The sequence below is a fragment of the Micromys minutus genome, assembly GCF_963924665.1.
Source record: "Micromys minutus genome assembly, chromosome: 1".
Lineage (NCBI taxonomy): Eukaryota > Metazoa > Chordata > Mammalia > Rodentia > Muridae > Micromys > Micromys minutus.
Window position 1 is genome coordinate 96,529,347 of NC_137969.1, and position 142,864 is coordinate 96,672,210.

At 44.0% G+C, this 142,864-nt stretch overlaps 5 protein-coding genes across 9 annotated transcripts; 4 read left to right on the plus strand and 1 right to left on the minus strand.

Moving 5' to 3' along the window:
- The first annotated feature begins 4,652 nt into the window (after positions 1 to 4,652).
- Positions 4,653 to 33,754, plus strand: GKAP1 (G kinase anchoring protein 1). The gene is made up of 12 exons (XM_080913469.1): positions 4,653 to 4,947; positions 8,883 to 9,140; positions 9,625 to 9,768; positions 13,540 to 13,617; positions 16,192 to 16,315; positions 18,172 to 18,194; positions 24,274 to 24,430; positions 26,546 to 26,643; positions 28,964 to 29,027; positions 30,459 to 30,529; positions 30,895 to 30,972; positions 33,450 to 33,754. The coding sequence occupies exons 2-12, from the start codon at positions 8,925 to 8,927 to the stop codon at positions 33,495 to 33,497; spliced, it is 1,101 nt and encodes a 366-aa protein (XP_080769595.1). The 5' UTR covers positions 4,653 to 4,947; positions 8,883 to 8,924; the 3' UTR covers positions 33,498 to 33,754.
- A 1,698-nt stretch (positions 33,755 to 35,452) lies between these two features.
- Positions 35,453 to 36,027, plus strand: LOC308424585 (DNA-directed RNA polymerase III subunit RPC9-like; the record flags this gene model as incomplete). The annotated part of the gene is made up of 1 exon (XM_080921624.1): positions 35,453 to 36,027. The coding sequence occupies exon 1, from the start codon at positions 35,581 to 35,583 to the stop codon at positions 36,025 to 36,027; it is 447 nt and encodes a 148-aa protein (XP_080777750.1). The 5' UTR covers positions 35,453 to 35,580.
- A 14,961-nt stretch (positions 36,028 to 50,988) lies between these two features.
- UBQLN1 (ubiquilin 1) lies at positions 50,989 to 90,130 on the plus strand. Of its 4 annotated transcripts, none has more exons than XM_080942356.1 (11): positions 50,989 to 51,331; positions 68,101 to 68,252; positions 70,728 to 70,843; positions 72,769 to 73,031; positions 74,088 to 74,246; positions 74,384 to 74,624; positions 84,213 to 84,355; positions 86,665 to 86,748; positions 87,926 to 88,041; positions 88,233 to 88,401; positions 89,609 to 90,130. In XM_080942356.1, exons 1-11 carry the CDS (start codon positions 51,179 to 51,181, stop codon positions 89,762 to 89,764), a joined length of 1,752 nt encoding a protein of 583 aa, XP_080798482.1. In that variant the 5' UTR covers positions 50,989 to 51,178; the 3' UTR covers positions 89,765 to 90,130. The 4 variants fall into 4 exon arrangements, with proteins under 4 accessions (XP_080798482.1, XP_080798483.1, XP_080798484.1 ...); XM_080942357.1 differs by having other exon boundaries at positions 89,612 to 90,130; XM_080942358.1 differs by lacking the exon at positions 86,665 to 86,748.
- A 16,733-nt stretch (positions 90,131 to 106,863) lies between these two features.
- On the minus strand, positions 106,864 to 112,592 carry IDNK (IDNK gluconokinase). 2 transcript variants are annotated; one of them, XM_080937208.1, is made up of 5 exons: positions 112,502 to 112,592; positions 110,365 to 110,395; positions 110,034 to 110,120; positions 107,822 to 107,865; positions 106,864 to 107,439 (listed from the first exon to the last, which is right to left on the minus strand). In XM_080937208.1, the coding sequence occupies exons 1-5, from the start codon at positions 112,549 to 112,551 to the stop codon at positions 107,094 to 107,096; spliced, it is 558 nt and encodes a 185-aa protein (XP_080793334.1). In that variant the 5' UTR covers positions 112,552 to 112,592; the 3' UTR covers positions 106,864 to 107,093. The 2 variants fall into 2 exon arrangements, with proteins under 2 accessions (XP_080793334.1, XP_080793335.1); XM_080937209.1 differs by lacking the exon at positions 107,822 to 107,865 and having other exon boundaries at positions 107,206 to 107,439.
- Positions 112,593 to 132,400: 19,808 nt separating this feature from the next.
- HNRNPA0 (heterogeneous nuclear ribonucleoprotein A0) lies at positions 132,401 to 133,883 on the plus strand. The gene has a single exon (XM_080908701.1). The coding sequence runs from the start codon at positions 132,740 to 132,742 to the stop codon at positions 133,622 to 133,624; it is 885 nt and encodes a 294-aa protein (XP_080764827.1). The 5' UTR covers positions 132,401 to 132,739; the 3' UTR covers positions 133,625 to 133,883.
- Positions 133,884 to 142,864: the final 8,981 nt, after the last annotated feature.

Below are 142,864 nucleotides of genomic sequence, written 5' to 3' on the forward strand. Positions count from 1 at the left end.
ATAGCCATTTAACACCAATTAATATCACCTGGGTCTAGCTGGTCCTTAGAAAACTCCATGTAGCCACGACAACCTTCACCCTCCGTTCTCTGACCTCCTCAGAGCTCTCAGCCCTCTCTACTTCCCTTGCCCTACCCAGTCACTGCCTTTCCTTTATTTTACTAATTAAAATGGGAAGGTTCAGTTGGAGTCATATGACTAGGAAGCCCTTCTTGGGGAAGTGGAATTAACATTAAAACACAACAGCTTCAGGACAATCTACACCCAGGATTAAATAAGGGAAGGTATGGGGTTCCATTACCGCTTCAGGAGCTGCTGCCATTGATCTAAGGACCTTCCACCAGGCCCCACCGCTTTAAGGTGCCAACTGCCAACAGCATTGCCTTGGCAACAAAGCCTTTAATGTGGGGACTTTGGGAGAAAAGAGAAGCTTTTCATATAGATGCATGCATGGGAGAATCTGTTATTTCGACAAGGATATGTTCTGAAAGGCACATGGTGGGCTGATTTTGTCACTGTACAACATAGAGGCCATTAACACAAACTAGGGCAACTAGATGTCATTAGACATTTCCTTGGCTGTTGTTTGGTTGGGTTTTTATTTCTCTGAGACAGTCTTGATTGCCTCAAATTCTCTTTGTAGCTTAGACTGAGAGCAAACTCATGATCCTCCTGCCTCCACTTCCTCTAAGTACTGGAACTGCACCTGGGCAGCCCCTGGACCTCAATCTTATGAGACCACTGTGGAGTGTGGGGTGCTGTTAGCCAAGACAGTGCATGGCTACATATAAACAATAAACCATGGGTATTCCTTGCAAAACCCTTAGTGCCTCTCAATTCTTTGACCCTTTCCTCTCTTTAAAGGACTGTGGGCTCTGTGGTCCTTCACTGTCAGTAAGCTAGCATTATAACCGAAGCTGAGGTGGTCAGCTTTTATTTTATTTTATTTTTTTAAGATTTACTATATATAAGTACACCATAGCTGTCTTCAGACACACTGGAAGAGGGCATCAAATCTCATTACAGATGGTTGTGAGCCACCATGTGGTTGCTGGGATTTGAACTCAGGACCTCTGGAAGAGCCGTCAGTGCTCTTAACCGCTGAGCCTGGTGGTCAGCTTTTAGAGAGAGAACATTAATTTGAGGGCTCTAGTGCACGGCTTTGCTTTGAGGCCTGTGGTGAGCGCCATGGCAGGGAACAAAGCCAGAGAGGAGCAACAGTAACAAAGACTGAAGTGGGGGCCAGAGAGCACTCATCTTCTGAAGATACCCGGAAGGTTCTGCGGCCAAGCTTCTATCAGATTTACCTCTGGGGAGCCACTTAGGATTGTAGTGTGGCACTCCTTCTCATACCTGACGTTACTGAGAGCTACAGATCCCTCTCATTTGAATGCACACATCCTACTCAGCTGTGCTGTGGTTGGGTCATTCCCTATGGACTTAAGTTCTAGAAATTAGTTTCCCTGGTCAAATGCACCACTTTAGAAACCTTACTGTATTTTAGTTTTTTTGGTTTTGTTTGCTTGCTTGCCTGGGGGTTTATCTGTGCACCAAATTCATGGCCAGATCTCCTGGAGTTAGAGATGTCTGTGAGACATCCTGGGGGTGCTGGAAATTGGACTCCGGTCCTCTGAAAAGCGAGTGCCCTTAACCACTGAGCCACCTCTCCAGCCCCAACTTACGGTATCTCTAGAAGGCCCTTCCTCTTTTGACCTTCCCTACCATGACTGACAGGATATCATTCCCTTTATCTCTGCACCAACACTTCATCCCCCTTCCCTGTTCTGCTCCTGGACAACTCCCTGTCCCGATCAGGGCTCAGACTGTGTACTCAGGGCCAGGGCCTGGGCTGGGAAAGAATGCTGGCTGAGTGACAGGTCTCTAGAAATTCCTGACCCTCCACTGAAGGTTTCTTTGTGCTGGGAAAGCTTGGTCTAGTCCCTTTTCTCCACTCATGCCTAGTTCTCTCCTTTATGACTTTTAGTTGACACCATGTGAACTAGAGGAGGCCAAATGGCTACAACAAATGCCCCCTAGGGCCTTAAGGCTCCAAGTAATCCATGTTGTTCACATAGCTGGGTGTTCTGGGCCAAGAAGGGGAAGCTCCTCCTCCAGGCACTTTCTTGCGGTTCTGGAGGAGGTAAAGGGTCCTCCTTGGCGGTGGCAGGCAGAGTTCCTGCTCATCCTCTGCGGGGAAACAATGCATAGGAGTACTAACTCAAAGAAGCTGAGAAAAGGAGTCTGTGTTCAGGGGCATGATTGTGACAGACATCGGTCAGCCGTCCAGCAAGATGACCTTGCCCTAGGGACACTCTGTTCTTGATCAATCCACCCGCTTACTTCAACATGCCCCAAGTGTGTGCAGGGCTAGGACTGTTGTCTCTAGGCAATCCTGAGCCTGAAAGTAAGCTTCTCTAAAGCCCTCCGTGAAAACATGGCTTCCAGTTACAACCCCACACACATGGTGCTCCCTCATGCCGGGAGCTTCCAGTATGCGGTTCTGACCCACAGTCCCTGGCCCAGCTTTGATGAGACTGCAGTCCCCTGCTTTGGTGTTAAGCCCAAGGGTTCCTCTCTTCCTCCCTGCCTGCCCCCACTCCTCCATTGACTTTCCTCATCTAGTAATGAGCTTCCCAAAATGTGGAGTCACCTCCTGAAATTTCTTTGAAGTTGCAGATTCTAATGGGCAGGTCTGTGTTGGGCCTGAGATCCACACGTTTCTAACAAACTTACTGGTGACACACATGTAGCCATACTTGGGGAAGCAAGACTGGTGATGATGTATTTGAAGACTGAGTATGCCCTCTTCTCTCACACCAATGCTGCTAGCTGAGGAGTTTCCAATCTATTTTCTTTTGTGTGGGATGTGTGGTGTTCATGTACACGCAGGAGGATGTGACTATCTTTCCTCACGTGCTATTTGGGGGGGGGGGGGGAATGGGAGGCTGGCTGGCAAGACCGAGGGATCAGCCTGTCCCTGCCTGCTAATCTTTGGGACAAGAGCTTGCTATCGCACTGAGAGTTTTTACGTTCACACCGGAGCTAGAATTCAAGCTATCCACGGAACTCTTCCCCAGCAGTGTACTGTCCACGTTCTGTTCTTTCAGCTGTTTTTGAACTGCTTTAACTTCTTATGGCCACCTCTGTTTGGCTGCCTTCATCCCCTTTCCTATCTAAACTGATCGTCTTTTCTCAAAAAGTAGCTGCCTCCTCTTCCAAGGGATCATTTTCCCTCTTAACAATCATCCTGTAGAATGTGCCTCCCTATCGCTTCTCAATCACTGAAAATTCTTCCTGCCTTCCCTTATTTCAGTCCCTCCCCCCCCCCCCCCGCCCTGGCCCCGATCCCTCGGATTAATCTTTCTGTGTAACCACTGGTGTTGGACTCACTTCCGGATCAGCTTCCCAAGCGTTGGGGGCTCATAGACGTGTGTCCTCACCCTCATCTGTTATTAAGGTCCGCCTAGTCTGTCTACACCGAGCTGCCAGTTTTCCTTCTCTAATATCTGCGTGGTTACGGAGCAAAAGCCAAACTTCTAGACCCTAAAAAACAAATACCGCCTTAAACACCAACCTTTACACTTGGAACTCTTCCCCCCCACCCCTCCGCCACCGTCCACCCCCCTTCAGTCGTCTCTGCCACTTGTCAACACCTCCAATCTCATTGTGGAACGCAGCGTCCAATGGCCTCCATCCAAGGCTCCGAGGTCTCCCCGCAAAACCCCACCTCTTCCCAGGCCAAGTCCAAAACGCCTCCTCCTTCAGACTGCCCCACAGATGCTCGCAGTCCTCTGATCCGGAGTAGCGTTCTATTCTTCCACAGGGCCCCAGGGCAGTGCGGCGTCTGCTGTGATCCTTTGCTTCGCTCCCCACACCGTGTCCCCCACGTCTCACCCGCAGCGGTGACTCGCGCGGGACAGCGACCGGCAGCCTGCACCTCTGGGCTCTAGCCGACGGGCTTCGGTAAGCCGCCGAACTTTGCAAAACTAGAGCGCCCCACAGGCGCTCGGGGCGGCTGGAACGAGCGGTCCCGTGCTCCCCGGGGAATCCGAGGCCGACCGGCTGTTTGCATCTCGTGCGGCACCGCCCTCCCTCGCCCACTGGCGGTCCGCCTCCGCCCCCGGGCCGCCCCACAGCCCAGCGATCCCGCCGCGCGGCGTCCGCGGCGGCCTAAGCCTCCTCCCGGAAGGCCTCCCACCTTCCCGGCTTCGCGACCCCGAGGACCGCGGAGCCGCCGCCTACGCGAGCCGTTTGGACCCTGCGCGGCCCCCGTAGCGCGGCTCCTCCAGCAGGTGGTTCTGGTCCTCCGCGGTCCGTCACCCGCGGACCTCTCCTCAGCGTCCGCGTCCGCCGCGCTGCGACCCTCGGGAAAGGAGTCCCGCGCGCCGGCCACGGCGGGCGCCAGGCCTTGCGGGTCCGTCCCGCCCCGCCCCGCCCTCCGCGCGCCGCCGCCCTCCACGGGCCCGTTACTGCGGACGCCCCGCGGCCCGTGCCCAACGCCCGGGGGCAGCGCGGGAGCGGCGGGGAGACGGGAGCAGCCGCGCCGCGGCGAGGCCCGGTGAGTCCGCGGAGCCCCGCAGCTCGCGGCTGAGGCGACGCGGCCGAGTGCGGCCTGAGGCGGGGAGCGGAGCGGGCTGAGGGGCGGGAGGGCCGCGGAGGCTGCGGGGGAGTGCGGGCCGCAGGCCTGGTCCGCCGCGGTCGCGGGAGTGACAGGTGCGGCCGCCCGCTTGGGCATCCCCGGGGCGCCCACCCGACGCCGGTGTCGCCTGCAGGCTTGGACGCCGCGTCTCGGCAGCAGCTGGGGCTCGCCCACCCCGCGCTCTTTCTCCGGGTACTTCGCGAACAAGTTTTGGAGCACCCGGAACCGCTCGTGCGTGAGATTTGGCTTCGGTTCCCGAAAGGAGGAGTGAGGGGACTGCACGCCGCCCTCCCTCCCGGCAGCCAGAGGTAGACGCACCACCCTTTGCTTTCGAGGCTTTCTAACAGCTACGCGCGGCGGGGCGGCCGTGGGGTGTTGGCAAACACGGAGCAGTCAGGGCAAAAGTTTATTCCATTGTCTGCCCCGCTCCCCTCCCTTTGCCACCTTTCTCAGTTGATGTCGGTGGAGAGTTCTAGCGAAAGACAGAGAGACTCAGAACACATTGTTCTGCGGCCTCGTCTGTTTGTATGAAGGTGCCTTCGCCTGTAACAGCGTGAAGTTAAGGTGTAGCTCCAAAAATATTTGAGAAACTATGGAAAGATCGTGACACTATATCAAGAATCTTCCTAGAAAACCTCGGGTTTCCCTACACTAGTTTAGGCCATTAAAACTGGTTAGTCTAAGCCTCTTTAATGAGATTTTCATTGAAGATCAAATTACACTTGTATACTACTAACTTAGGGGCTTCTAGCAACCACTATAGAGCAAGAACCTACACGCGGATCTGAGGGATGTTGTGTACAAGTGAAAATCACCTTTGCACTCCATAACTGAATTCCTTAGTACATGTCTGCAGTTTGTTTGTTTTTAAAATTTCCCAACCCACAGAAGTTGAGAGCTGCAGATTAGAAAAGGAAGGCTGAAACTTAACCAGTGTATGTGTTTGGGGGTGAGGGGTGGAGGTGGAACTCGGGGTGTACCTTTAAGTTTCTGTCATTTGCGATAAGTGTGTTGGAAGCAAAAGTTTCTGAATGCCGTTGGTCCTTGATCCCCCATAACCTTAAAGTCTAAGAACTCAGACTGACAGTCACAGAGACTAGGAAGACCTAACCACTTGCTTTTACTCTCATTTGTTAGTGTGTAGGGGCAGTGCATGGGATCAGACCCAGGACCTTGTGTAGTCTAAGTCATCAGTCTGTTGTGTTTAATCTCTTAGCCTTCACCAGGCCTCTTCAGCTGGATATAGTGATGTGTGCCTGCATTCCCAGGCACAGAGAGAAATCCTCTCTTAAAGCATATGGCCATGTTAACTGGTGACATTTCCATTGAATAGTTTCCTTTTGGATCAAGCTAGGTGGTGGATAGCATTAGCCCACAGGAAAGGACTAAAATTGTTACTGAGTAAAAATTAGGTCCTTGAGTTTCCCTGGACCAGTCTTTTCCGAATCTAGTGAGGTCATAGAAAAAGGAGTTCATGATGGCTGTGGCCCTTCATAGAGACCAAGGCCTCAAGAAAACTTGCTAAATCTTGCTGGGTGTAGTTTAGCCTGTGTCTTACTAGAAACAGCTTATCTCACACCCTCACCTTTTAAAATTGAGCAGTTTTACACAGAATCCAAAGCCTCCTATGAAAACAGGATTCCTAGGGAAGAAGAAAGAGTTGTGGGAATGCTTCGTTGTGATGGCGCTGTTAGCGGAAACTGTTTGGAGCTGACTGTTTCTATGCACTCTGCACCCTCGTTCTAGTTCAGAGCACAAATTCCAGTGCACTCTTCGGTGTAGCAATGTGTACTTGGAGAATGTAATTAGGCCCCAACCAGTAAGCTTAAGATTATTATTAACTTATTTAATGTTTTTGGGTTTTTCTGAGACAGTTTTCTCTGTAAAGCACAGGCTAGCCTTGAATCTATGACCTTCCTGCCTTAGCCCTTCCAGTAACTGAAACTGCAGATGTTCCCATTACAACTGGCTAATAAATATATCTGGTAATGACTGTACCAAATCCTTGATAATTTTTTGGAACACAAAGAAAAGACCCATGTTGTTCGTTTTTAAAATCAGGACAGTGGGGAACTAGATACAGTGACAGCTATTGTAAGGAGTCCGTAGAAGAAGTAAATGTTAGTATAGAAATAGTAAAGAGAGCCAGTGGTTAATGAGAGGGCAGATTAGAGTTGACATGCAATGGGGCTAAATTTGAAAAATGGAGACATTTTAAGTGGAGGACACAGACATTGCAGACCCCAGGAACAGCATAGATCAAGTTAACAAGGACACTCCAAGCAGTCTGTTTTCTCAAAGATCAGGGAAAGCATGAGGAATCACTGTAGAATGTAAATGAATTATTTTTTAATATGAACATAGCAGTGAATTGATCCAGCAGCTGTATTTCTTTGCTTTATGCCAGTCCCCAATAGCCACACAAGAGTAACAATATATATTTAAAACTGTACCTCAGTAGCAGTCAAATGATCAACCTTTACTTTCTATGCTAATCTGGCTACCTCCCAACCCCATCCCATGATACTTGCATGTTATTATTGATCTGGCTCTTTGAGCTTCAGGTGTGTTTCCATGATCTCTCTCCAGACCCCTTCCTGATGGCTTCAAATCCTCCATCCTCCTTGGGCTGATCTAAACCTCCCTCTCTTCTTCCTCTGGTTGGCAGACATCCTGCCTGCCCTGTTGTCTGCTCTGTCCAGCCATTGGGTGATTAGCAATATTGACAAGGCAGAGAATGAATGGCAAAAGCTGTCTACATAAATGAGACAGGAATTCTTGGTATAAGCATTTCAGTGCTGTGTCTGAGGTCAGAGACAGGGTTTCTCTGTGTAGTCAGGCTGGCCTCAGACTCACAGAGATTCATCTGCGTCTTCCTCCAAGGACTAAGATTAAAGATGGTCACCGCCACCACCACCTGGCATGATTCCTGGCCTTAAAAAAAAAGAACAGAAACCACATGAGCCCTGTCATTTTAGCTTTGGAAGACTGAGTAGAATACTGTTTTGTTTTGATATATTTACTATATTAAATATTTAACACACTGACAATAATTTATTATATTATTGTTCAAGTGACTGTCACTACCCTGACCTTTTTTTTTTTTTTTCATCATTAACCCTGAGAAAAGGAGGAGTCACCATTGCTCATGAATACTCACTCCCTTGTGTCTGCTCTGTTCTCCCTTTGAAACATTTAATGTTTGAGCTGGCGAGGTGGTACTACAACCTCCTTAGTCAGTGTGCTCTGTCTTAGGAATGTTTACTGTGATGTTGTCTCAGTTGAAAGGCTCATTCTGCTTCTTTGTGGAAAACCTTCTGTGTGTCCACCGTGTCAGACCGTCGTTCTGTAGTTGTGGTTTTGGGCAACCCAGGCTTCTGCTGCAGTATACTAAGTGTGTTTATCAGGCCTCTTGATGGGCTTTGCTGACTCTGTTCCCACCTATTGCCTACATGCTTTTTTCTTTCATGTCAAAGGTTAAAGCCTTAGTTTCTTGATGGGGCAAATGTTGGTTTGAATTTTGGAACATATTTTACAGTAGAGTCATTGTGCTTAGTCACATTTTAAATAGTTGTGCCATATCCTAAGTCCTCTTCAGGAGGTGTTTTAGAATAGAGATTTATGACCATTTAGCTCACACAGGCATTACAGTCAAATAATACCAGTAACTACCGACATTTAAGAGCTTATGCTGCTACTGTACACAGTTACACAGACTGTCCTATTGTGAGTCTCACCAAGGCTAAGAGCAACACTGATCCAGTTATCCACACCTTTTAGGGCAATGGCCATGTCAGCCATAGGCTTTCAACCACATTGACAGTAACATGAATTCCATGGCTGAGGGAATCTAAGTCCTGTCTTTTTAAAGTTAGTTGTGAGCATCAGTCTTTATAATCAAATTCAGCCTTTTGATAGAGAGTGCTCTGTCCTGTTCTTGTCTTGTTTTCTTAAAGTTGGGGGTGAGCATGCAGCTGCAGGAAAGGCCTTTGTGTATGATGGCAGATGCTGGTCCTCCCCTCATGGCAGAGATCATGATGTAGCATCTGTTCCAAGAGTGTGTAGATACCACAGAAGCATTTAAAGAAAAGTTAAGGACTTTTACAACCAAATCTGATGTCAGGAGAAATTATTTTATATGTATGGCTGTTGTAGAAACTGGAATAATTTTTTCAAGGTGTTTTCTCCTCTTCATCCTCCTCTTCTTCCTCCCTGTCCTTCCCCTCCTTTCCCCTGCCCACAGGAGTTACTGTTGACATAAGTGTTTAACCCCCAGTTCTGAGCCATGGCCTCAGCAGTCCTCAGCTCTGTGCTCACAACTGCCTCACGGTTTGCCCTGCTACAAGTGGATAGTGGCAGCGGCTCTGACTCTGAACCTGGGAAAGGCAAAGGCCGGAGTAACGGGAAGTCTCAAGCTTTGGGAAACAAATCAACCTCAAATGAGAAAAAACGGGAGAAGAGAAGGAAAAAGAAGGAGCAGCAGCAAAGTGAAGCAAATGAGGTAGCCATGGCTAGTCTGTGTCCTGGGGCTGGGAGCATGTGACAGAGGTGGCCCTGGCTGGTTTGTGTCCTGGGGCTGGGAGCCTATGCCATTGTCCTCACTGTGCAGGCATTGTGCCCCACACAGGACACAGCTTCCTAGTGAACATACACCTATCTGAACCACAGGCAGCCAACACTCACAGACATTTTTCCTGACTGGAGCAGCCTGTGTGTTCGTGCTGTTAGATTAAGACAGAGAAGTCTTAGTGTGAGGCAGCCTGTGCCTGCAGCCCAACTTCTTGGGAGACTAAGCTGAGCAAGTATGCACAGAATAGTGAGACTTTGTGTGGTAATAAATTTAAAAGTAAAGATAAATAAAATCCACAAACAACTTCCAGTTGTGTAAGTTAATATAAGGAGTATTTGGACTAGAAATATTTTTAAATATTAAAATCACTAGAATTGATGAGCTGAATTTAATATATTTTATGCTTATTTCTTAGCTCAGGAATCTTGCTTTCAAGAAAATTCCCCAGAAATCCTCTCACTCGGTTTGCAATGTTCAACATGAGCTTTCATTGCCAAACCCAGCACAGAAGGAATCACGGGAAGAAAACTGGCAGGAATGGAGACAGAGAGATGAACAGGTACAGCAGAGTACATACGTCTCCCTTGCTGTTTTTCCACCTGATGGGATGTTAAGCTCACCTGAGTACTTGTGCCATAGTGCTGGGTGGTTCCTGTGCGCAGCTTTGATAGAGCTCTTGGCCTGTGTGTGTAGTGTGTATAGTAGATGGTTCAGTGCAAAGCACTTGGAGGTTTTCCTTGTTTGTGGGTTATAGGAGTCAAATCTAGGGCCTTTGGCACGCTAAGCATGTGCTCTTACTCTTGACCCACAGCCCTAGCCCTGTTAGTTTGTTCTTTTGTTTGCCTGTTTTTAGTTCATCTACTGTTTGCAAATGAAAGTGTTAGGAACATAGAGAAATATACAAAAGTTATTTTAACTTTTGAAGGTCTGAAGAGAATGGTTAAAAACACTTGTTCAAATTTTGTAAAACTCGGGCTACAAATCTCCTGTTAAAAATATCTTGTAACAGTTTTGATTAAGCCAAAAGCTTTGAGGTAAAACTTCTTTGTAACTTTGTATGAAACTGCTGATGGCATGTTGGTTCTGTTGGCCTGTTTATATGGTATTTTGTTTTATATCTCTTAAGTGTTCATTAAGAGTACACACAAGGGAAGGAAGGCACAGAATGTGTGTGAGAACGTGAGTGTGCATGTGTGTGTGTGCATACATTTATAGGAAATTATCACTGTTTATTTGCATATTTATTAAACTATAATTTGACCCATAGGAAAAACTGAAAAATTATTTTCAGACAGATATTTGATCCATTTTGTGAATTTTTCTATCATTCTGTGTTACCATTTTAAAGGAAGTAGACAAAGCTGGGTGTGATGGTACACATGTATGATCCAAACATCTGACCACTTAGGAAACCAAGGCAGGAAGCTCTGGGTTTCCAGCTGGGAGACAGGCAAGATCCTGTCTCTAAAGCAAAGCAAACTCACAGAGGCAGACGGCTGAGTACACTCTTCATGTAAACTGTGTTCAATATATTTTCTTTAGGCTCTTGCACTGTCCAAGACTCAGTTGTGAGCACCAGTTATTACTCAGGAGCCACACATTGATACTGATGACATTCCCTGATAGGGACATGCTGTTAGGCAGTGAGAACATTTACCATTGTCTTCACCAGAGAGAATTTCTCGACATAGCCAATGGAAAACTGGTGCAGGAAAATAACTCAGATTTACACCCAAAGCAGTGCGTGAACTTGAACGCAGCCTCCGATCACCTTTCTTTTTCTATATTTGCTGTCACAGTGATCAGGTGGTTCTGAAGAGAAAACAGATCACATAGTTCAGGACCTTGAGGAATTTGTACTGAGTATGTTGTCGAATCCTGTAGAAAGACCCGGAACCTAGAACTTGTGCTTAGAAGGAAATGGTCCAGTCTCTCCCTGTGTATCAGGATAGTCTTCAGTGTCCATGAGATAGAGTACTTGGTGAGCTACTGGGAGCACTGGATATCAGCATTGCTGTTCCAGAATTCTATTCCTTTTTCTACCTATCAAAATTAGTTCTGTCCTTTAAATAACAATATCAAATTTATTTTCAGCAAATACTCAGTATAGCCCAATTAAGGTTCCTTTTTTTTGATTTTAGATTTTAAGTTTCCTTCATTTTTGTTTACTTGTATAGTAGTTTATGTTAATAAAAAGCAAAGGTAAGGGCTGGGTCGGAGTTTTACTTAACCTCTTAACTTTACCTCTGCCTGCTTATCATGCTTTAGGCCAGCTGTCAGCCCGAAGTACAGGCAGGTGGGGCGGCCAGACTTTAAACTGCTGCAGCTAGACTCCGGGGGGAGGGGGGCCATGGGGCTTTTGTTTGTTGGTTGGCTTTTGTTTTTTCCACTTCAAATTTCATTTCTAGGCCAAATTCATAGGGTCTATGAATTTGTGACCCACCTGATCTATGTAGTGAGCTCCAGGACAGCTAAGGATACAATGAGACCTTCTCTCTTTAAAAAACAAAACAAATCTCTCTCTCTCTCTCTCTCTCTCTCTCTCTCTCTCTCTCTCTGTCTGTCTGTCTCACACTCTCGCACCCACACACACATACACACACTTTATTTTTTATGGTTTTATCAGAATGATCTGCCTTAACAATTGAATTGTTGAGTTACTGGAAAGTCACAGTTTCTTGGAAGGCTTCCTAATCTGTCCTGCTGTCTGACTCATGGAAACCTCAGCCCAAATGTATGCGTGATACATTAGAAGGAATCACAGATTTTCTTCCCACAATTAAATGTTAAAAACAGGATTATAGTGGCAAATTAACCTGCTTTGTTCAGAATAAATTTAGATTTGTTACTTTTTAAAAGATTATCATATTTTAACTTATGAGCAAACATTTTATACTCGGATTAGATATAGAAACTGATTTATTTTTTAATGTGGCAAATATACATAAATCTTATTTTTAGTTTATTTTTTTATTATCTATATAATGATTTTGGGAGGTTAAAATATTTGTGGAGATTTTACCTGCATGTATGTAAGTATATCATGTGTTCCTAGTACTTAGAGAAGCCAGAAGAGGTATTGGATCCTCTGGAACTGGAATGAGCCACCAGGTGGTTGCTGGGAATGGGATGGGACCTCTGCAAGAGCAGCCAGTGCTCAGAACCACCAAGCCACCTCGATAGGCTCCTAGGAGTAAATTGTAAAGTGCTGTTTCCTGCTAGTAGTTAGTTGGAATTGCATTACTCCTCAGTCCCTTAGAGCTATTGTATAGATTGTAGTTTTTTGTTTATTGTGGGCTTCCTTAGATTCTTGCATGCACTTTTCTTTACCAGTTTAATTCTCATTGCATTTCGGTTTGTGTTTTTCTGTGTAAAGCTAACTTGTTCTACAGTTTTTGTCTTGGTAAAGGATCAAGTGAGATGCTTGCTTTATTTATTGATTTATTTTATATATGTGAGTACACTGTCACTGTCTTCAGACACACCAAAAAGAGAGCTCCAGATCTCATTATGGATGGTTATTAGCCACCATCTGGTTGCTGGGAGTTGAACTCAGGACCTCTGGAAGAACAGTCAGTGCTCTTAATCACTGAGCCGTCTCTCCAGCCCATGAGTTGCTTTCCAAGGGGTGACTTCACTTAGAAATCAATTTGTAGAGTTTGATACTAAGTTTTCTAATTCTTAAGACAGCCTTTACTCATTCCTTTTTACATTTATTTCTATTTTATTCTGTATATTTTAAACATTGAACAACAGGAAAATGTATTGAGGAATGATTAAAACCTGAAAACTTAGGCCAGGGAAGATGGATTCTAGCAAGTTCTGGGACATTCCAAGGCAAGAGCTAGCAGACACCACATCTCAGGGTGACTGTCAGGTGGGTATCCCTCTGACATGTCAGAAGACAGCGCCTAGAAGGAAAAGGCCTGGCTCACGTACGTTCCCTACCTGTTGCTGGTCATTCTGCTCGGCTGTTCATATGGCAATGTGTTAGAATGATTGGGATGCTTGGCTGTCCTGTTGAATTAAGGATATCAGAATATTTTACTTACAGTTATAAAGAATTGTGGAGAGAGAAATATGAGATATCTATAGTATATGTAGACACAGATATGTACTCAAGTTAACAATGAAAGGGGAAATAAGAGATTTAAAACCAGGAGTTTATGCTTGTACCCAGCACAGGGCTCCTAGGATAGCATGACTGACTCTGGAAAACTGGTATTCATTTAAAGTGCATTTATTTTCCTTTGCTGTGTGGATTATATGTCATGGCTATGTTGAGAGTATGGTACAAATATATGTTTACTGTGAAACAATTTTTTTTTAGCTGACCTCTGAAATGTTTGAAGCTGACCTTGAGAAGGCGCTGCTGCTGAGTAAACTTGAGTATGAAGAGCACCAGCAGGTACTGACACGTCCTTTACTGAGAAAAGGGTCTGACTTGTGTCGGGCGCAACGCTGTCAGGAACTGGAGTTATTCTCTAACACTACAAAAAAAAAAAAAAAAAAAAAAAAAAAAAATTTGTCCCCAAAATCCATGACAGGGTCTGTGACAGGGTCTCTCCCTCCTCAGATCTGAGGGAATGTAAACAAGGGAGCCAGCCATACTCTAAGTCATGTTGATGACTTAGAAAGTTGAGTTTCTCCAACCAAGAGGAAGCAAACAAAAGAATGAAATGAATGCCCCATGACTTACCTTCATTTTAAATTAATATAGTCTGTAAGTGCATTTTGGAGCGTGGGGTGAAGTTCAGTGCTCAAGTGTGTGCTTAGTATTTACCGGACCCTAGTTGAGCCATTAGCTCTGCCCCTCCCCAAGTAGATTAAACCGTGAGTGAGCACAAGCACTGCACCGCAGGAGGCTGGCGTGTGCTGTGAGCACTGACTTTAGGCATCATGCCCTCAGACTAGAGGGAGAGTCCTGAAAAGTAGTGTTGGTTTCCAGCGCCTGTATCTGAATTGTCTGAAATTTGACTTATACAACATTATACTTAACATTTACTAGGATTTTGTTGTTATTCCCTAGACTCATTCAGTTGATCAAGAATACCCCTCTGATGACTGAGGCCTTTGGGCCATGCTATAGTCCACTAGTGTCTATCCCAGGAGACAGAGAAGAATTAAAGCACACAACAATGATTTTGCTACAAAAATCCCTGACCACTCAAGTGGTCTGTTGTATCCCCTGTGCTTTTATTTTCCATGTTCTTATTCACAGTGTGCTAAATAACCAAAATGATTATGACCAAAAGCAAGGCTGGAGAGATAGCTCGGTGCTAAAGAGCACTGGCTACTCTTCCAGATGACCTGGGTTCAGTTCTTGGAAGTTTTTATTTTTATGTAAGACTAAGGATGAACTCTGGTTCTCATGCTTGCAAAAACAAGTACCATACCAACTGGTCCATCTCTCTCCATTTCTCTCATGATTATTCTAGCCTGTGAATTTATATGATGATGAAAGTTTGGGCCATGCACTGGTTTACACCTATAATCCCAGCACCGCTGAGACAAAGGCAGGAGGATTGCTACAGCTTTAGGCCAGTGGCTTGAGCTACATACATAGTGTGTCCTGGGAAGTTTGGGCTACAGAGTGAACTCCTGTCTTAAATACAGAAAGAAAAGGAGAAAGTATCAGGGATGTTGTTTTCTGTCTCTTCTATTACTCACCAGCTAAGTGCTTGTTCAGTGGCCAGCATGTGCTGGCATAGGATTCAAATATAAAGACTATCCCAGCCCTTGAGCCTAGTGAAGGAGACAGGCACATGGTGCCCTGGACAGTTACCTGTTCTTAGCACCCTGAAGACTCACAACAGACAGCTTCCTAGTACCTTTGATTGGGATGAGATTTTTCAAAAACAATTGTCTTAAAGTCTTGCTAGACTTATTGTCTGTTCACAAAGCAGACCAGAAGGAAGTAGGTAGGCACTCTCAGGGATGGTGTGTCGGCATGACAATAGCTAGTGTGTGAAATACTACATAGGAAAAATTATAAGGGAGTGACCTAGGAAAGCTTCAATAGGCTAAAAGACAGTGTTAAAACACATGTGGTGGGCTTGCCTTCTCTTAGATACTGGATATTTTTAACTTTTAGATCAGTTTCAGGTTTTTATTTTAGAAACTCATGCTGTAAGTATAGAAAATGAATTGAGGGACTAAATTAGAGATTATGTCAGTGTCCAGGCTTACTAGCATATGAGATGTGTAGGGTGGGTAGAGAAGATAAGAGTGAGACTTATAACTGACAGCTGTGTTGAGGGTTGCATAGCCGAGCACACAGAGGGTCCAGTGAGAAGGTGGGGCCGTTGGTTGAAAAGAAACACAGTATGGCAGAGCGTATTAAACACGGCAGCTGTTGTCTACGCAGAGACCAGACCGTGAGTGTGATGTGAGAACTTCGATACTGAGGAGCATAGGACAGGTGTAGAGGGTCTGGAAAGGAAGCCAGCAATGGAAACTTAGGTGTCATTGGAGATGTGTGAGGGAATCATACAACAATGTTATGGAGTCAGGATTAATCACAACCATGTGTGACTCTAGTTCCAAGGATACAATGTCATCTTCTGACCTACTTGGACCCAGACATACATTCAGGCAAAACACCTATACACATAAAATAAAAACATCCTTTCTAAAAACAAGAGTTTATTTTTAAAAAATACAGTTTTAAGAGAAAACTGACCTTAATTTTAATGATAGAACACAACAGAATTCCCATATCAGGGGTATGAGACTGGAAATTATGGATTATTCTTTTAAAATTGCTCCTGAAGGAGAGAATAAATTGGCAGTGGTGGGTATTTATAAACCAATCTATATTTTTACTTTAATGCATTCAGTTGATAGGAGGAACAATAACTAAGTAGGAATCTTCATATAATTTGGCTGGTCTAAGATTTTTGGTTTTTTATTTGCCTTTACTGTTTAAGAAACATTGAAGAGTTGATGTCATGCTTTATAAACCAAACTTAATTCTTTTTAGGATTATGAAAATGCTGAAAATGCTTCAACTCAGACAAAAGTTATAAATAAAAAGGATAAAAGAAAGAACCACCAGGGAAAGGACAAACCTGTCACAGTGTCACTCAAAGACTTCCAGTGTGAAGGTAACGTATGTACACTGCTGCATGCCAGAGCCTTCCCACCCACTGGTTTGCCTTTTTCTTAAATATGGACTCTTGTGTCTCAGCTGAATTCAAACTCATGTGTAGCCCAGGGTCCTCCTGCCTCTGCCTTGAGGCCACAGGCATGTCTCATGTCTAGTTTATTTGGTACTGGGATCAGACCCAGAATCTACCACTTGAGTTATACCCCAGCCCCATTTTGAGCCTTTTTATAGCTATATGTATTTCGAGTACTTTTCTGATTTTGTTTTTGTTTGTATACCATTTAGAGTATAAAGTTGTACCCCTGTGTTTTAGCTCCTTTGGTACATCTGTAGTAAGTCAGTTCCAACAAACAGAAGCATACTGGTTCATAGTTCTGGAGGTGAGGAAGTTCAGTGTCAAGGTACCAGAATCTGTCAGAGTGATGCTTGCTGCACAAACGAGCAAGAGGCACAAAAGGTTTTCTGTGACTTCCTGAGGAGACAAGAACAAATGTTTATCCACTCAGGAGAGGGCACCAAGAGCAGACCAGAAAAACACAGTTGCTCCAAGTCTAGCTTGCTGAACCAATGAGTTTACTGGGTTTTCCTGCAGAAGTATAGGTGACAGGTCACCTATAGAACAGCTGAATCACCTCAGCTTGGGTAACAGCTCAGCTCGAACACAGCACCCTGAAGACCTCTGCTCAAGGTGCAGGCAGGTCTATGTAAGGAATCTCTGCTGCTCATGTCACCTCAAGTATAGGCCATGTGGAGCTTGCAGAACTGTAGGAATCTCCCCTTCCCTCTAGGGAATTTTATCTCTGGGTTATTTATCAGTCCATTCTCCTTGTAACCTTCCTGTCTAGCTCTTGGATTCATTTAATGATTTTCTTGTATAGGTCTTAACGTTCTTATCCATTTGTTTGGATTTTTGGTAGTGGTTGATTTTCAAAAGTGTGGCTCTGATGTATTTTTGGCAATTCAGGAACCTGGTCATCCTTGTTCTCTGGTACTGAGAGGCCATCAGCATGTGGCAGTTTCCAAGAAGAACCTTCTGTTGTATTTTTGAGTGTCTTTGTTGTGTTTGTACCCCTTCTGGAGTATATGCGATCCTGTCTGTTGTTTTACATGTATTTTATGTGAGTCTTCTCTTGGATTTATGATCAGGGGAGGTGAATGGTGTGGGTCTCCTGACCTTCTTTCTCCCTTGTGCTTCCCCTGTGCATGCATCTGCTGTAGAGCTGCACCCCTTTGCTGGTAGACTGAGGCAGGCTGTCCCCTCCTCCTCCTCTCTCAGTTATTTCTGCCTAGAAGAACTTTTTAGAGTTTCTGTGTCCATGGTCTGCTTCACCTGTCACTGTTCTGTTGTAAAAGTCTATAAATACACCTCTGTAACTATGTTAGGGATTTTTTTTACAGTACAATAAGATCACTTTGTACATCTTAATAATACTATAACTAATAACTTTTGAAGCCATAAATTACTATCATATTTTTCATTTTTTTCAACAGACAGTAATCTGAAATTTTTCAGTTAATAGCCATCTGATTTTAGACGTAGATTCTCTATCCTCAGAAAAATACATATAGCCAGGTAACTGAGCTATATATAAAAGTCACATGCTTAAAATGTAATCCTATCCCTTGGTGCAGCGGGATCTACTAGGATATAAAATGCAGTCCCTAAACTGAACACAACTAGCAAGTCTATGCTAGGTTTTAACATCCTAAGCCTAAAAGTAAGTCAGATATGAATCTTGGAAAACTCTGTGTAACACTTTATAATTATAACATTCTTTTAGCTACTTTTTTATATGTTGAAATATTTGTATTTGTTAATTCTTTTCTGTAAAACTTTTCTTTTTTCATTTACAGATCATATTAGTAAAAAGACAGAGGTAAGTTTTACTATGATTGTCCTGTAGTCTAGAAAACACTAAAGAATAGTACTTTAATGAAGAACAGTAAGTCTTTTTCTAGAAATATGGCCACAAAGGTTTGTCTTCACTAAACTCATGTTTCTTGTATTATAAGAATATAAATACAGTAGAATAAAAAGTGATTATTTACATAAATGTCAGTTTTATTTGGCATCACTATCCTAATCTATATGAATATACAATCTTAAAATTCAAAGAAGTGACTTAATCTCCAAATTTATATTTCAATTTTTGTATCTCTATGTGTGTGTTCATTCTTTTGTACTGAGGAAAGCATGTGTGTGCACAAGTGTTTGTGCAAAGCTGTTCATGTGTGTTTGTGAACGGTTGTGTGAGGAAGCCAGGGAGCGAGTGGGGATGCTGTTCCTTAGGTGCTCTCCATCTTTATGGACCCACAGGGAACAAGAAGGAAACTGACTCTTACAAGTTGTTCTCTGATCTCTACATGTTTCATGGTTCACATGCCACCCTACCTGTGGCTTGTTCTTCTAGATGTGGTGACACATATTTACAGATTTTACACCTGGGAGGCAAAGGCAGGAGACTGTAGTTTAAGGCTAGCCTGAGCTACATAGCAAGTCCCCGAAACAAAGAACCAAAATAACAAAAATATCCAAAACAAAAAACAAAAACCCCAAAAAGGCTGGCAAGATGGCTCTGCACATAGAGGTGCTTACTGCCAAGCCTGACACCCTGAAATGGATCCTTGAGATCTAGCTAGTGGACGGGGAGAACCAACTAATATCACTTGTTACAAGTAGTTGAATAGTGGGGGGAGAGGAAAAGCATGTACAGATTGACTATTGTGAAGACTGGGTAATGAAATGTATTAAGAGATCTTTACATTGTAAAGCTGGATGTCTGTCCTGTAGGAGGTTATATGGCACCCTTAGAAATGGGGGCAACAGTAAGAATGTTAGATTGGAGAAATAGTTCAGTGGGGCAGAGTGCTGCGGTGCAGTCATGAAGGCCAAAGATCAGATGGAAAAAGAGCGTCCTGCATATACCTGCAGTCCCAGCTCTGAAACAGGAGAATTGCTGGGTTGCTGGCTTCAGGCCAGCTTAGATGTTACATGTAAGCTCCAGGTTCAGAGAGAGGTGAGGGAATACGTGGAAACTGGTATTAAAGAAGGCCGCCTGATGTCCAGTTCTGGCCTCTGCACACACCTGTGCAGAAGCCCTCAAAAATACACAAACACATACAAGATCAGACTGCAGGCTGCCACTGTTCTAGAGAAACCAACATATGTGACCTCCTAGGAACGTGTTCTTAGATGTTGATATTTGTATGTATGATGACCAGGTCTAACCTTTACATCTTACCTAAGACAAGACTTGTAACAAATCCAGATGCTTATCTTTATATATAAGTCAGCCCTCAAGAGGGCATCTGTGTGCTACAGGAGGTTCAGGGCTCAGACCTATAAGTGAAAGGATGCTGAGAAGAAGCAGTTGGGTGGACAGCTGGAGATGTTGTTGATGGGGGAGCATCTGCCTGCTGTGAAATAGGCCTGGGAATGGACGTTCTGACAGCTCACCTGGTTTCTCCAACCAGAACATGTGAGGAGAAAAAGAGGGCTGTGGAAAGGGATGTTTTCTAGACTAGAAGGGACTTGAGAGCTCACCACCATGATGTGCAGGCCTTGCATTATGCCATGTATCCCTATTGCAAAATCCCTAAGCCGAAAAGTGTATGGGGTGAAATAAAACTAACAGAATGAAGTTATGTTTCACTGTGTTTGCATAATAACAAAGAACAGGGGTGATAAACAGTAAATTCAGGGTCATGATTACTTTGTGGAGGCAAGATGTATGTGGGCAAATATGTGTGTGGGCGAGTACATGTGTGTGGGCGAGTACATGTGTGTGGGCAAGTACAGAGCGTTCGGCACAAGTAGGTCATGCTCTAGTCCTGAGGAGAAATGAGGTTGTGGGTGGCTTTTTCGCAAGCAGCTTTACCTGCTAGTAATCTGGCTCAGGAGGAAAATACCTGCAGCCAACAGTAAACAACATACAATTCAATAACAGTTTTATTGAGTTATATCATTGCAGTAAATTTACCATTGCATGTATATAACTAAGGCATGAAAACAGACAGAGAATCGAATCTAGTGTCTTTGATATATTAAACAATTGCTTTGACACTGAGCTGCACTCCCAGCCCCATTTATAGTCTACTGAAGGAGTTGTATGACCATAACCATAGTCTAAATGTAGAATTGTCTGTAATTCCCCCAGAGTTCCCTTGTATTTGCCTCTTGAGTCCCTGGCAGTGACAATTCTGTTTTTGATTTCTACAGATTTACACTCTCTGGTAACCTCTGAACATCCCCAGTGTGGTCTTTTATGATAGATTATTTTCACTTGGTGTAGTATAGTTAGGTTTGTTCATGTTGTAGTATGTGTCAGCAGTTCCTTTAGCTAGATATAGTCGCACACTGTATCCCAACACTGAGGAGGCAAGGCCATTCTGGTCTACATAGTTCCAGGCCAGCCTGCACTACAGAGGTAGACCTTTCTCAAACAACCAAATAATAGTTCGTTCAGCTTTATTTTGAGTTTATTCCATTGTGATAATGCTTTTTATTCAGCTAGTCTGATGTTTCAGTGGTTCTGTGTTTTTATTTCTCATAGGTGACTATCTTTGAATAAAATTGTTAGATTTTTAATATTGCTAATGATCTTTCTTTTTTTCAGAGGTAGAGGTGGACATTGTTTACGTGTTTGTAATGTTGTAGAGATCGAGTCCAGGGCCTTAAGCATTTACTACTATGTTACATCTGAAGACCTTTTAACTCTTTCACTAAGTTGTGTAGGCTGGCTTTGAACTCTGTATCTAGGCAAGCCTTGAACTGGTAATCCTCCTGCTTCCACTTCCCAACTTGCTGGGATTATATGCCTATAACAGTAGACCTTGCTGAAATGTCTGTATAAGAGCCTGTCAGATTGTTTTAGAGAGTGGATGTGGTATTTACTAGTCTCACCAGTGGTGTGTGAGAAGTTGTAGTTTATACACAGCCTTGCCAGCCCCTAGTGGAAATGTAGTGGGTCTCACTGAATTTCAAACACATTTTCCTGATAATTGATAATTATGTTTTCATGGGCTTGTCAAAAAATTTTTGAAAAGTCTTCTCAAATCTTTTACCAAATTTAAGTGTGTTTTATATGTGTGCCATGCAGAAATAATGAGGGGCTAAGATTTTCGGGGGGATAGGAATACTGGTAAGAGGAGTAGCAGTCAAAGGTGGTGGGCATGGTGAGCATGCCCTTGATCCCAGCATAGAGGCCATCAGAGTGAAGAATGAAGAGTGAGATATGTCCCAAAAACTCAGACAAAGCAGGCCACTGGAGAGTGTAAATCCAGATGCTGTTGGTGTCACCAGCATGCTGCTCCTGTCATGGAAGCTCAGCACTGTTTTATGCTTTAAAGTGAGATCTTGCCAGAATATGGTACTTTGACGAAGCAATACTTGGAATTATGTTTGCACCACTTAGTAGTGACTCCTGAGCATCACAAGCCTTGGTTGCTTAGTGGAATACCTGCTCTCTCCTGGTGCTTATGAGACTCAGATAAAACAGTGTCTACATGCTCTATAGAACATGAAGTTCTCTACAGGTTATTTGTAATGATAGACAAATACATTTCCATTCAGACATTTCCCTTTCTTGGATGACGTGCAGGTAAACACTGAACAGCCATGGATTGAACTGTGTGTGACTGTTCACCAAGACAGTGGACTTGCTAAAACTCAGTACTGTAACCAGAAGACCAATGGGGACAGAAGAAGCATTTCCTTTAGTCTCTGCTTGATAACAAGAAGAGGGAAAATCCTACTTCATTATAGAATGTGTAAAATCGCATCCCTTTAATACTGCCTTTATTTATACTCACAGTTTATGTCAAAATTACTTGTAAATGCAGCACAGAACAATGCAAATACAAGGCTATAGTAATGGAGTCTGTTTGAGAATTGACAGTATTGAGAGTAGAGGTTTGATGGAATTAAGAGTCCAGAAATGAAATTTGATATTTGTATTTGCTTGAGTTTTGACTTTGAGAGCCAAGATAATTAATTCAGTATGGGAAAATAGTCTTCTCTATGAGTAAATGTTGGATATCTCTCTGCATATATAAAAAACTAATTCAGCATGGGTCACAGGAGTGTATATGAACCTAAACCTATGCCAGCACCCAGCCACCAATACCAGTGAGGTCACACATAGGTTTGCGCCTCAACACCACAAAGGCAGATCCAAGCTGAAAGGTTTGCTAAATGTAGAACTCTGCTAGAACTCTGAGTTGTAGATGAGAACAGAAGTAAAGAGGTAAAGTGCTCACCTAGCACACATACAGTCAATCCACACTTTAAAGAAAAATTAAAGCTTTTGTGTTGTATAGAGGACACCATGAAAAATTTGCTAAGGCAGCCCTTGTAATGAGAGAAAATATCTCTAAATAATATTTAATGAGATGTTTATTTAAGATACATAACTTTTGTATGTGTACATGTTTATGTGTGTGCATGTGTGTGTGTTTGTGGGAACCAGAGGTGTCCAGTGTCTTCCTTGATTGCTCCTCACCTTTTTACTATACTGGGTGTGTGTGTGATGGCAAACCATTTTATTCACAGGTGTGAAAGTGGGAGGTCGTGGAAGAGATCCACGAAATCTGATGTCTTTGTAGGACAGATATTTCTGGCCTCTGTCACCAACTGGGATTACAGCTTTTTACAATACATAAATTATTTTCTTTTACATCTATATTTCTTATACATATACATATATGCCTGGGGAACATGTCTGGGCAGGTATGTGTACATGAGACCAGGAGATGCTGTCAGATGCCCCAGAGCTAGAGTTACAGGCTATTATGAGCCACCCAAAGTAGATGCTGGGAACTGAACTCCAGGCCTCTGCAAGAGCAGCACACACCCTAACCGTGAGGCCATCTCTATGGCCAGAAGTAAGTAGGCGAGTAACTCATTTAAAAAATGAGCAAAGGTTCTACGTAAACATTTCTCAAAAAAGATTCTACAGTATCCAGTAAACTCATAAATCATAAAACAAATGACCTGCTTCATTAGCCATAGGGAAATGCAGTTCAAAGCCCTGATGAAATAGGTGTTCATGTCCATGGGGGCATCTGCAATAGAAATGTAACAGCATAGTGCTGAGAGAATAGACATTAGAGCTGTCTCGTGTTGCTGACAGGGTTAGAAAGTGAGCTTCCTGGAGCACTAGCCAGAACATCTCAGAAGGTTAAACTGACACACCCAGTGACCTTACTCCAAGGTAGATGCCCAGCAGAAATGTAAATATATTCATAAACATCTTGTGTATAAGTGTCCACAGCAGCATTATTGACGACAGACGAGAGCTGTCCATCTACCAGTGACAAGAAAAGGACCATGTAAAATGGGATATTACATACTAACCCATGCTATCACATGGACGAGGCTGGCAAGCATAGTGGTAGGTCAAAGAAGTTTGGAGCACAAAACAATATTCTGCTTATATGAATTTGCAGAATAGATTTGTTTATAAAGACAGAAAATTAGTGCTGCCTAGGGCTGAAGAGAATGTTTGAGAAATAGTGACTGCTGCTGAGTGTGAGTGAGGAGAATATAAAGCTGGTGGTGGGGACAGTTGTGCGACTCTGACACGGTAAACCAGGGACTGAACTGTGTGGGGTGTGGATAACAGGTAAAAGGCCAACAGGGCCTGGGCATGTTCCAGAGCCATAGTTTCGGTATGTGAGACACTCAGCAGGAGAATCACAAGTTCCAGACCAGTGTGGGCTCTGCTGTAAGACCCTGCCTCCGAACGATATCAGTCATAGGGAACGCCAAAATAGGAAGAAGTACAAAAGTGACACTGGCCAAACGTGCCGCTTCTGCTTGTCATCTAGAGGCAGGGTAGAGTGGTGCATTGTGTCCTAGCAACCTTCCTTTTCTTTATCCATCTAGTGACTTGTGAGGTTTAGTGAATGTGTGTATGTTTGTGTTGAATGATAGTAACTCAGGATTTATTTTGACAGGAATCGAATTCTTCCCAGACTTTATCACATGATGGGGGATTCTTCAATAGACTGGAAGATGATGTTCATAAGATTCTTATTAGAGAAAAAAGGAGAGAACAACTTACAGAACATAACGGGACAGAGAACTGTCCTGCTCCAGAGCACAGCCAGGCATGTACAGTAACATTCTCTTACAATCACAGTGAATTTTCTTTTAAGGGGAGTAAACTGCAGGTTTCAGTTCTCATTGTCTAAAGTGACAGTTTAGGATATTATGTTAGTCTTTATTCTGTAAAGAATGATGTGAATATGCAGTTAATTCACCAGCGAGTACGGAGCACATTCGCACTGTGTGTGTACTTAAGAACTGGTGTTGGAGAGAAGGACGCTCCTGTCTCAGGCACAGAACAGTAAATACTCAGGTACCCTGTTCTCTCCATAGAACTAAGTTGAATGTGTAATTGTAATTAGATGATCACATGGCATTAGTGCGTACAAGGCCGAATGGCAGTGTGATAAAATGGAAAGAGAATAGGTGTTAAAACCAGACAAATATAATAAAAATATCAATGTTGCAACTCCTCTGAAGCCTTGCACTGGGAACATAATTGTTTCTTTTTTTACATGATTTTTAGGAGTTGGAGATTATAACTTAAAATGCTTAATGAAGTATATTGTCCACAGTATACATTTAATAGCTGTTTTTATAGGTAAAGGGTTGTGAGTACTATCTTGATTTTTCCCAATCTCTGTTCCTCTTCTGTTTTCCTATCTTTTCTCTACCTACCTCTCCACTGTCCAGTCATGTATCACCTTAACATCATTCCAGAGATGGGCATGACTTATGCTGTAGTCATTCCACACGTGGTCAGGGATTTTTGGTTTTGTTTTTTCAAGACACTTTCTCTGTATAGCTTTGGCTGTTCTGGAACTCACAATATAGACCAAGCTAGCCTTGAACTCACAGAGATCTGCCTGCTTCTACTTTCTGTGTGCTGGGATTAAAGGTGTGTGCTAGCCCCCAGCTCAGCTCTACACACGGATTTATGTGCAGAAGCCAGTTGTTTATATAGCAAAGCCAGTCAAAAAAGTGACAGTACCTATGGATAACAACATGGAGAGTTCACAGTGTGCAGTGAGAAAAGTCACTAAGTAATAGCTCAGTTAGATTACTATAGATATTAAAATGGACTGGAGAGATGGCTCAGTGGTTACTGACTGTTCTTCCAAAGGTCCCGGGTTCAAATCCCAGCAACCACATGGTGGCTCACAACCATCTGTAATGAGATCTGGTGCCCTCTTCTGGTGTGTCTACTACTGAGTACTTATAATAAATAAATAAATTAAATTAAGTATTAAAATATGATCTGGTACCCTCTTCTGGTGTGTCTACTACTGGGTACTTGTAAGTAATAGATAGATAGATAGATAGATAGATAGATAGATAGATAGATAAAATAAGTATTAAAATAGCCCAGGTGTGGTGTCTCAGGGTTATAATCCTAGTGCTTGGAAGTCTGAGGGGTATCCTCTGACCTCTATCTCCATGTGTGCCTGCATGCAGAGGCACATGGGAACACAGATGGATGGATGGATGGATGGATGGATGGATAGATAGATATAGATAGATCATCTGACAGGATGGCAGACTAAAGAATGATTGTGGAAGCCAGGGAAGCTTTAAGAAAAGCAGGATAAGAAAAAAAGACAGACTCTATTCCAATGAAGGAAGAGCTTTGGAGACCCACAAAAGAAATAAAGACCTGGGAAGAGCTGAAGCACAGGCAGGCAGCACAGGGAGCCATCGGAGCTGCTGCACTGAACCCCCCTGTCTGGAAGGAGGGAAGCAGAGGCCACTTCCAAAGGCAATTTGCTTTTCCATTGCTAAGTGTACTGGGATCAAGCTTTAAGAGACGCTGGTCACCCCCAGATGGGAAGATACTCAAACCAGTAGATGAGAAAAATCACAGCACAAAACCACCTGCCACTTCTAACAGAGAACTCCCCAGCTATGGAGCTCATTAATGTGAGATGGGTGCCAGACCGTGAGTTCTAGAACAGCCAAGGCTACGTAGAAAAACCCTGTCTCAAAAAAACAAAACAAAAAATATACTTGCTTTCTCTACGTAACTGGATCATGTAATTGAGTCAAGCAGAGATATAGTAATTTAAAGGTGCTGAGAAAGTGAAGCCTGTATGTTTCCTCTTAATCTTTTTACAAAGGTCTGTTGTAAACCATGATGGGTGGAGCAGTCGTGGTCAAAAGCAATATTTTTCTTTTTTTAGGAAGTAGGTCTAAAAGATGGAAGAATTGAAAGACTAAAGTTAGAACTTGAAAGGAAAGATGCAGAAATTCAGAAGCTCAAAGCTGTGATTACTCAGTGGGAGGTATGTATGTATCACTTATTTTGTAAAAGAAAAATTATAAATTTATATTTTCTGGGGTTTGATATATGTTTATTATTCAGGTACTAGAAACAGTCTCCTATCAGGTTTTCTAACTGATTATTCACTTAAAGTCTGGATGATGGCATAAATTTTGTTATACATGTTGTAAAAGACATAACTTATTACATGTATTTAGATATATAAGCCATTTTAAGCATGTGATTCAGTAGCATTGTTTAGTTTTGTTTTGTTTTGTTTTGTTTTCTTGTTTTGAGTTGGGCTCTCACTATGTAGACCAGGCTGGCCTCAAATTCACAGAGATCAGCCTGTTTCTGCCTCCCAATGCTGGGATTAAAGGCTCAGTGATGGTAAGTACCATGCAGAAACTGTAGTAATTCAACTGCTCACAATTCCCACCCTCCCCTAAGAACTACTCTCCTCTGTGAACTGCCTTTTCTTGATCCCTTTGGTAGAATCACACAGTTTTTGTCCTTTTTCTTCTGTTTTTTTTTTTTTTCTTTTTTTTTTTTTACATAATGTTTTCAAGGTTCCTCCGTGTTATAGGATTTATCAGACGTTGCTTCATTGCCCTGCATTCTCTTACATATACACACCACATTCTGTGTGTGGGTACCTGTGTCTTTTACTATTTTGAATAACTTAAGAGTAGAATGCTGATTATATCATTGTCTTGACTTTTTCTGTGACTGCCAAGCTTTTCTAAAGCAACTGTTATTTTACCAGAAATGAATAAGGGTTCTAACTTTTCCATATCTTTGCTAATCCTTTATATATAATTGTTTTCTTTAAAGATTGATTTAAATTTTTTATTTGTGTATATGTGTGCTTGTATGTATGCACATGTGTGTTCAGGTGCCCGTGGAATTCAGAAGGGGTTGTCAGGTCCCCTGGAGCTGGAGTTACACGTTGCTGTGAACCACCTGATGTCGGTGCTGGAAACAAACCAGGGTCCTTGGCAAGGGCAGCCAGTGCTGCTGATGAGCCAGCTCTCCACCCTTACAAGTGTCTAACCACAAACTTTCAAAGCATTCTCTTGCTACTCCTCTTTAGACTTTAACAAAGACACTCCAGTTCCTCAAGTATCATTTGTCTCCTAACTAATGTTAGTAGTGCACTGGTTATTTACTGAGAACTGTGCTGTGTCAGGGCTCTGGGGCTGGTGTGTTCAGCAGATCTTCTTCATCTGTTTCTTAAATATCACTCAGTAAATGATTATCAGTGGGCTGGAGAGATGGCTCAGAGGTTAAGAGCACCAACTGCTCTTCCAGAGGTCCTGAGTTCAATTCCCAGCAACCACATGGTGGTTCACAACCATCTGTAATGGGATCTGATGCCCTCTTTTGGTGATTGAAGACAATGATGGTATACTCATAAAATAAAATGAATAATTAAAAAAGGAAATGCTGAAAAACATTAAGCTTTAAAAAATAATTATCAGCAATTTAATTGGATAGAGTACTGTTTAGTAAAAGTCATTTTCAAAGAATTTAAAATATATTTAAAGCTGGGTGATGGTGGTGCATGTCTTTGATCCCAACACTTTGGAGGCAGAGACAAGGAGATTTCTCTGAATTCAAGGCTGGCCTAGTCTACATAATGAGATCTAGAAGAGCCAGGGTTACACAGAGAAACCCAGTCTCAAAATACAATGATAATGATAAGAAGAAGAAGAAGGAAGAAGAAACATTCAATGAAGACTGTTTGAGGAGATAATCATCAAATGATCCGTGTGGGAGCACAGTTCCTTTTGTTCATGACTATGACATATCATTTATGAGGATTGGAAGAAGCCCAGCCATTTGGAGAGAGGAGCAGAGGAAGTGCAGCAGCCACGAGCTCTGTATTGACAGTGGCAGTTGTAAAGCAGCCCTGGGCATCCTGACCACACTCGCAGGCCAGCACTGCCAAGAGCTGGGGCCAGTTTCTTTCTACTTTTACTGAAATTAGTTGGAATTATTTAAATTTTTTATTTAGGAAAGAAAGAAAAAAGGATCCTTCAGGAAATTTTAATATTTTTCTGGCTTCACTTTCAACCTCTCTTCTTTGAAACATCTTACATTTAAATTTGTCCTTGTACCTTTGTGTTCCAGGATCAAACTCATGTACTCGCTTTTACATTCTGAATCATCTTTAAGTTTTCAGAGGCTTAGTTGAGTACTTTGTTTACATCCTACATTCTGTTTATCTCATAAATGATTTATGTTTTTAAGCAAGCATAGAATGTACAGCCTAATAAATTAAAAATAGACCATGATTTATCATTTACTTTAAAAATTAATTTTTTTACTTTGACTATTAGGCAAAATATAAAGAAGTAAAAGCAAGAAATGGACAACTACTGAAAATGCTTCAGGAAGGAGAGAGTAAGTGACACTTGTGACATGTATATGTATATGATGCATGTATGTGTGTGTGTGTATATATAATGCATATGTATATATGCATATATCATGTATGCATATATAATGCATGTGCATATGTATATACACATAAAACGTGTATGTATATATACATATATAAAAATGCATATGTATATGTGTGTATATGTAAACATGTATGAACTGCAAGCATGCCTACTGCCAAAGACACTAGAATAGGGGGACAAATCTCCTTGAACTGGAATTACAGCAGTTATGAGCCACCATGTGGCTAGAAATTGAACCCAGGTTCTTAGTAAGAGCAGCCAGTGCTCTTAACTGCAGAGCCACCTCTCCAGCTCCCTCGATTTATTTCTTTGAGAAAGAGTCTCACTCTGTAGCTATGGCTGGTTTGATACCTGCAGTGTAGACCAGACTGGTGGTGAGCTTGCCTGCCTCTCCAGGGCTTGGTTAGAGGTGTGCCTACCATACTCATCCTTTGTGCGTTTGTAGAATTAAAGCTGATCTTAATATCTGAAGACAAATTGTCATTACATGTTTATCAACACACAAAATAGCAAGTTCCCAGTGTGGTATGAGTCGGATAGTTTGTTGTAATACCATCACCGTAGGGCCTCTAAGAGCACCTGTCATTGAGCACATTTGCCTCTATTCATGTAGAGGGCTGAGGTTCGAGTTCTTACACATACTGTGCCCAGCTGGGCCATGGTGACACACAACTTTAATCCAGCACTCTGGAGGCACAGGCGGGTGGATCTCTCAGTTTCCCAAGGCTGCATAGTAAGACCACTGTCTCAAAAAAAAAAAGAAAACTAAAATAAAACATTGCTTTTAAGATTATCTAGGAAGCAGAGTACAATGGTCTGTGTCTGCAGTCCTAGCACTGTGGAGACTGAGGTAGGAGGCTCAAACACTGGCCTACAAAATAGAATGGCAGCTGAGCGGGTGAAGCCGAGCTCATCTACCAAACATGGTAAACTTGAGTTTGATCCCTGGAACTTACACAAGTTATCCTGACACATGTGGACTATGGCATGTGACACACATATGCACACACAAGGTAAATAAGTATAACAAAAATGCAAGAAGTAACATGACCTGTAATAAATACTCAAGATTTTTTTTCTATGTAATTCTTCAATTTTCTTATATATCTATCCTGAGTTATAGTAAATTGAAAAATTAATTATCATATCTATACAATTAATATTTCAACACTACAGAAAAATTGAAATTATCTAAAACCTGCTACTGTATACTGAGCAGAATCTGATGGTGAGAGGCGGGGCAGTCAGGCTGCAGGACACTTGGTGGACAGAGGAAGCTGTCACTGCCCTGACGCACTGCGCTGCTCTTGAATCTCCCTCAGCCCTGCCATTGTTGGGGCAGTAACACTGCTGTTCTCCTTTCTCTCAGTGAAAGATAAGGCCGAGATACTTCTGCAAGTCGATGAATCTCAAAGTATCAAGAATGAGCTGACAGTCCAGGTGAGAGCTACGGGATGTGTTGACTGCTTTTCTTATGCTCTCCTGAGGTCTTGATTGTCATGCCCAACTAAACAGAAATACTGCTCTTTAAGCAGGCCAAAAGGATTCATTATTAGGTACTAGCAAATAAGGTTTCTGCTTATCTTATTAAACATGGTAGATATGTCCTAAGGACTGAGAAGGCAAGGGTGTGAGTTAGTGGACATGAACATGAGCAGCCTGAGAGTCCCTGCTCTTGGATGTGATTCTTCCCAGCAAGTGTGTCCTGCTCCAGTGCAGGAAGAGCATCACAGGGGAGATGTTCAGATTTAATGTACTTTCCAAAAAAGGCTAAAAGATTGTTCTTCCTGATTATTTGGTTGTAGGTGTCGTCACTTCACGCTGCATTGGAACAAGAAAGATCTAAAGTGAAAGTGTTACAGGCAGAATTAGCCAAATACCAGGTGTGTTTTTATAAATGTTGATGTTTTCTTTATAGATGCATTTAGAGTAGATAGTAAAAGAATGAATGTGCTGTTTTACTTTTTAAGCCACAAATTATTTACTAGATAAAATTAATGATTTTTGTAAAAAGGGGGGAAAAAGAAAAATTAGATTGTGTGTGTGTATTTGTGTGTGGCAGGGGGCTGTGCCTGTGGAGGCCAGAGAGGGTGTTGGATCCCCTGAAGCTGGGATTGGAAACACTTGTGAACCTCACAACCTAGACTAGGAACTAAACTCAGGTCCTCTGGAGCAGCAGCAAGTGTTCTTAACCACTGAACCATTTCTAGCTCCTTGTTATCGGCCAGATAATATACATTTCAAAAATATAAAGGTAATTCTAGATATTGGTACACACAATAATAACCGAAGTGATTCAGGAAGTGTGTTAGAGCTATGTAGACAGTGTGTACTGCTAATCATATAACAGGAAGACACAGGTGACCCAGCACAGGTTCCTCCATTTGGTCACATGGGAACAGCTACACTTGCTAGTTATCCCCACTGTAGATGTTCACCCTTTTAACTGACAAGTGATTTGTAGTGGAGACTTGAGAGTGGGTGACCTTTCACCCAGGGCTATATTCATCGATGTTATCTGCATTCACTTATTCTGATGGTATTTTAGATTCTGCTAGGCTTAAGATATTTCAGCTCTTCTTTCCCTGTATGAAACAACTGAAAGCAATCACTGTCTTCCATTAATAAATGTGTCAGATGTGATTTACACACTTAGACATATGTCAATCACCAATGTGAAACTTGGACAAAAAGGCTTAAAAGCCACTGGTAGCATAGAAAATATAAAAATTATGTAACCCAACCTAGCATGGTCACACTGTTCATCCCAGCACTTGGGAGGCAGAGTTTTCTGCGAGTTCCAGGGTGGCCTGATCACAATGAGATGCTGAAAGCAGTCCTCGTATGTCTCTTAGTTGGATTGGTTTGGGGGAGGATTGGTTTGGTTTGGTTTGGGTTTGGTTTGGTTTTAGGTTTTTGAGACAGGGTTTCTCTGTGTAACAATCCTAGCTGCCCTGGAACTCATTCTGTAGACCAGGCTGGCCTTGAACTCACGAGAGATCTGCCTGCCTCTGGGTAACCATGCTGGAAATAAAGGCATCCCAACATGTTTTGTTTTTAATCTCGTCGAATTTTTCACATTGGCAGTATCATTGTCAATGATGTTTATCCCAGCTGTGTTGTTAGTAATTGTTACCATTGAGAAGTATGATGAGGATTTTAACACACTGGTGATCCTCAGCACAGTGGATATTTACCTTAAAGGACTGTTGTCTAAACTTTTTTTTTCTACTAACAAGAAATAAAATATTTTTAAAATGTCATTTACACATTTAATTTCCCACAAAATCAGTACACTTTTTCCCTAAATGAATAAATCTTTTTGTCCCTCTGTGTGATCAGGAGTAAATAGCATTCATATATTAGAGGAGGGTCTGCTTTTTCTGTCACTTAGGAGACTGGTGTGGCACTGCAAAAGGGAGCTGTGGAGTAGACAGGGTGGAAGAAGTTAGGGGCTGCTGTGGTTTCAGATGAGCCTGGGCCTGCCTGCCCTAATATTACTTAGAAATAGAGTTTTATTGTAGTCTTACCTGTAAAGTATTCATTTTTACTTTATGTGTATGAGTGTTTTGCTTTTATTCCCAGCCTGAAAATCAAAGTTCTTTGCTAGGACTGGTGAGACAGCTCAATGGTTAAGAACACTAATTATTCTTCCAGAGGACCTGGGTTCAATTCCCAACACCCACATGGCAGGTCACAACCTTCTATAACTTCAGCTCCAGAAGATCTGACTATCCTGTGGTATCCCTGGAAAGCAGACATGAAAGTAGTACACAGGCATACATGCAGGCAAATACCTATACATAGAAAATAAATTTTCTTTTCAAAATTCTAATACTGTTTAATTAAGAACAAAACTAGGGGCTGGAGAGATGGCTTAATGGTTAAGAGCACTGACTGCTCTTCCAGAGGTCCTGAGTTCAATTCCCAGCAACCACATGGTGGCTCACAACCAAGAGTAATGGAATCTGATGCCCTCTTCTGGTGTGTCTGAAGACAGCTGCAGTGTACTCACTCACAGACATGAAATAAATAAATCTTTAGAAGAACGAAACTATACAGAACTTGAATTATAGTTTATCAAAAAAACTAAACTGAATTAAAAAATTTGCTGATTATATGAAAAGAATAAACTATCTTGTTTGTTTTGTACTTTTAAGGTATTTAGGGATAAAAATGGGTTTTGAAGAAATGAGATATTTGTGATCTTATTGATCTGTATAAAAACTATCACTTTCTATAGCGTTTGTTAAGGTGTGAGAGCTGCCGAGTGGAAACAGCTATGCTTTTGATTTTGTGTGCTCATAAACTGACCGCCCTGAGACTGTGCATCTTCAGTAACGTGATTTTCTCCTTACAGGGCGGCAGGAAGGGGAAAAGGAACTGCGAGCCCGACCAGTGTAGGTGATTATGGCCGTGGAGGCCAGCACAGGATGATTTCACATTTGTGCAGAAATGTGTCCATTTAATGCTGTGCGACGGCTAAACTGCAGCTTTTGTTGGAGGAGCTCAAAGCAGCTCGTTCACTCGTAGTCTACAGTTTATGTTCCTTTGGCTTAAAGTTAAAAGAAAATACAGAATACCAGCAGAACTTGATAATTGTTTTCTGTCCAAACTTCTTATGACTTTAGTTTTTCATCAGTCAATAAAATTAATTTACTCTTCCACAAATCGTGTGATCTTTAATGTCTCCTGAACAGTTTTCAACACCTTTGTGTGCTAACCCTTACAGGACAGTAACATTTGTAGAACGTGGCTGGTGTCTGTATGTGGGGGTGGGGGGGCAAAGTAAGAGCAAAACTAGTTAGCACATTTCCAAGAGTAACCATGGGCATCACACACCCTCAGTGTACAGTGAGGAAGCCTACATGAGACGATGTTTAGAGAAGTTTCTGTGTGTATTTGTTGAAAAGCGTTCCCGGGGCTGGAGAGATGGTTCAGTGGTTAAGAGCACTGACTGCTCTTCCAGAGGTCCTGAGTTCAAATCTCAGCAACCATATGGTGGCTCACAACCATCTGTAGTAAGATCTAATGCCCTCTTCTGGTGTGTCTGAAGATAGCTACACTTACTTATATATAATAAATAAATAAATCTTTAAAAAAAAGAAAAAGAAAAAAAAGTGTTCCCAGCAGAAGGAATACAATCTGAACTAGAAGATTTGCTTAAATAGCAAGCTGGCCCTAGCATGTGAGTATTAGGCACAGCCACAAGGAGGAGTCTCAGAGAGGAGAGCAACAAATGACTCTTGATTGCTATAGGTTGTAAAGCGATTCGATGCCTAGGGGACTTTGTTTTCTCTAGTCTGTTCAGTCATACTCAATTACAATTCATTAAAGTATTGTCTTTGACTTTTGTGAAGATCACTGAGTGGCAGGGGCACTATGTGATAGAAGTGAGTACCCCAGCACTGATCCTGTGTGTGTGTTAGTGGGTGCATGTGTATGAGCATGTGTATGTGCATTTATGTATGCATGAGCATGTGCGTATGGGCACGTGGGGGTGTGTCTGTGTGTATGTGTTTGTATGTGTGCATACCTGGAACCCATGAAGGCCAGAAGAAGGCATCAGATACCCTGAAACTGGAGTGAGAAATGGTTGTGAGCCACTTTGTGGCTTCTGGGAACACAATCCACACAGGTCCTCTGCAAGAACAACAAGAACAACCCACTGAGCCATCTCTCCAGTCCCTATATTCTTGATAGACTTTCCCTTTTGTTTTTGTTTTTTTCATTTACTGAGGTAGCCCATGTCACACCATGGCATAGAGGTCAGAGAACACCATGAGTCACTCTTCTCTCTGCCCACCATTTGGGTACTGGATATATCAAACTCAGGTGGTCAAGCTTGACAGCAAGTACCCTTACCCAATGAACCTTTTCACTAACTGTTTGACAGTTTTTGAGAAATAAAACAAGAAAAATTAATAGAAGTGTGCTGAGTTGTCACTATTGTTTCTCCCTCTCCCTCCCCCCTCTCTCATTCTCTGTCTGTCTGTCTGTCTGTCTCTCTCTCTCTCTCTCTCTCTCTCTCTCTCTCTCTCTCTCTCTCTCTCTCTTTTCTCCCATCAGGTTGCATGAGCCAAGCTGTGATTCGTCATCCCCTGGCACCGGTCTGTCATACAGCATAGACTAGATGCTAAAGCAGTGTTTAATTAGTAAAGAGGACATTCAGGAGAAAGGAAAAAGAATGAGGATAAAAGAAAAAAATGATAAAGTAGAAGCCTTAGAAGGTGTTTATGCTAGAAGTTTAACCAGGGCCTCACACTCAGCAGCAAGTAGGAAGTCCTCTGCCGAGTCACATGTGCAGCCCACATGACCTTCATTTTGACTAAGGCACAGATGTTTACCCAGGATGGTGATTAGAAGGCAGTATGCAGGTGCCTTGCGGCACACACACTCGTGCACACACACAGAACCGGTGAGCCGAGCAGTGCTGGCGAAACGTGAGGTTCTTCTCTTCCAGCGTTCGCGTACGATGAGGCAGAGGCAACATGGAAGTGAAGGATGCGAATGCTGCGCTGCTCAGTAACTATGAGGTGTTCCAGTCACTAACGGATCTCAAAGAGCAGCGGAAGGAGAGTGGGAAGAACAAACATAGTGCCAGGCAGCAGAACTTGAACTCCATCACCTACGACACATTAAAATACATATCAAAAACACCATGTAGGAACCAGAGTCCAGAGATTGTCCAAGAATTCCTCACAGCAATGAAAAGCCACAAGCTGACCAAAGCTGAGAAGCTTCAGCTGCTGAATCACAGGCCAATGACCGCTGTTGAGATCCAGCTGATGGTAGAAGAGAGCGAAGAGCGGCTCACGGAGGAGCAGATCGAAGCTCTCCTGCACACTGTCACTAGCATTCTGCCTGCAGGTCCAGAGGAGGGACAGAGCAAAAGCACTAGTAATGACGTGGCAATGGAAGAGGGGGAGCCAGCATAGATGTGCACAGCTGGCCAGGTTGTTCTTGACGCTCAAAGCCACCGCAGCCATTTCCTGGATGTTTAGACAACTGTTTATTTGGCCTGATACCCTCTCTGATCTTGGGATTGGTTGGGGGAAAAAGAAATCACAAAAATAAGATGAAAAGAAATCTTTGTGCCTTGAGTTCAAGAAACATGGGGTCAGAGAAGGGCAGAGGGCTCAAGATGGGGGAGCATGGCTGTGCAGCTCTCTGGGGTACAGAGACTTGTGTGGCCTGTCACACTCATACACAGTGAAGAGCCATTCAGGCGCTTTGATGACTGTGTTGTAGGCAGTGTCAGGCACTGCTGGGTAGAATGGAGCTTGGGGAAAGGATTCAGACGGTCATGAGCTCCCAGAGCTGCACACAGCTGCTCCAGGGGAAATGACCCAGAGCTTAGCTCACTGTGGAGGAATGTCCTCGGCAGAACAAGAGGCAAGAAAAGGAGATAAGAGAAAACTCCAGTCTGAGCCCAGCCTGGTGTACGCAGTAAGGAACACATGCAAACACACCTAACATGCATGCATGCCACACACATACAAAGAAATTAGTCCATTTTCTGTGGCTAACCCACAGCGCTATGGCCTGGGTGAGGCCAAAATAAAGAAAAAGTCTTACTTTGACTCCTGTTTCTGGTCCAAGGTCAAAGGGCACCTGGGTATGGCACTCTTGTTTCAGAGTGCTCAGGTAGCATAGGTTAGCACACTACAAAACGAGAAGCATTTGTTTGTTTTCAGAGTCTCTCGTAGTCCATATTTACCTTGAACTCATTATGTTGTTGATTCTGTCTGTCATCCTCAGACATTTTATGATTCTTCTGCCTCAGTCTCCTTAATGCTGTGATTCAAAGTGTGTGTCACTCACTCACTTAGGAGGCAGAGGCCAGCCTGGTTCACACAGCAAGTTCCAGGCCAGCCGGCGCCATACAGTGAGACCCTGTCTTCTAAAAACAAAAATAATTAAAAAAACAAAACAAAAAAAAAAAAAGGCAGTATGCAGATAGTTGACAGTCCATCTGGAGCTTCAAATTACAAAGTCAGCATAATTGGATAAGGGAAGGAAAACTATGAACAGCTTACAAGGGAGTCCTGTTATCAGAGTCCTTTAAGGAAATGAAGTTTAGTGCAGGTGTGATGCACAGATGTAAGTTCAGCAGGTGATAGGCAGAGGCAGGTGTAAGGCCAACTTGGCCCGAATATCAGTTGGGGGTTGGGGGGAGCAGATAGTGAGAAAGTTAAAGTTTCACAGATAAAGCTCTTAGATCCAAGTGCCTTTAATAAATACTTAGAAGTAGGGTGGGACGAAAGCAGGTTGTGGGCCAGTGAGGTGGCTCAGTAAGTAAAGGTGCTTCCTGTCACATCTGCTGGCTGGAATTCAATTCCCCAGAACACACAGGAGAAAAAGGACAGAAAACTTAACATACAAGAATCAGTAGCCTTTCTATACGCCGGTAACAACCATGCTGAGAAAGAAATCAGGGAAGGGGCCTCTTCACAACTGAGAAAGCAGGTGCCTTGGAGTAAACCTAACCAAGAACATGGGAGACTTGAAAGGCCTCCCATGTTCCAGAATTCAAATAGGAATCTTCTGAAAAGGCCAAACTGCCAAAGACAAACCTGCAGGTCCAGTGTGAACCCATGAAGATGGTAGCACACTCTTCACAAAAACAAAAGCACCATCTTGAAATGCTTAAGGAAGCACATGAGACCCTGAGGTAGCAAAAGCAGGCCTGACGCTTCAGGCCTTCACATTCTGAGTTCTTGTGATCTAAAGCTACAGTAGCAAAACTGCCAGGTGACAATCAGCTCACACAGCGACAGCACCTGATTTTTGAGAAAGATGCTAAAATGTACATTAGAGAAAGGACAGCCTCTTTTCCAAACATGGCTGAGAAAACTGGATAGCCACAGTGGAACAAAACTCCCCTCTGACCTTGCCTAAAAAGCCAACTCCAAATGCTTCAGAAAAAAAAATGTGCTGAAGCTGAAATTGGTACTGGAAAAAAATGGAGTACTTGAAGACTCATAGGCAAGGACTTACTGAATAGTATTTCAGTTTGGGGAATAAGACCAACTACCAGTATCTGCGTCCTGCATTAAAATCACAGAAAAGGAAGCAGCTTTTCAAGGAGACAGCCTACTAAATATATTTGTTTGTCTGACAGGATTACTACCTAGAATTAAGACAGGGTAGGCTGACTATATGACAAGCTTCAAAATGGCAGTTCAGGAGACTAGACCTAAAATCTCTGTCTCCAAGAACTGGGCAAGTCCAGGCAAGCTCAAGCAGTGACTGAAAAAAAAAAAAAAAAAAAAAAAAAAAAAAAAACAAACAAACAAACAAACAAAACCAGGTTTAGGCAGCTAGTTATGTAAGACCCAAATTGAGTCTTACCTATTTGAGGCTCCCATGAATGAGACCAGAGATCGGGGATCAATGCAAAAGCAAGAGGTTTATTTGTCCAGTGTAATGGGGTGGACTACATTTAGAGAAGCAGTTTTTATACTTTTTAGGAGTACAGGTTACATCAGCAAGGTTTTAAGTTAAACTTATTGACTAAGCATATTGGCCTTTGAATCTATTGGCTAGCAAGCATGTGACAGGCATTCAAACTCTGAGACCAGAGGGTCAGGTGACTATCAGTCAGTACATTCTGCAGTTTTTCAAGAATGTTCCTGCTCCTTCAGTGAACTGTGGGTGGAGAATGGAATTTGGCCTAGCCTTGACCTGAGTGTAAGGCTGTCGAAAGCCCCTAGGGTCCTTCAGTCAGAAACTGCCCTACCATTAGAAGCTGCCAGATGCCTGGCCTGAGGCAATGGCAATGGTCAGCAAGTTTCCAGACTCCCTGGTTCCAGTAATGGTTCTGGAATGTTCTTAGAGATAGACCATACAAATTAAGATAAAAGTCACCTACCCTGGAGTTCCCCTAATGTGCTTTAAATCAGGCCTGTGAACTCACTTGGGCATCTCCATCTTAGAAGACAGTAGACCCCAGTATGCTGGACTTCTGCAGAATAAAATGTTCTTTGAATTTTTGATACTATTTGAGTCCAGGGTAGCATTTATGGACCCTTATGAAATATTCACAGAACTCAAAAATTGATGGGTATAGCATAGAATAAACTTTATTTAAGGCATGAGAAGGGGAGTTGAGAAGGGAGTAGAGAAAGAAAAATATAGGGGGGGGTGAGGAAGAGAGAATGGGGTCAGGGAGACAAGAGAGAAAGAGAGAGAGAGAAGGGGCAAAGATCGAAGAGGGGCCAGTCTCTCTTATAGCAATTCAAGCTTACCTAGCTGTTGCCAGGTTACTGTTGGGCAGAGCCTAGAAGGAATGCCAGTGCACATAATTAAAGGTAATTTTAAAAATGTAAAAGAAAATACTTTAAATCAAACTAATCTTCATAGAATTTTCATTCACCTCAGCCATTGCAGCAGTCATCAAGAAAACAAACCCACTGATGGCTCAGCGGTTAAAAGCACTGACTGCTCTTCCAGAGGTCCTGAGTTCAATTCCCAGCAACCACATGGTGGTTCACAACCATCTGTAATGGATTCCGATGCCCTCTTCTGGTGTGTCTGAAGATAGCTCCAGTGTATTCATATAAAATAAATAAATATCTCTTAAAAAGAGAATATTGTATTTAAAAAAAAAGAAAGAAAGAAAACAAAACCAAGAGGGGAGAACTCAGAGAGAGAAGGAATGCTGTGTTTGTGTGTGAAACTCTCAAAAAGGAAAAACTCAATTTAAAAAATGCTGGTGAGGATGTGGACAAAGGGAACCTTTCACGCTGCTGCTGGGGATGTGAACTATCGCAGCCAACAGGAAATGATAGTATAGGCCCCTCAGAAACCTGAAGAGAGTCATCTACATCTGACACTGGCTGCTCTTCTAGAGGACCTGAGTTCAATTCCCAGCACCCACATGGCAGCTCCCAACGTCTGAAACTCCAGTTCCAGGGGCATCTGACATCCTCACACAGATACAACAACAATACACAGAAATAATTAAAAATAAAAAAAAAAAAAACTTTCCAGTGACCAGTGATGAATACAGACTCATAGAGCAAGCAACAGATGCAGCCCAGCCCTGAACAAGACAGATACTCTCTAGGGCTCAGGGAACACTGGAGAAGAATGGGAGAAAAGATAGGGAGAAGGGCTGCAAACTGTAATCTTCTGGACAAGGCACAGTCATTGCAATCACAGACTCAAAGCAGCTGTAGATACCTCTGTTGGAGCTGCATAAGGAGCAGCCCACAGAGTCAGCTATGGAGGGGGATGATGTATTTGTTACTGATAGACTCGTTGCCTCTTGCATACACATGGATGGCCACTCAAGGCTCCCACAGAGAGTTCCAATCCAGTCATCACACAGATGGCCCTGGGCAAACCTACCTGGGTCATGGACAAAGCCAAAGTCAAGAATGTGGGGAAGGACTGATGGTGATGGGAGGTGTGAGAGAGAACGGAGAGAAGAATCCATTATGTGCATATAGGAAATTGTCAAATGATAATTAAAAAAAAATTCTACTTCCCATTCCAGAAGCCCTGGGTTACTAAACAAAAATTCCAGTCCTGATTATGAGATAAGTCTCCAGGAGTTGTTGGCCATTGCACTTGCTTGCCCACCAGAACAGGATGGTAAGACATCCCTTTTGTCGATGACTGTCACACACACCTTGGTTGCAGAGCATAGAGAAGCCATGTTGGAACCAAGCAGGAGGCTTCCTTGATGCTGGCAGGCCTTTATAGTGCCAGAGTTGCTATGTATGCAATTTGGGAGGAAGGAAAAGTCTGAAATGGTATTTCCCAGCCTTGAACTTTGCAAACTACAACATCAAGTTGTCCAGCAGGGCATGCTTGCTGAAATAACAGTGGTACAACCATTATAGGGGTTACCAATCGCTTTCTGGTTGGCTCTGAGTTCCATTTCATAGTAGTGAATTCATGCCTGCTTGTAGTGATAACTTTGGTGTTTCAATTTCTTTGGCAAAAACAAAAACAACAAAGACCCACAGACAATACAGGTATGTGCTTCTGTTTTAATACCAGGTGTAGGGATGTGAGGCTGCTTCAGACTGTCCACAGCAGCTGACTACGACTCCAGCTCTAGCAGAGGTGTGGTTTTGCCACCTGCAAATACCTGCAGATAGTTTCTGTGATTGTGTGCTGTTTGGAATTCTGGGAACTTTCCAGAGGCCATATCATATAATTGCTAGGACTGAGAGGTAGGTGGGTTGTTGGTTGTCGGAGTTTATTAAGAAGTCATGTGCAAAGAAAAAACAAGAAGAGAAAATTAGATATCCTGACTTCAAAGGTCAAAGTTACCCCCAAAGAACTCAATGACACTAATCGACAGGAAGTAGTCTAATGATAATGTTTCTGTTTTCTGACCCCTGACTTTATTCAGGGATCTCTTCTCTCCCCCTCTATCCTTTTTTTTTTTTTTCTCACTACTATCTGGTGTTAGGAAGGTGAAAAGGTGAAGAAGGGTGGTGGAAATTAGAACCCACAAAGTAGCCAAAGACAGCTACACCTAGTACTGTGGACCTTGTCAAAGACCCAGGGCTGGGCGCTCACAAGCACTTTTATTTTCTAAATGACAAGATGCAGTTCTCAGTTTTGATCAAAGAAGCTTTTTATAGCACATAACAGTTAATGAGAGCAAGTGACTGCTGCGTGCTCAACCTTAAGTGAGACACCCACATTACACACGCCATAGTAGGGCTCAGGAAACAGTGAAGGAGCAAGGTCAGAAGGAATGTAAGAGCCAGACAATGAGGATCTAAGGCGCTCATGAACTCAAAAGAGCTGCAACTGTCCGAATGGGGCTTATACAAGACTCCACCCCTAAACGTTCAATCCTAGAAGGGGATGGACTCCTGGAGTCCCATCCAGAGGATCTAATGGCCATCACAGGGGGAGAGGAGGTCATTGTCTTCCGTGAGGTGAACTTTGGTGAGTTATCCATGTTCCAGTAGATAGCCTTAAATCATGCCCGTGAGAGTGTGCCCCCATTAAACCCGCAAGTCACAGAGCAGAAGCTAAGACATGCAAGTGGGAAGGGGACTTGAGGCAGAAAGTGCAGCTGAAAGGATAACCGGGAGGAGGGAGAAGGACGATTGGGTTGTGTTGTACGTGCATACGAAGTTGTCACATACTAAATAGATTTTATAAGTGATGTCTGTAATGACTAAAATATCTTTCTCTTTCCTGTCGTTTTTGTTTCTCCCTGAAGCTAAGCTGCCTGACAGTTATTCTGTGTCCTTGGGCCTCACTTGGAGGGTTCGGCTTAGTGGACGCTTTATGGAAATGCTAAGCTGCTGAGGCACTTCCGGTCTCATTGCTGACGCACAGAACAAAAATATCCATTGTTGCACCCAGAGCAGGATTGAAGGCTTACCTGTTACCTCGAACCAATCATGGTGGCCAGTTTTCTGTCAGTTTGATACAGCTGAAGTCACTTGTTTTGGAAGAGGGAACCTCAGTTGAGAAATCATCTCCACCAGGTTGACCTGTGGTGCATTTTCTTGATTGATGATTGATGTGGGAGGAGCCAGCTCACTGTGGGCGGTGCCATCCCTGGGCTGGGGGTCCTGGCTGCTGTAAGCAGACTATGATTAAGCCATAAAGAGCAAGCAGCCAGTGAGCAGTGTTCCCCCATGGCCTCGGCTTCAGTTCCTGCCTCCAGGTTCATGCTATGCTTGAGTTCGAGCCATGATTTCCTTCAGTGATGGATTGTAATGCGGGGTTGTAAGCCGAAATAAACCCCTTTCTTTTACGAGTTGCTTTTGGTCACTGCTTTATTACAGCAATAGAAACCCTAACTAAGGCTTTGCCTTTATGAAGCCTTCTGTATTTGTTCTCACTCTCGGGTTGTTACCAGAGGCCCCACTGGACTACACTCAGCGTACTCAAGACTGGTAGACTGGAAACAGTCTTGTGACTATGACTTGTGAAAATGAATGATGCATGAATGCTAGCTGCTGACCCAGTCGCATTGCAACACATTTACGGTCAGAGCCAACTATCCGGGGAATCTGAGTGGTGTGTCAAGCTGCCGACGCACGGCCTGTGTGCGCTGCTTTACTAGGCACAGTACCATCTATCGTCATAGACTGACCATAGATCCATCAGCGGATCGGCTTTGGTGGCTGTCGCAGGCACCCCACGGCTCCCGATAAAGCTCACAGTCTACCTCAGCGAATGGGACCCTGTTCTTAGAGAACTGATCAGCATGGGTCTGTGGCAGCTCCTCTGGGATATAGGTGCTTTCTTTCCACTTTAAAAAAAAAAAAGATTTATTTATTTTCATGTATGTGAATATGCTGTCACTGTCTTCAGACACACCAGAAGAGGGAATTGAGTCCCCATTTCAGATGTTTGTGAGCCGCCATGTAGTTGCTGGGAATTGAACTCAGGACCTCTGGAAGATCAGTCAGTGCTCTTAAACCGCTGAGCCGTCTCTCCAGCCCCACAGGTGCTTTCTTTTGTGGTTGAATTTTTTTTTTCATCCCATGCTATTTCTAGTCCAATCAGTTGATTTTAGCCACATGGTCACGTGTGTCTTTTTTGTTGTTGTTAAACTTTGTGAGATTTTTTACAGTCTGGCAGTTGGATTACCTTTCGTTGAAAAGGTCACTCCCCAGTGTGACAACAGTCGAGGTACTTAGTGATCTCCCGTACTCCCTATCAGGCACGTGGTATTGTTGAGTATGCATATGTCAGAGTCACTACAGGACAACCTTCCATTCTGGGCCCTTCATTTTTAGTCCACACTCTTTAGTATTTGCTATTTACTCACTAATTGTGGCTACCCCCAGAAAAACAATGGCCACTTCCTAGCTGACAATAAGGACAACAGAGGTAGCGTAGTGACTTGTAGATTTACTCTGGGAGTCCAGAACTGCTGGGGAAATCCTGGGAACCAATGTTTCTCTCTTCAGATGGTAATCACAAATAACTCGCTCAAAAGAAGGTGCAAAGAATTTGAATTTTATTCTGGCCTGTCTGGCTCTTGTTGGATTGATATGGTCTCAGATTATAAATTAATGACCACTTGGTTGAGAACCCTGCTCCCTACATGTTCCAATAGGGGTCAATGAAGACCAAAATGAGGACACTGTGGGTCTCTGTAAGTATTAGAAATATGTAGGTAAAGCATTTCCAGTGCTATAAAAAAGCACATCTTGGGCCTCAGAACTCTCTGGAAAGGAAGCCTCTGATTTTTAGAGCTACGTTAGGCATTTTAATTTTGGTGAGGCTTTCTGTGCTGGTGCTCTGGAACTGGCTTGGTCTGCCCTATGCCATCAGCGCTGGCCACGAGTGATAGATAATCTCTCAGAGCCTTAAGAGCGAGGTCAAACTGTAAAGTTTCATGACAAAGACTTATCACCCAGAGATAAAGCATAGGTCTGAGTCCTGCCCTCTAAGTACAAGATAGCAGGGAAAGGACTAAATGTCTCTTTTTTTCTTTTTCTTCTAAGATTTATTTATTTAATTTATTTGAGTACACTGTAGCTGTCAAGACACACCAAGGAGGGCATCGGATCCCATTACAGATTGTTGTGAGCCACCATGTGGTCACTGGGATTTGAACTCAGGACCTCTGGAAGAACCATCATTGCTCTTAACCACAGAGCCATTTCTCCAGCCCCTAAATGCCCCTCTTAAGCAGAACATCTGTCAGCCCTTTTGACCATCTTCTCCACTAGCTTCCCTGGTCACCCTTTGCCTGCCATTCTGTAAGACAGAAGAATGCTATTTATTCTGTGGAACAAATAGAATGTTTTGAACTGTTTGCTCTTAGGCAGTCTTCTCATAAACTAGAACTAGACTGAATATTCAAACTGAGGAGTAGGTATCAACCATCTTGGAGATCCTGCCTACCTGTACTTCCAGACTGATGTGGGTTACAATTTTGGCCTCTAATAATTACAATCATTGTCTTCCCAGGGATACTACCTACATTACCAGTACCAGGTTACACAAAAGTCGGCAGTAACATCCCCCTCTGGAAAGCACAGGGACTTAAGCTCTTCATAAGAGCCTCAAGAGTTAACAGATCTCTTCTAAGTAGGAACACTATCTAAAGATGAGACTGCTTGGATCACTTCAAGGAGTCTCTCAGACTGGTTGGTATTGATGTGAATCTTGAACATGGTATTCCTACAATATTTACCAACCAATTGGAAGAGATGGAACAAAATTTTGGCCTTATTTTAACTGGAGTAATTGACAATGTCTCATTAGCCTGGGAGAGCATTCAAGTTGACCGTGGTTGTGACCAATAGGATTGTTCTAGATTTCCACCTAGCAGGCCATGTCAAAGGGTGTAAAATCTCTGATATATCAGTACCTGGACTAATACTTTGGGAAAAGTCAATACAGATACAATAATTAGGAAGCAGTTAAAGTAGTTTCTGATGATTTGTGGTACTTGTTCAGAGAGCCTGGACCTGGAGTTCTAGGGAATATGGTAGTTAATTCTGTAGGCTTCTCTTGTCCTGCTAGGAGTCTGTGGACAGGACAGTAGTAGCCTTATTAATGCAGAGTAAACAGTGTATTTGTTCCAGAGTCTGGAATTGAGTTTGATCAAGGACCAGAAGACTGTCATATTCATGGGAAATAATATATTATCAGTCAAGACTGCAGCAACAGTGTGTGGTGGATGTTTTAAATACAGTTTTTTTGGGGTCCCCCTGCTTACATGTTGCTGTGTTCAAAACTTTTTCTGGGGAGACACCACACACACACACACACACACACACACACACACACACACACACACACTACTTATACCAGATAGGAATCCCATGAAAGAACAAATAAGGTGGATTCCACCAAAGTACATTTTGGTGAACCAATGAGTTTTATTGGGGTTACTTGCAGGAGTAGGGGTGAAGGGTTACTTGCAGGAGTAGGGGTGAGGGGTTACAGGAGCAGGAATGACTCAAAGACAGTCAAATCACCAAAGCCCACCCTAGCAGGGTGACATCTCACAAAGTTGGGAACCTGAGCACACCATACAGACTGCAGGCAAGTCAACAGGTTAGAGAGGGTCCTTTTTTTGCAATTCTACTTGAGAATCTTCTTTGCAACTTTGTTGCTATTGATCATTCTGTGAGGGAAGGTAGGGACCTAGGGACATCCAGAAGCTCTTTGAATTGTTTACCTTCCTAATTAAAGCGTTTCTCTTCAGGATAGAATGTTTCAATCTCAGAAGAAATTGTTTCACAATACCTGTCCAAGTCTAGTCTACAGAATCCTTTGCTACACTGTTGCATGCAAAGGTAACCTGCTTATCTAGGTGGGCTAAACATCCTTAACATGAAAAAAGGCAAATAGGGAACTGAAAATGATAGAGGACTAGAGGTTAAATGATGTAACTGCAAGTCACAGAATGTGAGTATCCTCTAGAAACCAGAAAAGGCAAGGAATGGATTCTCCCGGAGTGCTCCTGAGGTAAAAAGCCTTTCGTTATAGACCTGATATCAGTCCTGGGGACCTCAGAAGCCTGATTCTACTAGATTTGCTTCATAAAACAGTTTGGAATTTTATTACTACAGAGTATGGTTTCCATAATTTATAGCAGCAGTCTTTATATAGAGGAGCCCAGGATAGATTTTAAATCCAGTTGTTTGGAATAAATTTATCATTTGCAAAAAAAAAAAAAAAAAACTTATTAGGCTTGCAGGTTTGAAAACCAGTAAGATGGGAGCCAGAGCCTACCTCCCAGAGCAGTTACACTGTGTTCCTAGCTTCCAGGAGAACCAGTCTTGCCACTTCTGTGAGATGGGCAGCCCTAGGAGGTTGTGTTCCCATAATCAGCAGCACTGTGTTTGGAGAAATTGCCACAGGAAGATACACTTGGGTTATTTTTAGGCCTGTTCCCAAATCCCAAGTAAATCCCAGTTAGATAAAAAACAAGAGTGTGAAATACAACTGAAATTAAGTGTAAGTTTATAATGGAATCTTGGCAACACTATAAACTTGGGGAGACACACGAAGATTTATCTGGAACATTGCACAGACTTGAAACTAAACTCTCAATAAAATGCCGGGTGTTTTGTTCTTTCTTTCCTCTCTCTTTTTTTTTTTTTTTTTTTGTTTGTTTGTTTGTTTGTTTTGAGGTAGGCCTAAATCTCTGTAGATGAGGATTACCTAGAACTTCTTTTTTAAAAAAAGATTTATTTTATATACCATTTATTTATTTACCATATATAAGTACACTGTAGCTATCTTCAGTGTGAACCAGCATGTGGTTGCTGAGAATTGAACTCAGGACCTCTGGAAGAGTAGTCAGTGCTCTTAACCACTAAGCCATCTCTCCAGCCCCCAGTTTTTAGACTGACCTGAAACTTCTAATTCTCCTGCCTCTAATAAAGCTCTTGGGCTTTGTTTTGTACAGATTGTAGAGTAGGGGGTTGCCCTAGTTAGGGTTACTCTACTGTTGTGATGAAATACCATGACCATAAGCAACCTGGGGAGCATATGGCTTATTTTGCCTACACTTCCACATCACTGTTCATCATCTAAGGAAGTCAGGACAGTGAATAAAGCAGGGCAGGACCCTGGAAACAGGAACTGATGCAAAGGAAATGAAGGGGTGCTGCTTACTGGTTTGCTCCTCATGGTTTGCTCAGCCTGTTTTCTTATAGAATCTAGGACTACCAGCCTAGGGATGGCACCACCCACAATGGGCTGGGCCCTCCCCCAACAACTACTAATTAAGAAAATGCCCACAGTCCAATCTTACAGAGGCATTTTCTCAATTGAGGCTCCCTCTTCTCTGGTAACTCTAGTCTGTCAAATTGGCATAAAATTATCCAGGATGGGGAACATGTTACCTTTATCATCTATTTGACATGTGTATGACATTGTATTTGCTATATCAATTCTTATACATAGGCTTAGAATAAACTTGCTAAGTGGTGCTCAATAAATTCTTGATTAATTCATGCTATCAAGGAATACTTCCAGCATCCCCCACTCCATCTCATCCATACACTCGCGCGCGCGCGCGCACACACACACACACACACACACACACACAGCCTGTCCTAGAACTCACACTTGTTCTATAGACCAGACTGCCCTTGAAATCAGAGATCTGCCTGTCTCTACCTCTGAAACGCAGGGACTGGAGTCTGAGCAGCTATCTAGTTAGAGCTGGCTCAGACTAGCTTGTGAGAGCTGAGTGTTCAAATTCCAGGTGATCTATGACCTAAGAGACCTCAAGCTGGTAGTTTAAATTGGACATTTGCAAGGAAATTGGCAAATGCTATCCACTGATCTTTGATTCAGTATTTGGGGATTGCATTCAACTAAATGTGGAACAACTGAAACATGTCCTTATAATTATCCCTAGAACCACCATTTAATACCCCATCCCCACAGCCAAAGACTGAAATAGACATCTAGGCCAAAGATCAGCAAATCTATCCTCGAAGAATATTTTTGGACCCACTGAACCCCTGTCTTTGGAGACAGCTGACAGATCCCTTATCTAGAAAATTCCTGCCCACATTGCCAAGGGTCCTTCATAATTTGATTCTGACAGGTTAACATCATGGTAGTTAATTAATGACAACCTCTCTTCTTGACTGTGATGGTTAATTTTGATTGTCAACCTGACTACATACACCTAAGGTTCATCTTTGGCTAGACCTTCCTGTGAGGTTTTTCTAGAGAAAAATGATGGGGGGGAATCATGAATGTAGGTACTACTAGCTAGTGGTCTGGGGTTCAGGGCTGAATAAAAAGGCAAAGAAGTGAAAGTTGAATGTAGGCATTTCCTTTTTCTGCTTCTTGGTTCACATTCCTTCCACCACAGCAGCACGCTGATCCCCCTGCCAAGCTTCCCATACTATGATGGGTTTTATTTCCTTAAACCCTGAGCCTAAATGACCCTCCTCCCTTAAGTTGATTCTTGTTTCTAAAATTCCTTGGGGGGGGGGGAGGCAACATAAGCAATGGCTACCCCTTCTCCTAAAATCTCAACAACAAACCAAGGCATGATTCCACCAAAGTTCACTTGAAGAGCCCAAGTTTATTGGACTTCCTTACAGAGTATAGGCAATGGGTTCCTTACAGGGATGTGGGTACTCTTGGCAGGTCTTTCTGCAGCAGGGATGGAGGCCTTTGCCACATAGATGAAGCTCCCCAACCCCTAGTCTTCTTTGGCCTATTTACTCTAGACTTTCCTTAGGACCACTTGCAACTAAGGCGGCATTGTAAACAGCAGGCAGTAGAAAAGGGCTGGATACTACGGTGAGGGTCTTGTGACCCTTCCTACCACTCCACGAAGAGGTGTGATAGTAAGGCCAGCTGGGAGGAGCCTTTCCCAAGAATGTGCAGCTGAACTACCCAAGGTGGCAGCTGCTTGCTTGGCTGGGAGAATTCTCACTCACAACACACCATATATTGGAGATTTTTAGGAATAAAATATAGACAATTACAAGGGCATTCCATACATACATCAGTAGAGGTTATCTACAGTTGCTTTTTTAGAGTATAAGAGATCGGGCTTCTAAAGGGCAACGGAATGAAGACTTATGGGGTGGGGTGGGAGGAATGTGATGTGAGAACAGAGGAAGGTGTGTGTGGGGGGGTCATCATTGGAGGGCAGCCTAGGGAAGTACACAGCATGTACAGCATGAAGGAAAACCAGACAACAGAGGAACTAATAAAACTGGAAAGAGGTCTTATATATGTAAATATATCAGAGAAAATTCCAAAATGCTTGTTTGCCCACTGGTGGGACTTTCTACCCCAAGAAGTAACAATTTTCTTACACCTAGACATAAAGCTTGTAACTTCTTCCTGTGATTGAACAATGCTGGCAGAAATGTCAGTGTTATCAAGTGACACTTGTATCGCCATTTATACCTTCAAAACTCTGACCCAGATTTCAAAGGGCTCTGCTAAGAAGTGTTTTTGCAACAGCAGTTAATCATAGAACAGGGTTCGATGGCCTAAGAGCAGAACTGTGGAATGTCTTTGCATATTTGGGTCACGGTACGCTGTCAAGAGTTCACATTTGTGCAATACTGGTTAATAAAAAGTGCCGGACTGTATTACACGTTATCTTTACAAGTAAAGGACGTGGGATTCACATGCGAAATAACTTATTTGTGCCTACATTATGCTGAAAATAGTTTTTCAACCATCATTCCCGATGCCACCTCAATCCTGTGCTGTACAGTAACTTAATTGGACAGAATACAAAAGGCGCACATAGCTAAGCTAACTCCTACCCGTTGGGTGGACAGACCTAGGCATTCTGTTTCTGCCCCACGCATCTTGGAAGACAGACAATATGGGTTGCCCGATCTTCTGACCAAACCGGTTTGACTCCAGGGAGGGAAGCTCTGGCCTCACTCAAACAGTGAATGCTTGCGGTTGCACTGGTTGCTCGCTGGTGTCTGTTTCATATCCCTTTGAAGACCTTTTGCCATTGGCTTAGCTTCCAAGCCCTAAGCATAAGCCAAGGCAATCGCAGCTCCTTCCACCCAGGCAAACACTACGTTCATTAAAATAAAGTAACTCGCCGCTATTTTATAAGCCGGTGCCCTCGGGGACCAGGTCCGGAGGATACCGAGACCGGGAGCAATGGGCCAGTCGTTTCTAGCAATTTCGCTGGCCGTGACGTCATCTTAGTGCACCGTCATGGCGCCTTCCAGAAACCCCGTTTAAATTTCTTTCAGCGAAGAACGGGGGAATCGCGAAGTGAGTTAAATCCCCCCGCCGGGCCCAGCGCTCCTTCGACTCGGAGGAGCCCGCGCTTCGTCCGCCGGGTAAGCAAAAAACGAGCGCTGCCATGCATGAGTCGGCTCCTTCGCCAACGCGCTACCCAGCGTGCCTCGCGCAGCCGGCCACCAGCAGTCGGCGCCGCGGCCAGCGCGTTACCCAGCGTGCCCTGCGCCGCGCCGGCGACGAGCGTGGGGGAGGTGCGGGAGGAGGAAGCGGCGGCGACGCGGAGAGTCCCCGCGTCCACACGGCAGCCGATCGCCCACCGGGGCCTGCACCCGTAGCCCGTGTCTACGCACCCTCGGTGGCCCCCACAACCTGTCGCGCCTCGCGGACCCGGCCTCAGCCTCCAGTGTCGCGCTCGCCTGAGTCACCGCCATGGCCGAGAGCGCAGAGAGCGGCGGCCCGCCGGGCGCGCAGGACAGTGCGGCCGACAGCGGCCCCGCAGAGCCCAAGATCATGAAGGTCACGGTGAAGACGCCTAAAGAGAAGGAGGAGTTCGCTGTGCCCGAGAACAGCTCGGTCCAGCAGGTGAGGGCGTGGGCCGGGCGACCGCCGCGTCGCCAGCGGGCCGGGAAGGGCGGTGGAGGGGCGGCCTGGCTGGGAGGCGGCCCCGGGGAGCTCCGATCAGGCCCCGCCGGGTTCCGCTGCGTGAGTCGTGCGGGGCCGGGATGAGCGAGCCGCGCGGCCTGTGCTGGGCTGCGTCGCGGCCACCGAGCGCCGGGCCCCGAGCCCCCGCTTCTCACAAAGGAGCCGGGCGCTGCGGGGAGGCTGGGCGCGGGCGGCGCTCGGCCTTTGGCCAGGCTGGGTGGGGGGGGGGTCATTGTTTTACCTGCCCGCTAATTGGAGAGGTTTGGGGGTGAGAAGCACGTGGAGGGTTAGTTCTCAGTTTTGAACGCTGAACCTTTCCCCACCTTTCAGCCTTTTATATAAAAATTATGACGTGGAACTTGTTTTCAGTCACATTGTGATAGCTTACGCCTGAGAGGAGAAAAGTAAATGACTTTGATTCATAGGCGACTTGCTGCTTCAGTTACAATACATTCCGTCATCGCTGCCAGTCATTGGGTGGGTTTTTGTTTGATTTTTTTAGGGGAGACAGACACCTTGCTGGCTCTTAGCGGTTGCAACGGACCGCAAGAAAACACAGTTGGAAAGGGGAATTCTTATCAAATAATTCCCTTAGAGTCTATCCAGGAGAGCAAATCTTGCAGCTAATTAAGAGGCTTGGTAGGACCTATCAAATGTAGTTTCCAACACATTCTAGAGCACTTGAATCGTTGACAGTATCAAACATCGTAAACAGTTGTATGTGAGGAAGCGAGTAACACCCAACCATTGGAATGTACCTCTAAGTTCTCTCAAGGTTTATCTAGTTCCAAAGGTGAGATCGGGTTTTTTTTTTTTTTTTCTTTCTTTCTTTTTTTCTTTCCCCTGAAGTGGAGGGTGAGTGACACCATTGAGGGAAACTCTTGTTGACTGAATCATCTTTCCTGTTTGTTAACGCTGCTTTAAGAAGGGTTTACCTTCTTTATATTTTCCAGCAGGTGTGTACGTCATCCACAAACGACGTTTTCCTGCGTTTTCTGTGTTATGCATCTCTTCTTTCTAAATCTCTCTTAAGTTGTAAATATCAACGTTATCTTTATAAGGACGGCAGGCTGCATGCATGTTAGGGGCCTGAGAACAGCTTTTTTGAAAAGTGGTATTTCACATGGGTCTGAGGTGCAATCCTACGGACATGATTACCTTTGCGGGTTTCCGCAGACCCATCTTCACCTGTGTCGGCCATGCACGCCGTAGGTAAAGCTTTCGTCTTCTCTTTTCTCTTCGGTCACTCTTTTTGTCGCCCCGTGAGGATTTTTTTCCCCCATCAGAGAATAAGCAGAGTGGTCTCTCGTGTGGCCTTTTGGATAAGGCTTTTTTTCCCCCACTCAGCATATTTTTGAGATTCATCCTTGTGAATGTCTGTGCTCCGCCCACCTCAGAGATTTACATACTAGGCACAGGTTCCAGTCTACCACTGAACCATGTCCTCAGCACAGTACTTAACTGCTGAGTGGTTTTCCATACCATGAATATGCCATAATTACTGCCAGGGTCATCTCTTTTCTGCTGGTTGTAGTTCATGTGAACAGACCATATGCTTTTTATCTGTATTAGAATAGCTCTGTTTATGTTTTAATTTAGTTTTTTTTTTTAAGACAGGTTTTCACCCTGTAACTCCAGCTGTCACAGTGTGTAGACCAGGCTAGCTTCAAACCCATCTGCCACCCAAGTACTGGTATTAAAGGCATTCACCACCGTGCTCTGCCAGTTTTGCTTAGTTTGATAAGAAACCTGGAAAATGTACTATTTTGCAGTCCATTCAGCTATTAATGGGTGTGTGCTCTCCCTCTGTCTCCTTGCTAATATATGGTATGTTATGAGCAGGGTTTTGATGTTGTTGTTGTTTTTTGATTTTAATTGTATCCATCCAATGAATGTGCAGACATAATGAAGCTCTTGAGTCTTCCTGAGAGTCCCAGTTTAAATTTCCACCTTCCTGGCAGCTTCCACATTTTATTTCAAGACATTAGAAATAATGCTTTAGAAATAGAATATTTATATAGATGAGCATCTATAGGGTTTTTTGTTTGTGTTTTGTAGTAGTGACACTAGAATTTTAAATTCTATGGAAGCTTATTTTTACTGTTCTGCAACTAAAAAAAGACTTTAATGGATAAAAGTGAGGCTTTCCTGAAGTGCTGTATGCTAATGTTGGCTAGTGTTTAAAATCTTAGCTGTTGTTTTCTGTGGGAGCAGAAAATGTGATCAAAGTCGAAAGCAAACCCTGCACCAGACACTGGAAGCACATCCAGTTGCTGGGTGGGTCTGGAGAGTGCACTTTTCCAAGAGTGTGATGAAGCAGACCTCAGGCACTCCATTCATAAAGTCTGTTCTTGCACAAGAAAAGGTCTGCTGTTCTGTAAGTTAGACTTTCCTTATAGAACTTACTAGGTTTGGTATTTGCTACAAAGTTTGTCACTGAGTAATATTTGAAGGCAGTAAGATTTCCTTTTAAATGGTTAATAGCAACTGTGATTGGGGCTGAGGTCATAGTCCAGCGTTGTAGCATGTGGTTCAGGAGACCCTAGGTTGCATTCTCAGTGCGTCCTACATCCTCTCAATGGCTGATGTTGGCAAATATTTGATTCTGAAAATTCTTGGAGCGGGGAAGTAGGAAAAAGATAATATTGAAGGCTTGTGCTGTTAGGCAAATCACATTAAAAAATGTTATTTAAGCTAGCACACAGAGTAATGGGTTCATCATGTCAAGAAATCCTCTACTTGTATGTGGGGGTGGGGGAAAGAGCATGTGCACTCCAGAGCCTCACAAGTGTAGACATGTCAGGCGTCAGTCTTTGCCTACCGCCCTGTTCCATGATAGGGTCTCCTTGCTTCTTCAGTAGTCATGGCCAATTGTGCCCCCTCTTCTGGGGATTCTTTGTGGTAGCCCCTATGTGAGCACTTTGATTACAGGCCTGGCATTATTACATGGTCTGGGGCTTTGAATTTAGGTCCTCCTTACATTTGTATGGTAAGTGCTTTACCCACTGAGCCATCTATTTAAAATCTCAGTGTGTCTTCGTAGTGTAGGTTATTTATATTGTACTAAAATGGTGTTTATGTGAATATATTATTAACTAGGTGAAATTATCTTAAACCTTCTTGGTAATTTGTAAATTAAGTTGGTAAGCTTTATTTTTATTTAATTTTGGGAGAGGGTGTCTCTACATGGACCAGACTAGCCTGGAACTCAAGAGATCTGCCTGCTTCTGCCTCCTGAGTGCTAGGATTAAAGGTGTGCACCACCAAACCCAGCTTACTTCTTGATTTCTTTTTGTAATCAACAAGTAGAACTAAAAATTTTTATACAGTGTATCTAAAAGGGCAAATGTGTAGTGGCTTTATGTATGAGACCTTTTCTGCTTCCCACTATCAATGCTCGCTGGCAGCTTGGAGAATCCAGGATTCTATGTCAAGGGGCCAGGTAGGGCAGTATGTGTATGACTTAGTGTAGAGAGAGGAGGGAAGCTTATGTGTAACTTATGAATGTGGACCTCTCTTTGATGAGGGAGATTACAGTACTTCCAGGTCATCACAAACAGCATTGACACTAAGCCATGGAGGATGAGCACTATAGAACACCCATGCCCGTCTTGATGCTCAGCTGAATGTTAAGTCTGTAAAAGTGTAATTTCATGGAAATAAGGTATGTTGTAGCTATAAAGTATCAACCAAATTTTGGGGGGATTTTGCATTTTTTAGAAGCTTAATAGATTTTAGAGGTAGTAGATGTTAAGATAAATTTCTCATATATTGCATTACTGTGTGAATGTGGATTGACTTCTCTCTGTGCTGGAGATTGAACCCGGGGCCTCTTGTGCTGTGTGTGTGTCCTTGTGCTGTTCACAGTCTCTCCTTTTTCTCCAGTATGTCTACTTGAATGTTGGGATAATTTCTGTGGCTTCTGTTGTATTTTTCTGGATAGCATCTTACCCAGAAGGCTGGGTTCAAGCAGTAATACAGGATATAATAAGGAAGAACATGTCCCTGAGATTAGTGTTTTGAATGCTCTAAAGAATTGCCTAAGAACTGATTTAGTGATTGTAATTAACAGATATTGCTTAACTTTTCTTTAAGACTTAAGACTTCAGAGACCATTCATGACTTCTTTAAGCCATAAATGATAGTATTTTAAAGAGAACATTCCTAGGCTTATGTTACCATCACCCCCAAAAGAAACTATGTTTGTTCTTCATTGTCTTAGTTTTTGAAACAAGTTCTCCCTATAGATCACAGCCTGGCCTTCAGTTTTGCTGCCTCTGCTTCTGCCTTTGCCTTCCCAGAGTGGGATTGTGGTTTCGTCTTGTGTCCACCTTACAGTGTTTTCATAGATCATCCAAATTTTGGTCCAGAAGGACTTTCTAAAAAAACAAATGGAACATTTATTTATTGCTCATATATATGTGTTTGTGTGTTGCTATCAGAAGATAATCTTGGGTCCTAAGGAGTGAACTCATGGTGTCAGGAGTGACGCCAGATGCCTTTACCCACTGAACCATCTCACTTGCCCCAAGTATTTCCTATATTGAGCATAGTGATATGCCACTGTATGGATGAGTACCACCTTTTATTTCTTCCTCACCTACTGGACATGTAATCGTATTTTTGTTATGAATAATGTCTCAGTGAGCACTCATGATTCATGTGCTTTTTGTGGACATGTGGTTTCATTTTTCTTGGGTGTAGACTTAGAAGTAGCATTGCTGGGTCACATGGTGACTGTCTGATTCTGGGGAATTGCCAAAGTAGTCTCTAAACTGACTGTTCAACGCTATGTCATTGACACTTGCTTTTGACAACAGTCTTTGATTATAATTGTCCTAGTGACTGTTGAGAGTCACTAAGATACTGTTTAGTATTACCAGTAGATTTTTAGGATAGATATGTCAGAGTCATTCTGAGATAATGTGTTTTTGTTTTGAATGTCACAAATTATTTTTGGCAAAGATTTTGAGATTATTGGGATATTTGCAGCAGACAAGAAAAGTCAGCTGTAATCAATTAGATTAAAGTGATTTTGCAAATTGGGTTAGCTAGACGACGGCTCAGTCAGTAAAAGGGCTTGTCAGTCCTGACACCTGAATTTAGAGTTCCACCTGCTCGTGGTGGAAGAAGAGAACTGACTTTCAGAAGTTGTCCTTTGATCACTGGTGTATCTTGGCTCACATGTCTTCCTTCTACCCACAATAAAACAGTGCAGTACTTTTTAAAAAGCTTTTTTAAAATTTATGTGTCTGAGTGTTTAGCCTGCGTGTATGTCTGTGTACTGCATGTACCTGGTACCTACAGAGGCCCACAAGTGTGTTAGATCCCTTGAGACTGGAGTTACAGATGACTGTGAGCCACTATGTAGATGCTTAGGACCTATGTCCTCTGGAAAAACATTAGTGCTCATTTAGCCATTGCTCCAGCCCAAGTCTGAGGTAGTGACAGGGCTTGTTGGTCTCTTCCTGCTTCTCCATTGTTGATGGCATCGCTCTCCTTGATCTTTTTGGTTGGCCACACTGTAATTCCTTGACCTGTTACCATTTACCCTCTGCCTTAAGACTTTTGTACAGCTTGCTCTAGCCTGCTTCCTACTCTTTGTTGTCTTCTACAAATCCTTTAAATTGTAGAACAGAGGTCAGTTTCTCAGAAAAATATCCCCGTGCCCAGGCTAGACTGGGATTACCTGTTGTATTTTTATAGTTCAAAAATTACATAGTTATGATTATTTAATGCTTTTCTGCTAGGAAGAGGCTGTGATATTACTGTATTGTTCCTAGAACCTGGTGCATAGTATAGACTCCCTAAACAGTGTGTGTGTGAATGAATTTGGAAATTTTGCACAATGATGTGTATTTAATACTAAATACTCATTGTGGAACCTTTACTGAGTAAAGCATATACAAATGGATACAGTCCTGGAAACCTCATCTTAACCTTCTCTCCCTTAAATTTCCTAACTCATAACTCTTTATTTGAGGCAGGGACTCTATGTAGCCCTGGCTGTCCTGTAACTTTCTATGTAGACTAGGCTGGCCTCAAACTCAAAGAGATCCTCCTGTCTCTGCTTCCCAATGTCTGGGATTAAAAATATGCACCAACATACCCAGCCCAGCTCTAAAAATGTTTTAAGTCTGTGTGTGTGTTTGTATGTGTCTATATGCATATATGCTTTGCTGTAAAAATAAAAAGTGGTAACCTTTTATCCCCAGCTACTGCCAGCTCCCGTAGGGCCATGTCACTGTGGGACATCTTTATCTTAGCAGCTCCACGCCACCTCTATGCACTCACAGGCCCCAGCTTCTCTTGACACAGGCTCGGTCCACTCCATCCGCCCCAGCTGCTTCTGTCCTGAGTGGTGACATGCCCCAGCATGTTGTTTTCACTCACTTTCCTTTGGCATGTTGTTGCCAAGCCTTGCACACACACATCCCAACTCCAGGACGGGCTTTGTGTGTCCTGCCACTGCACCCTCAAAGAAATCAATTAAGTCGCCACATCAGAGAACACATCAAAATACTCTGATCCAATTGGTATAATATAATTTGCCCACCAAGATAAGTCAAATGATCCTGTACAATTTCATTCCTTATAAAATATTCCTAACAACGTTGTCCATATGGAGATGCGTCGAGAGAAACATCCACATATGCTTCCATGTTGCCTCCTCTTCAATATTCACTACTCCTCCTCCTTAGACTTTTCCTTGCCTACCTTTCTTTCTCATCCAATGATAAGCTTGACCTGCCTTGTTGTATAATGACATCATTGTGTGTGTGTGTGTGTGTGTGTGTGTGTTCATCTGGACAACTCAGGGAGTTGGTTCTTTGGCTGTGAAACCAAGGTCATCAGACTTGGGTAGCAAGTGCTTTTCACCAGCCCTCTCACTGCCCTTGGTTTTTAAGCTGGAGAGTGCCTCAGGTCATAGAAAACAATTTATTGTTAGCGTTTGTCTGGTGTGTGAGTGCATGTACACCAGGACACAGGTGTGGAAGTCAGAGAACATTCTGTGGGAATTGATCTCTCCTTCTACCACGTCAGGCCTATTGAGCAAACTCAGGCCTAGTTGCAAGCACTTGCTGAGCCATCTCGCTGACCCCTGACAAATTCTTAGATGTGTAGAGAAATTAGGTTTTTGCAGAGTCCATGTTAAACTAGTCAGTGATTGTCACCCAGTTGTCCAGGAAAAATAGCACTGATTTGGAGTGTTTACTTATTTGTGTGTAGTAAATATTCTTACAATAGTAGTTTCCATCAACCAGTATTAAACTGCTTCAAAGATTACTAGAAAATAAGAAGCTATTACTTACTTGGGTTTCTTAGACTGAGGTCAACTGTGGCCGGACAGTTCCTGTCTGCCTTTCAGAGTCATTGAGACTGGCCTCTAGAAACAAGGTGAACTTATGTAGCCCTTTACTGAAACTGCAACTCCTGCAGCTTGTTACAGTGTTTCCTAGTAGAATGGTGTGAGGGGCTGGAAAGCCAGCTAAGCCATTCAGAGGGCTGTGGGTTGCTCTTTAAAGGACTTGGATTATATCTCTAGCACCCATAGCCTTCCATAACTAGTCTCAAAGGATCCAACACCCTCTCTGGACTCTGGACATTATTCACATATGATAAAAATAAAAATTCCTTAAAAAAAAAAGGCATAAGGTGGGGCTGGAAAGATGGCTCAGTGTCCTGAGTTCAATTCCTAGCAACCACATGGTGACTCACAACCATCTGTAATGGAATCCGATGCCTTCTTCTGGTGTGTCTGAAGACAGCTAGACTGGACTCATATACATAAGATAATAACTTAAAAAAGCATAAGAAGAAATAAAGCTGAACTTTACTTTAAATGTGTTAAGGTAAAAGAAAAACTCTGTGTGTGTGTGTGTGTGTGTGTGTGTGTGTGTGTGTGTGTGTGTGTGTGTGTACACACCATGGAGCCACCAAATTTTTGGGCTAGGTCTTTCCACCTTAATTAGTCTAAAAGCTCCTCCTGTGTTGTGCAGAGAGGTTTGTCTCCTGATCTGCTGTTATCTTATCAGGTGACAGTATTGACCACCACGTGACTCTAAGAATGTAGGCACTGGTTGCAAATTCCTTATCAGGAATGGTTAAGATTGGAACTATTTCAGGCTTTACATTTTTTTTCCTTCAGAAGGGTATGTGTGTAAACACTCAGGCATGCATGCCAAGGCATATGTATGGAGGATAAGAGACACGTTTAGAGACTTAGTTCTCTCCTTATACTGTGGGTTTCAGGAATTGAGTTCTGGTCATCAGGCTTGGATTTACCTACTGAGCCCTGCACCAGCCCCAAGAATAGTCTTAATGCCTCAGTTAATTGGTGTTGCTTTACTCTCATTAGTTCAGTATCTGGATTGAAATCAAGTACACACACACACACCATGCATGCTATAGGGGTTCTCTATATAGCTCTGGTTATTCTGAAACTTGCTCTATAGAGCAGGCTGGCCTTGGAACTTAGAGAAGTCCACCTGGCTCTGCCTCCTGAGTTGTAATTAAAAATATTCTCCACCACCACTGAGCTAAGAAATTTTTCTCAAAGATGTAGTTTTATTATTTGCCTGTGTGTGAGTGTGGACATGGGATGGCAACCCCACATGTCTGATTCTCCTGCAGCCAGAGATGCTTGATGAGGATGCTGAGACCTGCACTCGGCTCCTGCAAGAGCAATACATACTCTTAACCACTGTGTGGTCTCTTCAGCCCCACATCTAAGTTCTGAGGGCTAACTCATGAGTCAGCCAAGGCAGCTTCCCTTTGAGGAGAATGCAAGCAAGCACTCTGATCAGCTGCACCCAACACTATTTTCTGTCAGTATGAAGACCAATGGACTCACATTTCAAACCTGAGGTGAGGTTGGAGTCTGTTGTCTGAGACAGTAATTGTTTACATCTCTTTACTTGTTTGAGAGAAGATTACTTCACATGTGTCTAGCAAGATTCTGCTTTTGTTTTGTTTTTGTTTTTGAATTTTTTTATAAACAGCAAATGAGGTGATATGGTATCAGAAAATTATATACCTGTGCAATAAAATGATGATTAACATAAAGAATTGTGTGTTTGTACAGGCACACCCATATGTGTGTACATGCATATAGAAGCTGAAGTTGAGTCCTTTGTTGCCCTCTGTCTCATATTTTTTGATATGAGGACTATTACTAAACCAGGAGCTCACAGTTTGTTTAGACTGTCTAGCCTTGAACTCTAGGTAGCCAGGGATGACCTTCTAGTCCTCCTGTTTGCTCTCCTGAGTACTGGGGTTGCAAGTAGTGTGCAGTAGTAAGATGCCAGTGTAGGGCCTATTGCATACAGAGAGTAAGTAGGCAAGCACGCCACTGAACCATGGTTTCCAACCCCACACTTCTCTTTAGAAAACAGATAGATATTGCCCTTCTCCCCTTCTTCAGTTTTATAAAAAAGAAAGTGGAGTTTATCTTCACTTGTAAATGATTTCCTTTGCTTTGAGAAGTCTCCAATCACAGGTGGCTATTGCTCACTTGTTCTTAAGTCCTGAAATGAACTAAATCAGTGTACCATTCAGGCACATTTTTGTTGTTTTCATTGTTTGGTTAATCCCATGAACATGTTCAGCCTGTTAGATAAACAGTGGAACTGTAAGGTCTTGGTAATCAAAGCCAGAATCTACCATGAAATGTGTTTATAAAACTGACTAGCTTATACTTCGGCCTGCAGTTTATGTGGCAGCCAGTTACTGCAACACTCTGCAAACCCAGAGTCATTCAGTGAGTCTATTGTAATTTATAGTCTCTGATGAGGACAAGAAAGAACACCTTTTCCTACTGCAGAGCATCCTTCATCTGGATTGTGCTTCTTGCTGATTTGTAGGAAATCTTTATGGGATCTGAGTTTGTGCTGTGTTTTTTTTTTTTTTTAATTTATGAGTACACTGTAACTGTCCTCAGACACACCAGAAGAGGCACCAGATCTCATTACAGATGGTTGTGAGCCACCTTGTGGTTGCTGGGAATTGAACTCAGGACCTCTGGAAGAGCAGTCAGTGCTCTTAACCGCTGAGCCATCTCTCCAGTCCCATGTTGTTGGTTTTTTAAAGATGTATTTATTGTTGTTATGTGTGTGTACACCAAGCACATGCTGACATAGATTGAAGCCAGGACAGGGTGCTGGGTCCTCTAGAATCAGAGTTAGAGATGGCTTTGAGCCACTGTATTGGATTTGAGGAACTAGACTCATCCTCTAACTCGGTGCTCTCTCCAGCCCCCTCTGCTGGTCATCTATGTAGCAGCTGTTTTGTCTCTGGCTTCTTCACTCTTTATGGTGTGTGTGTGTGTGTGTGTGTGTGTGTGTGTGTGTGTGTGTGTGAGTGTAGCGGTTAAATATTTTTTGTTCACTTAGGAAGTGGTGTCTTTCTTGTGTTTGATCAAAAGTAAGTTTCCAATTTTTGAAATGTGTCAATGACTTTTGACCCGGTGCTGGCCACTTGTTTTATTTTGAATTTTTAATAATAGTGTTTGTTTGTGCAGGCACATGTACACACAGATCAGACTTGCTATAGACCTCCATCTTACAGAGACACACCTGTCTCTACCTCCCAAGTGCTGAGCTCAAAGGGGGTGCATTGCCACATCTGCCTAAGGTGTCCATATTATTACCCCTCCTCTCCACACCCCTGCTGGGGATGCTGAGGATCTAACCCAGCGTTACCTGTGTTCTAGGCAAGCACTTGCCCAACTGACCAACAACAGCTTTAGCCCTAAGTTCCTCTCTCTTTGGCAGTGTGAAGAAGTTGGATTTTAAGTCCAGCCGTGTGGCCTGGGAACGTTGGCTTCTGTTTATTCTGCCTGTTGTGTACACTTTTTCTTCTTTTGCTTTCAGACCAAGTAGTGTGCCTCCTTTACTAGGTTGATTGGTATATACTATTTTTATGTCCTTTGGAGATTTCTCCATGGAGTTTATAAATTGTTCGAGTCAGGACGTACTTGCTACTTGCAGAATAATCATAGATATAGGTAGAGCTCATAACTCTGCATCATGCCATGGATTGTACACATTTCTCTTTGGTACCAATCAAATGACACAAGATATATAAGGGCTTTGTATAATTGGCTTTGACAAAGAATTGTACAGTTTTTCATTTTTATTTCTTCATCCGGGGTCATTTTCTTGACTCTAAACTGCCTGCCTGCTAGGGGTCACATCCTCTGTTTATGTAAGAAAAAGATCCTATGAGCTGCTCTGTTTGTCTTTACAGTTCAGTCTAATTCTGAGGGATTTTTACTCGATATAAAACTCTAGGTCACTAGTTCTCCCTTTGGAAAAAAAAGTTTATAATTAAGTACAAACAGGTGAGGCCTGGGAGATGGTGCTACTCAGTAGCAGAGAACTTGCCTGGCCTGCTGAAGGTCCTGGCCTTGGTCAGTGAGCTGGATTCACATAGTAGGTCCTTCTCAGTTTGTCAGCTTTTGCCTAGTAATATACATTTAAAGTTCCTCTATAGCCTTTTGTGTCCTCAGAGTACACTTTTCAGTGCAGGATATATAGCTGTGTGGATGCACCACAGGTTTTCTACTGAGAAATATCTTGACTCCTTCCAGGTTTTGGCAAGTGAATGAAACCTTTGCAGATCTACATGAAGGCTTTAAAGTGAATAGTTTGTAACTATAAAGGAGTGGTTGCTGAGTTTCATTCTGAGAGTGTGCTTATTTTCCTAAGAGAGAGCCAGGCCATCTTCTGCAGTGACCCTTCATTCTACAGCCTCATCCCAGTGACGGCTTTGCTGTTGCTTCATGTCCTCGCCAGCACATGGTGGTGTCGGTATTCTGAGCTTTGATTGTTTTAATACATGTCTGTTGTTTATTCCTTTGCTTACGTTTTACAGCTTTCTGGTGTGATGGGAGAGCATCTTTCATGCTAATTTCTTGTTTGTATATCTCTGGTGAAGTGCCTGCATTGGCCTGTTTTAAAATTGGATTGTTACTGTTTGTCAAGTTTATGATTACTTTCTTTGTGTACTTGGATAATAGCTGGTTATCAAATATGCCTTTTGCAAATTTTTTTTTTTTGCCTCATCTGTTCATCTTCTAATTTCTTGAAAGAGGTTTTTAAGTGGCACACGGTAGGGCTTTTATATGGATAAAGACTGACGGGATCAGGTCTCTAGCCCCTCTTTTTCTTTCTCCTTTCCTTTGTACTGGCTAAGGCTTTGAAGACCAGGTATCCCCAGGGCACAGCTTCTGTTACTGATTTTAGAGGGAACCAGCAACTGGCTCATAGTTAGGAATGTGCTTGACATATAATTTGTGGTCACACCACAGCCTTCCCATAAAGCTAAGAGGAGAATAGGATGAACACCAGCAGTCAGTCACCAGGGACGCTGTGACTATAGTGACATACAGACACTTGGACACCAGCAGTCACCAGGGACACTGTGACTATAGTGACACACAGAAACATACATAGAGAAATTGCTGGTGCAAAATACATACCTTACCTCAAAGGGAATGAGGTTATTCTTGAACCAGATGTTTCAGTATAAAATAAAGTATTTTTTTTGCCAGTTGCATTGGTGGAGATCATAGATAGGTGGATACAGCACAGAGAGGAAATTGCTGGTTTAGATGATTTCTTAGATATAATGGTTTCTTACTTTTTTGATTTGTTGGTTTGATTTTGGCTTTTCAAGACAGGATTTCTCTGTGTAATCCTGGAACTTCCTCTGTAGATTAGGCTGGCTTCAAACTCAGAGATCCACCTGCCAGTGCTTGACACCACTACCACCCGTTTTTTGGATCAGTGGAGGCTAGTTACCTCCTAATAAATTTTAAAGATTTGTGATTCAGTGATACTAGGTTAGACACAGAAGCAAGCAGTGAATGGCTTTCAAAGAGACTAAGACTTTAAGAATTTGTCTCTGGTCTGCAATAGTTTTAGTGTCCATAATCATCAAGTGTAGGTATGCTGTTTGTTTTTGTTGTTGTGGGTTTTTTGTTGTCTGGGAACTTCAGTGTGCAGTACCTTGAAAATACACTGTCAAGTGTTAGGATGTCAGTACCAAGGACCACACACTAGACGACTGAGTAGGTTAAATATATGGATGAATGATCCCAAATAGACAGGTTTATAGACATGAAGTAAGTTGGTGGCTTGGGAAATGGGGATGAATTAATGAGTGAATGGGAAGGCACAGCTTCCTCTCTGTGTGAATGTGGTGTTCTGAAATTGACTCTTATCCTGGCAGCCTATTTTTAAATATAATAAAGACTTTGGAATCATGCACTTTAAGTGTCCAAATTATATGGCATGTGAGCTATGTATATTTGGAGACATAGAGTCTAACTGTGTAGCCTTGGCTGTTTTGGAATTTTCTGTGTAGTCCAGGGTAACCTCAAATTCACAGAAAGCTGCATGCCTCTGCTTCACTTGTGGTGGGATTAAAGTTTGTGTCACCATGACTGGTGAGCGATAGATAACTCAGTAGAACTTAAAAACATCCTTTTATGTTGGGATTTGGAGGCAAAAGTAGGGTCATGCTTTAGATCTAGCATCTTACCTTCACGTCTTCAAACACTATAAAATGATAATATGACTATACTTGTTTATTAATATGTGTGTGTACCATGATACGCATGTGGAAGTCAAAGGCCAGTTCTCTCCTACCGTGAAGTTTCAGGTTGTTGGGCGTGGCAGCAAGTACATTTATGTACTGAGCCATCCTCAGTGGTTATAGTCGGTTATTGACTTCAGAATGTGAGGGAGATCAAGGTCTTTTTGAGGTTAAGATTGAAACAGTTGATCTAGATCCAACCTTCTCATTTTATGTATTAAACGTATTTTATTTATTCTAATAAACATATAATAAGTTTGGATTTATTTTGTTTATGATCTGTATCAGTTTGGCCTTGAAATCAGATCTCTGTTGGAAACGCAGTGCAGCAATTTGTTATTAACACCATTTAGGACCAAGTCTCAGTCCCTTTTCTCTGTGTTTGATAAAAGGGTCATCTGCATCACACAGTTCCTGCAGATCAAGGGAGCAGCAAGAGTGGCCACTTTACTGTTCTTGATGCTTGTATTTTGTGCTTTGTAATTTAAACCTTATAAAATATTTTCTTTATTCATTATATTACTTCTTATAACTATCAAAGGGAGGAAGTACCTAATAGATGGTTAAGTTGTGCTCTTTTTGTGTAGAATGCTATAGAATATAAATGGTGTTTTGTGAGGATTATTTATTTGTTTGTTTGTTTGTTTATTACATATAAGTGCACTATCGCTGTCTTCAGATATACGAGAAAAGGGCATCAGATCTCATTGCAGATGGTTGTGAGCCACCATGTGGTTGCTGGGAATTGAACTCAGGACCTCTGGAAGAGCAGTCACGGAGCCATCTCTCCAGCCCGTGAGGATTTTTTTTAAGTGACTTGGAAATCACCACCAACAAAAAGATTATGTATCGTATAGTTTAGATGAGAAAGTTCCAGAATATTTACTGTAGCATATATATATATACACATACATACATATATACATACATACATACATACATATACTTTTTCGGTCTTTTCAAAAGTTTGGTTGTGTGTTTGAGTTGAGAGGGTAGGTTGTAAAATCTAGGTTGTTGGGTGAGGTGCTCAAGCCTGTGATGCCATGACTGGGGAGGCTCCACTCAGAGTTTGAGGTCACCCTCTCTCTGCTACAGAGTGACATCCTGTCTTCTCAGAACCAAACCAACCAAACAGAGTGATATGTTTATATGCAGTGTTGAGACTTATCTTGAGAGTTTTGTTTATATATAAATGTACAGAATGCTACGAATTTTTATACATCACTGCTTTTCAACTTTTGATTATAACATGCAACTGTTTTCTCTGTACCTCTGACTTTCCCTGATCCTGTGAGGTTTTTTATTCAGATGCTGAGCTTTCCTTTCCAATGTGGTCTGAGGTCTGAGACCCTTGAGTAACAATAAGACACTGAAAAAGTCAGATTATTTTGGCACATTTTAGATTTGGGATTTTTTTTTTGTTAATGAATATTATTTATTTATATACAAAATTAAAGATAACATGTGTCTATTTTCATTTTTACACATGCAATGCTAAGAAAGATATTTACATAAATAAATGGTAATTGTGATATTTTTTCTTTTAACTTTATTTTAAAAAACAAAGATAAAAGAAAAAAATTTTAAACATTTTTGCATAAATGTATACAAATACAATTGTGTCAGTGCTTGGCTTTTTTTTTTTTTTTTTTAGGTTTGATACTCTGCATTAAGTTCTTACTATTTACAATGAGCAAAAAGTACATGTAAAACAGGGTGTAACCCGGAATTAGTCAACGTGTTCTTGGTGTGTAAGGATTGAACATGACTTTTTTTTTTTCTTGAGCTTCACACAGTCTGTGAGTTGATTCTGGGGCAGTCTGAGCCTCTGGGGTTAGCATCCCACTATCAGTGACTGCATATTATGTCTGTTCTTTTGTGACTGGGTTATCTCACTCAGGATGATATTCTTTAGATGCAGCCATTTTCTTAAGAATTTGGTTAAGTCATTGTTTCTGATGGCTGAGTAGTATTCCATTGTGTAAATGTACCACAATTTTTGTATCCATTCATCTACTGAAGGACATCTGGGTTCTTTCCAGCTTCTGGCTATTATAAATAGAGCCGCTATGAACATTGTGGTACATGTATCTTTGTTGTATATTAAAGTGTCTCTGGGGTATATGCCCAGAAGTGGAATAGCTGGATCTTCAGGTAGTACTATGTCCAATTTTCTGAGGAATCGCCATTTGGGATATTTTTAATTATAGTCACTTACTGATGTTATAGACAACTTAGCGGCTTCCAGAAGTATTTCAGATCTGGAACACCAAACCTTTCTCATTGGATTCATGTCTGGGTAACATGTTCTATTTAGCAGTTCTGGCATCTGTACTGAAACCCACTACTGTGAAGTAGTTAGTGTGTAGCATTGTGACAAAGCGATCCTCTTTAGGCTTCAGCGGTGGTGTTCTGATGTAGTCTGTGAATGTGGGTTCCCAGGCTACTGTGAGGGTTCTAATTTGAATGAAACCTGTATATTTTGAATATTTTAGTGGAAACTTAAGAAATGGTGATTGTTTTCAGCATTTGTCAGCATTGTCTTGTTCTTTCTGCATTTGTAGGCTGGTCCAGCAAGCAGTTCTTTAGGTTCCTGATTTCTTCCTAATTTTTCTTTTGGTTTTCAGTTTTGAAAAGCCTTTTTCAACTGACTTTGTGCTTTCTCTGTTTATAGTTTGAGTCTCTGGAAAAGATTTTTCTATTTACTATTTGCTTTTCAGTGGTACTGCTTGGTAATATACATTGAATGAGAGAAGTGATAAGGATAGTAAAAATGGCTGCCTGTATGTGGTTAGAATTCAAAAGAAAGGGGGCTAAAGATGAGATTTGGGAGATGGTTACAACAAGCTTAGCAAAGCCCCTTTGTGACTCCAACTGGATTGGTTCTGTTGGCATAAGAAGGAAACAAATACCATGTCTCCATCTTAGTGCATCAGCCACAGTTCTGACATCTGGAGTAAGAGTCTGGTGGCTGCACACGGAGGAGGAGATGCAGCATTTGTAGTTAGTGAGGCCTCTTGGAGGAGTGTCTGCAAACCAATCAGGATGGTAGTGTACAAACTTCTGTGCTATTAAAAACCCATATGTAATTTATTTTTTATCTTATTTAGTTCAAAGAAGAAATCTCTAAACGTTTCAAATCTCATATTGACCAACTTGTGTTGATATTTGCTGGAAAAATTTTAAAAGATCAAGATACTTTGAGTCAGCATGGGATTCATGATGGACTTACGGTTCACCTTGTCATCAAAACACAGAACAGGTATGTCTGTTTAAATCACCAGTTCAGGCTCTGAGGAGCTTTCCTTGTCCTTAGTATTTAGACAACTAAAGTACCTTTCTTATTTTCTCTTGGGTGTTTGGTGAAAAACAACATTGTGACACCATGCCTTACAAGTATCAGTGTATCTGTGAAGGGAATGTTTCTGTGAGGAGGGTTAGGATGCAGGTCCAGGGCAGGCCCTATTTAATACTTTAGAAAATTCAACTAGTTATTGTGTAACTATTTTGAGTGGTAACAACTTGGTTTTTAGCTGTTCTCTTTAGGAGAAGTTTTGGACATGGTTTTGGTAACAAGTTAGGAGAGTACAAATCATTATTAATGTGTGATAAAGTTTTGAAAGTTATGTTATCATTATTGTTCTGGATACCATCTACATTTTTGTTTCATCATTAGTAAAAGAGCTTCATCAGACTTAGCTGAATTTGGAATGTTCTTATGCCATTCCACTGTGCAAATAATGTAAGATGATGTAATGGAGCAGATGACTGAAGCCTCCTAAAACTTCCCACTTTATTTGTATTAGCTTTGTGGCTAGCCTTACCTTGTCCTGCATAACAAGGGTCAGCTTCAGTCTGTTACCATGTTGCCATACACACTAGGTTTCTTTTAAAGACAGGCTTCAGTCTAGTCCAGGCCAAGATGAATTTGCTCCTCTTGCCTTGGCCTCCTGAGTGCTGGGATTACAGGTGTGCCTCACTGTGAGTTGTCTCATGGTTCTCCCAACTCTTTCCTTGCTGCAGACTGCAGTTGAAAGCATTGTAGTGAAGCAGATCTTACAAGAGCTCACTGTAGCCTTTGCTCTAGGAGCAGCTTCTCAGTCAAGCAAACTCTGGCAGGCTTTTGTGCCGTGTCCCCCAAGAACTGATGAGGAAGTGTGTTCTTCCCTCCCTTGCTTCTGTGTACTTGCTAACCTCTTGCATGACAGTGATGTAGTACAGAGCACACATATGCATACATGGTGATTCATGCTGGGATGTCAAGCAAGTGTAAGGTTGACTATGATTTCTGAGATGTTGAAATGGAAAATAGACCTTTTGATCAGTAAATAAAGTGGTAAGGTCCATGATCAGATTGGTGTCAGATTAGTGAGACTTCTAATAAAGTCTGCTGTTCTGAGGAACTCTAAAGATGGCATCCTGTGGTTAGTGTCAGAGCCCCTGAACAAGCTGGCTGCATCCCTTGTCTTCAGTGAAGCAGACAACTAATGCTGAAGATGAGACAGGAAATCCAGTGAATGTCACACTGAGAAGAGACACTTAACTAAGTAATCCTGGTAAAGTGAGACTGTTGCACTATCCTTTCAACCCAATCACCAGTTTGTTGCATTTTCCTCTTCAACCCTAATAAACCCTTTCAATGAAAACACAACTCAGTAGTTAGGAAAACAAGCTGTGGTCTATTTTGGGCAGATTTACCACTATACTCTATTCCCCTCCTAAGAAATCCTTTTCACTTGCAGTGAACAGTCCTCTTGTTCCCATTCCCTCCTCTCCTTCTCCTCTGACTCCTTCTCTTCCGTTTCCTCTCCTTTTTCCCACCTCCTCTCCCAGTCTAATCATGTATTGCCTTTAACATAAATCTACATGAGACCCTACCTGTTGACCCATCCTTGTCTTGGCTTCAGTCTCTCCTGTAGGTGACTGATCTATCCAGTTGTCAAACACTATGGTGAATTCCCTTTCCAGCTGACAGGCTCTCCCTCTAGTTTGGCACCTGGCCTCCAGCCTTTCCTCCTTTCAGCATGGAGCTGCAGAGAAATTCTAGCTCCTTGGACTATTATGTCAGTAGCCTGGCAGCCAAAGGGGACACTAGAGTGGTCAGAACCAGCCCACTCAGCAACTCTCCCCTTTGTCACAGACAATGCCTTGACAGTTCATCAGCTTTTATGCCTACACATTGTGTCTGTCTGTCTGTCTGTCTGTCGCTGTGTATGGGTATGTGCACATGAGTGCCTTTGGAGGCGTCTGATTCTCCTGGAGCTGTAGTAGTTACAAGTAGCTGTGAGCCACCTGATGCGGGTGCTGGAATCTGAGCACTCTCTCCAGCCCCTTTACTTACTGTATTAAGTTTTTTACCTTTAACAGTTTCAAAGACAGAAGTTAAACTGCTTCTATCACTGTGGAACTAGAAAATAGTTTAATTCTTTGAGCTCTGAGGATGTTGGTGGCCATAATCATCTGTGAGGTGGTAACTAGTTGGCTCTTCTATATAATCACTATGACTGAAAGCAGTGAGACATTTCATGTGTATTGTATTCAGAGAAGAGAGACTGTGGTGATTTTTAAGTTTTACTATGTTTCTAATGTTGTTTGTGACGCTCAGTCATTTCAGGCAAAGTATTGTTGACATTATGTTTACAAGAGCTTATTCTTTGTTTTTCTGGCTACTGGAATGTTAATTGTTTTAAAACAGATCGTTCTGCATCTTACATTGTGATTTAATTATTTACACTAGGCCGCAGGATAATTCAGCTCAGCAAACAAACACCACTGGCAGCAATGTGACCAGTCCACCAGCTCCTGAAAGTGACCCCACATCTGGTTCTGCTGCTAACAGCTCCTTTGGCTTAGGTAAGTTGTGTTTGTTTGTGTGTGTACACGGAGTAAAATGTTCTCTTCCTCCAAAGGCAGTTTAATTAAAGTGACATAGTCACTCAACAGGACAGGTTTTTAAACTTTATGTGGTTTACTTCTGTAACCGTGTTTTGAAAGTAGTTTGGGATACAAGTATGTTTGTTTAGTTTATATTGATATTTTAGTAAGTGACAAGCCCCTCTTGATGATAAGGGTGATGGAGCCTATGTATTCATGGTAATTAGCACAGCATTGCATCTGAGGCTATCATTAGCTGATGTTGAACTCTAATGAACTCAGTAGTAATGGTTTTCATTTATACAGGACAGGCACCTGGTGACTATCTACTGGTCTGTTACTGTTTTCTCTTGTGTTTAGCTTGAAAAAATCTTGCACATGTAGCCTGAGCTACCCTTGAACTCTTCCTGCACTGGCTTCCCTGTTGTGGACATTGTAGATAAGCAGCATCACTCTGGATGACACTGTCCTAGGGGCTGGAGAGAGCAAGTTGGTTAAGAGAGGCTCAGTGTTTGCTCCTGCAGAGGACCTGATTCAGTTCCTAGCACCCATTCTATGGCTCACAGCCATCTATAACTCAAGTTCCAAGGGATCTGACACTGCCTTCTGATCCTGGGGGAACTGGGCATGCGTGTGGTTCCCATAACAGGCAGGCAGGAAAACACTCATAAACATAAAATAAAAAATAATTTAATCTAATGCTTTAAAAAAAAATCTTGAAAGTAAACCCATGAAAGAACTGCTTCCTGAGTATAATAGTGAAGCATCTCTTCTGTCAGCCCAAACCACTTCCTCTCCTCCTGCCTCCTCCCTCACCCTCCCCACATGGTTATTTATTTACTTGCAGTTGTTGAGAAAACATGTTGTGAAGGTAACAAAGGTAGGGCTGAACACGAGCTTAAATGTCATCACCAGCCCCTAAGGCAGCTAGTTTTTCTTAGGTCTCACTTTCACATATTAAGAGCCACACCCTTTGGCCTTTTCATAAGAACTTTCAGGTGACAATTATTATATGCCAGTATATAGTGCTCATGTTTTAGAACATGGTGTGGACTGCTATACAGCTGCTGCTGGGTGGCAAGGAGGGTGCAGCAGAGAGCTGCTTCCCTCATGGTGTAGCCTCTGTTTCCAAGCTTCTGCCTGCCACCCCAAAGGCAAATGAGAAGAGGCGGATTGAGTCTATAAATTGTGCTTTATTTCAGAGCTGGTAATCCGGGGAGGCCACATCTAATCTTCTGCCAGCAAATTCTATGGGGTTGGGGAGAACAGAAACAAGGTGATTGATTCTTTCAGAGCTCAGTTTGCCTCTGGTCAGATGGTCAGCAATTGAGACTGGGCAAATATCTCCCATGTTATCCCTTTCATGCATCCCCTATTCTGTGGGTGTCTAAGTTCAAACAGTTCTTGAAAGAAACACAAAATAATTAGTGTCTGCTGGTATCAGGGTTATATTAACAAGAGCTTCTGGTCTGCTGTGGTTGAGGTTAACTCTGAGCAAACCATTAGCAGTGTGTGTTGTTGGCTGTTACTAAGGTGTACATGCAGATTTCTTTTATCCATTATGGGAGTACAAGTATGTCTTCCTAATACACATATAGAAGTCCCTATCTGTAGCAGCAGGAAGTCCCTTCAAATGTACTGTGTCAGATAGCCCATTGAGCTATAAGTTCATTAGCACCATGATGACCTTCATCTGTGTCACCAGCTGAGATGAAGGCTTTGGGGCAACACTTCATATCTAAGCCACAGCATAGGAATTGAAGCGGAATAGTTGAATACTAAGGATAAGGTCATAAAAATGAGTAATAGGAATTGTTTTATTTTAAATGGTTTTTAAAATATAGTTAATGATTCTTCATATTTTAGCACAAACTTCTGATTTTCATTTTTGTTTTTTCTTTAAGGTGGACTTGGAGGACTTGCAGGTCTTAGTAGCTTGGGTTTAAATACTACCAACTTCTCTGAACTACAGAGCCAAATGCAACGGCAACTTTTGTCTAACCCTGAAATGATGGTCCAGATCATGGAAAACCCCTTTGTCCAGAGCATGCTGTCAAATCCTGACCTGATGCGGCAACTGATTATGGCCAATCCACAGATGCAGCAGTTGATACAGAGAAATCCAGAGATTAGTCATATGCTTAATAATCCAGATATAATGAGACAAGTATGTAGAAAAGTAGTTCTTTGCACTTCACTAAAAGTGTGTGTATGTGTAAATGTTATTTTCTGTGCTAGTGTATTTATTATATAGTTAAAGAAAGTTCCAACCATTATTTAAGTCAGAAAACAATATTATTTAGTTTGTTTGAACTCTGAATTTTTGCTATGCTTGAAATTTCTTTAAAGTCCTCCTTAGAAAATGGCCTTTCCATACCAGTCTCTCCTTGTGCTATGGGGAGAAGGAAAGGTGGGTCCTAGAGCACAGGGTGGGGAGGTGATGTCGGCGCCCTGCTCCTCACACATTTTACACAAAATAACAGTTTGGAGGAAGGGAGAATATATAATATTCCCAATATTCATCAGAATATATTGTATGAAAATATTTTCAATAAAAACATTTAGATTTGGTATGGTGGCACATAGCTTTAATCCCAGTACTGGGAGGCAGAGGGAGGAGGGTCTCTTACAAGTTTGATTAAAGTCAGCCTGGTCTACGTAGTGAGTTCTAGAACAGCAGGGACTATAGAGAAATCTTATCTGAAAATCTGTGGGGTTGGGGGTTATGGGTTTAAGAAACTTAAAAGTGTGTCTTTGGAGATGGCCAACTTAAACTATTTTGTGATAACCTGTGAAATATATGTTGTAATTCCACCAGGAATTTTAAGAAGTACTTTACTAATTTAAATACAGCAAAATTGCCCTTTTTGATTCTAGAATTGGATGACACCCCATCCTTCAAAATAGAATCAGTATTTCCATGAACTGAGCAAATGAGGTTAGGCTTTTAACAGATAGACAAGTGTGGGCAGTCAAGTTCCTGATGGAGCTGTGATGCTGACTCAGGGTGACTGGAATCCCGTGTCGTATTTTTTCAAAACAGCTGTTTTAAAAGTTCAGTGTGGCTGCCTGGCACTAGGCACAAGCGTCTCCATTCAGTTTCCTGGGGCCCAAGACAGGAGCTAGTCCACGTCAGTGGCTTCCCACAGACATTGGCTGAACTCAGAAGGAATTCCTTGAATATTTCAGTGCTTTTTTTTTAAACTGGAGATTTCTTTTTTAGACACTGGAACTTGCCAGAAACCCAGCGATGATGCAGGAAATGATGAGAAACCAAGACCGAGCCTTGAGCAACCTAGAAAGTATTCCTGGGGGCTACAATGCCTTACGGCGCATGTACACAGATATTCAGGAGCCTATGCTGAACGCCGCGCAAGAGCAGGTAATCACCTATTCCAAGGCTCAGGTCTGAGAATTGTTCTTGTCTAACATAAATAGTCTGTGACTGAGGGTACTGTTATATAGAGAATGGTTTCAGTGAAAAACAACTCCATAATTAATGTTTATCTTTTATTACAGTTTGGTGGTAATCCATTTGCTTCCTTAGTGAGCAGTTCATCCTCAGAAGGGACCCAGCCTTCTCGAACAGAAAATAGGGATCCATTGCCCAACCCGTGGGCTCCACAGACTTCCCAGAGCTCACCAGCCTCTGGAAGCAGTGGTAGCACCACTAACACCGTGAGCACCTCTGCTGGCACTGCCACCAGTACCCCCGCTGGACAGAGCACCTCAGGGCCAAGCCTGGTGCCTGGAGCAGGAGGTATGTGTGCCTCACATTGATGATAAGACTGGTGCTGATACTATTCTGTGTGCATCCTTTTATGAAGACTCTTTGTTTCAGGCTTTTAGGATTGAGTAGAATTAATATTTATTTAGCACATGTGTGTGTGTGCATGCCATGTGTGTACAGGAGCCTCCGGAAATCAGAAAAGGTGCCTTAGAAGTGAAGTGCTTGGCTGTGAGTCATCACGCTGGATCAGTAAGCTCTCTCTCAACTGCAAGAGGAATAACATATTTTAAGATGACAATGACATTAGCCTGGTTGCTATTTGAAGAATATATCTTAGGTGTTCTGGTCTGGAATGAAATGCCCCTCCCAGGTTTATATGTTAAAGCTTCAGCTGTTGTTAACTGTTAAGGGAGGTTTGAAAACTTGGGAGATGGGCAGGTCACCAGGGGCCGGTCCTTGCATGTATCTCCACCCTTGCTCCTTTGCCAAGATTTTCCTGCTGTTGTGGGCTGATGTCTCAGGAGTCATGAGCCATAATAAATTCCTCTTTTAAAAATCCCGGCACTTGAGAGGCAGAGTTAGAAGGATGTTGAAATATTAAAAAAAAAAAAATCCATGCTAACAGAAGGATATCTGTGAGTTCAAGGCCAGCCTGGTCTACAAAGTGGGTTCAAGACCAAAGCTACATACAGAAAGCCCAGTCTCAAAAAAGAAAAAGGAAAATTATATTTAGTATTTTGTCATAGTTACATAAAAGTGACTAGTATAATGGGGAGTCAAATTTAATGGAACGAACTTGATTCTAAAGTCATTTAAGTAACCCAGGACGCAGGAAATAATGGCCAAGTGACTGAAAAATAGGAAGATAAGCTGAATATCCACTTATTGATGAAGAAGTAATTTGTCCTCATTAATATCCTGATTATACTGCTATTGTTAGATACTTACAGGATATGCCGTGAAGAAATTCAGATTTAGATGTCTGAACACCTAAGTTGTTGCTGTACTAACTCAGACATATGCATCTCTTGCTTCATTGATTCTTTCTCTCAGCCAGTAAACAGTCTTTAGCTCTAGAAAATCATAGAGACAGATTACATGTTGTATAGCTCTTTTGTGTCTATCTGCACTGGTTTTGAAATTATTCTGTGTTACGTCTCTGATTTGCTGAAAAGTATTTCCTTCTAGGGGTATATGGCTTCATTACCATATATGTGGCTTTTTTTTTTTTTTTTAATCTAGTTTCTTTGTACTTTGTAGATATGTAGAGCCATAGGAATTAGGCATGAAGCTCAGATAACAAAATTGAGATTTTTTCAGATAAGATGAAAGCACTGTGTGTTGGATCTTAGCAGAGGCCAGAATGGACTTGGAAATTGTCTGCTGAGTCGGAATGGTGGTGCTGGTGACGTGCGTGAACAAAGGTTCCGGAGTTGGCATAGTCAGAGATAAGGGTATGTTGATATTTTTTCTGGAAGGATTGGTCTTGATGTCACCCTTAGGTAATTGCTGTTGGTAGAATTCTGGTTGTTGCTGAATATGATTTATTTTGCTTTTTGAGTTTTGCTCTGTGCTTTGTGAACCAAATCTTAGTACAGTTGGTATGTGTGGCCATTTTTTTAGGCCAGCCAATAATTTTGTGAATGCTGGAATCTGGGTATTGAGGTGTTCAGCTCTCTAGTTGATTTTCAGTTAACAGTTTTGCTTGTGACTCTTCTAGTTAGATGCTTCTTTCTGGGTTCATTCCTGTTGTTATGTGAAGATTTGTTTGTTTTTTCTGGAGGAAATTTTACATACATGATGGTTAGTTATCTTTGTACATTATCAGTAAGAATGTTTACTGAAGATTTTAAACCAGTTTTGTTTTCACAAGTCCTAGTAATAATAAGATAGTGTGTGTCAAAAGAAATTGTTTTCATTTCCTGAATTTTAGTTGGTCTTAATCTGTATCTATGGATTCTCAAAGATCAGTTCAAAGGCCCAGGCCATAGGCTGGAGCAGAGCTACCGCCAGGTGTGTTAACCAGCAGTCTTCTGCAGCCAGGTGTGTTAACCAGCAGTCTTCTGCAGCCAGGTGTGTTAACCAGCAGTCTTCTGCAGCCAGGTGTGTTAACCAGCAGTCTTCTGCAGCCAGGTGTGTTAACCAGCAGTCTTCTGCAGCCAAGCTGAGGACCATCATCCAGCAGCTAGGGAGACTGACCTGGGGAGACTGCCTGGATTTGGGGGTTTAAGACCATCGTAGGTAACAGTGACTAACTACCCCCCCCACGTGCTCCGCCACCCAAAAAGCCAAGTTTCTTTGTCAGACCTCATGAACTAAAATCTTACGTGGTCAGGTGTAAGATCTATTGGGGAGGGAAGTTAATTTATTATTTTTAGATTAGCATAAAAAGCATTGGGATTCACAAGGGCTTCTCTGTGTATGTGAATCATTGTGCTTTTCCTTTTTTTCCTATCGTACTATTCTTCCCCATGTTCTATTTTGCCAAACTGGTTTTTCCCTTCTCCGAGTTAATCCAGTTTCTGCCTTTTTATTGCATGTATTCAGCTCTTCCCACCTCCATTAAGATCTCTTCCTCCACTCTCTTGATCCCGTCTTTAGTGCCTTGGTTTAAACACTCTTAGATAGAATTAGACACACACACAACTTTACATCTAAATTCCACGTGTGAGAGAAAACAGGTCTGCCTCACTTTACTTAGTGTAGGGACTTCCCATTGCTTCCGTACATATCTTTACTAATATCATGATGGCAGTTTCCTTTATGCCCTTCTGCTTTCACTGCACATAGATGACACGTGTTCTTTATTGGCGTGTCTGAGGCATGTTCAGGCTGGCTCCAGAGCCTGGCTGCTGTGAATGTACAGCAGTGTTCCTTACCCAGGAGTACTGTAACTGGGTCACGAGACTGCTCTGTTTTCAGTTTCTTTAGGGTCCTCCACACTGCTTTTCTTAGTAGCTGTACAAATCTATGCTCCCTCATGCAGTGACTGTGCGATTCTTGCCCACATCCTCGCCAGTGTTTTTTCTCACACAGTCTAGCCGGGGTGAGCTGCAAACTCAAAGCAGTCTTCATTTGCATTTCTCTTAATACCTAAGGCTGCTCAACTTTTTCAAGTATTTGTGTGTTTTTGAGAATTGTCTACCCAGTTTATTATCGGATAGACTTACTGAGGGGTAATTTGAGGTTTGTTGTTTAGTTTTATATTTCTTTATGTAGTTTCGATATTAATACCATATGGTATGTAGTTGGCGAATACAACTCTCCTCCCCCGTGGTGTTTCCTTTGCTGAGCAGAAGTGTCTGGATCTCATACTGTCTCCTTGCCAGCAGCGTTCGTGATTGCTCCCTGCCCTGCTGGCGTCCTGCTAAGAAACCCATGCTTGAGCCTGAGTCTTAATATGGTTCCTCAGCAACTTAAAGGTCTCAGGTTAAACATTGAGGTCTTGTTTCGTTTTGAATTAATTTTTGTTCAGGTTGCAGACACCAAATTCTGCAGGATCATGTTTGGCCTTTGGGGATTGATGTAATCTTTTGGGTTTCTTGCCTCAGCATGCTCTGCCACCTGCAGCATACATAACCTCTCTCTTAGACCAGCTCCACTCTGTCTACAGCTTCCCCTGCTGGGAAGATCCTGTGATCTGAGGTGTCCTCACCAATTTAGGCTTCACCTTGACTCCTCACAGTGGTCTCTCAAAGCCTCCTTTAGGGACTAGCCTTGGCTGCTTGTTCTCATCTCTTCCACATCCCCCTCTCTCTCTAGCTCTTCCATATTTTATGCCTACAAACCAGTGCCATGTGGAGGGAAATTGCAAGTTCTCATGATAATGACATGTAGCCTGGTTTTCTTGGACATGGTTACAGTGACCTTCATGTGCTCCTGCTGCTGTTTTCAGGGAGGGTCAGTGATGAGCCTTCTGTTTTTCAGATACATTTGGATTTTGATTAGGTGAGTGGGGTCTTGCCCTCAGGGCCTACCTCCACTGGCCCAGCCCTAATGATTCTGATTTCCTTAATAATGGCAGTTGCTTCATTGTAACTGTAAATCCACTCCTTTTCTGGCCAAGGCTGAATGCTGTCCTGTCTTAAGATTTCAGTTCACTCAGTTCTTGAGGACAAGGCAGATCCTTTGCCATGAAGGGAAGACGGGCAGCCTTGTGTCCTTGTTCTCCTGAAATCTCATGAGCTAGACTCTCACTGTGTACATTCTTGGAGCATTCTCAACCTTGGAACCAAGATACCCACTAATCTTGTCTACTCGCAGCATCTAGGGCTTCGGCCTATGGCTCTGACCTCTGCTGTCTTCACCTTGCTGACAAGTACTTTCACTCTTTCTGCAAGTTTCTGATGCTTTCCCCTTTTACCGTTCTTTGCCGGATAATCTAGCATTTCTTATTTTAACACATGGTTCACTGGTTCATACAGAACCTGGTAGCCTGTAGTGTACCATTCTCTCTATAGTAAGTCTCAGTGGGCTTCAAGGTCTGTGTGTATGAAGCTTCTAGGGTTTGTAGTGTTGCTAGGATCGTTACCCCGCCCCCTTGACTTCCTGTCCTTGGTTTCCAGATAATGGATTCAGAAAGTGGTGTGGAAAATGAAACATCCTTAAGAGATGATAGTAAGTGGTGGCTAAAGGGACTGTTTTTTGTTGAATTGCATGTTTGTGGAGATGGTGTTTCTAAAGCCTCTAGGATATGTCTGCTGTTGGTGGGTATTCTCTTGTTCATGTTACTGGTAGGCTTACCTGAATTAACTTTTTTAAAACATGTTTCTTTTTTCTTCTTTTTTTAAAGATGTATTTTATGTATGTGAGCATGTACACAGTCACTGTCTTCAGACACACTAGAAGAGGGCATCAGATCCCATTACAGATGGTTGTGAGCCACCATGTGTTTGCTGAGATTTGAACTCAGGACCTCTGGAAGAGCAGTCAGAGCTCTTAACTACTAAGCCATCTCTCTAGTACCCTCAATTAACTTTTTGATTCAGTTTAATTTAATTAACTAAATAAAAATTATTTTTTATATGTGTATTTTTTTTTTATGCATGTACACCTGCGTGCCAGAAGAGGATATCAGATCATGTTATAGATGGTTGTGAGCTACCATGTGGTTGCCAGGAATTGAACTCTGGTAGAGCAGTGAGTGCTCTATAAATATGTAATAATTATGTAATAGTTATATATCCAGAAAGTTACTGCTATATGGTGATTGATGTCCTGTCTCCACCCAGAGCCAGAAGTACACCTCAGATTCTATTCCTTTGACTACATTGTGACAGAGCAGATTTAAAAGAGTTAAAGAAGGCCAGGCTTGGTGAGGCAGAGGGGGCAAAATGAGGGTGAGCTAATCTACAGTGACTTTCAGGACTAAACAGAAACTTTGGGGTGGGAAATCAAAGAAAAACAAATCTAGAAGAACAGGCTTGTTTTACACATAGAAGGAACAACTTCACCTTAATAGACCTCAAAAGAGCCTTGGTATTTCAGCATCTTTTCACAGGACATTTCTGGATTTTTCTTCTACAATTACTACATATCTAGAGACACAGAAGGTAAGGCCCAAGCTGGTTATAAGGTGACTATAAAGCCTGCTAATTTTTTACCAGTAGTGCATGACTGGATATGGGGGTTCCTTTTATTAGAAGAGACACTATAGTTACCTTTAAAATATATATTTAAAATTGATCTCTTGTGAGTATTCACACATGTGTGGCGTATGGCCACAGAGCCCATCAGACCATCTGGCCTTACAGGCTGCCCAACTTAGGTGCCGGGAATCAAACTGCTCCTTGAGGAGCCTACTCCAGTCCCAGTAGATGCCTTGTTCTTAACTTTGAGAGGACCAGTGCCTGTGCTTTCGACTTGGGTTGAGGCTCCAGCTTGCCCTAGTGACTTACCTCCTTCTGTGAAGCGCCATCGGTCTGATCATCCCAACACCTTTCAAAGGGCCATGTATCTTGCTCGGGTGGGCACTAGGGGTGCCTGCCTCCCCCATCAGGTGCCAGACTCAGCATATAAATGGGAAGAAGTTGAATAGTGGAAGAAACGTCCTTAATTACAAGGGGAGGACCTGCAGTAAATAAAGAATTCTTGTAGTTTGGCAGAGGAATATTATTATATAAAATGATATTCTGGGTGCAGAATTAGTAACAGTGTCATGAGGTTTCTGAAGACAAGGCAGGTCTCATAAAAACTGGAATAATGCCATCTTTAAATAAAGAAACTGCTCTGTGCTCCACTTCCTATTTGGTTCTTATCTTTGGAGGGAGATAAGTGTTCTCACTTTAATGGCTCAGAGCAGCAGCTTTAATCAGATTGGCCTCACTAGGAGGCTGTTGGGGTTTTTGTTTGGTTGGGTTTTTTTTGTTTGTTTTTATAATCACACATTGTCTGCAGTGACAACTTTGCAACTATTAAGTTGGGTTTTTAATGTAACATTGTGATGGTTTTCATACTTAATGTTGAGACGTCCATCAAAAGAAGCTAAGTAGCAGGAGACTTACTCTTCCAGCACAAGCATGTGCACATCAGGCAGAGCAGAGATGACATCCTTGACACTTGCACCTGTACATGTCAGCTCGGAAAGTGAGGGTATTAAAGCAGGAACTGGCAGATTTTCATGTAAACAATAGAGTTTAGGGCTTTACACACGAAAGGCAGAATTCAGAGTCACTGCAGCCCAGGCTGGTCTCAAACACTATATTCTCTGTGGCTTTGTAAATAGCCTTCCTAGCTGGTGGTGGCGCATGCCCTTAACCAGCCCTCGGGAGAACTCTGAGTCTGAAGTCAGTCTGTTTTAGAGTGGGTTCCATGGCAGCCAAGGCTACACAAAGACCTTGTCTCAAAGAAAGAGAAGATAGTTTTACCTGAGTGGTTTGTTCTGTGAAAAACCGATACTTTTTTTGTTTTTAAGATTTAATACATATGGAAGTTGTGCCTGCACACATATGTATAAACTGTGTAATTATTGAATGCCCTGGGATGGTTGTAATCCTTCATGGGAGTATCGGGGTGGGACCTGGGATGTCTACAGGAGCAACAAGTACTCTAACACTGAGTAGTCTCCAGCCCAGACGTTAAATTTGATTCCCTTATAATCTAGAACAGAACACTGTCAGCAATTTTTTTAAGTGTATTTGAGTACACTGTAGCTGTCTTCAGACACACCAGAAGGGGGCATCAGATCCCATTACAGATGCTTGTGAGCCACCATGTGGTTACTGAGAATTGAACTCATGACCTCTGGATGAGCAGTCAGTGCTCTTAACCGCTGAGCCATCTCTCCAGCCCTGTCTTTCAACTTTTAAGAACCAAGAATCCCCACTCAGAGTGGGATATACCTAGACCTTAAATCATTAATAACTCAAGAGCTAAGAAGATAGCCTTGTAACAATTTTTGGTATTTAAAAATCATTATGTTTAATCTATACACACCAAGAAAACTTTGACTGTTTCCGTGTTACGTTTTGTTTTATATGTACTTTATGCTTATGGTAACTAGTAAGATTTCAATGCATACTATCAAACCTTTTAAAAAAATCAAGTACTGACAAATATATTCATATAGTTTTATGCCAAAATGCTTTTTAAAATGTATCTTTTTTTAAATAAAGTTTTAAGAAAATAAAAGAACCAAGAATCAATACTATTGTTTTTTAGTTTAATATTGGTGCTATGCCCACTGTCTTTACTTCTAAGAAAAACATCTGTTCTCCCCATTTGTGTGTTCAATATAGATATAATTTACTGTGAATCGATTACTGCTGATGCATGACTCCTTTTATGGTTGACATGCCCCCTTGAAAACCAACTAGTTGCTACATAAGTGAAGAAATGTGGTTCCAAATGAGATACTTCACATTGATTTTGTAATTTTTCTGATTGTTGCTCTCCTATGGATGAGGAGTGTTGGTTTGGGCTTTGGTTTTGTTGTTGTTTTGATTTTGAATATCTGTTTTTAAAAAGAGCATTTTATATATGGGAATTTGCCGGCCTTGTGTGTCTGTACCATGTGCACGAAGTGCCTGAGAAGTCCCAAAAAGGAATTTTCATCTAGCACTGGAGTTAATAGGTGGTTGTGAGTTGTCATGTGGGTCCTGGGACTTGAACATGGGTCCTTTGAAATAGCAACCAACACCTGTGAAACATCTTCTTGGCCCTGCTTCATTTTTTTGAGACAGGGTCTCATTGTGGACCCTAGACCAGCTTAGAACTTAACAGCTTAGAACTTAGCCCTCTACCTGAGCCTTCTGAGTGCCGTCATGCCTGGCCGGGATGGAATGATAACTGTTCCATCACTGTGTGTGTCTGTGCTGTTGTATTCTTTGACATGTAACAGGGTTTTATCATGTTATTTGGTAAGGTAATTCACACTCTATTGTGCCTTAACCCCAGAGTGTTACAGTTTGCTTTTCTAATTTTACTTCTTACATGATTAATTTGCACTGTAAGTAAGAAAATCAAGATGCTTGAGCGACCTGTTTCTGGCAGCACTGCAAAGCCATGTGGAGGAAGCAGGTGGCTCCACGGGTGCCTGGCTCAGTGCTCCCGTGCCTTCCTAGTGTCAGTGTCCAGCAGTGGGGTCAGCAAAGCAATACTTACGTCACTGGGCACTGGATTTCAGTTTTCACATTTATTTACCTGTAGACATTTTTCTCTGAAATGTGTAAAAAAATGTAAAGACAATGTTCACTTTGTGGACTATATAAAAAGATTGTGAGGGCTGGAGACATGGCTTAGCAGTTAAGAGCACTGCTTGCTCTTCCAGAGGTCCTGAGTTCAATTCCCAGTAACCACATGGTGGCTCACAACCATCTGTAATGGGATCTGATGCCTTCTTGTGGTGTGTGTGAAGACAGCTACAGTGTACTTATATACATAAAATAAATCAATCTTTTAAAAATAGGATTGTGAAAGCCAGATTGGTTTTGTAGGCTGAAGCTTGCCAAATTGTTTTAAGGTATTTTTGAGCTTTAGAGCATGGAAAGCCAACTTGAAACTTGAGAATATAGGAACACCACAAACACAGGACTCACCACAAATTAGAAAAATGAGTGTAGATCGATACTCAAGTGTTTTAAGCCAGATAAAAGAACATTAGTTCAAAAACCAGAATGGAAATGAAGAATTAAATAGTTCAGTTAACATTATCCTGGCATTTCCCTCCTCAGCACTATGTCAGAACTGTTCTTTCTTTGAAGAAAGCATACTTGTTCTTTTTGGTGCCTCCAAAGTCCCAGTGTCGGAATTCTTGTGTCTTGGAGCTATTATTGAGTACAATAAAGGTTGATCGGAAAGCTGAGCTTAGTGACTAATAATAGTGGGTAGCAACTTTGTTCAGGTCTAAACCCTTATTAAGTGTGCAGGAGGGAACAAAGTAGGAAGGAATATCATTAAAACTTGGTTACTTGTGAAGGTCAACACTTACTGTGTGGGACTGCGCTTGGCTGTGGGAAACCAGGCTGTATAAAGTGAATGTATTGCTACAGGCCACATACCACTTCAACTGGTGCAGTATACACTGTCTTTAAATATTGTAAGTAACAATATACACTGTTTTAAAACATAAATGTATGTCTTAATCTGCTTTTTGTTTTTGTTTTTTTAATAAAATTTTAGCTAGTATGTTCAACACGCCAGGAATGCAAAGCTTGTTGCAACAAATAACTGAAAACCCACAGCTCATGCAGAACATGCTATCTGCCCCGTACATGAGAAGCATGATGCAGTCACTGAGCCAGAACCCTGACCTTGCTGCACAGGTGAGCTTGGAATTGTGCGTCAGAGTATTCTGAACTAAACAGTGCTGTGATTCTGTTCTTGGCACACTGTCTCGTGCTCTCTCGGAATACTAGAAATGCAGACAAACCATCTCCAGCTTTTGAGGCAGTTTCAGTTCAGATATACTTGAAACAACCTCATTTCTGCTATTTGTTGATGAGATGTGGTTTTAAAAACAAACCAGGCGTTTTTAGAGAATTCGCTCTGATCATGGCTGCTCCAGCGTGTGTTGCTTGGTGTCAGCTCTCCGGGTCATGGTGGAGCACCACCCTGTGCTGTGCCTGAACAGCTAGGGGTGTACAGTGGGCTGTGAGCACCCACCAAGGCACTGCTGCTGGGAATCAAGGCTGCCTTCCTTCACAGCACTCTCACGTTTAAAAGCTTTTCCTCTTTCATTCTGCTGAATGAAATGGTGTTTGTTTTCAAAATCCTGCAGCCACACTGACACAAGGACATAGCCCATGGCGATGAGGTAGGGTACTTAGACAACTCACATAACAACAGATAATTAAAGAACAGTGCTTCTGGATCATGTTAATCCAGAAGTGTGCATGTTGTGAGTTGTGGTTTTTGAAAGCTGGCTTTGTGAATTTATTAATTAAATGCTTGGTGTTAATGTGTCCTACGCATTTTTTTCACTTGGGTCCCTGAGATGTGGAGGTGTGTGAAGTGATCTGTGTTTTCAAGTATGTATTCAGTTAACACTGAATGTGTGCCGTATCCTTATGGTTCCTCTTAGTGAGCATGCTCTGTCTGTAGAGGACCTGGTGCTTCACACCTGCTGTCTGCTGGCTGTGAAGCAGGACACTGACAGTGCGAGGAATGAAATACTTTAAACTTAGGGTGCACTGGCATCAGGTGCTCACATCTAGTTTATTCTTTTGAAAATAAATATTTAAAATATTTTAAACATAAAAACTTTTTTGTGGAATGAAGGTTCAGGTAAGTTAGGAAAATATCAGTAAAAGAAATGAAAAGATGATTGTGTGTGTGTGTGTGTGTGCATGTGTTGTGTGTGTGTGTGTGCATGCATGTGTGTGGCAAGCTTTTTCTATACTAGTTGAGTGGTTTAAGATGAAAGTAAATGTGGTAACTGGTTAACAGCCTCGTAAAAAAGGAGCATTTGCCTTAAAAAGAGGTGTCCCTGACCTGGAACAGCTCTTGGTAATTTACTGCTTACTCCAAAGCACATTCTGTATACATAATACACCAACTATTTCCTGCTTTGATGATATTGAAATTAAATAATCCACTTTGAAGGGTGGGAATCTTTTTTTAAACAGGATTTACATGTAGTTGTTACTTAGTATAGTTGCCTAATTGAGGGCAAAGATCATTTCCTCCCCAGACTTTAGAGAGGTAAACAGGCCATAAGTAATCAATGGAAAGCAATATGCAATTTGTCTTTTTTGAACCTTATAGTTTCTGGTTTGCTTATTGTGTGTGATGGTCTTAACATCAGGCAGTCACATCGTGTTAATACTGGTCATACTTTGACGGTCAGGTGTCCCACGTTTCTACTGTGGTGCTAGTGAAGTGGATCCAGATGTTAATCTTGGTGTTCTCATTTATACCCTTGGGTCTTAGGTATTTAACACTTCCCCAGAGGACTGTTGGTGCTTTTTGGGCTGGTTTCATCTAGCAGCTCCATTTCTCTGGCAAGTTGACTGCTGTTTTGTGGTTACTCTGGACCTAACATCAACTTGTAGTAGAGGGCAGGTAGATATAGTGGTCCCAGACCTGGGTTCTGTGCTTGCTGTTTGTGTGTGTGCTGAGGGTCTAAGCAAGCCATGATTAAGCTGTTATATACTATATACTGACGTTCCGCTTACTCTGTAGTGTAGCAGAAAGCATATCTGTCACATATTGATGTTTCTTTTATTCTGTGTGTAACAGAAAGCATATCTTCCTAAGAGCCTGGCACTCCCAGGCTTTTTTTTTTCCTTTCAAAGGCAGAAATTCACCTTTGTTCAAGGAAAAGGAGACAAAACAATTGCTTTTATTTTTTAGGGCACTGCATGTCATCCATCACCCACCATTCTCGTTGAAAGAGAAGATGCCTGCCTGCCTGCCTTCCTTCTTGCCTTCTTTCCTTCCTTCCTTCCTTCCTCCTTTCTTTCCCCTCCCCTGAGCTTCTTGTGGATAGAACTTCCCTGCCCTTTTTTATTTCTGTTCTCCCTCCCTTTTTAAGTGCCAATTTGGGCACTTGGAGGAAGGTAGAATATTAAACCAGGTACATTACTTGTTTCAGATATTTCCAGTAAAAATTGTTTGAATACTTGCCCCATAGATGATGCTGAATAACCCCCTATTTGCTGGAAATCCTCAGCTTCAAGAACAAATGAGACAACAGCTCCCAACTTTCCTCCAACAAGTGAGTAAGAGAAGATGCTGCTGTCTTTGTAATGATCTGCTTGAAAGGTTTGATGGTGAACGTGTCCTTCCCCCTGGCTGATAGCACAGTGCACAAGAGCGAGTGACTCCATGACTCCACCCACTGTAGACACTGAGCCTGACCCTTTCTGGCCCCTGTCACTCCTATATGAGGAGAGAACTGTGTTGCTTTTGCTCATGAGGATTTAGATTTCTGGATGCTTTGTTACTATCATAGGCCATTTCCCTTCACTGTGCTAACCTTGAAGAGCTTCTTTATATACAGGGTGTGATGTGGACTAGTTCTGAGTGTTAGAAAAGTGGTGCCCTCAGGTCGGCTTCTCTTGTATGTCTCATTTTCTTCAAGTCAGCAGAATGCTTGTTCTCTGGGGGTGGACCTCATTTCCTCAAAATCAGTTCCTGAGGTTGGGACTGTCAGTATTGTCACCTTAGGAAGGTTTAAAAAAAAAACAAACAACAACAACAACAAACCACTCCCCAAGATTGTCACAATGCTATTTAGAAACACAAAAGTGGTATTGGTGTTTTTGATAGTTGTCAGGGTTCTTACCTGATTGAAATCCTTGTTAGGCAGCAAATCATTGCCCACAGTTAGTGAATGTCCTTGGTCTACAGCAGTGGTAGAAGCTCCCAGTCAGCAAGTCATTATCCACAGTTAGTGACTGTCCTTGATCTACAGCAGTGGTAGAAGCTCCTTCTTGTCTGTCAGGTGTGGGGATTTGAAAGCCAAGAAGCTAAAACTAGGGATGCTGCATTGATCTCAGGTTTGCAACAGTGGTTTCAGGCGGCGACTGGTAGCATTGTTAGATTAGCAGTAGACAAGGCTTGGTCACCAGGTTACCACCATCTAATGAACTGTGCATTTGGAATTGAGTAGAATTTTTTTCTTCTGTTGGAGAAAGGGGATGTGGCTTCTGGAATTGCTCCCTCTTGTCTTCACTCTGGAAACGGCTTTTATGGCAGGCTTGCAAGTGGGCCAAGAAATAATTTGTGTATGGAATTTTCTGACAAAGAGAAGGGTTTGTGATCATTTTGGGAAAAAATATGGTGTCTGGGCGTAAAATTTTAGCTTGTCTTCAAAAATGTTGCATAGTTAGAAATATGCACCTGCCTTGCTTTTAGTTCTTTGGTAACCACTGGGTTTCCTTCCTCCTCAGATGCAGAACCCAGACACTCTCTCAGCAATGTCGAACCCTAGAGCCATGCAGGCGCTGCTGCAGATCCAGCAGGGCTTGCAGACATTGGCCACAGAAGCTCCCGGCCTCATCCCAGGGTAGGCTCATTTCTCTAGACTTCTAGATTTAATATCATTCTGCCTTTTGGTTTAGTTATTGAGGTTTTTTTTTTTTTTTTTTTTTTTTTTTTTAGTCACTTTTCAAGTTACATCTGCTTGTTTTTAAGGGAAAAACCTAGCCAATATTATGTTAAAATGAAATCTGATGGGGTTGTCTGTGCTTTCCCTAGGTTTACTCCTCCTGGCTTGGCTGCAGGCAATTCTGGAGGCTCCTCGGGAACCAATGCATCGAGCACTGCACCCACCGAGGACACAAACCCCCAAGGGAGCACTGCTGAGCCAGGACACCAGCAGTTTATCCAGCAGATGCTACAGGCCCTTGTCGGGGTGAATCCTCAGGTGACGATGCTTTTTTTCTGTACAAACTTTGCTCTCATTTTCAAATTTTCAAGAAAGGCATAAAAAAAGCAGTAGCCATTTCCTATTCAGAGTAATGAAAAGTACTATTCAAGGATAATAAATCCAAAAACAACAGACATTACAGAAATTGTTAATTTTGTTAATATCACATAGCACAGAATTCTTTAATTTAATGGTATAGTATTTAGAAGTAGCCTTATAAAATATGAGTTTTGAAGTATTTTCTTCAAAGCCATTTGAAATAAGTTTTATAAGAGTTTATCAGGGAGAATCTAAGAATATGGTCAGTGTTTCAGAACAGCTCTTCCTGGGCCTGTTCACTACTCCAGCAGGTCTTGGATGTGGCAGACTCCTTAGTAATATTTTTGTGCCTGTGAACATTTATTGTCTTTACTAAGAATTCACCATTAAGGGACCTGGAGAGAAGGCTGGCTTCGATGCTAAGAGCACTGGCTGTGCTCCAGAGCACCCAGATGCTATACCACATGCATATGGGCTCGCCGCCATCTGTAAGTGCAGTCACAGTGGGCTCATCTATCGTCTGTGGGCAGCAGGCATACTATCCGGCTAGATGGCATTGTAATTGAAGTACACTTAGTATTAACATAAGAAGTATCTAATTCTAAACTGTCTGTGCACGAACTCTAGAAAAGGTTTCTGCTAGTTTGCAAGGCTCTGAAGTAATGGAATTTATTAAGCTTGTTTTACTCTTTGTTGGAGGAGAGAGGGGGCTTCAGGGAATCAAATCCAAAGCCCATGTGTGCTCACTGCAGCCTGTAAGACCTTTTTAAAGGCAGAATTATATGATCTATTTGTCATGGTTTAGGAATAAACTATTCTAAGATCAAGTGCGAATCAGCTTTTAAATAGGATGTGTATTTATAAATTATTTTAAATCAGTTTGCTGACTTGAAGTAACTATGCAATATAAATGTAAAGATAAATTATAGACTAATGCCTGGAAATTATTTTTTTAAATAGTTGCAGATGGTCTTGCGTATGTTAGATGAATAAGCCCATCCTACTTGATAAATAACAAAATATGGTGGTAGTATCTCAAGGCTCAAGTAGCAATTTAAAGAAAGCTCAGCAAACCAGCATACGTTGTATCGAATGCAGTTGGTAATTTAAAGGTGTCCTGAGCATTGACTGGCTCTCCTTAGATTGTGCTTCATTGTTCTTTCAGCAGCTACAGAGCCCAGAAGTCAGATTTCAGCAGCAACTGGAACAGCTCAGTGCAATGGGATTCTTGAACCGGGAAGCAAACTTACAAGCACTGATAGCGACAGGAGGCGACATCAACGCAGCCATTGAAAGGTTGCTGGGCTCCCAGCCGTCATAGCGGTGTTTCTCTATCCTGAAAAAATGTAATTTATTTTTGATAACGGCTCTTAAATCTTTAAAATAACCTGCTTTATTTCATTGGGATTCTGTGCTGTAGTAAAGAAAACCAATATCTGAAGGTGGAATGCAGTTAAGAAGTAAGATGTGCGGGTTTCTGTGTCTTTTTGGAACAGTGGGAATCAATGTTTCTGGTTAAGGCTGCTGCATGCATCAAACACTTGGCATTTATTGTAATTTTTTAAAAAATATCACCTTTTCTAATTGGGTGAACAAATTTTTGTCCTGCATCTGTCCAACTAACTTGCTTTTTAAACATATACCCTATGGTAGTAATTTATGTAGAATAAAGATATTAAAAAGCTGATTATTTGCGCTCCATGATTTCTGGTACAATATTGCTTATTGTGACTTTGGCATGTACTTTGCAAATAATGCTGTAAGATTTATACTACTGACAATTTTGTTTATTTGTATACAATACAAATTATTGCACATTTCTAGGCTATCTAAGCAAAATTTCTGTAACCAAAAAAGTACAATAAGGATTCCTAATTATGTAGAATCTTACAGCATCTTTGATAAACATCTCTCAGCAGAAGTGCCATTTAGTCAGTGTGGAAAATAAAGAAAACCTAATTCTGGTTATTTCTTTAGGGACATTTAATTGTACAGACAACATAATGTAACAATATCAACACTATATAATGGCTGTAAATTACCTTTATTTGTGCCGTCTGAGTGAGCACTGTAACATGCTCTGATGTGTTTGCTGGGGCTTCCTGCTCCCCATAGGTGTCTAAGCAGCATTGAGTTTTATTGAAATGTCGCTTTCATTGGAAGTGCTGATGTTTCAGTGTTAATTGCCATATAAACGTAGAGCTGTCTTTCGGGTTTATCAGCTTTCTCATTCTTAGGCAATACCTGGATTTTAAATGATTAGTGAGCCACTTGTTTCTCAAGGGTTTGGCTAGTTCTAAGAAGTAGTTGAATGTCGTGCTGTTCAGAGCCTCAGAAGGGGGTGGGGGAGGGGTGAGACAGAATCTATGCTGGATTGGGCCAGCCTAAACTAGGTAATACTGGCAACTAAGATTCTGTGAAGATTCTATGCATATGGTAGTGTCAGTCGTTTTAACAGTTTTGAGTAAGTTGGGCTATTCTGTAGCCTCTTCCTTCCCCAAAGACACCCTACTTGCCTCTCTCACACTGTTGGGGTGATACATTCCTTTGGGACCAACTAAAATACAACGTTAGGGTCGGTGGTACCTGTGACTGACTCTGGTTCAGTATTCTCTTAGGTCACTGTATTCTCCTGTATGGTTGCCCGAAATTATAATGTTAAATAATCTAAAATGTGTTCAGACAAGTAAAATCAAGGGAAATAGAAGGTGAATTCTGTAACTTCTGTAAGTTGCTTGATACTAAAAGATTGAGAGGCAGGATGGCCCAGACTGTACACTTTCTGACACTTTCTGCAGAAAGAAAACATGTACGAAGGTCGGGGCGACTGAGGAGGTAGGCACAGCGTGCACATGTCTGCTCTCTGCCTCACACCTCAGTCTGGTTGAAAGACTTTGTACTGGTGACTGGCGATATGCAGGTGGGGCAGTGTCAAAAGCAGTTTGATTTATTAATCACCAAATAACAATAAATCTTCAGCTTTTACACTTGGTTGTCTCGCCTCTTTTGTAGAAAAATGTCTTTGTTTTTTTTTTTTTTTGTTGTTGCTGTTGTTGTTGTTTTAATATGTCTTAATGTAAAACCTATTTGGTTTACTCCAAGATCCTGTGAAAAGTTAGAGACTTTTTTTGTCAGGGAGCTGGATAGCAGTGGAGCACGCCTCTAATCCCAGCACTCAGGAGGCAGGGGTGGGCAGAACTCTGAGTTTGAGGCCAGCCTGGTGGGCAGAACTCTGAGTTTGAGGCCAGCCTGGTGGGCAGAACAAGTTCCAGGACAGCTAGGGCTACACAGGAAAACAAAACAAAAAAAGCCCAATAACTTCTTTTTGGTCTGTGGGGTTGGTTTGTATAGCACAGTCTTACTCTATAGCTGCAGCTGCTTTGAAGTCCATGTGTGTCCCAGACTGGCCACTAGTCTGCACTGATCGTGAGTGTTAAGGTAGCAGACGTGAGCCATCCTCTCCTGCAGGTACAGAGTTGCTACAGTGAACTGTCTAGTAGATCAGTGGGGTCTACTAAGTGTACTTTTGGCTTGATGTCTTCAGCTCACAGGTTTATTTAGGAATGACCCCCATGTGTTGGCTTGTGGTTGGGATTCTTAGAAGGGCAAAGAAGGCATTGAACATGGGCAACACTGCATGCAAGCATCAGTTGTTCTTGCGCTGAATCCTTCACAGCACACAAAGAAAAGAATGGAAAAATTTAAACTCTAAACAAAAGTTACCAGATTGGGCTGAAGAGATGGCTCAGCGGTTAGAGCACCAACTGCTCTTCCAGAGGTCCTGAGTTCAATTCTCAGCAACCACATGGTGGCTCACAACCATCTGTAATGAGATCTGATGCCCTCTTCTGGTGTGTCTGAAGACAGCTACAGTGTACTTATATATAATAAATAAAGTTACCAGATTGAAATGGTCTTTCTAATTTCAAGCCAGGGGTGGTGTGTGCCTGTAACTAGGGGGAGATCCAAAGCTCGAGGCTAGTCTGGATAAACAGTGAGATCATATATGTCAGAAGAATTTCAGTTTTGGCTTAAACATGGTAATGAAAGAGATTATTAATTAAAGACAGCCTGTAGAAATAGACTGAAGTTGTTACAGGGTAATATGACAAGGCCATAGAGTACATTACAGAGAACAGAAACCTCTTCAGAGCATAGTTTATCTGTAGTCTGGACCATAATAGTGTGCCAGAAATATGCACTACTCTTTAATTTCAAACTTAAGTATGTACATGGAAATGTTTGTTGTAGCTAACAAAAATCTCATTATGTTGAAACCATCTTTGTCTTGGCTAGGGGTTTACTGCTGTGAACACACACACCAAGCAACTCTTATGAAAGACAACATTTAACTGGGGCTAGCTTACAGTTTCATTTTATTGTCATCAAGGTAGAACATGGCAGTGTGCAGGCAGACATGGGGCAGGAGGGTCTGAGAGTTCCACCTCTTGTTCTGAAGACTGCTAGGAAGAGGGTTTCTCACACTTTGTCCAACAAGACCACACCTCCTCATAGTGCCACTCCCTCGACCAAGCGTATTCAGACCACTATATTTCTGTTCCCTGGCCCCTATAGGCTTGTTCAAACACACGGTTGTGGTTGCCATACTTAGTCATAGCATAATAAAAAATACATTTAGTCTAACTTCCAAAGTCCCCATAGTCTATAGCAGTCTCAACAATGTTAAAAGTTCAAAGTCTCTTGAGATTCATCTAATCACTCAACAGTATCCAAAGCAAGACAGGAAACCAGCCAGGCAAACTAAAAACTCTACATCTCCACATCTGATGTCAAAGATCTCCAACTCCTTCTTCATCTTTGATGGCGGCAACAGTTTTTTTTCTCCTGGGCTGGTTCTACTCCCTGTTAGCAGCATTCCTCACCAGATAGCCCACTGGCATCTTTAATACCATGGGATCACCAAGGCAACGTCAGCTTCACATCTTCACAATGAATGTCTGGGATCCACACTTGATCTTCTGGGCTCCTCCAAAGGGCTTGCGTGACTTTTCAGCTTTGCCCTCTGTAGCACTCTAGATTCTGGTTGACTCCACTCTGTTGCTACTGCTGCTGCTGTTCTTAGTAATCATCTCATGGTACTGGCATCTCTGATACACTGCTGACTTCCACTGCAACTAGGCTTCACCAATAGCCTCTCATAGGCTCTCTTGATGATGCCAAGCCTCAAATTCTTTGCATGATCCCTTCAGTACTGGATTGTCAACTACAACTGAGGCTGCACCTTCACCAATGGCCTTCCACAGCACTCACAGTGCCAAGTCTGAGCTGCTCTTCATGACCCCTTCATACTTTCAAAGCCTGGGTGACTCTTACACATTACCAAGGACAGCTGCTGCAAGAAATACAATCTCTGGAACACAGCTTCTTTGTGCCCTCAGATTTTACCTCAGTGATGCTAGGTTCTTTTTTTTTTTTTTTTTTTTTAATGTATATGAGTACACTGTAGCTGTCTTCAGATAGACCAGAAGAGGGTGTCCCATTACAGATGGTTGTGGTTGCTGGGAATTGAACTCAGGACCTCTGGAAGAGCAGTCAGTGCTCTTAACCACTGAGCCATCTCTCCAGCCCCCAGTAGTCTCTTCTATTCTTGAATATAAAGCCAGATCTACGTGGCCAACACTGCCAAGTTCTCTTGCTTGCACGAGCTGAAACATGGTCCCCTTGTTCTATTACATCAGCAGCAGCTTTCTGTTTTCCACCTCCTCCATTGCCTAAGCTTAGTTGTCCTGGAATTTGCTCTGTAGACTGACTTTGAACTCGGAGATCTACATGCCTTTCTCCTAAATTCTGGACTTAAGCTTTTCTTCACTTAGAACTTGCTCTGTCCCAGGCTGGCCTTGGACTCGATTTGTCTCCTGACATTAAAAGTGTGTACCAACATTCCTGGGCCAAAGATTTTTATGGCTACTCTTCTCAAGATCCAGATAAGAAGCCTGTCTTCCAGCCTCAAAATTTGAAGCATAAGTGTACCCTCCATTTCTGGATTGTAGTTCATTCCAAATTAAAAACCCAAACTAGATCTTGTTCATCTGCAAACACAAGCAGTAAACTTAGCTGGGTGGGATCTTGCCCTGATAGAACCACTCCCTTAACCTCTCTCTGTTCTTGAAGACAGGATTCAGCTCCATTTCACTTTCTTCCCTTTAATACTCAAACCGTACATTGTATCTTTTTCCTTTTTAAGCTTGCTACACTTGTTCAAAGCATTCTTCATGAGAGTTAACCAGAGACCAAAGTGTCTGTCAGTATTTTTGGAGACTTGATCAGTGCAATTAATATGAATCTCTTTACCTTAGCCTCAAGTAGACTCTTCAGAAAAGGGGAAAAAATAACCAGCTGGATTTGTGAGCATAAATTCTTTGCAACCTATTTTTAATAAGTATTCAACCTCTCTGCCCAGAAGAAATAATGGAAGAGAAAAGTTATTAAGATGTGGGGAGATGAGCTGGAGAGACGGCTCAGTGGTTAAGAGCACTGACTGCTCTTCCAGAGGTCCTGAGTTCAATTCTCAGCAACCACATGGTGGCTCACAACCATCTGTAATGGGACCTGATGCCTTCTTCTGGTGTGTCTGAAGACAGCAACAGTGTACTCATATAAATAAAAATAAATAAATCTTAAAAATAAAGATGTGGGGAAATGTACCTGTTCACCAATGGTTCTTTGGAGGATAGCTCAATCTCCTTTGGCAGCAGTTCAATCCGTAGCAAATATGACTCACCAGCTGCAGGCCAGTCCTTTAGGCAGGCAGACACCCCACATGAACTAACAGCTATAGCCCAGTCCTGTCAACAAGCAGACATCAGGCAGTTGTAGTTCAATCCTCAAGAAACCACCAGGCTTACCAACCAGCCTGAGGAACCTCATGAGCAGTTTCTTGGGCAAGTTTCTCTCAGTGAGGTGTTACCACAAGTTGAGCTCAACAATGCTACCCCAGGCAATACATTAGGGAAGAATAGTGGAGCAAACCAACCTAACACTCATTGCTCATCTCCCACTGTCTGTGGGGTCATATTTATACGCCTTCATCAAGCATCCTGTCATGTGTTTGCTACATCCAAACATCTCACCTGTGTCTGCTTTAGCAAGACATCCTTTCGCCTGCGGGCCCCAGCAAACTGTTATCTGACATAACTTTCCAAAGAAACTAGAAGTTTCTACTTCATACATTCTTCACCAAAATATCACAAGAACAGTCTCTTTACCACATATTAAAATTCTCCTCTGAAACATCTAGAACCAGGCTTCCACACTTTAAATTGCCCTCAGCAACAGTCTTCCATATTCCTCCTAGGATGGCCCATTGAGCCCCACTCAAAGCATTCCACTACTTTCCAAATCCAAAGTCCCCAAATCCACATTCTTTCAAACAAAGCATGGTCAGGCCTATCACACCAATACCTCAGTCTTGGTACCACCTTATGTCTTTGTTTAGGCTTTTACTGCTGTGAACAGGCACCATGACCAAGGCAACTTTTATAAAGGACAGTGTTTAATTTGGGCTGGCTTACAGGTTCCGAGTTTCAGTCCATTATCATCAAGGTGGGAACATGGCAGTGCCTAGGCAGACATGGGGCCGAGGAGCTGAGAGTTCTGCCTCTTGTTCCTTAGGTAGCTAGGAGAAGACGCTTCAGGCAGCTGGGAGGAATGTCTTTCAAAGCCCACCCCCACAGTGACACACTTCGTCTAATAGTGCCACTCCCTGAACCAAGCATATCCAAACCACCACAACCTCTTGCCTGATATGTCTGGACCAAAAGTGATTAGTGAGTTTTGGGTTTTTAAGTAGTTACTAATGAGGTAGCTAATGGGCACACCCTGAGTCTAATACAAAATTCATTGACTTTTCACATACATCTTATACATTACAGCAGAAGGTAATTTTACACAGTATTATAAATAATGTTATGGTTAAAACAAAGTTGGAGTACACTGACTCATCAGAAAGTCAGAGGTATTGCTATCTCTGCTCCTTATGTGAACACTCTGGCTAGCTGATTTCACCCTAATTCCTGGCTGGATCCATTGCTGTCAGTGGACAGGCATGTCCTAACGCCTGTTCACACTGAAGTCCTGGGAATGTGACATGCTAACACAGTGTGGGAACCACAGCACAGCAGCCTCACTACAGTCCCCACAGCCACTCAGCAGCTCAGCTCTGCCTCTCGCTCAAGAATTACTGTGCCCCGTGATGTTATTTAGAAAACCAGAAGCAGCTGAGCAATTGGAATCGGAGCTTCTGGAGACATGGAAAATGTTGCTGGCCATCTTTTTCCAATTTTCTTCCAGGGCCACCTGCCTTGTGAACGACTATTTCTTGTCTCAGAAGGGTCTCTTTGATAGGCCAAAGTGACTTTTGGTAGAAATGCAGGCTCTATAACCTCAGTAAACCCAGCACACAGTTGAACCATGCTGTCTAGAGGCAGCCTAGAATTCCTTTTCCGAATCAGTCACCAGGCGCAAGTGTGGTAGGCATACATACATGTGGACCAACTTGCATATAAGATAGCAAAGTATAAGCTAACCAGATTAGGATGATAAGAATCCTCGAGATCTGACTGAAGGTCAGACCAGCGAGATTTATTGATACGTGGGTAAAGTCAAAAGCAAGGTGACAGAGCAGAGAAGTAGAGATTGGGGCAGTGACAGACGCTTGGTTTTGACACTCATACTCAACTGATTGTCAGCGGTGGTATTAAACTGCAAAGCAGGCGGGCTGGGAGGTGAAGTTTCAAGTAGAGAAGCTTGGTCCTGGGGGGAGGTAAACATGGCCTCTCTGTTGTTTGTTTCTGCTTTGTGTGCTCACCACGGACTGATGTTAACCTTGGATTTAGTAAAAGGTGGTTCCTTATGGTTACAATGAGGCATGGTGGGGCTAGATTGCTGTTATGGGGAACCGAGAGAACAGAATGTTGATCAGAAATGATTTGGGCAAGGCCTGGTGGACACACTTGGGATGACACCAGAGCCTTCGTGAAGGCCTCTCCCATGAGTGGGTCTTGCCGTTGGTGTACGCTCGTATCTGGAGGTGTGCATGGGCACCGTTCTTCTGACAGGATGCACGTTCCTTCAGCCTCTTGTAGTTCAGCTCACAGATTAGCTCCGATCTACTCTCATTTAATAATATGTAATTGGTTTTGTGGGTCTGGATGTGCTGAGGAAAGATAAATATGTCTCAGCCCCTCCCCTTGATGAAAGGAGAGGGGGCAAGAGGACAAGGGACCAATCAGAGAAGCATAGTTACTGAAGCTGCCAATTGAATTCCAAGGTGGCTTGTAGGGACAGTGAATGCCTCAAGGTGAATGGTTGATGCTCCTGAACATCAAGGAGACCTGGGTGGGCAACAGCCTACGTGAGCATGGAATCTTGGGCTTAACTTCCATCAGCCTTTTGAAGACTTTGATATTCCCACTCGACCATACACACACATGCAAAGCCCTGAATGTACAAACGCGGCCCTGCCTTGATGTGTAAGACAAGGGGTAATGCCTGAGTTGTCCTCTGACCACCATGCTGCCCCATGGGACACAGTTGCCCACATTCAGATGAACACGCATACACATACGAAATACTTGGCCATCTCCAAATGACTGATCGTGTGTTGAAATCCTGTCGGTTCCTTCCCAAATCCTCCTGAGATTTCCCCACAGTTGTTCAAGGGGTTTGTACTTCTGCAGTAAGCAATAAGCAGTCTGTCCCGTACAGATGTGTTCCTATATTATCTAACCGAAGAGCAGCTGTCCTGTTAGCTAAGGCGTGAAGTCTTCATTTCACTGCAGTCCACAGGCTCTACAAACCACCAGTACTGTTTTTAGAATGACCTCTGGGCATCGAAAATTGCTTCACACATACTGACAAACCGGTCACAGACTTTGAGAGAGACATTCCATTCACACAGGACTCAAGCTTAGTTGCCGGGAACCTTCTAGAAGGATGCAAAATCAGGAAAGACTGCCTTCATTTCCACCTGATTCTGAAGCTGAAGGAAATATGTCTGTGTTGATACTCAACACTACAAACAGGCTGACTGTCCAGTCATGTTCTAACTTGGTAAAATGCTGAGCATTCCTAATGCTCACCATACACTTTGTGTCTTGGTTACTTTGAATATAACAGGACAAGGAGGGGCTGGAGAGATGGCTCAGTGGTTAGAGCACTGACTGCCTTTCCAGAGGTCCTGAGTTCAATTCCCAGCAACCACATTGTGACTCATGACCATCTGTAATGGGATCTGATGCCTTCTTCTGATGTGTCTGAGGACATCCACAGTGTACTCATAGACATAAAATAAATCTTAAAAAAAAAAAAAAAACCCAACTGTACAGGGAGCGGGAGGTAAGATGTGAGAGTTAGAAACTCCTCTTTCTCTTTTCTATTCATCTCTTTCTTTCTCCAGCCGCATAAGACTGGACAGCCTTGTCTCATTCCCGGTTGTAGAGAAAATACCTTTTTGTTTTTCCCATTTATTATCCTGTCGGGCTCATGTTTATTATGTATGTCCTGCAGTATGGTGAGGTGTGTTCTGGTATTCTCGTTTTTTTTTTTTTTTCTGGGTCTTTTGTCTTGAAGTAGTGTTTAAATTTGTCAAGCCTTTCTTCACTTACAGAGGTGGTCATGCAATTTTCTCTGGTTGACAAGCCTGACTCTTATATTCTTGGAATGGGACTAACTTAATTTTGTGTGTGTGTTGGAGGGGTGTGTTTTTTGTTTTTTGTTGTTGTGTTTGTTGTTTATTTTTCTGAGACTGGAACATGCTAGGTAGCTCTCTACCTGACCCGGAACTCAGAAATTTACCTGCTTTTGCCTTAATGGCGCTAAGATGTAAGGCAAGCACCCACTACACCCGGCTTTTTTGTATATTAAAAAGTTAATTTTTATCTTTTATTATGCATCTGCCTGTATCTAGGTGCATCTATCTGTCCACGCAGGTGCCTGTCGGGCCAGGAGATGTCTGACCTCCTGGAGCTGCCATTCAGGAGGTTATTCTCCACCTGATGTGGGTACTGGGGACCCAGCTCTGACCCTCAGCAGGGGCAGTACAGGCTCTTAACCACTGAGCCATTGTTAAAAGCCATAGAATGTGATTTCTAAAATACATTGTTCAATTTGACTGATATTTTGTTGAGAATTTTTGTGTCTAGGTCATCAGTGAAATTAGTCCTGTATGTGTATATGTGTGTGTGTGTGTGTGTGTGTGTGTGTGTGTCCGTCTGTCTGACTTTTCTGGGTTTTCTACAGGGTTGGTAGCTTTCTTTCCCTTTCTCTGTAAGCACCACATGCTAACTGCTAACCAGCTGTGCTTTGGTAGTCATTTCCTCTTCTACTATAAAAAGTAGTTTGGGAAACGTTGATATTAATTTTTGTAAAGATTTATTTATTTTGTGTGTGTGTTTTCAGTACACTGTAGCTGTCTTCAAATACACCAGGAGAGGGCATCAGATCCCATTACAGATGGATGTGAGCCACCATGTGGTTGCTGGGAATTGAACTCAGGACCTCTGGGAGAGCAGCCAGTGCTCTTAACTTCTGAGCCATCTCCAGCCCGATATTAATTCTAGTATGGCAAGGGGCTGGAGAGAAGATTTGGCAGTTAAAACAACTGGCTGTTCATGAAGAGGACTCAAGTTTGGTTCCCTGTACCCACACGGTGGCTCACAACCACCTGTAACTACAGTTCCACCCTCTTCTGACCTCCAGCATGCATGTGGTACACAGACATGTATATATACAGGCAAACACATAGAACAGTCTCTAAAATTCAACACTACATCATTACTATCCAAAGATACACCAGTTTGACGATGACTCGTTGAGGAGATGGAGTATGGCTCATTATTTTCTTAGAAGTACAGAAAATTCTGTGTGTGCAGTAAAAACCCTAGTCCATAACATAATGGTCACAAATCTGGTCAGAGGCAGAATGCAAACATCTGTAACCCTGGCATGCCCCATGGGGAGAAGAGAAGCAGACAGAGCCCTCGGAAGATTGCAGATGTGCAATCTTCTACTCTAGTTGGTGGTCCAAACCTGAGAGAGTGGAGCCTAAAAGTGAGAAGAACCAAAGTCATGTGAATAAAGCCAACTTTATTCGGAGCATCGGACAATTTATATTCTGAAGGTTAGGCAAAGTCATATGTGCCACGTTCACTTGAGTCCAAGCTGTATAAAGTCACAGGCTGTCCCGTGCTTGGAAACTGTGAATAACAAAAGCAAACAGATTGAAGTCCGAAGTAAACCCATTCCCATACACTACATGTGGGCGGGGCATAGGAACAACCCATGAAATGGAGGAACAGGTTACAGTCTTGTTTTCTTACAAACTTTCAGAAATCTCACACAGCTCCACCCATTCACTGTTCTATCTGCTTACCAGAGTGGGCTTGCTGCTGTGTGGAGAGACTGCAGTGCTGTGCTGTGTGTGTGTATGTTTGCTCAGAAGCAAGCTCCCAAACACTACAACATAGCTGAGCTCCAGAAATACCCGGGATTCTTGACATGCTTGACCTTGTCCCTGGACTCCTGGCTCAGAGGGATTTCATTACCAAGGCCAGTGAGTAGAGACAAATGGGAACCTTTCTTTGGATTCCTTTTGTTTTTTGAAACAAAGTCTCTCTGCATAGCCTTTGCCCGCCTGGAATTTACAGTGTAGAGTAGGTCAGCCTTATACTCACAAGGATCTACCTGCTTCTGCCTCCTGGGGGTTGAGATAAACCGCCTGTGCTACCACACCCAGCTCAATCTCCCCAGAGTTTAACTGTCTGAAACCTGCCAACACCTTTCCAGTCAGTCCACCTTATAAGGGCATGATGGGTGGAGCCACAAAGAAAGCCAGTCATTGTAGAGTTCAGTCCACCTTATAAGGGCATGATGGGTGGAGCCACAAAGAAAGCCAGTCATTGTAGAGTTCAGTCCACCTTATAAGGGCATGATGGGTGGAGCCACAAAGAAAGCCAGTCATTGTAGAGTTCAGTCCACCTTATAAGGGCATGATGGGTGGAGCCACAAAGAAAGCCAGTCATTGTGGGGTTCAGTTTTGTCTCTTTGGAGGCTCAGCCAACTCTCTAAGACTTGTGACTTCTCTCGCTGTCTTGGCATGTCTGAGCTCAGGCAGGTCTTCGAACCCTAAGTCTAGCTACCTCTGCCAGTACCAACCTTGTTCTCCAGGGGCATCGGTGGTGTTGGGGTGAGGTGGGATGGAAGCTAACAGAACAAACATAGCTCACAGCGGAATCCTTTCATCAGTGGGGGTAGAAGTGTCTTTATTATACAGAATAGCGATGTGCCTTCCTACCCCCTACCCTGGAACTCAGAGAGCCACAGTCTCTGAACACCGCTGCACCGGCCCTTCTGAGTTGATTTATCAGGCTTTTTGTTTTTATCTATTTTTAGACTTCCCTCTTTGCTGAACTTGAATTTTCATCCAAATTTATGAACTGACTTCCTTTACTGAGACAAAATATTTTTTATGTGTGTGCTTCTGAATGTGTGATTTTGTACCATCTGTGTGCAGAAGTTTGCAAAGACCAGAAGAGGAATTGGATCTTCTGGAGCTGGAGGTCCGGGTGGTTATGAGCCACCATGTGGGTGCTGGGAACCAAATTTGGATCCTCAACGAGAGCACTTGGCACTCACTGTCACTGCTGAGCGTCCATCTCTCCTGCCTCCGTTCCCCTTTTGGTTTTTGAGTTTTTGTTTCTGTTTTTGTTTTTTTTGGTTGTCTTTTGTTTCTTTGTTTTTGGTTTTTTGTTTTGTTTTGTTTTTTGACACAGGAGTTTATTGTGTAGCTCTGACGGACCTGAAACTCATTCTGTACTTGAACTTAGAGATCCGCCTGCCTCTGCCTCTCAAGTGTTGGGATTAAAGGTGTGTGTCTCCACTGCCCAGCTCCCATTTTTTGTTTGTTAAAACTAGACTTTCCAGTTCTTTACATAGCAATTCAACCATTTTAGTATCATCGAGTCCAGCAACTGGAGTGCTAAGAACCAAGACAGAATAAAAATTAATTAAAGAACATAATAGTTAAATGTTATAAAATGATAAAATGTTGAGTGTACGTGCCTGTGTGCATGCGTGTGTACATGTGTGTAATGTGGCAGCTTCTTTTAGGACCTCTAACCTTGGAGCCTGCCAGCCTTCTGGGTGGGAGTCACTCCATCTGAGGCCTGCTGGTCACTAATGAGTTACTATTGAGTTACCAGGGTCAGTGTTGATTAATTTTAGCACTTCTGGGTCTCCATACATACCTGCTGCCAGGGTTTGTAGCCTGTAACAGACCCTGCTGGAGCCAGGGTTTGTAGCCTGTAACCTGTTCATTGTCATTGTCTCCAGAGCATCCCCTACACCCTCCTGTAGACCAGAGGCAGTAAGTGTCCTAACTAATGTGTCAGAGAATGGGGTCAGCAGGAGGTCTGCATGCAGGGAAAGAGAGGAGGAAACCTTACTTTCAGACCCACCAGGCAGCAGATGGCTCTTGGGAGAGGAGGAGCAATCAGAGAGACCTGTGCTCAGAGCTTTCTGTTTCCATGGCAATGTGCAAGCTGAGGTGACAAGGGCTCTTCATTCTTTAGCCTCTCTCCAGTGTGTTCCAACCTCTCTCGCTGCACCTACATCGGGCCCTCCCCCTTTCCATGCCTTTGTGGCTGTCTCCATAGCAACACGATGGCAGGGAATCCTCAAGATCCTTGATATTGATTGCTGCTTGTTTTTTGGTCCCTATGTTGGCTGGGTCTCAAACAGTAGACCCTCCTCAATATGGTGGCTAAACTGTACAGCACTCTTAAGATACTGGGCTTTGTCACATCTTTAAAGCCTGCCTGTCACACAGGTTGAGTCACTCCACACTAGATCTAAGGCCTGTAGGAAGTGCAGTTGCCAATGACTATGACAACCCCCAACCCAAAAGCTCAGGTTGGTACTGCAGGCCATTTCTGACTACGCCCTCAATAGTCTTTCTGTTCTGTTACCTCTGCCTGGTTCCCTATGTGCTCTCTCTCCTTGGACTACAGACTCCCCTTTGTTCCCCTGACTCTCAGCATCATTGAAAGCCGAGTGGCCCAAGACCTCTCAATAAAATGGCATTAAACTGACCACACCAACTCAGTGAGTCAACAGGGTTTCAAGGGAGGGAGTGAGGATTAAAGAAAGAAAAGACAATTAGACCACACTTTAATCTGACTGCAGCCAGTGCTGAGGCTGAAGAGGGTTTTTTTCCCACCTACCCCCATCTGCTTTTATACCATTCTAGATACATGCAAAGAATTGGTTCAGCCCTAGATCAAAGACCAAGTAGTCAAGGAACAAATAAGGCAACAACCAAAGTCCTGTGCTCACTGTGTTTAGGGGTTTATCAGGATGACCAAGATACAAGAAATACAATACATTCCTGCATTCATCTTGAGCCTACTTTGTTGGCCTAGCCCAATGTCAAATTCCTGCCAAATTCCTAGAAGGCGCACCAAGAGCTCACCACATGAAACAGTATCCTTTTCTGCCTTAGCAAGCCCAGCCTATCTAAGCCCAATTCACCCCACCCCTTTCTATGTTCCATTCTCCTCTGATCTTGCCCAGATAACAGCTACTCTCTGCAGATCCCATCCAGTCACCAGCCAGGATCATCATGGCAAAGTTTGCTTCACATCTGTGCCTGTGCCGGTGTGTCTTTGCTTGGTCAGAACCTCACCAGCCCTAGACTTCACCATAATAAAGTCTCTCCGATGTTTTCTTCTGGGGATGGTATACACAAACTACAAATCTAGATAGGGTTCTGGACCAGGCCGCTCTGCACAGGTGCGAGGCTCTGGGATCAGCTACCTGAACACCCTGGTCAAGATGGTTCAGTGCAAAAGCATCTGGTGGTGTTTGCGGTGCTGGAGTCAGACTTGGGGCCTTGCACACATTAGGCAAGTGCTCTCTACGTTGAGCTATGTCTGTTGCTCTGAGACATTGATTCTAAGGTGTGTTAGAGGTTGGAAAACACTGCCTTTCTCTTTCCATTTCTTGCTATGGTACATCTGGGCTGGGCTGGTCCAAGTCTAATCTAGGACCTGCTTTCAGTTCCATCTTGAGAAGGAAACAGCCTACCAGGGACTCTTATCTTTCAGCAGATCTGGACCCAAGTGTCAAGGTTCCTGCCATGTTCTTCCTCCCTCAGGAGGACTCTAGCCTGAGAAGACAAGGTGGCCTGTCTCTCCCCGGTCCTCTGAGTGGAGCCATCTAAGAACCACAGCTTTGTCTTGTAATCCACCCAACCCTCCGGCACACATGTCATAGGTGTGACTCAGCAAGCACACTTGCTTCGCTGGTTCATTCCTCTACCTCTCCCGGTGAAGAATTCCTATTTTTATTTATCCGTTGTTCTCTTGAGACAAGGTCTCACCATGTAGCTCTGGGCTTGCCTGGCACTCAGTGTGTAGACCAGGTTGGCCTTGAATTTACAGAGATTCAACTGTCACGGGAATGCTGGGATTAAAGGTAAGCATCACCACACTTTGCCCACGCAGGAAAGTCTTTTTTCCTCATCTGAGGATACAAGGTGGCCTGCCTCTCCCTTGACTGTGTTAAGTCTGAAGCCAGGCAGGACATGTCCCAAATAACTCTGCAAAGGAGAGCAAAGGCTTCATGTTTCCACGGGATGTACGGTCGCTTTTCTTCTTGCTCTGACCTAGCGCTTGGCAAGACGCAGCCTGAGGAGGAGTGAGCAGGCTTGTGACAAAGACTCAGAGTGGCGGAAGCCAGTGGCGACTGGTCACACTGCACCCACAGACAGGAAGCGTGGTGGAACGGTTTTTCATTTGGTGTAGGACCCAAGTCCATGGGACGGTGCTGCCCACATTGGGGTTCGTCTTCCCACTCCATTAATCTCATTAAAAACCAGGCATGGCAACACACACCTTTAGCCTTACTACTCTGTGAGTCTGAAGCCAGCTGGTCTATATAAGGAGTTCCAGGAAAGCGGGGACTACAGAGACACTGTCTCAAGAAACTGACACAAAGGTGATTTTAAAAAAGGAGAAAACCGGGCTGGAGAGATGGCTCAGCGGTTAAGAGCAATGACTGCTCTTTCAGAGGTCCTGAGTTCAAATCCCAGCAACCACATGGTGGCTCACAACCATCTGTAATGGGATCTGATGCCCTCTTCTGGTGTGTCTGAGGACAGAGACAGTGTACTCATAGACATAAATTCCCCATGGTGAATCTGAGTTGACGGGATGACGTCATACGCACTACTTAACCAAACAGCCCTTTGCTTCCATTAGCAAGGCAGCTAACTTGTAACCCTGTCAGGAAACAGGGCCAAGCTGAGACGTTCATCAACAGTTAAAGAAAATGTGTGTATACAGTGAAATCTTGTTTAGTTGTAAAAAACCCAGTTCTCTCCCAAGCAGGTCCTAAACTTATATACACATATAGGATGTGTGTGTGTGTGTGTGTGTGTTTAGTAAAAGGCCTAAAGAAAGGCTAGGTGCAGAAAAATGGCAATCTGGGGAGAAGGGAACTAGCCAGAGAGGAGCAGGAGATATGGGGGCAGTGAGCAAGGGGGGTGAATTAGAGTACAAAGACAGATGTATGAAAATGAAACCATTTATGGTGAGGCAAGCCTTTAATCTGGCACTGGAGAGGCAGAAGGAGGCAAATGTTTGAGTTTGAGGCCAACCTGTCTTAACAATCCACTAGGCTGGAGAGATGGCTCAGTGGTTAAGAGCACTGACTGCTGCATATGAAGACAGCTGCATATATATATATATTTATAACATATAAATAAATATATATATATATATATTTAAAACCCACTAATAATAATCACAATGAACAAATGACAAAAGACAAAGCCGATGATTTCATACGCTAGCCTAAAATATTTCAAAGCAGTTGCCACACAGCAGTGTGGCATGCAGTGGGTGGCCTGGTTCTGCCGGGGTTTCTATTGCTGAAACCAGTTTCCAGGATCACAAATTTCATTCAGTTGTACAGATACAGGCAGTATCTGTACATTGTTCTTTTGAAAGGCAGTAATTTGTAGCATTGAATACAGGATTTTCTCTGGCCATCTGGTTACACTGTACATAAATTTAAACTTCAGTGCTTAATTAAAAAAAGATTTATTTATTTATTTATTTATTTATTTACTTACTTACTTACTTATTTATGTCTGCGAGTACACTGTTGCCGTCTTCAGACACACCAGAAGAGGGCATCGGATCCCATTACAGATGGCTGTGAGCCACCATGTGGTTGCTGGGAGTTGAACTCAGGACCTCTGGAAGAGCAGCCAGTGCTCGTAACTGCCAAGCCATCTCTCCAGCTCTAGTTTTTAATTTTTAACACCCCTCCCCACTGGTCCTGACACAGTTGCACACTGCCAAGCACACCACAAACCCCTTATACCGCCGAACAACCACCTCCACACGCGGTTTGTTCCCAATTTAAGAACGCAGAACACAGCCTGACGGTGGGGGCCAGCACCTTTAATCCCAGCCCTCGGTGGCAGAGGCAGGCAGATCACTTGAGTTCCAGACCAGCCTGGTCTACACAGAGAAACCCCGTCTCTAAAACGAAGAATTCGGGATGCACCACGGGTGAGGAGCTCGGAAGCAGAGTGCACTGGGAACCACAGGCGTGAAAAGAATACTTCATTTGAGGGCTTCCATGACCGCAGCAGCGATCTCCGGGAGACCTTTGTCCACACTGATCTGGATGAAGTTTTCGGGTGCTGATGGGGGTTCCAGAATACTGAACTGGGACTGCAGTAACTCGGGCGGCATAAAGTGTCCTTTTCTTTGGAGCAGGCGTCCATAAATGACGTCAAATGACCCGCAGAGGTAGACCACCAGGAGCTTCCGGCCAGCCAGCTTTTCCTCCTTTGCCGAGTCATCACCTTTCCGGGGCTGGTCACTTCCGCCCCAGATCAAGATGTCTCTGTACATTTTCTTCAGAGCTGAACAGGCCAGAACGACAGGCTGTCCCAAAGCCACGTCTCTGTTTTCAAAATATAAGAAAACACATAACCCCCGCTCCCCACGAAAGGATGAGGGCTGAAGAATGAATTGTCAGTTATAGTTAATAGCCCGTCTCTGCCAATGGAAAATGTTGGAAAAAAGAAAGAAAATGGAGATTAAGCAGTGGGCGCTAAGCAATCTTAAACAGAGGGTCTCTCATCCGTTAACTGAATAGTCTTGGGCTCAGTTCCTCACCTGTAAAATGGGCCCATCCAGAGCTGTCCCAAGGACAGAAGTTGGCTGGGTACCTGGTATGCCCAAGCGCTAAGTGTCTGTCTCCACCCCGTGGATGCGTCCAGTTGTGGTTTCAGAAGCGATTTTTAAATTACTGGATTATAGTCCGGGCAGGTATGACGTCATACCTTAATAAAATGTCGTGCAAGCTGCAAAGCCATGGGATCCTGTCCTGAAATTAGAACAGACTCAAAGTGGCTTTCCCAGGGCTGCCTATACACCACAGTCACAAACAGTCAGTTTCAAAAAGATCTTAGTGGTTATGAGAACTGGGCATGAACGGGCTGGGGTGGGGAGGTGGGCAGGCCATAGGCCTACAACCACAGAAACATTCTCTTGGTTCTGGTGTCGATGGCTCACTTCAGAACGCTATAAATTCCCTTACGGTACCGGGCCTCCCACTGGTGCAGACGTCCTCCCTGTCTTTTAAGATTTATGTATTTATTACATATGAGTGCACTGCTGCTGTCTTCAGACACACAGAACAGGGCATCAGATCTCATTACAGATGGCTGTGAGCCACCATGTGGTTGCTGGGATTTGAACTCAGGACCTCTGGAAAAGCAGCCAGTGCTTCTAACCACTGAGCCATCTCTGCCTTTAACGCTCACACACCTCTTTCAGTGGCTGATCTATTCTTTCAATGCGTCTGATCAGAACCTACAGCTAAACACTTGGTCTGCAGCTGAGTTCTACCCCAGCCTGAATTAATTAATGTCTTAACGCACCATTTGAATTTGTCTCCCCAAAATGACTCTGGTTTACCACATTCAAGCATGAAAAATTAGAACGATGTTACTTTTATTGTAAACCTTTTAATTTTAACTTCTCGGATATATATTTTATATAAAAATGTTTTTTTTTCCTTTTTACATTTTGTTTTATTTGATGTGAGTGTTTTGCCTGAGGTGCTCACTGAGGCCAGAAGAAGGTTGGGGATAGGTGCTGGGAACAGGACCCCAAAACTGTGCAGGAGCAGCTAGAGCTCTTAAGCACTGAGTCGTCTCTCCAGCCGCTCAGGTGCCTTGTCTAAATCATTAAGGCAGGAGTGAGCACAGCAGTGCCCAGGAAAGCACCATGCAGGAGGAGCTGAGGGCTCAGCATCTTGTTCCCTAGGCAACAGAAAACTGGCTTCCAGGTAGCTAGGATGAGGGTCTTAAAGACCACGCCCACAATAACACGCCTACTCCAACAAAGCCACACCCCTAATCGTGCCACGGCCTGGGCCAAGCATATTCAAACCATCACATCTAAAAAGCTCAGAGTTTTGGTAGATTTATCAAAACCTTCAGCTCAACAGGGAAAGTGCGGCCTCTGAGTAGGCTGCCCCAAGGAGTGGCCTAGGAGCTGAGATATTAAGATGTACGTGGGTCACTCATGAAGGAGAAAATACGTTCCAGAGAGTAGATGGACTGTGGACACAAAAGCCCTATGAGGAGGAACACGGTCAGGGGAGGGACCAAGGGTCTGAGTGGCTCGGATGGAGATGGAGGCGGGCGGGACCAAGGGTCTGAGTGGCTAGGATGAAGATGGAGGCGGGCGGGACCAAGGGTCTGAGTGGCTCGGATGGAGATGGAGGTGGGCGGGACCAAGGGTCTGAGTGGCTCGGATGAAGATGGAGGAATACCTGACATTTCTAAGAGACTCAACAACAACCTTGAGACCAGTTACTCGCCGGGAGAGTTTCAGATACGGTGGCATGGTGTGGTGGTTTGGGTTTGAGTGAGAATGACCCCCATAGGCTCGGATGTTTGAATCCTCGGTTTCCCGGTTGATGAAAGTTTTGGGGAAGGATTAAGAGGCGTGGCCTCGTGTGTCCCTGGGCACAGGAGTTGCAGTTTCGGAAGAATTGTGCGTTCCGAGTGAGCTCGCTGCCTCCTGCCTCAGATCGATAAGTAAAATCTCAGCTGTTTATGCTGCCATGCCAAGCTCCACCCTCGTGGACTCCAATCCTCTGAAACCAGAAGCCCAGCTAATGCTTTTTTCTGATACGATGCCTTGATTAGGCTTTATAGCACAACGGGAAGGTTAGACACGCGGCCACATTAGAGTATGTACCATCACTGTGCTCCTGGAGTGGAATTCACCAGAACTTGGTGGTGTGAGGGAGGTGAAAAGACCGGGGAGGTGCTAACTTCCTTATACAGGCACAAGGGAGCCTCTGCCCACTCAAGGACTGCAGATTAAAATCCTGAAAAATGCTGTGGCAGGCTGCATCCGGGGAGGGCAGAGGTGGTTCATTCCTGGGGCTGAATTCAGGTTCAGGAGTTAGTTCAGGTTCTAGGCTAAGGGACGTGGAGGCGTCTTACAGCGATATTGGACTCTCATAGCCAAGTTTACCTGGTCGTTCAGTGGCACCCCTTTCTCCATCTTTCTCCGATTCTCCTCGGAGTGGTAATCATCGGCATCATAGAATTTCCATCCCAGCTTTAGGATCAAAAGGAAAGAGATACGTAGCGTCAGCAAGATGGCCCTTGTGATAGTCCCTGGGAGCTTCCTGGCTGGCAGGTGTAGACGGCACTGGTCTGAGGCTGCCCCTCTCTCACTGATAACTCTGATGTATCACTACCAGGAAGAAACCTGGATCGCCATGTTGAGGGATCTGTACAGACATAAGCCAGAGGAAAGGGAGGAAGCCATGGAGGAGAACACAGTGGGTAAGGGGAGTTACCTTGGAGGCCAGCAGCGCACCCAGAGTGGATCTGTGGAGAGAACACAGGTGATGATATTTCTGCCCAACATCTGTATGTACCAGCTGTCCTGAGAGAGTGCCCGAGAGATGCACAGCTGGTGCTAAGATGCAGGCCCCTCCTAAAGCAAACATGCCCTTAGCCATGGAGTCTAGAGACAGCCTTCTGTGTCCTTAGGAATACCAACAAAGGGCTGGAGAGGTGGTTCATGGGTTAAGAGCACTGACTGTTCTTCCAGAGGTCCTGAGTTCAATTCCCAGCAACCACATGGTGGCTCACAACCACCTGTAACTCTTCTGGTGTGTCTGAAGACTGTGACTGTGTGCTCATGTGAACAAAATAAATAATTTTAAAAGAAAAGAAAAACAATTCCCACCCCCACATAACCCAGTGTAAGCCCCCCCCCCCCAACAACCAGTGTTTTGTAGTTTTGTGGTAGATGTAAAAAGTGGAGGCAGGAAAGTGGACAGTTGGTTCTAGGCTGGTTGGATAGCACATGGAGATGCTGACTGAAAATCCCAAAAATAGCTGGGTGTGCTGGCTGCACGCCTTTAATCACGGCAATAGGAAGCAAAAACAGGTGCATCTCTGAGTTTGAGGCCAACTTGGTCTACAATGTGAGTTCAGGACAGCCAGGATTCTGTTACACAGAGAAGCCCTGCCATGAAAAACCAAACCAAATAACCTAAAACAACGAGAGAGAGAGAAAATATTTTAGTCCCTACTATATAAATGTTTATATTTCGGGAGAGCACACTGCATGAAGAAACTGGCACTTTTTATCAAAGACTCAAGACAGAGGGTTGGGTTTTTGTTTTTTAATACTGTTAATTTTGTTTTGTGTTGGCCAGCTACTCCTTGGCATGGGGCCTGCCCTGAAGTGTGGTTGATATATCCAACGAGAGGGGTTTAATAAAAAGTTTAAATGCCAGCACACTGCGAAAAGTTCGGGGGCCGTGAACACCTCAGAGCCCTGTTAGCTGCCAGATCCACGCAAAGCTGGGGAGGTGGCTCAGCAGTTAGAGCACTGGCTGCTCTTGCAGGGTCTCCCAGAACCCTCAGGGCAGTTTGCAACCGGCTGTAGGAAACTCCCATTGCACGGACTCTGGTGCCCTCTTCTGGTCACCTTGTACACTGCACCCGTGGCACTCGGACAAACAGGCAGGCAGAACTCCGGAGACATAAGAGACACACCAGCAGGAGCAGAGATGGATCTCGTGTCATCAGCACACTCCTCCATCTCTCCAGCACACTCCCCCTTAGTGTTTCTCCCTGCAATATCTGTCACTCAACTGACTTCTTATTCAGTGCCTCCATCGAGTCCCCAGCCCCTGAACTCTGTTTCCAAATACCAGTTTCACTCCATCAGAAAACAAACACCGGTAATGCTCTCAGACTCGTCCTTCCGGTCTCTGCCTCAACGAGAATCTGAGCACTGACTATGAGGTTGCGGTTCTGGGTGGAAGAGAGAGGGCTTCTGGGCAGAGACTGTGAACACAAAGGACGGGGGTTTCCCAATTGGACAACACAGCGGGGTATTTGCCTCTGGGGTTGGTTTGTTCATTCTGTGGTGCTGGGGTTGAAACTCCGGCAAGACAATCAAACACTCCACCACCGAATTACAACTACGGTTCTAGGTCTATCAAACCAAACGCTTCTGAACTGCCCAGCGCTGGGCAGAGAAGAAACTGCACATCTCGCAGAGCGCTGGCAGCACCTTTCCTATGAGCATTCCAGCCTAAGCAGGAACACGATTAAGGCCGCTCTTCGCCTTCCAAGATCTGTTTGGAAGAATCCAGAAACGCACCTAGGAGGGAGGCCATTTGCCCAAGCAAAGCTTTGTAAAGACCCGGGGCGAGGTTTGCCCTCTTGGTTTGGGGTTCGCACCCTCCCACCTTTGTTCTGCAAGATGCCACCGGATTTGTAAGGCTGAAGGCTGAGAAGGGTCGCTAGTCACGGTCTACAGGGCCTCTGCGTTTTATCCGTGGAGACCCCGGGAAGCTGCCAGTGGGGCAGGACAGCCAATCCTCGGCAAGGGTTGGCAAAAGCCTGGCTCCCAGGGCTCAGGTCCCCCCACAGCCTCCCAGCTCCCGGCCGCCCGCCGCCCCCACGACCTACTTCCCGGAGCCGCTCACACCCATCACCAGCAGCACCCCGGGTGCCTCCATGTCCCCGCTGCCCGGTCCTCAGCGCCCGCTTCCGGGACAGGTTCCGCCCCGCCCTGACGCCACACGCCACGCCCCCGCTGCTCCTGCTCTGACCGCCGGGTGGTGCAGCCAGAGGCGCCTGCTGGCGTTGATCTAGTCCTGCAGCGAGGAAGCCACCGGGACGCAGGGGCAGTGGTAGAAAGACAATTTACTAATAAAGACAGCAAAGGACAGGAGTGGGCCGGGGATATCTCTCTCTACTCTTTTTCCTCTCTGTGTCTCTGTCTGTCTGTCTCTCTGTCCCTCCCCCCCACTCCTTTCCTCTCTCTCCTCAGCCCACAGACCCCACCAGGCTCTGGAAGCCAGTTCCTCTGACTCCCGGTCCACCTGTACAAACATCAGTGGCTGTCGTCTGCCGGACGTGGGGTTCTCCCTAAAACCAGCGGGGCGATCAATGCTCACACACACGAGGCTTCACTGACTCTCCCTGAAGAAGCCCGCGAGGCCGGCCCAGGAAGGACCCCCATCCAGGACAGGGACAGGTTGCTCTTTCCGGCAGGGGCTTGTGTCAGTGACATGAGAAATGGCACCTGCGGCTCTCGGGAATGTTGGCAGTGAAGACAGGTGTGACACGCGAGCTGGAAGTGGGCTGCAGTCCACGTGGACTTCCTCCTGAGAAACAGCAGCACAGTCTGGGCTTCTGAGCTCTCCCTTAGTCCACAGGCTTCACCCACAGCGACCACCATCCAGAGCCGCTCTAGGGACAATGTGAAGAAGCAGAAGGTACTGGAGAAGTGTGGATGTGTCACCCGAAGCAAAGCTTTGTCAGTCTGAAAGGTCACAGACTTCCGAACAAGTTTCTTTTCGTTCATTTAAAAACAAAAATTATTTAATGTATGTGAGTCCACTGCAGCAGTCTTCAGACGTACCAGAAGAGGATATTGGATCCCATTACAGATGGCTGTGAGCCACCATGTGGTTGCTGGGAATTGAACTCAGGACCTCTGGAAGAGCAGCCAGTGCTTTTATCCTCTGAGCCATCTCTCCAGCCCTTGTTCAGTTTTTAAAATGGTGTGTGTGTGTGTGTGTGTGTGTGTGTGTGTGTGTGTGTGTGTGTGTGTGTCTGCTGTCTGCATGCGTGTGTATGCACCACACGTGGGCTTGCTCAAGCCTCAGAATGCCAGAAAAGGGCATGGATCTCTAGGAGTTACCGAGGGTTACAAGCCACCCAGATCAATCCTCAGCGGGAGCAGCAAGTGCTCTTAACCCCTGAACCGTCTCTCCAGCCCCTTTAAAATGATTTTTATGTGGATGCGTAGTTTTACTTTTAATATATATATTTATTTCATGGTGTGATTCTTGGATCATATGGTACCTCTAGATTTGAGAAAATACCAAAATGTTTCCCACATTGGCTGTGCCATTTATGCCCACACCAATCAATGTGTGGGCTCTCTTGGTTCTCTGCTTCACCACCAGCATTTGTGGCTGTAGGTTTTCACCCGAACCATCCTGACCGGCTCGTCTTAAAACAAGAACTTTACTTATGTATGTGAGCATTTCGCCTGCATGTACGCATATACCACATACATGCTAGCCTTGCAGAAGCCATGGGGGTGGGGCGCTGGATCTTAGGAAACTGGAGTTATAGATGACTGTGAGCTGCCATGTGGGTGCTAGGATTCAACCCTGGGGCTTCTGCAGGAGCAGCCAGTGCTCTTAACTACTGAGACATTACATCCCCATCCTTCATTCCTGAGACTTCTAAGACAAGACATTCTCTTATTCTACCTCAATGGCTGCTCTTTCTTAACCCCTATGTGTCTATTTTCTCTTCCTCATCCTCTTCCACCTCCACTTCATCTTTCTCCTTCCTCCTCTACTTCCTCTTCCTCCTCCTCCACTTTCTCCTCCTCTTTCTCCTCCACTTCCTCTGCCTCCTCCTTTTCCTTCTCCACTTTCTCCACCTTCAATTCTTCTTCTTCCACTTTGTCCTCCTCTTCCTTCTCTTCCTCCTTTTGTTTTACTCAGTTTCTAAATATTGGAGTGACTTTGTCTTGAGACAGCTTCTCTATTACAGGGTCTTACTATGTGATGTTACTATGCATAAATTTCTTCCCTGCACAGATCTTTATCCCTGATCTCAGTATAGCCATCTGCTTACTTAACTCTTAGTTTGTCTGAGATTGGAGACTTAACGTCGACAAAACAGAGTCCATAAGAATGCCTGTCTCCTCCCTCGGCCTTCCAAATTTCAGCCAATGACCCTGTTTTCTGCATGGCCAGTCAGCTGAGCCTCCTGTGAGCTTCTCTTGACTCTGCTTCTGTCTTCAACCCTGATCATGACCATCAGAAGATTCCTTTTAGCCCTGCCCCTCACCCCGCTGCCTTTGGAGCCATCATTGCTTTTCATGCCTACCACAAGCTTGGTCCTCAGCATCATCTTCTCCCTGTGCCACTGAAGGAGACCATCAGATGGCCTCACTTCTGCACAGATGCACAGAGAAACCCTTCATTAAAAAAGTTAAATGTCTGTATTAATTATGTGGTTACTCATGCATGCAATTAATTATTTAATTATTAAAACATTAAATATTCATTTTATTTTTTAAAAATATTTGTTTATTATATATAACTACACTGTCTCTGTCTTCAGACACACCAGAAGAGGGCATCAGATCTCATTACAGATGGCTGTGAGCCACCATGTGGTTGCTGGGAATTGAACTCAGGACCACTGAGAGAGCAGTGAGTGGTCTTAACCACCGAGCCATCTCTCCAGCCCTAAATATTTATTGTAATTATGTGTATGTATGTGGGTTTGAGTGAGGCTCTGTACACAGGAGTGCAGATGCATGTATAGACCAGCAGAGAGCGCTGGAGTTCCTGAAGCTGCAGTTCCCCCAACTGCGGCTCCTGCTGTGCTTTGTGCTCTGAATTCTTTTCTTTGCCAGGAAAACAAAAAGAGGAGCCATTAGAGTGTGACAAAGGGAATTTCAATTGTGTCTCATTGTAGAAGTCATAGAAACTTTCAGTTTCATCCACCTACTCGTAAATAAATTTCTTTGTAGATGGTGACTAACAAAAATGGAAGAGGTTGGGGTGGGGGAGAAGGCTCTTCCAGAGGTGAGAGAAGGCTCTTCCAGAGGTCCTGAGCTCAATTCCCAGCAACCACATGGTGGCTCACATCCATCTGTAATGGGATCTGGTGCCCTCTTCTGGCCTGCAAGCGTGCGTGCAGGGAGGACACTGTATACATAATAAATAAATAAATATTTTTGTTTTTAAGTGGAAGAGGTTAGTATTAAGAAGTCTTGCTTCTCTTTTTCCTTCTTTCTCTCTCTCTTCCTCTCTTTGTCTCCATCGTCCTCAATAAACCTCTTCCAAGTGGAAAGGAGAAAAAGTCTTGATCAGATAAGTATTGCGTATGGCTGTTGTGAATTTAAAACCTGCCCCTTCCTTTCTCTTCCACCACTCTTTCTTGTCCTCTCTTCCCCTCCCCTTCCCTCCCTTCTCTTCCCTTCCCTCCTCTCCCCTTCCCTTCCTTCCCCTTCCTTCCCTTTTCCTCTTTTTCCTTTCCCTTTGTCCTTGCCTTGAAATCCAAAAGCCATTAGGTAGAACTTTGTAAAGGAGGCCTGTCATGGGTGAGAGGGAGAGGGTAGCCCAGCATGGGGGGTGGGAGAATCCCTGTGTGATAAGGTGCTCGGTAAAAGAGAAGACGGTAATGTCACAGTATTATTCTTCTTTGTGTCCATTATGATATTTAAAAGGCCACAAAACATTATTCAAGGGAGAGAGAGAAAGGCACCTGTGTGAAGGTCTCAAGCTCAGACAAGCATGACATTTAAAATTGCAAGGAGTTATTTGTGTGGGGGAAGCAGAGTTCATGGGGGGTGGTGGTAATCAAGGGAAAGGCACCTAGCACAGCAGTGCCCGGAAGTGACTTATTAGTCACATGATAATTCACTGCTGTGCCCCTCAAACTGAGTACGAAGGACACAGTATGGCCACAGATTTCTGTTTAACACCACACACGTGATGCTCTTGATCTCAGCAATCCACCCAAGCTTCCCTAAGATCTGTGTCTTTAGGGAGCACATCTCAGAAATTCAGGGGGAGAAAGACAGGCCTGTGTCATATGTATCTGCTTTCAAAATGAGGCATCTGCTCTAGAAACCTCTAAGAGTGATTTATTGGGCTGGAGAGATGGCTCAGTGACTAAGAGTACTGACTGCTCTTCCAGAGGTCCTGAGTTCAACTCCCAGCAACCACACGGTGGCTCACAACCATCTGTAATGGACAGTGCATTCATATAAAATAAAATAAGTAATTCTTTATGAAGATAAAAGAGTGATTTATTAGACAAGGGAAGGCTCTCTGAAGGATCAGGCACTGACTCCTCTGAGTAACCCAGGGATGCAGCTGGTCCTCCCTGTGGGGTAGCCTTGTAGTGCAGAGTGGAAGGTGTCCCTTTTGCCATGGAGTTTCTAGGGCTCAGAAGAAGGTACTGGAGTTTGAAAAGCTGAACAACCACTTCCCTGAAAGTGATCATGAGGTTCCTGACAACGTAACCTGCAGCAACCAGTCAGAACCTACGTGTGGGGAAGTCTTCCTAAGTATTCTGTGTCGAGGGGTACTCGTCAGAGACTGCTCAGACATGGCTTTGAGCCAATAGAAAGTCTTCTTCGTTAGCTGCTTGTGACTATGCTGGTGTTCGGGGTCCCAGGGGTCCCGGTGTAGTGCTGGGTGAGCTTTGAAGCACAAACAAAACCATAGCCTGTTGTCACACTCCAGTGAAGAAACAGTTAGCCAGAAGAGGGACTGCTGATGTCTGTAGATGTGTGTGGAGAGGTGTGAACTGTGGCCCTTGATGACTTAGGTCTTTGTTTTCATTTTGGCAGGTGATTTTGTCTGCATGCTGAGTGTCATGACCTGAATTGTACTTCTGTCCTGGAGTGGGCTGTGCTAAGGTCTGGTAGATAGTCTGCTACATAGTAGATTGTGTAAAGTCTTTGCCTATGGGATGGACACAGTCCCAGGACTGACTGAGGCTAGAGTTCCATTTACATCCAGAAAGGTGGATGTCACAGTCAGGGGGTTTCTATTCCTGTACAAAACATTATCACCAAGAAGCAAGTTGGGAGGAAGAGGTTTATTCAGCTTACACTTCCATATTGCTGTTCATCATCAAACGAAGTCAGGACTGGAACCCAAGCAGGAGCTGATGCAGAGGCCATGGAGGGATGTCACTTACTGGCTTGCTTCCCCTGGCTTGCTCAGCCTGCTTTCTTATAGAACCCAGGTCAATCAGCCCAGGGATGGCACCACCCACAATGGGCTGGGTTCTCTCCCCTTGATCACTAGTTGAGAAAATGCATTACAGCTGGATCTCATGGAGGCATTTCCTCAAGGGAGGCTCCTTTCTCTGTGATAACTCCAGCTTGTGTCAAGTTGACACAAAACCAGCCAGTACGGTGGCTTAAGGTGAGACATGAAATGGGAAAATAATGTACTGCTTTCTTCATTGAGGGCAGAGGGTGACTTGCCTCTCCTCCACCCACATGCTTCTAGCTCTGTGTCTGTCATGGGTGTCTTACACAGAAAAAGACATTTTCCAATAGAATCCAGGGTGTCTTTAATTCTATCTTCCCTGTGAGCAAACAAATGAGGGGGTGGTTGGCAGGTACCCAGAAACCAATGGAGACAAGCCAGACTGTGTCAGAGAGCTTGCTTTCCCTTTCTTCTCTCTAACCCAAAAGCTCGAAAGTGTTAGAATGGAAGAGACAAGCTTGTGTGATATTCAGGAAGTGAAAGGTCCTTTTCCCCATTGACCCTCCTCCCAGCTGAGCAGACACGGCCACAGCAGCAGTGTCACTCCATGGTCTAGCAGCTTCAGCTCCATGCAAAAGCTCATCCAAGTATCTCACTCTGACATAGCCTCTCTCTCTCTCTGAGCCAAGTTTATCTCTGGCTGTCCTGGAACCCACTACATAGACCAAGCTGGCTTTGAACATGCAAAGATATGCTTGCTTCTGCCTCCCTAATACATATATTAGAATATATATATTCTAAATCTTAATTTAAGCCCTGAGAGTTCCACTGTGACACAATGTATATGGGTTTTGGCTACACAAGGATCACGAGGACACACTCAGGCCTGGGATGTGGCTCATAGTAGAACATTTACCTGGCACACACAAGGATCTGGGCTCAGAGAACAGAAGAAAAAGGACAGGGCAGGTGGCCTTTTTCTAAGTGGGTCATTGAACAGTGCACTCAGGAGAGGAGGCAGGCAGAGCTCTGCAAATCTAGGCCAGCCTAGGCTATGTTGTAAGACCTCAGGCTTTTTGTTTGTTTTGTTTTAAAAATAATCTTTAAAATTTTTTTAAAAAATTTATGTGCATTGGTATTTTGCCTTCACGAATATGAGAGGGTGTCAGATCCCTTGGAGCTGGAGTTACAGAAGTGTGAGCTGCCATGTGAATGCTGGGACTTGAACCTGGGTCCTCTAGAAGAGCAGCTGACCATCTCTTCAACCTGTTTTTGATCTTTTAAAGAGAATACAGTAGAGAACCAGTTGGAGTGTGTGTGTGTGTATGTGTGTGTGTGTGTGTGTGTGATGTTGTTGTTGTTCCAAGTCAGGGTTTTTCTGTGTAGCCCTGGCTGTCCTGGAACTCATTCCATAGACCACACTGGTCTCGAACTCAGATGTCTGCCTACCTCTGCCTCCCTGAGTGCTGTGATTGAAGATGTGAGCCACCATGCCCAGCTCTGGATGTTCTTTTTAATTTCATGAACCATCAATGTGGTAGAAATTAGACATCACTGGTCATTAAATGTGTCTATCCATTGGCCACTTAGACAAAGTAATTAATTAAAAAATAATTTATTTGGGGGGGTTTTATAACCTAAGAATTTTCCCATTCTCCTTCCATTTAAAACTGTCTCATACCAGGGCTAGAAAGGCATTTTCCCAGTTAAGAGAACTTGTTGCTATTGTATGGGATCAGGGTTTGGCTCCCAGCAGCCCCATGGTGGCTCACAACCATCTATAGTAATTCCAGGTCCAGGGGCCCTGACAACCTCTGCAGTCAACGGGCATGCACTTAGTGTGTAGACACGCATCAGGCAAAATACTCATAGAAATAATGTTTTAGGGGGGAAGATACAGTATTGAGAGAAAAATAGATTCACACCTTCAAAAAAACAATGAATTATTTTTTAAATTAGAAAAAAGAAATCTTGGATCAAATAAGGGCCAATGATTGTATAAACAACAAATGATGGAGATTAGCAAATTATTAGAAATGAAACTGAATTTGGCATGATTCTAGCCAAAATGCAGGGAACACAGAGCAAGAGAGCAAATGGTTTACCTGCGTGTGAGAAGCCAGCTGACTGTGGACGGCCTGGTGTGCACGGCTCAGCCGAGGCCGGGTGTGCACCGCTCAGCCTAGGCTTCCAACGGAGCATTTCAGTTCTGATTTGAACTTGGAGGACCATAACTGGCTCTGCTCCTGCCACTTAGAATAAAGGGAAGTATAAAGTGACATGTGGCCTTAGTCACAGAGAATAACTAGACTTTTTTTTTTTTAAATAGAAAACCCGAATGTTGTGGTTTTGAAAATGAGGCCATGATGCCCCTGTGTTGGTGGAGGAGATGAGAGTATGAGAGACAGTGTAGCCCGAAGGCATCTCCAAGAGTCCAGGCTGAACGTGGCCAGTAGAATTAGCTGGGCAGTGAGGAGGGAGGAAGAGAGAGAGAGAGAGAGAGAGAGAGAGAGAGAGAGAGAGAGAGAGAGAGAGAAGGAAAAAGAAGAGAGAGAGGGGGAGAGGAACAGGAAGAGGAAGAGAGGGAGGATTTTTGTTTCTGTGTTTGTGTGTTTCTTCCCTAATATTAATGTGCTGCAGGTATGTTGATAAATATCATTTAAAAGTATTTAGATCCCCGCAAGGAAACCGACAGAATCAACTGACCTGGACCCATAGGGGTCCACAGAGACCGAACCGCCGGACAGGAGCCTGCAGGGGACTGACCTGGGCCCTCTGCACAGATGTGACAGTTATGTAGCTGGGTCTTCATGTGGGAAGAGGAAGCAGCGCTGTCTCTGACTCTGTTGCCTGCCTCTGATCCCTGTCCTCTGACTGGGCTGCCTTGTCTACAGTCGGAGAGGATGAACCTAATTCTAAGGCAACCTGACATGCGAAGGTGGGTTGACATCCATGGGAGCTGTCCAGGAGACAGTTATGGTCAGGCCCCGTAGATAGAAAGCCTTTCTGGGCCGTTCAGGATCTAAATTTATTTATTTATTTATTTATTTATTTATTTATTTATTTATTTATTTATTTATATTATATATAAGTATACTGTAGCTGTCTTTAGACACACCAGAAAAGGGCATCAGACTCCATTGCAGATGGTTGTGAGCCACCATGTGGTTGCTGGGAATTGAACTCAGGACCTCTGGAAGAGCAGTGAGTGCTCCTAACCACTGAGCCATCTCTCCAGTCCGTTCATTTATTTCTGTGGTGCCAGAAGACAGAACCTGCATATGATAGACGAGAGCTGTACCACTGAGCTACCCCGCCCCGCCCCACCCCAACTCAGTGTGTGTTTAGAAATGATGGAAATTTGATCAAATCCAGGCATTTCTGTTGTCTGTGTCAGGGGGGAAGATGGGCTTGGCAGTCATTCTCAATATTCCCCATCATCCTTTGCGTGGGTGTCTTTCTGACAGATGCCCCACCAAGATGAAAAAACCCGACTTCAAATTTGCTAGAGGAGATAAATATTCCAAATATTTTCAAGTTTTTGCTGGATTATGTGACTCTAGAAAAAATGAAAGCAGCCGGTGGTGACTGGGCACACCTTTAACCCTAGTATTCGGGAGGCAGAGGCAGGCAGAGTTCTGAGTTTGAGGCCAGCCTGGTATATAGAGTGAGTTCCAGGACAGCCTCGGCGGGGGTGGGGGTGGGGTAGGGTGAAAGAAAAGAAAGAAAAGGCAATTTTTAGGATAATAAAATATATAATTATAAATGAAAGCAATGACATTCAAAACCCCAAGTTAAAGAATTCATAGGTTTTAAGGGATATACACAATCTATAACTCTTTAATGAATTCTCAGGCATGGTCTGGAGAGGTTTCTCAGAGTTAAAAGCACCGGATGCTTTACCAGAGGTAAAGTACCCACCCACATGGTGGCTCACAACCTCCAGTTCCAACTCCAGTGCCAGGCAAAACACCCATGCACATAAAATGAATTAAATCAATTAAAAACCAGAATCTACAGGTGAGTTCCTCACTACCTTAGTCCACAGGCCTTGGAGAAATGCCTGTAAGCCGTGTGGGAAGGTGCCAGTGGACAAGACAAGATCCCCCGGTGTGGCCGGGAGCAGCTCTTCTGTGGATACATAGTAGTTGCCTAGCTCTCCCTAACAGTCTCACAGGCGTGGGCGCTTCAACAATACAACTCTATTTTCTCCCCAACTTGGAGACAGAAGTCTGAGATCCAGCTGTCAGCTAGGTCAGAATCTTCCTCGGTTTCTAGCTGCCTGTCCTTTCTAGATGCCTTCGCATAGACTCACCAGCGTGAGCATGCGCATTCCAGCGTCCTCGTCTTGCGTAGGCACTAGCGTTGCTGATGTAGACCGATCCTGATGGCGTCGCTACCTCTAAGACTCCAATAGCAGGGCGGGGGATGCTCAGGCCGGAAGTGCTTGCTGGGTAAGCACATGGACCTGCGTTTAGTGCTCAGAACCTGTGGGAAAGAGTCAGGCCAGGCGGAATGGCGTGGGCTTGTCATCCTAGTGCTTAGAAAGCAGAGACAAGTGGGTTCCTAGGGCTGGCTGGGCAGCCAGCCTAACCCACTTGGCAAGCTTCAGGTCAGTGAGAGACCCTGTCTCAAAAGACAACCCAGAAAGTCCCCTGGGATTGTCACTGTGTCACACACACACATACACACCACACACACACACACACACACACACACACACACACACACACACACACACACACCGTAAATAAGCAAATAAACAAGGGCCGGTGAGATGGCTCAGAGGTTAAGAACACTGCTCTTCTAGAGGTTTGAGTTTAATTCCCAGACCATCTATCTCTAAAGGGATCTGCTGCCCTCTTCTGGCATGCAGGTGTACATGCAGACAGAGCACTCATCAAGATGCGTAAACAAACAAACAAACGCAAAAGGAGAACGAGGAGGGGGAAGGTAAGCGATTGGAGTCAAAATGAAGCACCAGGATTTATTTCCAGGGAATTAAACGCCCCTTTCACTCCGTGGCTTAAACTTTTTTCGAGGACCTTGGTTGAATTAAACTTGAATTTTCTTGACTTTGTCAGTTCTAGAATCATCTCCGTCTGTTTCATAACCCACAATATTCTGTCAGCGTCTCCATCCTCCAGGGAAACTGGCAGCGGCGTAGAGTCTGGACCCCCTATCTCCCGCCTCCTTCCCACGCATGCAAAGTTCTACAGAACTCGGGAGGCAGCAGGAAGCGCCAGAGCCTGAAGACCCGGCTCTGCTCTGATCGTATTGCCCACAGCTTCGAAGCCATGGTGCATTGTCTTCTCCGTTCCTCAGGTTCCTCCTTGATTCTGTGCTGGACAACACCTGCTTGCAGAGGCTTTTTGGGGGACTCTGTAAAATCACATTCTGTGTGTGTCCCCAGAAGCAGTTGAGTCAAATGCTGGATCGTAGTAACCAGAGCGTTGTGGGGCTGGGGTTTAAAGGGCTCTGGGGTTTAAAAGTGCCCTGACAAGGTCCTCGACCTCTCGGGTGTGGGCTGGGCTGTGTTTTCTCCTTCCCTAGGCTCCATCTGAGGGGTTTCTCTTTGCTCTTGATTTATCTTGGCTGTTTGGTTTCAAACAGTTATTTTATTATCTGGGTCCTTCTTTTAAATCTATGCCCTCCTATGACTTTATTTTTTCTTTTTTCCCTTCTTTTTCTCCCTTCCTCACCCTCTTTTTTTTTCTGTTTCTTCCAGGTTTTTAATTATTTTTTAACATTTATTTGGGGATGGGAGTTTGCACACGCCACAATTTGGGGACAGTTTGTGCAGGCCAGTAACCTCCTTCCATAAGTGAGTTCAGGGATTGAACTATGGTTGTAAGGTTTGGAGGCAAGGACTTGTAGTAAGAATTTTGGTGTCTTTAAAAAATATAAATATGAGGGCTGGAAAGATGGCTCAGCAGTTAAGAGCACTGACTGCTTTTCCAGAGGCCACGAGTTCAAATCCCAAAATCCCAGCAACCACATGGTGGCTCACAACCATCTGTAATGAGATCTGATGCCACCCCCTCCCCTGTGTGTCCGAAGACAGCTACAGTGGACTCACACACATAAAATAAATCTTAACAAACAAACATGTTATGTGATTATGTTTTTGTTTTAATCTCAGGTGTGGGATATAGGGCTGCTTCTGAATGTCCACAGCAGCCGACTATGATTTGTCTCATGCTCTGTCAGGGGTGGGATTTTTGCCAGCTGCAGATAGTTTACATTTAGGTTTCTGGGGACTCTTGAGAGAGGTATAGACACAACAGAGTCCCTAGAAGTGGGAGCTGCTGCTCTCCTTGCTGATGCTGGACTGCTGGTTGGAGATTTCCTATGAAGACTGGACTTGTCCCCAAGGAACTTGATGCCCCTAATACCCCCCCCCACACACACACAGAGAAAGAGAGATGTATATATGTATATATACATATATATGTATGTGTATATACATGCAATGTGCATATATATGTATATATATATATATGTATATATATATATATATATATATATATATATATATATTGCATGTATGCATGCAAAAGCAATTAGTGAGAAAAGAGATCATTACTTTTAAGGAGCAAGGGGTACTTTCGACTGGGGGAGGAAAGGGATGGGGAAATGATGTAATTATATGATCTAAAAAATTAAAAGAAATAATCAAAATGTTTCCCTGCAGCTGCTTTTATTTCCTGTGTTACTGTGCATAATTTCTCTCTTTTGTTTGCTGACTTCTTCCAATGTCTGATAATCCCCAGCCGTGTGGTGATGTTAAGGAGGCACACCAAGACACAGACAGACAATCAGCAGCTCTGAAGGAGAAAGGAAACTGCCTCCTGCCCCCACCTGACCCCACATCAACCTCCCAAGGTCTCCCCTTCATGACTTCCCAGCTGTGTATAGTAGATCTCTTTTCTCTTGGCCCTGGCAGTTTTCTTTAGAAGAATCTTCCAAGTTCTGGGAGGTCTGAAATTGATCCTGGTGTCAGTAACCTGGTTTGCTAACAGGTCAGTGTTCCAGTGAGTTCAGCAGCTGATACTCTGGGAAAAGTTCTGTTTGTTTCCCCTGTTTACCATTATGACAACCCACATACACCCATACCAGATACACTAATCCAGCCTGTCTAGGGGACTTGAGTTTTAAAGATAAGTAATCTGCGAACCTCTGGGTCGGGATATGACCTCTCATATTGCTCCAGTACCATGCCTGCCTGCCTACTGCCATGTCCCTGGCTAAGATGACCATGGACCCCAGCCTCTGGAACCGTGAGCTCCAATACTTGTTTTCATATTATAAGTTGCCTTGGTCATGAAGTCTTTTCACAGCAACTGAAAAGGAACAAAGACAGGCAGCCAGACACAGTGGAGCCCAACCTTAATCCCAGCTCTAGGGAGGCAGAGGTGAGAGGATCTCTGAGTTCAAGGCCAGCCTGGTCTACAGAGTGAGTTCAAAAAGAAACCCTGTCTTGAAAAACTGAAAAACAAAGACAAAGAACTTTCTCTTGTGTGCACCCAGGAGTGTTAGCAATTCAAACAAAGCTTGTCAAGATGGAGCAGAGACGGTGAGCAGGAGACAGGGTACACCTGGCTGCTCTTCCTTTGCAGAACTCAGAAAGTCACCGTGTTGTGTCTCTGCCTACATTTGTTCATTTATTTGTTTATTTATTTGTTTGTTTATTTATTTATTGAGACAGGGTCTCCCCGTGTAGCCATGGCTGACCTGGAACTTGCTATGTAGACTAGGCTGGTCTTGAATTTACAGATGGCTTCCTGCCTCTCCCTTCTGAGTGTTGGAATTACAGGCCTGAGCCACAATACCTGAGAACCGAGGATAAGATTTTAATCTATCCAATACAGGCAACTGTTGGATGTTTGTGAGTGGGGTATTGTGGGAATTTGGGAATTCTGTGTGCTAAAATTGTCAAGTTTTTTGTAGCTTTCCTGCTTTGAATGTCATCTGTACCTCTACCTTGAGAGCTGATTGGTGCCCACCAGTTTGTAAAGTTGCCTGAAGTTTTGCAGAGCAAGCTAACTGCTTTGGGGACCTGGGATTTCTCTGGTTTGTTTTCAGTTACGGTCTGTTTATCAGGTCCTAAAAGTGTCCACACTTTTTTTTTCTGTCCTCTGCTCACAAGGGCTGTATTATTCTGCTCTTGGTTGTCAACTTGACTACATCTGGAATGAACTAAAAACCCAAGAGGCTGGGTACACCGGTGAGAGAGTTTTTCTTAATTAAGCATTTGAAATGGGAAGATGCACTTTTAATCTGCATCTTTTCCACAAGACACAAAACCAGTGCTCCTCAGAAAGCACTGCCAAGAAAATACAGCAGCAAAGTCACCATGTGGAGAAGCTACTTGATGGAAGTCGTGGGGTGAGAATGTGGGAAGAATTCATGGCCACAGTGGTTGTTGTGAAGTGGTCCTGAGCCTGGAAGATCTGTGGTGGATGGACCTGTTACTGTCGCTGTGACAGGATACAAAAGTCATGTAAGTTTAGTCCATGGTTTGAGGGGATACATTGTGACAAGAGGAGAGAGAGGCAGCTGGCAACAGTTCATCTGTAAGGAGTGAGGTGAAAACTGGTAAGCTACACTCCATCTCTCTTTTTTTATCCAATCCAAGATCCTGGCCCATGGGATGGTACTGCTGCCCTCAGATAGGGAGTTTGCTCTGTAGGCTTAGAGTTTAAAGAAACAAAACAAAACATACTTTTAACAAGGGTTCTCCAGTGCTTCAAGCCCACCATCCAAAGGTAGGGGAGGAAAGATGGCAGATAGGACAAGAAGGTGGGGACCTGTTTAGAAGTCATTCTTTGGGGATGAATCCAGTCTTATTGTTGGGAGGGTGTCAGCAGTTCAGTTCACACGCACCGGCAGTGGTAACCTGATCCACTCACAGACACCAATCTTGAATCAGCAACAGCAGCTCAATCTAGAAGAATCTGTGAGGCTCTGCCAATTGGCCGGAGTCCAGGGAAGCAGCAAGAAATTGATGGAGCGCCACCTGACGTACTTTGGTGCGCTCCTCTCTGTGAAGTCATGGCAAACGGTGATCAGCAAAGGAGGTAAGGCGAACCCATGCCTTTCTAGCATCGCCCACTGTCTGTTGGGTTATATTTAGGCACCTTTCAAACATCATGAGTTCTCTCAAGCACCTGTTCTAGCAAAACGTCACATGTCCCTCTTCCAGGCAACTTCCAGAACAACACCACCTGTCCGTTTTCACCAAAACACCCTCCCACGTGTCTGCTTCAGGGAAAAACATTTTCTCATAAGACAGTTCTCAAAACACATCACATGACACAACCAAGTCTCAACAAACAAACAAACAAACAAACAAAACTAAACAACCCAAACATTTCCACTTCACACCTCAGGTAACTTTTTTCTAGAAACACATTCACAGACATGCCCGGATAGTTTTACCTCGGTGACTCTAAATCCAGTCAAGTGCACAGTAAACATTAGCCTTCATAGCCCTTACGTCCCAGCACTGGGGAGGCAGAGGACAATGGTCTCCGTGAGTTCAAGGCCAGCTTGGCTTATGTAGAGAATTCTAGGATAGGCAGGGCTGTGTAGAGAGACCTAGGCTGAAAGATAAATAAGATCACATAAAATAAATAAGATTATATAAAAATAAATAAGATTAACCATCATTGCAAATGACCTCATGACATCTTTGGGCAAAGTTGACTGTTTATGGGGCATCATCTGGTTCTAGGGATACCATGCAACAACAGGGATCAGAGAAGCAGATGCTGAGGAGTGGGAACTTGCTTTGACTCTCCGGAAATGTAGGAGAGGGCTGGGGAGGACACTTTGCCTTCTGCTACTCACAAACAAGACACTGAGGTTGCTAGTCCATGTCTTGTTTTTTTTTTTTTTTTTTAAGATTTATTTATTTTATATAAGCACATTATCACTGTCTTCAGACACACCAGAAGGGGGCACCAGATCCCATTACAGAGGGTTGTGAGCCACCATGTGGTTGCTGGGATTTGAACTGGAAGAGCAGTCAGTGCTCTTAACCGCTGAGCCGTCTCTCTAGCCCCAGCTAGTCCGTGTTTTAATTTTTCCCCTTATCAAGTATGCAGATCCAACCTGGGGTCAGACAGTGTTTCCTCTGTTCAGGTGACATTTTGCAACTACAGTCATGAATCGCTAAGCCACAGGGACATGTAACTTTCTAAGAAGTGCTCCATTAGGTGATTTCAGTGTGCAAACATGACAGAATTACCTACACTAATTAACGCTCAGCAGCTCCAATGTCACTAGAGGGTAAATTCTTATGGGACTGCTGTTGTTTATGGTAAGGAATGGCAGAAACACTACAATTACCCTCAGATGCAGTTAGCTGGGCACATTAATGACATCAAGGTGATGGTATCTTCCTTGGACTCTTAAATATTTTAAAACTTTTGAGGTAGGAGGCAAAGGGACTCAGAAAGATGTGGACCATGATCTACTCCATTTCCAGTGAATTGTTTTTCTTTGACTTGACTGTTTACGTACAGGAAGGTAGGATGGTATAGAAGACAAAGCTTGGGCAGCCGACAGTGGTGGTAGCCTTGGTTTCTTCAAAGACCGGCATAGGATTTACCTGTTATGTGCTGCCATCCCCGAGAAAATGTCTATTCACTCCGCCCAAGGAACCAACAGCAGACCACAGGTAAGAACACTACCAAGGCCCAACTTGGTGAACCAGCAAGTTTTATTGGGGTTACCTCAAAGACAGCTTTGTCACCAAGATGCCCACCCAAGAGTGGGTGACAGCTCAGGGAAGCTGCGAACCCGGACATCACCATACAGCTGTGGAGACCATGTCTGCCAGGCAGTTCCCACTGGCATGCGAATCTTTCTCAGCAGCGCTTATTCCCCAGAGGTCCTCAGGGGAAGGAGGAGCCTGGTGAATCTGGTAAATTTCAAGGACTTCCTGAAGTTATTATCTTCTGAGTGTAAGGGGCTTCTGGATTGCTTCATGACAACATCATAAGGAGCTTCCCTCAAAGTTGGAAGGTCTAATCTCAGAGGAAATTGCTACCCAACTAAACCTTTTTGATCCTCGTAAAGGTTCAGCAAGGTGAGTGTCATATTTAGTCTAAGGCAGTGGGTGGGTCTCAGCCTTCCTAATGCTGCGACCCTTTAATGCAGTTCCTCATGCTGTGCTGACCCCCAATGTTAAAATTATTTTTTGTTGTTACTCCATAACTGTAATTTTGGTACTGTTAACGGATCATGATGCTTTCCAGTGGTCTTAGGTGACCCCCCCAAGTGGGTCGTGACTCACGTGTTGAGAACCTCTGGTCTAAGGCATTGAGTAAGGTTCCAGTGGACAGTTGCAAGACACAAGTAGAGAGCAGGGAACCATCTTGTATCTGTTAGGATCTCAATGGCCAGACAGTCTGGCCGGTATGACAGCTCCTTTATCTTCTGGGATTGTCTCCTTGCATTTAACGCTAGTTTTGATTACTAGAGTATGAAGCCCAGATTGGATACAGGATTGTTGCTGGAGAGTCATCTATGACACTGTTGACTAGGTGGCCGGAGGGTCCTTCTGCACTGCGCAGTATGGACATCATAAGTGGCTGAGGAGAAGCCTGTGCAGCATGAGGTAGGAGCCTCAGTGGGTGGTGCCTTCCAGGGTCAGGCTCCTTTCAGGCAGAAGATATTGGGACCCTTTAGGCCACTTACATGCTACAGTTCTGTGTGGGCTAAGGGTGTGGTGTCCCTCAGCCTTTGACAGCACCCAGTGTTACAGCTGTTGGCCTGGGTGTTCCACAGAGACTTGATACATGCGGTGGACCTCTTCTGGTGACCAGAGCCTGCACTTAGTACTCTGTGGCGATTGGTGGCCTTTTCTTCCTCATTCTCAACCTTCTCTGCCACTGCCCCCACCCCGCTGGCCACTCCTAACATTAAAGATGCTATTGCTCCAGCTGTAAGACAGCTGCTAGGTTGGCTTTCAAGACCTGCGTGTTGATTCCTGGAATGTCACTGCTGCCTGCTGCTCCCTTCATCCTGTCACCAGGCCAGCTGCACAACTAGAGGATGGTAAGAACAGATCACTAGGAGTGGCTCTTAGCTGACAGACCACGTGGGTCTCAGCATCCTCCTAACTCTACCCTTTCTAGACCACAATGGCAAGGAAGGCCCTTCTCTTGTAGGAGAAAATCATTTACTGAAGAATACAGAATCTGGTCTACTACCGTCTAAGGTGTGTGTGTGTGTGTGTGTGTTTGTACCTGAGAGCTAGGAGACAGGAAGGACCGTAAAATACCGTCTTCTAGTCCAGACACAGCTGACAGCGGCTGTGGATGCCTGCATGAGGTCTGCCCCAGAGTGGGCCCATCGAAGTGAGGTCCCTACTCTCGCTTTTGACCTATTTGCCACTGACACATTCAAGAAGAGGGAGCTGTTGCTTTTGTGTACCCACAGGTGGCCCCGCCAGGCTCCAGCGCATCGATCCAACCCAAAAGTCAAAAGATAGCCCTGGTTACAAACTAAATGGCCATAAAATAAGACCTTTATGGATCTGAGGAAGGCACTGATAAGGGAGAGCTGGGTTGACAGGGATGGGAGAGAAATGATAGGGAGGGAATCGTCATAAATTGTCAAAAAAGAAAATTAATTAAAAAAAAAAAAAAAGACTTGAGGCCGGAAAAATGACTCAGAAGTTAACAGCACCGGCTGCTCTGGTTTGATTCCCAGTGCCCACATGGTGGCTCTCAATCATCTGCAACTCCAGATGAATGCCAAATTAGCTCTGTCCCTTGAGCTTTCTGCTTGTTGTGCGGATATTTTAGTCATCCAGTGTTCAAACACGGAAACACTGTGATGCGTGATCCACCTGACCCTGCTGCTCTTATCAAATCCTGGCATGCAATTTTGGGGCAATAGTTAGTTTTAAAATTTACTTAAAATGTTTTACTTAAAGCTTCAATTAGACCGAAGCCCTGACAGGGAGCTGGGAACTGACCAGAACTCAGGTCCTCTAGAAGCAGCAGGTGCTGCTAACCACTGAACCATCTCTTCAACCATCTAGTTTACTTTAAAATGGAAGAAAACCCACATTTTCCTTATTGTATGTACTGACTGGTTTTGTGTGTCAGCTTGACAGAAGGCAGTCTTCAGAAAGGAGCTTCAGTTGAGGAAATGTCTTGAGATTCAGCAGGAGGACATTTTCTCAAGTAGTGATCAATGGGGAGGGCCTAGCTCATTTTGGGTGGCGGGTGCCATCCTTGGTGGTCCTGTGTTCTGTAAGAAAGCAGGCCTAGCAAGCCATGTGAAGCAAGCCTGTTTGAGTTCCTGTCCTGACTTCCTCTAATGATGGACTATGATCTGGAAATGCAAAACAAATAAACCCTTTGTTTCCAGCTTGCTCTTTGGTCTTGGTGTTTTCGCTGCAGCAACAGAAGCCGTAAGACACTGTAGAAATTGAGATCTTGTCTGTGAATACTAAGTACAGAACCCGACATATTTCTTTCTTATCTAGTTATATGGATAAAGTTGGCAAAACGGCTTTATGTCTGATTTCATGAAGCTGGCTGCAGAGCACAGGGATGCACACGAATGAGGGAGGTGGAAAGAAAAGGGGGTGCTGGGGACACAGCTCCGACTCTAGTGAAGCCCCCCTGGGTTTAATTCCCAAACCACAGGAGGGATGAAGGTGAGAACGCAATAAAAATATGAAACTTCATACAACATGCTTGTAACCTAGTGCTTGGGAGACTATGTTCCATGAGTTCGGGTCGGAAAAAGCCCATCTCAAAGGTAGCCGCATACGGATGGGGCAGATAAAACACTGGCTGGCTCGCACTAAACACGTAGTTTGCTGCAGAGTAACAGGGCGGAGCATCGCTAGCGGCTACCACGGGCCAGGCTCGGGCCTTGTCTAGGTCACCGGGCCTGAAGGGCTTTGGTGTTGTTACTTCTCACGGGCTCGCTTCGGCGAGCAGAGTGGCACGGGGCAAGAGTCACATTTGTGTAATCGACCCACCAGCCCACCGTAAACCGCCAATAACCGCCTTGGGGTTAGGCCTCGGGCCTCCATCTTTGTGCCGCCCGAGGGGGACTGACGCCAGGTGCTGGAGGCCCCAACAGTCAAGTTTTCAAAAAGCCCGCGCGGGGCCCCCGGGCAGATCCGTTGGGAACGGCCAGAATTCCCGCGAGGGCGCGCGAGGACGAGGCGTGCGGGCAACAGCAGCTCCGCAGAGGAGGCGCCGGGCCAGCACTCAAGAGGAGCGCGCCCGTCCCGCGGCAGCGGAAAACGGAAGTGGGATCCAGAGCCTGTCGCTGATTGGCTGGCCGAACACGTCCCTCAAGGGGCTGGCGCGAACGCCACTGCGGAGTTGGGCCTCGGGATCCGGCGAGGGGAGGGAGGGAAGGCTGCGGGAACAGCCGCGCGGCTGACAGGAAACGCTCCGCGGACGCGCGCGGAGGGCTTTGGCGGGCCGTCTCCGGGGTACTGCGGCACCGCGTCGAGTGCGAGCGCGGAGGCGGAAAGAGCAGCAGACGCCAGGGAGCCCGAGGCCTGGACGGGAAACCGCGGAGGGCGGGGAGGCCGCGGCCTAGAGCGGCGCTGCGGCGCGGTGGGCGGGACTAGAGCGAGCGCGCAGGCGATTGGCTGGCGGGCCGGCGTCGCTTGTGACGCACCGCGCGGGGAGGGTGCGCGCGCCTTCAGCGGCCTCTTTGTGTGGTGTCCTGATAGGGGAGCGGAGGTGGCGGCCGCGGCGGCCCTGGTAGGGTTCCAGCGTCCTCGGCTCGCCTTCGGGCCGGCAACGCGCCCCTTGCCTCCCCCTCCCGCCCCTTCCCCGCCGGCGGCGGCGGTGGCCGGGCCCGGGCTCTGACGAGGCCTCGGCGACCGCTAACGGTGACGGCGACGCCGCGGAGCGCGCAGGGCGGGGGCAGGGCCCGGGCGGCCGACATGGAGAACTCTCAGCTCTGTAAGCTGTTCATCGGCGGCCTCAACGTGCAGACGAGTGAGTCGGGGCTGCGCGGCCACTTCGAGGCCTTCGGGACGCTGACGGACTGCGTGGTGGTGGTGAACCCCCAGACCAAGCGCTCCCGATGCTTCGGCTTCGTGACCTACTCGAACGTGGAGGAGGCGGACGCCGCCATGGCCGCGTCGCCGCACGCGGTGGACGGCAACACGGTGGAGCTGAAGCGCGCCGTGTCGCGTGAGGATTCGGCGCGGCCCGGGGCGCACGCCAAGGTGAAGAAGCTGTTCGTGGGCGGCCTCAAGGGCGACGTGGCGGAGGGCGACCTGATCGAGCACTTCTCGCAGTTCGGCGCCGTGGAGAAGGCGGAGATCATTGCCGACAAGCAGTCGGGCAAGAAGCGCGGCTTCGGCTTCGTCTACTTCCAGAGCCACGACGCGGCCGACAAGGCGGCGGTGGTCAAGTTCCACCCGATCCAGGGCCACCGCGTGGAGGTGAAGAAGGCGGTGCCCAAGGAGGATATCCACGCGGGCGGCGGGGGTGCGCGGGCGGCCCGGGGCGGGCGCGGTGGCGGCCGGGGCCGCGGAGGCGGCGGCCGAGACCAGAACGGGCTGGCCAAGGGCGGCGGCGGCGGCTACAACAGCTACGGCGGCTACGGGGGCTACGGCGCCTACGGGGGCGGCGGCGGCGGCTCTTATGGCGGCAGCGACTACGGCAACGGCTTCGGCGGCTTCGGCAGCTACAGTCAGCACCAGTCCTCGTACGGGCCGATGAAGAGTGGCGGCGGCGGCGGCGGCAGCTGGGGCGGCCGCAGCAACAGTGGACCGTACAGAGGCGGCTATGGTGGCGGCTACGGCGGAGGCTCGTTCTAGAAGCCGGGTTCCGGATGCCCGCGGCGGGCGCGGCCATTCTCGCCCTCCGCGCCCGCCCCATGTGCCCTCGGGGGAGCCGCTCCCCCTGGGGGGCACGACCCCCCCCCTTGCCTGCCCGTCCCCCCCTGAAGGTGGACTCGGCCCCACACACACATTTTTGTGTTACAGTCATTGATGGACTCTATTTTTTTATTATTACTTGGACCTTGGTCGTTTTTATACTAGCAAAATGTCTTGTTCTAATTTGTGTTTTTTTTGGGGCGGGTGGGCGGGCGGGAGTGAACTTGCTGATTCTGTAGCAAAATCTGGGTGGGGGTTGGGCGGGAGGGTAGTTTACTTTGTTGTAAGGACTTGATACCTGGCTACAGCGTTTTCTATGAAACCTACTTGGATCCCATGCCTGAAATTTGGAAGCATATGTACAAAAATCATTTTTACGTTTTATTTTTAATAAATCATTGTGTTTGACCGTACATGTCTAACATTTTTTTTCTAGGATCCACTCCTTACCATTTTAAAGGATATTTTTGTTAGGTTTTGCTGTGTACTTTGAGAAGCTTAAAGGAGGTCTTGTGGGTTCTTTTCCCCCCCTTCCTGTTTGCCCAGTTAGTAATGTGTTGAATTTATCTTTTACAGACAAAACTTTTTGAAGTGGTGGATGTGGCTGTTTAATTTCTGTGCATCCATCTCTTTGTAATAAGCGGTTTGCTTATCATCTTGACATGGTTGGTTCTTCTTTCTATAAGAATTTACTTCAAAATATGTACTGTGTAGTTTTAAAAGAAATAGTTTGTGTTTAAAGCATGTGTTCTCATTCATATAAACTGTTTAAAACTTTTTTAGATGACCTAGTTTCATCTTTATTGGTTTGTCTGTAATGAATGGTTACAAATAAGGGTTCTATTTTACCCTAACACTAAATGAGTTTTTTAAAATGTATTTTCAGAGCAGGTTAAAAAAACGTTTCTTCCTAAGTCTGAACTTTGTCCTTAAGTCCAGCCGAGGTAGCGCCATCTGCTGGCAGAGCGGCAGTACAGCTGCGAGATAGTTGGTTTAAAACAACTTGTTCAGGACAATTGCATCAGATTTAGCAGTTGCCGTCAGAAGTCTGCAGACTCAAAGGTCCACATTCACTTGTAGCTGAGCCGGGCTTCCCAGGAGTGTAGGTAACAGCCCGATCAGTCACTCTGTCCCCGAGATTTGATGTGTAACCGGCTATGCATAGCTTGGGCAGTGGCCCCAAACTGCTCTTGACAGCTACCGAAGCAGCTGTGTGTGCCGGGGTTTTAGGTGCAAGTTGTAAAACAAATATCTGTATTCTGCTTGGTTAACGTGTATTTGTAGCCCTTCATGCAATAGAATCGAAGTTGTTGTTTATTAAAAAAAAAAAAACAAAAACTGATAATAGGAGAAAATTGCCTTCCTGGATAGAAACATAGAATAGCAACGTTTATGGATATCACAAATAAAGAATTCAATTCTTACATGATTGAGTGAGAGTATGTATAACCTGGTGGGTGGGTTCAGAGTACCAGTTAACTTGCTGGGTTTAATGGTATGGTAAAAATCTGACTCTGTTTGAAAACCCAAAGCTTTATGGTATGGAGCTTTTAAGGAAAGATTTTTCTTTTTACATATTAAAGTATTTTAATGTCGCAACTCCCCCTCCCCCATTTTAAGTTGTGTAAGATCTGATTCTTGCCAGAATCTTGTAATTACTAAGGCTCTTAAGGATAAGAGGACAAATGTTAGTCTAGTTTGCTCAGTCTAGTAAATGAGAGCTGATGCTTGCTTGGTTCAAGCATTTAAGACAGTAACTGTAGGGGTGTGTTTGTAAATAAAAGTAAGAATTGCGTGTAATTCACCATTTTTTACTTCCCTTAAATTCCTGCCCGGAACTACACTTGAAGATCTAATACAGGCTTTTTGGGGTCCCTCAAGGATACAGGAAAACTGAAACATGTTACCTCTGACTTTTCATTATTCTTGATGAAAAGACTGAGGTATTGTGGAAGATTGTCACATGTGAGGTGGTCAGTTTTTACTTCCATAATAGTGACTTGTAAAAAGGTAGTGGATGACTTCAAATTCCACTAGAACCCACGCACGGTTCCTGGTATATTTAACAGCTCGGTGTTGCAGCGTTCACCCCTAGCGATGAACGTAATTGAACAGTAAGAAAGGAACGTGGTGATACTTTTGTAAGCACTTCCTTTGGCATGTGGAGCTTTTTAAATGGGTGGACAACTGGGATGTCTCGCTTCACCTGTGAGCAGGAATTGGACTACTTCTAGCCTATTGACAGGAGGTGGTGATAGAGTTCACCGGTCCTTTGAGTATAGGTTTTCATGCCTGGATATTTCATTTTTTCAAGGATGTAAGTTCTAAGGTAATGGTTAGAAGATAGTGTGGAAGATTGTGTGTGAGCATGTGTCTTTCACACAGGACCTGTGGAGGCCAGAGGCTACTTTGCAAGTCTGCTCTCCTATCAGTTGGGTCTGGGGATCTGTAAGTGCCTTTACCAGTTGAGCCATTTTTGACAGACATGGGACGTCTTTAAGGATGGTAATAAAAATTTTTTAAAGTGTATTTTTGAAAAAAGGAAAATGTATGCGCGTGAGTGCCGGTTCCTGCAGAGCCCAGAAGAAGGTATTAAATCTCTTGGAGCTGGGTTATAGGTGACTGAGTTGCCAGATGTGAGGTCCTCTTCAAAAGCTGAGCCATCTCCAGACCCCAGAATTCCACATCTATAAAGTTTAAAAGTGACTTAGATTGATGAAGTGCTTGTACCCTAGCGAGGGTTCTCGTTTTAGATGGAGGTCGGCTGAGAATTTGGAATTTAGGATTCTTTGCCTCAAAACCCTGAGCAACAAGGGTGTTAATTTGTAGGCCTTGTTGCTTACACTCTTGGTTTGGATCACTTGCATTTTAGGTTGCTGTCTACGCGTCTGCTAATTGAAAGTGCACTTTGGAGTGTGGGTGGATTTGAGCATTGCCTGCCTAACATCCACACTTGAAAGTTTCTTCCAGTCCCGGGTGTCCATGTTAGGGAGAATCTCTCAGCCTCCTTTTGGCCTGGTTTGCTCCCCACCCCCTACTTTGATTTCCTGCTGTGTGTCCCTAGCTGGATTAGAATTTGTCACGTAGACCAGTCTGCCCTGAATTCCTGGGCATCCTTCTTCATACCTAGGGCTAGGATTACAGATAGGTGCTCTTTGGGCTTTTGGAAGGACCAGCCACTACTGGGCTAAGTGGGACTGTTTTCTCCTCAGGATCCATTGCAATTAAGGTCCTCTTTTTTTGGGGGGGTGGGGGTAGTGCTGGCTCTCACAGTCCTAGCAGGCCTCCAACTCCGATTTGCCTGCCTCTGCCTTCTGCATGCTAGATTGCTCTGCTGTCCTGAAGGTGTTACCAGTGAGTTCTGAGATCATAGCAGTAAACACTGTTTTGTTCTACTTAAAAGGGCACAGTATTCCAGTATGTTAATAGATGTTAGCAGCATTTGCCTCTGCTGGAACTGTAAATGATTTACCAAATATTTGTACCATGAAGCTTTCTCAAGAGGATGGAGAGTAACACATTGGGACGGGCTGGGTGATGTTTGCCCCGGGTCAGAGGGGCCAATTTCTAGATTAAGAGAACAGTTTGCTGTTGACCCTGGTAAGTCAACTTATTTCCTAGACCACGTAATTGTGTAGATCTTGTTTGACAGGATTTTCAAATCATTGTCGATAATTGTTTGCTAAGTCTCTGAGAGAAACCCTTAGATTCATTCTTAGGATACATCCTAAGATGAATAGAGGCCAGCTCTTTTCTTTTAAGACACCCATAGTTTAGCTTGGATGGTGAGAATTTAAACAGTCATGAGACTCAGCATTTGGGTTGGTCCTATAGACAGTGGTGACTCTGTTCCAGGGAGATGTGGCAGGCGTTTGCACTAGTTTTACCATTTGGATTAGGTAGACAAAGCCACAGAGGACATCCCCACTGCTTAGCTGAAATGCAAAGCATCATGGATTGGGTTCCTTATGTCACTGTCCCTTTTGAATATGAGGCCACGAAGTCCTCTTAAAAAAAAACAAAACAAAACAAAACAACAAAAAAACAAACCAGCCATTTAAATTTTATTGTTTTTGCCAAGACTATTAATAGCAAACCAGCTGTAGGGTGAGGGCTAATTTATTTGGTTTTGGAAATAGCAGTCACCTGAGACATTTAGTGAGCAGTGGCAGCAGGGGCCGGAGAGTCGGCTCAGCAGCTGAGAGCTTCGTTGCTGCTGAAGAGATTTTCAGTATTCATATGGCAAGCTCCTGACAGTCAATAATTCCGGCCCTATCATATCCAGCACCCTCTTCTGACCTCTGAAGGACACAGGCCCGCATGTGGGGCATGCTCACATGTGCAGGCAAATACTCATGGACACACAAGAAATTCATAGGTCTAAAAAAAATGGCAGTCATCATAGATTGAGGCCATTCCACAGTTAGATGTTCCCTGCGGAGGGAGGGGCTCCATGATTGACAGACTCTCCTGGGTCTCCTCATTATGAACTTCTTCAACAGTTTTTTTTTTTTTTTAAGATTTATTTATTTTTATTTATATGAGTACACTGAAGCTATCTTCAGACACACCAGAAGAGGCTGGGATTTGAACTCAGGATCTCTGGAAGAGCAGTCATTGTTCTTAACCACTGAACCATCTCTCTAGCCCAAAATGTGTAGCCCAGTCTGGCCTCGAACTCATGATCTTCCTGCCTCCACCTCCTTCAGCAAATCCTATTGGCATGCGCTACTACAGCTGGCCCTCTCTGATGGTTTTCTGATGAAAATGCAGGTCAGTTTTCTGTAATAGAAACAGTGTGTATGTTGGGGATTCCCTTTGTGAAATAGTCATGTGAGTTTTGGAGCAGCGAGATGGTTCAAAAACTGCTGAGCTTGGACTACTAACTTCAGTTTGGAGTCTAGTGCAATACGGGTGTTCTGAACATCCGAATTCACTTTCTCACTAAATACGGAAGATTTTAATTTGATGCTTTACTAGGGTAGTCGTAGTTGGTGGAAGAGGAGCACAGGAGATGAGAGCACCGGTAAGCAGTTCAGTGTCTGCCTGGAGTTCCTTCTTGGCTTCCTTTGATGATGGATGTAACCTGTAGGCCACATAAGCCCTTTCTTCCCCTAGTGGGCCATGGCAATTATCACAGCAATGGAGAAAACTCTTAACACCTCTGAGTAAATGAGTAGACAGCCATTTGAGGGTTTTTTGCTTTTGTTTTTGACACAAGGTCTCACTTTGCCTGGTTGGGTGCTGCCTGTGGAACCTGGGTGGCTTTGAACTCATGATAGGTCTTCCTCAGCCTCCTGAACACTGAGAGTACAGGTGCTGCCTAGCAATTCAAGGCTCTGGAATAGAGGAATGGCATGATCTGAATGTAAAAAGCCACCGTTTGGCTTTGTCAAGATATTTACTCTTTTGGTTTAACTGCTTCTAATGATAGTTTATGAGGAGAGCATTTGGGACTAGCTGAAGCGTAACAGACATAGCTGGATGGGTTTTGGCCAGAAAGAACCTTCATTTGGTTGCAGTAGGTAGACGTTGGGGCTGCTGTCCTTTTAGACGGCCTATTTGTGAGCCTGGCCTTTATCCAGGCACTTGAACTTAGGGAGCATCTCCAGCATTCTCTTGTGTTTACTGTGCCTAGGCTTTGTAGCAGTGTCATCATTGTTACCCCTGCTGTCCTTCTGGGAGCATATACTTAACAGTGAGTGTCACTCCAGGGCGCTTCAGCTCTGAGGTCAGCAAGTCCATCTAGTAAATGTTGGAACATAAGAATTGGCCTTGGGGATCTCTGGTACACAGGTGTGTGTGTGTGTGTGTGTGTGTGTGTGTGTGTGAGAGAGAGAGAGAGAGAGAGAGAGAGAGAGAGAGAGAGTATGTGTGTGTTTGTGTGTGTATGGCGTGTGAGAGTGTGTGAGTATATGTGTATATGTGGTATGTTTGTGTGTGGTGTATATGTGTGTGTGTGGTGTGTGTTCATGTGGTATGTGTGTGTAGTGTGACTGTTTCGTGTATATATGTGTGTGTGGTGTCAGTATGAGTGTGTGTGTGGTGTGTGAGAGACTATGTTTGTGTGGTGTGTGTGTGTATGTGGTTGTGTGTGGTGTGTGAGTGTTGTGGTGTGTGTATGAGTGTGTGTTTGTGTGTTGTTTGTTTGTGGTATATGTGTGTGGTGTAAATATATGTGGTGTGTATGTGTGTGTGTGTGTGTGGTGTGAGTATATGTGGTATCTGTGTGTGTATGCTGGGAAAAACTAAGATTGTGGTTGAGATGGTGGGGCAGGTCCAGGGGAGATCAGTCTCTCTCCACTCTCTCTGACCTTGGTCCAATGATGTACTCTTACAGCAGAGACTGAAAAGCTGCTGCCGGAGCAGCAAGAAGCAGCAAGCAAGGGCGGGACAACAAGAGAAACACTGAAGTGTACAATAAGAGAAACACTGAAGTGTTCAGATCCTTTGTTTCTGTGATGTCATTTGTAACAACTTAACCCAAGGAAAAAAACTCAAAGGAAAACAAACTTTGCTTAAAGGTGATCATTATATCCTACCAAACCTGGAAACCAGCTCAGTGCCGACCTCAGGGAAACACTAGCTAGATTCTGCTCTACTCTGAGGGGAAATTTCAACCCAGTGTACCCACCGACAAGGAAAGGTGTGAATAAAGTATCGCCAAGCTGTAAGAAATAAATGCTGGCAGGTGTCACAACATGAAAGTAAGGTTAGCTGAGGGAGCAAAGCTAGGTCAAAGAAATCATTTTACTGACTGCCCCTGGCACTTGGTATGGGATACCCTAGGAAAAAATGTAGCTAAATCTGGGAAGGATGAACCTGCGTAGCCTTCTGCTTAATCCCCAGAACAATAAAACAAGCAGATAAAAACCCCCAACAAGCTGGCTCTCAGGGGTGGTGGATGTATTCAGTGCCGGAGAATTGTACTTAAATATTTTTTTTTTTATGTATGTGAGTACACCGTCATGTCTGAGAGCATCAGATCCCATCACAGATGGTTGTGAGCCACCATGTGGTTGCTGGGATTTGAACTCAGGACCTCTGGAAGAGCAGCCAGTGCTCTAACCACTGAGCCATCTCTCCAGCCTGACCTGGCACTCTTTATTTAGACCAGGCTAGCCTAAAACTCACAGAGAGCCTACTACTCCTACCTCCCGAGTTAGTGGGATTAGAAGCGTGTCCCATCATGCCTGAATGAAGCATGTTTTGTTTTTTTTCCCTTTTCCCGCTTGATAAATGCCCTCTTTGAAAATGTCACAGACCCAGTATTCTGGAGGTGGAGGTGGTAGCATCATGAGCTAGAAAGTAGCCTGGGCTACATGTGGAGATCTGCTGTAAAGAAACAAAACTGGGGTCTGGAGAGATGGCTCGGCAGTAAAGAACACATACTTTTCTTGCAGAGGACCGGAGAGTTTCCAAGCACCCCACTGTGGCTCACAACTACCTATAACTCCAGCTCCAGAGCATCTGATGCCCTCTCCTGTGGTCAGAATATATCTCCACTCACATCCCCATATATACATACATCTGAGTAATTAAAATCTTTTTTAAAAAGACTAATAACTTTTTTGTTGTTGTTTGGTTTTGTTTGTTTGTTTTCTTCTACAGGATTTCTTTGTGTAACAGAACCCAGGGTGTCTTGGACTCACCTTGTAGACCAGGCTGGCCTTGAACTGGTAGAGACCCACCTACCTCTGCCTTCAGAGTGCTGGAATTAAAGGCCTGGGCTACCATTCCTGGCCTGTCTTTCTTTTTCTTTTTCCCTTTCACACACACTCTCTCTCCCCCTCTCTATCTCTTTCTTTTTCCCTTCCTTTCTTCCTTCTTTATTTTCTTTCTTTCTTTCTTTCTTTCTTTCTTTCTTTCTTTCTTTCTTTCTTTCTTTCTTTCTTTCTTCCTTCCTTCCTTCCTTCCTTCCTTTCTTTTTTCTTTTTCTAAGATTTCATTTTTATGTGTATGGATATTTGTCTGCGCATCACTGTGTGAAGTGCCCTTGGTGGCCAGAAGAGGGCACTGGATCCTCCAGAACGGGAATTAAAGACGTTGAACTGGGAACTGGAACTCTGGTCCTTTCCCCTCCACAGTTTTAATAAGATCTACATTTTATTTTTATTTCCACCTTCCCCAAACTGCAAATTGTCTTCTGCCGATTTTTGACGGGCTGTCGGTTATTCTTGAGCCTCTCAGTTACTACCATTATATGTGGAATCCTTTCAGACAGCCTGCAAACTCTTGGGCTTTCTAGCTGTACCGAGTTTAATGAAATTTATGCCATAGCCACCTGCTGTAGTTAACCGCAGAGCTCAGTGAGTCTTGGCTGAATTAAAAGCATGCTCTCAGTGACCATAGAGATTTACCATTTCTTTAACCCCCTTCACCCGTTCACAGCAGGGATTGAATAACGGGCCTCACACATGCTATATAAACGCTCATCCACTGAACTACAATATGCCCAGGCTTACCTTACTTTGTTTACTTGCGACCGAGTTTTACTAAGTTATCCAGGTTGGCCTAGAACTCACTCGGTGGCTCAGGCCGACCTTGAACGTGTCCTCTGTATTTCACCTTTTTTATACAAAACAACTAGTTTTTCTTTGGGTCGAGGAAAGAACTGAAAGGCGAGCGGGGAGAGACGATAAATCGCCGCCGTTAAATTAAAGTTGAATTAAGGCTCGTTCTGGAGTTTGTGAACGGAGCCAGTTTTCTTTTTTGCTGAGACGGTTTCACTTTTGTTATGAGATATGCAGAATTACCAGCAGGGGGCACCAGTTGTGGGCTGCAGGGTTGAGAAAGAAAAGAAGTTCTTGGAAAACCCCCTAGAGGCTAAAAAGCCTCCTGTGCTGCCCTCAGTTTGGCTTTGCTTTGGCTCTTGGGGTCCGATGGTTTCCTCACTGGCAGGGCCTGGCTGGTGACCAGAGGACCTTCCTAGAGGAGGTGTTTGGAAGCTTTGGACGCCAGCTCTGTATGGTGTCTTTAGGGGGTTCCTAAACCGGAAGTGAGGTGAAAAGTGCATTGGGCCAGGCACCCGAGGGAGTGTTGCCATGCTCAGCTTGCTTGACACCCCCCCCCCCCGACTGGTCTCGAGAAAGTTCCTTTCTATCTGCATCTTGATAGGCTCATCTCTAAAGCAGAGGCGTGGTAGGAAGTGATGAGCTCCGAGGTTGTGTGAACCTAAGT

Excerpts from the sequence above, each read along its gene's own strand:
- GKAP1 (XM_080913469.1), top strand. The coding sequence starts at position 8,925 with ATGGCCTCAGCAGTCCTCAGCTCTGTGCTCACAACTGCCTCACGGTTT. Across the intron at positions 9,141-9,624 it reads AGCAAAGTGAAGCAAATGAG|CTCAGGAATCTTGCTTTCAA; the intron begins GTAGCCATGGCT and ends CTTATTTCTTAG. Across the intron at positions 24,431-26,545 it reads TCCAGAGCACAGCCAGGCAT|TAGGTCTAAAAGATGGAAGA; the intron begins GTACAGTAACAT and ends TTTTTTAGGAAG.
- UBQLN1 (XM_080942356.1), top strand. The coding sequence starts at position 51,179 with ATGGCCGAGAGCGCAGAGAGCGGCGGCCCGCCGGGCGCGCAGGACAGT. Across the intron at positions 68,253-70,727 it reads GTCATCAAAACACAGAACAG|GCCGCAGGATAATTCAGCTC; the intron begins GTATGTCTGTTT and ends TATTTACACTAG. Across the intron at positions 74,625-84,212 it reads CCTGGTGCCTGGAGCAGGAG|CTAGTATGTTCAACACGCCA; the intron begins GTATGTGTGCCT and ends ATAAAATTTTAG.
- IDNK (XM_080937208.1), bottom strand. The coding sequence starts at position 112,551 with ATGGAGGCACCCGGGGTGCTGCTGGTGATGGGTGTGAGCGGCTCCGGG. Across the intron at positions 110,121-110,364 it reads GTGCGCTGCTGGCCTCCAAG|CTGGGATGGAAATTCTATGA; the intron begins GTAACTCCCCTT and ends TTGATCCTAAAG. Across the intron at positions 107,866-110,033 it reads GGGTGCCACTGAACGACCAG|GACAGGATCCCATGGCTTTG; the intron begins GTAAACTTGGCT and ends TTCTAATTTCAG.
- HNRNPA0 (XM_080908701.1), top strand. The coding sequence starts at position 132,740 with ATGGAGAACTCTCAGCTCTGTAAGCTGTTCATCGGCGGCCTCAACGTG.